Below are 144,179 nucleotides of genomic sequence, written 5' to 3'. Positions count from 1 at the left end.
GACTCCAAATTGTCCATAGGTATGAATGTGAGTGTGAATGGTTGTTTGTCTATATGTGCCCTCTGATTCGCTGGCCACCAGTCCAGGGTGTTCCTCTCGCCAGAAGACAGCTGGGATAGGCTCCAGCACCCCTGCGACCCTTGTGAGGATAAGCGGTAGAAAATGAATGAATGAATGTTATTTGTGTTTTAAGCAACATATTCTTGTAAATGTGACATAGGGGTGTTGTTTTGTGTCTAGAGGGCTCTAATGTTGTATATTGCATCACTTTCTTGAGATACTATATATCCATGCATAATAATTATAGACCTATATTAATAGGGATTTTGAGAGTGCAAAGCAGAGGACAGTCTTATGTTAGAAGAAGATTAGACTTAATAATACAAAACACAAATCACATGCCACAGAATTGGATCAGACTGTTTACACCGCATTTTGGCCCACAGCAATTTTAATTGTCAGAAATGGTTGCCTGGGAGAACAGATGGACTCGACATAACACAAATGCCATTGCCATATTTCTCCTCGTCTACAGTAACATCACGCCCGAGCCACGGTCAAAAGGAAAGACGAGCTACCCTATAGAAGCAGATCATTTCATCGGTACGTGACATCCTTTCATTCTTGCATAAAGGTATCATTACTTAAAGCACACGGTCGGGGGTTAGTTCATAAATTGACTGCTTTCTTGAGAATACCGCATTGTACCGCAACCATCTAATTCATTCCCACTCCTTTACCTGGTCTCTTGACGGAGAACCTGGCATACTTGAACTCCTGAAAGGAGCAATCCACCATGTTTTGCCAGACAGGAAGGAATATTTATGACTTTGTGTTCCCACACTCCTCACTTATGTTGTGCGGTATAATTAATTCCTAATCCACTGTGGTGAATACAAATCAGAGGGGTAAATGTGCATTTGGAACTGACGAAAAAAAAAAAAACATGGTTGGAAGCTAAGCCAACGCGTGTGCCAAGTAAAAACAGAACGCCTTGCTTGGAAATGAATTAATCAGTTTAGCATCTCGACGTGAAAATATATAAATATATAAATGGCACAGCAATTCCATACCAGCGTTGAGTGGGCGTGCGTGACACCAGCATGACCATGTCAGTTTCATGGGGTTGCGCCCGCTTGTCGCTTTAGCCAACGCCTGCATGCGTCTCATTGAAAGAGACATAATAGGGCTGATTCCACCGGAAGCGACAGTGAGTGGAAGCTACGTCTTGCTGCTCTCTCGTTTATTGTATTATGTATATGATATCGAAAAGTCCATCCATCCATTCATTCATTCATTTTTAATGCCGCTTATCCTCACTTGGGTCGCGGGTATGCCGGAGCCTATCCCAGGGAAAATGAAATAACCAATATTTATGTTGTTGACATTTATGTTCTGTTCAGCAGATACAAAAAACAATGGGGGGGTTGACTACAGCCACACCACATCAGTACAAGAATGTTGTTCCGTGAATTTTTAATTTAAATATGGCAAGATAAGTTAAGTATTATGTTATCATTAAGGCGGCACGGTGGTCGAGTGGTTAGCGCGCAGACCTCACAGCTAGGAGACCAGGGTTCAATTCCACCCTCGGCCATCTCTGTGTGGAGTTTGCATGCGTGGGTTTTTTTTCCGGGTTAGGGTTAGGGTTAGGGTTAGTTTTACTCCGGTTTCCTCCCACATTCCAAAAACATGCTAGGTTAATTAGCGACTCCAAATTGTCCATCGGTATGAATGTGAGTGTGAATGGTTGTTTGTCTATATGTGCCCTGTGATTGGCTGGCCACCAGTCCAGGGTGTACCCCGCCTCTCGCCTGAAGACAGCTGGGATAGGCTCCAGCACCCTTGTGAGGATACACGGTAGAAAATGAATGAATTAATGAGTTCTCTTATTTTGTGTGGAAGTGGTAACTTTTTGGCTACTTATTTTGTCTTTCCCCACACTCGGCCATCTCTGTGTGGAGTTTGCATGTTCTCCCCGTGCATGCGTGGGTTTTCTCCGGGTACTCCGGTTTCCTCCCACATTCCAAAAACATGCTAGGTTAATTAGCGACTCCAAATTGTCCATAGGTAAAAATGTGAGTGTGAATGGTTGTTTGTCTATATGTGCCCTGTGATTGGCTGGCGACCAGTCCAGGGTGTACCCCGCCTCTCGCCAGAAGACAGCTGGGATAGGCTCCAGCACCCCCGTGACCCTCGTGAGGATACGCGGTAGAAAATGAATGAATGAATGAGTTCTCTTATTTTGTGTGGAAGTGGTAGCTTTTTGGCTACTTATTTTGTCTTTCCCCACCCTCGGCCATCTCTGAGTGGAGTTTGCATGTTCTCCCCGTGCATGCGTGGGTTTTTTTTTCTGGGTACTCCGTTTTCCTCCCACATTCCAAAAACATGCTAGGTTAATTAGCGACTCCAAATTGTCCATAGGTATGAATGAATGAATGAATGTTATCATGTATATCAAACGATAAAACGTTCTTAGAGGATTTTTTTGGAGTCGAAAAAATGATGTGCATTGTTAGCTAGCTCCTGTTAACTTGTTTTCTGTCGCTGCAATGCACAGAAAAGGGAAATAAATATGTGTTCATGCTGCACATCAGGATTTTGAATGACGTCTAAAATTCCCCAAAAAGCACAGTTCCCCTTTAAGACCCTTTGCTGTCCACATTTAAGTTGACTGTATCCATCTGCTGTTTAGGAGTAAAGTGTTCCTGCCCGCAGGAGTCGCCACTAAAGATGAAATTAACATCCACTTTGAGCCACATGAGTGGGGGATAACTACAAAGGCCAATCTTTGACGCCACGCGCCCACTGTGTCAAGAATTCACGAGCTTTGCAATTTTAACGCCAAATGACAAATGAAAAACTGTTTATATTTTAGACTGAGAAAAGCCTATGCTTTGTTTGAATGTACCTACTTCAAAAGGATGAGGAGTATTTTAGTTGTCATATTTAATTTTTGGTGTGTATATGTGGGATTCTGCGAGACTCCCCGAAGATCAAAGTTAACTCATAAACAACACACTTCTTTATTCATAAGACGCTTAGCAACCGCTGCTAAGCTCACAGTTTAAGTGCAGCCTATTCCTTCATTTCCTGCTGCTTATTCGGGTTCACAGGCAGGAGTAAGAACAGATAAACTGGAAATTGTTTCAACTGAAATTTATGTCTTCAAACATAAAGAGTCATTTTAATAAATGTTTGTTGTTCCAGCAGTGGTGATTACATTTTAAATGTCATCCAAAAGAGCCTTTCATGGGAAGAAAAAAAAAAAAAAAGTACTATTTTTGAGTTCTAAATTGATCCTTTTAAAAAAAAGAAAGCAAGCATAAGGTGGATTTAGGGCATTTAGGATGCAGTCAACTGAAACTCAATGACAAATTGCAACATCACAAGGGAAATAACTATGATGTGATTTGATGAGACAAAGATTATGATGAAGTGAAAGACTCAGTGAACCAGGACACACTCAGTGGCTGTGGGCATCTGTCCTTATGGACAGTTAGAGGAACATGATGAAAAAAATATGCTCACTGAATACATTTTTACTGAGAGGCTCTACTTCAAATTTAAGTGGGCATAAATGGACTAAAACTTCACTTGTAAGTTTGTCAAGGTCAATTTGATGGACTGTATGGGGCCCGGTTTGTGTTGAATGCCCAGAAAGAAAACAAAAATATTAATTCTAGTTCAGCGAGTGGATACGGTAGCAGGTTCCTGTATCGTTAAGCAGCCATAAATGTTAAGATGAATCGATTGGGGAGACATGCACCATAGCAATCAGTTGGATGTAAATATTCGCTCTGTAACGTTGACTCGGAGTGTTGAAAACACGATGCTCAGTCTGAAATGTTGCACGCTCATTATTGTTATGACATTATGAGTATGGGATTGTTTATTGCTCCAGACTAACACAGTAATTCCATTGCACCCATGTGACAAATATTTCTATTTACTTATCAGTGCTGGGAAGAGATGTGTCATTAGTTACGGGGCTTTGCACCATCTACTTATTGTGTATTATTGATTGGACTGAAGGCTAAGACGTCGTTTTTCATTGTTTATTTTTCATTGCACACAGTATAAAACGTCCATTTCTAGCAACATTAAGACCTTAAATAGGTATAAAAATATAAATATAAGATATAGAGTGTAAAATCAATTCATTCAGGTTCATTTAGCAAGACTTTGGTCCGTGTCTAAACAATAAATACATTTCTGTTGGGGAGTGGTTATCTCACAGGCCTCACAGCTAGGAGACCCGAGTTCAATTCCACCCTTTGTGTGGAGTTTGCATTTTCTCCATGGGTTTTCTCCGGGTACTCACGGTTTCCTCCCACATTCCAAAAACATGCTAGGTTAATTAGCGACTCCAAATTGTCCATAGGTATGAATGTGAGTGTGAATGGTTGTTTGTCTATATGTGCCCTGTGATTGGCTGGCTGGCAACCAGTCCGGGGTGTACCCCGCCTCTCGCCCGAAAACAGCTGGGATAGGCTCCAGCACCCCAGCACAGCCCTTAATATTGCACATATTAGTGGGCATTCATAATTCAAAAATGCTGATTAGACAGTAATTATTGGAGAGGTATGCCTAAGGTTGGTCACAATAACAGGTCTACTCCAAAATGTGCAGTTTTAGTCATAAAAAAAAAAAAAAAAAACGGTCAGTATCTTGAAATACTGTAGATACGGATCCAGTGCAGAGTGGCTGACATGTAGAACGAGTATGCCGGCCATGCAAGCAGGAATTGAGTACAGATCCAGGAGGTGATGGTCTTAGATGACAATATCTCTGTGCACTCCGTATCCTACTGTACGCCTGCCTATACCGTAAAATCACCGCTACCATAAAACCAGGGCATCAGAGCAGTACTGTTTAGCGAATGACCTTTTCTAATAAGAGGGCATCCACATACCAGATGCCTGCTATGTGCACATAATGGAAATCCAACAGCAACCTCAATATGATATATTCAGGATTTTGTACTTTGCCACCCGTATTTCTGTCTGCCTGATGATATTTGTATCCCTCACTGGTTGATCATCTACTGTACCTGTCCTCTTTGCACTCATCCCAGATGGCTGGCATGTAAACAAATGGCCTCGCTGGCTGCGGTGATGAAAAGGGCCCCCATGGAGGCGGCTTTGTGTCCGGGCTCTGACATTTCTATTGGTTGCTTCTTTGGCAAAGCCTGAGATGTTGGATTACAGCCTGTTCATGTTTCCGTTTTAGATTTAAGCACTTGACCTTTCACAGGAATGTGTTGTGTTTATCTGCCCACAGATGTTTATTTAGGTTAGAGAGCCTGATGGCACTCTTTGTTTACTTTGGAGTGGAAGAAAGTCTCTCGACACCACTTGAACATGAGATCAGGACCTCAGTGGGATTAAGGTGGCTCCGTTGTTGGTGAGGAAGCGTGTTATATATTTTTTTATCATAGTGACCAGATTGAGGGGCGGCACGGTGGTCTAGGGGTTAGCGCACAGACCTCACAGCTAGGAGACCAGGGTTCAATTCCACCCTCGGGCATCTCTGTGTGGAGTTTGCATGTTCTCCCCGTGCATGCGTGGGTTTTCTCCGGGTACTCCGGTTTCCTCCCACATTCCAAAAACATGCTAGGTTAATTAGCGACTCCAAATTGTCCATAGGTATGAGTGTGAATGGTTGTTTGTCTATATGTGCCCTGTGATTGGCTGGCGACCAGTCTAGGGTGTACCCCGCCTTACGCCCGAAGACAGCTGGGATAGGCTCCAGCACCCCCCGCGACCCTCGTGAGGAAAAGCGGTAGAAAATGAATGAATGAATGACCAGATTGAGCACTACAGTCATTTTTACTTCACCAGTACAAATACTTATAATCACATTCCAAATATAAGATAGCAAGATGTACTCATTGTTATGTTTGCTGGCCAAAGGGAATCCGAGCCAAGTCAAAGTCACTAAACGGAACAAAGAGCCAACATGAGGAAATGTCATAAATCTCCCTGCCGGATTTGTATGAATCAAAATGTGTTTGCATCAGAAATTCATTGTAGATTCCCAGAGGTTCAAGCATATGCTTCTACGGTATTACTGTCCATCTTCATCAATCATTCATATTGAGACAGCACAGTTGCACTGGCCTCAATAGCGAGCGTACGCCACCCAACAAAGAAGCATCATGGACTGTCAGAATACAGTTCAATGTCTTTTGCAGTAAATTGATACACCCATAAAAATTGGGCATTTGATTCTTTGGAAGGATACATGCCACAGTCAACATGTATGTACGATGTACAGGCAGTGTTTTAAGATATTGTGTAGTATGATCTGATCTGCTGTAGGAGGGTACGTGGGCAGCCACGAGGATATTTCCAGTTGGCTGTTGGTGGATCAAACGTTATAATGACTCGGGTGGGTTGGTCAGTGTGACCGCAGAGAACGTATCCCGGTGCTGGACAAGGACACAGAGGTTGTTCAGCTGGTTAGTTCTTTGGCGGCGTTCATTGAGGTAGTCATACCACCGTACACCGTACAGGACTCTGGTACTGGCAGGACGGTGATGTTGTAGACCCGGATCTTGGTGGTCTCAAGAGTTTTTTCACGACACAAGCAGCCAGTCCTCACCATCTGTTCACCTCAGGCAGTGTCTCCGGTGTTAGTAAGCTTTGAGCCCAGGTAAACAAACAACAAGGCAAACCGAGTAGGCTCAGAGCCAAAGACAATGAGGGGGTGGATCGAGATCATCAACCTCATGCATTAATTTAGCTTTTGGACCAGTTGACATGCGGTCCCAGCTTCATTGCCTCCTCATTGAACACACAAAGGGCTCCACCCCCAGTTCAGTGTATGAGCAGCAGAACAGAAAGGTTGTAGTCACCGATCTTGACTCCAGGGAAGTGGACACAATGTGACATAGTCAATGACACGGTTAACAGGTCTGGTGCGGTCATGCAACCCTGGTGGACACTGGCAGAAATAGGGAACCAAGCGGTCTCGCCGTTGATCGCACTAACAAAGCTCTTGGCGCTATCATCCAGGTTCGATGGAAGGACCAAAGTGCAGAGGATGTTTACTAGCCTTTGAAAATGCCCATTTATTTGTCATACGGAATGATCCATATAACTGACCTTCTATAGGGGACAACTTGGACTCATGTTTTTCAACTTTCAGCGCCCACTTTGACCAGACTTCTTCACAAATGACAGAGATTGGCTGATAAATAGATCCAAGTCAGAAAACAAGCTTGATCCGTTTAAAAGCCCAAATGGCACACAAATCTGTGTGGGTTCCGGAAGATTTACTGTATCTCCATGACCTTTGCCAGGCTGAAACTTTTCTAGGAACAAAGTGAAACATATTCTTAGCGCTTTCCACACACAGAGTTCTTCCTTAGCATACCACTGCTAACTCAAAGGTTCAGAGGCAAGCAATTTTTCAGGTTACATTCACAATGTAGAGCAGGGGTCTCAAACTCAATTTATTTGGGGGCCACTGGAGCTCGGGTCTGGGTGAGACTGGGCTGCATCAGGTTTTCCAAAAAAAAAAACAAAAAAAAAACGCATTTATTAAAAAAAAAGTTTTTTGTTTTCTACAATCAAATCAATCTATCAGTAATAAATAAATAAATATAATAATAAAACGGTAAATAATAAAAACTTAAGAAACCACATATAGTTGGTGGGTAGACAAATTATTTTTTTCAGATTAAAATGAACAAAGCATTATTAGAGCCCTGTAGACATGACAAAACACGACTATAGTCACATTTATACTCTTTTTATTTACAACATATTGCGCAACGGCAGGGTCTTGAGACACATGCTAACCCGCAAACTAGAGCGCTAGCGACCTAAACGGTAGCCTTCGAGTTATTTCCTTTAAACTTAAATAGCCAAAAACTTACCACTTCCACACGGATAGGGAGGATAACTATTAACAGTTATTTAACCTTTAACATGAACATTAATCAAACGTAATAATTCTTTCTGGGTACATGATACCATACAGCATTCATATCAAACTTGCGCGGGCCGCAAACTAGTGTCCTGCGGGCCACATTTGGCCCGCGGGCCGCATGTTTGAGACCCCTGTCCTAGAGAATGAACACAGCCAAAACGAAGGCACCAAATGTCACCCCAGAAAATGATCATCCCCCTCACACTGTTTCTTCCTTCATTTAATTTAAAGGGAAAATTGCTCCTTGAAACAGGAGCGTTACCTGACTCACCTTGAAGCGGGGCCCTAATTGACTCACTTGTCGGGGGGAGGGGGGGGGGTGCTTTTCAACCTTTCATTTGAGCTCACGCCTCTGTTATCACAATCTCCAAAAGTTTATCTTCAAGACGCTTCATATGTCCTCCCACACGACAGCAATAGCGATTTATAAAACGGCCACCACAGCCTGCTTATATACGTATACACGGCAACACCAATTTTCAAAGTTCCATGAAAGCGAATACAATCATCTGCGTGTAGGAGTATTCACCAGAGAATCTGTCGCTGCGGAATGTAAGAAGAAGCCATCGACTGACAATTGTGATGTGACACTCAATACGTAGATCCAGTGTGGGCAGAGCATATCTGATAAGCATGAAAAGCTCATGAAGTCAAATGAAGAGATGGAATTAACCTAAAGGCACTTAGTGGTTTTTTTTCCCCTGCCGCTAAAATAGCTTGACTGGAATAAAAAGCAAGTATTGTGTCAGTAATTGATCACAGGGAAGAAGGAGACGGCGGTTAAGTGCAGCAGTCATGTAAACAGTCTTCTGTCAAGCGTTCGCTAAACACTTTCCGGGTAAATCTGTCAATCAGTTGGCATTTCCTGTGCTTTCCCCACTTTTCCGCATCAAGTGTCTCTAATACCCCGGCAGCACTTGCAAGTCTTGCATCACCCCCGGCTCTCAACATTTGGGTGGTGCGGGGATTGGTAGAGAATATTGAACACTTTAAGTCCCATATCGATATAAACGGTGGAGAAAGAAGAGGATTTTGATATGCCGTTTTTTTTTTCAGCTCAACGGGTATGTACGAGCATGTTAAGGAGGCGATGACGGCGGTGGGGGGGGGCTCATGTGACCATCACATGTCCTCCACATTGCTCAATGATGTGCAGTTTTTCACACATACACAACAAATCAACCTTGACTCAAAAAGGAGATATTTCTGCAGAGGAGATTGCTGTGACGAATCCACCCACCCAATATTCCGAGAGTGTTATTGACTTGAAGGGAAAGATAGAGCAAAAGGGCGTCATGGCGAGGATGTTGCTACATATTCTGACATTTGAAATAGTTCTTCTTATGACCTCTGGCATAATGTCTTTTTCTGACAAATATGTTCCAACCAAGATGACAAACAGTAAACAAACCATTATGACAAGCAGAATAGAAGACGTAGTGTAGCAAGAGTCTCCATAAACTCCTAACGTCTAATATCAAAGAAAATAAAATGTATATAATAGACTCTGTCATACAAAAGGGAGGCCTTCCCACCGACTTATTTAATTAGATGTTATCAATCTCATAAGAAATAGTCATACTCTTTGAAACACAACCCACACGTCATTCAACGGGACACAACCAACAGTCCAAAGTGTGTCATCTCTACTGATGTTCTTGTGTGTGGAAAAGCATGCATGAAATATTAAATGTGGGGGCGGAAGAGATCTGATATCACGCTTTGCTCTGCTTATTACCGTCACTCACAAGGAATGCCTGCAGTTACGTACATGTTGCTACACATGCATAGCCATTCATGGGAAATTTCAATACATATATATAATAATTCTTTCTTTTTATTTTCTTAATTTCAGACATGCATACTATGTTGCATTATTCTTTCTCACATATACACTTAATATTTATTTATATATATATACACACATACATACACATACATATATATATATACACACACATACATACACATACATATACACACACACATACACATACATACATATACACACACACACACACACACACATACACACACACATACATACATACATATACACACACACACACACACACACACACACACACACTACATACATACATACACATACATACATATATACACATACTACATACATATAGTACATACATATACATATATACATACATATACATATATACATACATATAGTACATACATATACATATATACATACATATAGTACATACATATACATATATACATACATATAGTACATACATACATACAGTACATACATACATACACACACACACAACACCTCATTACTACACATGTCTGAAAAGGAGCAGGAAGAAGCAAAGCTTATTAAATCCTAACCCCTTCTCCATATATATATATACATATAATCACAGAATCTTACATAAGACAAAACAACAAAATAAGTTCATATTTTTAAATGCATACACAAGAAATGATTCCAATAAGCAAGATAATATGGCTTCATTTGCACAATTCAACATGCCTGAAAAGGAGTAGAAAGAAGCAGAGTTGATTTTGATTAAACCAACCCCTTCTCTGTGTCTCAGTACTGCTCACATTAGAACTCATGTTTATCTTTTCCTCACAGGAAAATAAATAAATAGGTCATGTAACGAATGAATAATAATGAATACAGAAGATATAATGAATTATTTTGGGTTATTATGGTTAATTAATTCCCCACTCTGTTAATTGAACATGCATCCATTTTCAATGCTGCTCGTTCGCTTTAAGGTCTTGGATAAGCTCGAGTTTTATCCAAGCTGCCTTTGGCCAAAAGGCAAGGTACATATAAAGTAGCCAATCACATTCACAAGCGGAGATTCGAACCCTCTAATGAACTGTACTCTAATGTTTAGCTTTTTCCCAGTAAAAATTGCTGAATTTCATATTTCCTGTTGAAATACGGGAGTGGCCTGGCAAAGGTTCCTTATCGCATTAATAGCTAATAGCATTGGTAGATACAACAACAAACATACAAAGATCGCTCTAATACACCACAAGGACGCAAAACAAAATACACACACAAAAAAAAAATGAAACAGCGAATCTGAGAATGAAAACTGTACCCAGAACGCCAACAAATTTCCATTTCATAAATATTTTAAAGAGACGCAGACAAAGGTGTTTCCTGTCTGACCTACTCTGACATCATGTGTTTGCGGGATATTAAGCAATGTGAATGTTTTATTTAATGATTGCAAATCTATGGATTTTGTTTTGGTTTTTTTTGCAGCAGCTCACCAGCCTGAAGTCATCCGTTACATTTCGGATCACATTCAGTTCTGTGCCCTGAGTATTGATTGCCAATCAATATTTGCTCTCCAGGTGTGAGTATAATAAAACATAGAGCGTAATAAAAGAAATCCATAGCTTTCTGCTGAAGGGCAATGAAGAGTTTTGGGGTCCACAAAAAAAAAGAAAGAAATTGACGAAATATTCAGTGTTACTTATGTGGGTGTCAGTAATCCCCGTGGACTTGCCTTCAATATCGGATTGGATCTTGTGGATTTATAAGCAGTCAAATGGGTCCAAATTGTAAATAATTGACAAAACGGGGCCCCGGGTACTGGTGGAGAGATAAACAGCTCTTCCTGACACTGTGCCATTGCGCTATCCTTGCTGTGTGAAATGTGTACCGTCGAGCACCTCTGAGAATCAATGACTGATACCAGCCACCCAATAAGTACCTCATTTATTTTCATCCCCAGTCTGTTTCAAAATGTTGCCCCTCACACGAGCGTATTGTTGCATCCTCCTGTCATTGCTTGTGAACATCCTTTGACAAAGTCAGGTTGAATTTTTACGTTGCCATGTGTTGACACTGGGCTGATGTAGAAGGTGACATGAAAAGCACTATGGAGGATAGATTTGCTTTCATAGAAAAATTAAATTGTGCAATGAGCTGACGTGCTGTGCATCTAGTAGTGCATCACACCCTCCACGTGTGTTTTTAATCACTTTTTAATGTAACTGTCCCTCATTTATTGCAGTTAATTGAGTCCATACCGGACCAAGATAAGTGAATTTGTCTGAAGTGGCTTTAAATATTAATCAATGGAATATTTTCATAGCTAGAGCATAGAAAATGTATTTATGACGTTCTAAATACTGTGTAGCTGGCAACCAGTCCAGGGTGTACCCCACCTCTCACCCATAGTCAGCTGGGATAGGCTCCAGCATACCCCCACAACCCTTATGAGGATAAGCGGTATAGAAAATGGATGGATGGACTACCCAACTATATAATTTTTAATATTATATTTTAATAATATTTTATATTTAAAAAATATTTAATAATATTTTATATTGTATTTAGTTTTTTTGTATATATTTTTACATATAATTTATATTTAAATATTTTTTTTATATTTTATACTCATTACTAGAGCCCTGTAGACATAAAATAACACCCCTATAGTCACCTTTATATGCCGATTCTTTGTTTACACCGCTTTGCACAACTCTTATGTGCGGGCTGTGGGATCACTGCAGGGACATAAGAGACTGTTAATGCTTTAAGCATCACATGCTAGCAAGCTAACTTGTTAGCCTTCAGTTTATTTATTCTAAACTTACAAAATGGTTTCAGAGTGGGAAAGAAGGGTAATATAAGAAGCGAAACATGTACCACTTCCACACGGACTGGGAGGAGAACTTTTTTTACTCTACCATATTGGACATGCCATGGCTGTGTTAAGGTAGTGTAATGTATTATTGATACTAGTTATGACTTTTCTATCCTTTTCAGAAGATACAGTTGAAGGATAATGAATGTGGCATGGATGCTAAGAATGCTAAGCTATGCTAAGATTTTCAGTATTAGTGCAGTGCTTGTCAACAACCGCACTGCTTAATGTGGTACTACTCGTAAGTGGACAGCTGAGGTGAGTTTGTCCTTGACTGGAGATAAGGACTAGTTAAATATGTTAATGATGCAAGTACTACTGCCTACAAAGTTGCAGTTATAATGGCAACAATGACCTTGGAAAGCGTTTTCAGCAGAAGAGCACAATAAAAATGTGATTTGTATTGTTTTTCTTTAATAGCCCTTTGGGGTCCATAAATGGGCACACCATGCTTGCATCTAAATGCAACATTTTGGGGGTTCTGTCGCTTTAATCGGAGAGGTATTTTTGTTTAAACAGTGTATGTTCTACTGGAAGACCAGCTCTTCATTCATTGGTCACACACCGTAGTCATACAAATAACCTGAGTTTATTGGTTTAATGACTTTGGAATACTTTATGATTGAAACAGTTGGATTTATGAAAAGTTAACATGTCATACCATTTTTAATCCTCTTACATATTCCCAAAAGGAAGTTTACTGGTGCCTCATTATTTTTATTGAGGACAACTGTCTGTCATGATTCTGTATCCTAAAATAAGAAATAATATTTCAGAAAAACGTCACAATAACCTACTTTTTTTTTTTTTTTTTTTTTTTTTAGGAAAATACATTTTCTGTCCAAGAAAGCTTCATAACAAAAATAAGCGCAGACAATAACAGTCAAAGTATAAGGATATGAGAATGCAACTATTTATTGTTTTACTCAAGTCCTCTATAGGGAAGATGCAGGAATGTATTCATAGGAAAGACATCAATGCTGTTGAATAAACTTCCTCCATTGAGCATACAATCGTACCTCGTTTATCACTGTTAATTAGTTCCAGAAATGACCGTGATAAGTGAAGCTGTAACACTTTACAAGTTACACAAAATTACAGTAGTTAATGAGGAACAAACCTAACCACTACTCATTAGCTTAGTTCCTCAGGAACTACTCTAAATATGTACCTTGGTTCCTCAGTAGTTACTCCACCCATTAGGTCCTTAATAACTACTCTCAATCTATGTACCTTACTTCCTTGGTAACTACTCTACTCATCAGGTCTTCATTAGTTCCTTGGTAACTATTCTAAATGTGTGCCTTAGTCACAAGTTCCTCAGTAACTACTCTAAATATATGTACCTTAGTTCCTGAGTAGTTACTCTACCCATTAGGTCCTCAGTAACTACTCCCAATCTATGTACCTTACTTCCTTGGTAACTACTCTACTCATCAGGTCTTCATTAGTTCCTTGGTAGCTATTCTAAATGTGTGCCTTAGTCACAAGTTCCTCAGTAACTACTCTAAATATATGTACCTTGGTTCCTCAGTAGTTACTCTAACCATTAGGTTCTCATTGGGTCCTCAGTAACTACTCCCAATCTATGTACCTTACTTCCTTGGTAACTACTCTACTCATGAGGTCTTCATTAGTTCCTTGGTAACTATTCTAAACGTGTGCCTTAGTCATATGTTCCTCAGTAACTACTCTAAATCAATGTACCTTAGTTCCTCAGTAACTACTCTACTAATTAGTTCTTCATTAGGTCCCCTGTAACTACTCTAAATACGTGCCCTAGTCATTAGCTCCTAATTGTTCATTAGCTCATCAGTAACTACTCTAAATGTGTGTCTTAGTCAAGGCTGTTGCATGTTTCATTCACTATGAACATACTTGTGTGGGCATCGAACCAGGTTCGTGCAGTCCACCCTCTCGAGCTAAATCTAATCCAGCAGGCTGCAAATGACCCGTGTGTTTGAGACCCCTACTGTAATCTAACATGGCTGACCATACCGGGTACTGTATCATATATCGTATAAATAAAGTTGATTTTTTTTTCTTGAAACCACAACACATCTTTGACTCAGCACTGCATTTTTTAATATCTAGCCAGCAATGTCATCTGAATAAACATTATGACCTACTTTTTTTTTCTGTGTCGGGGAAACTGAGAATGTTAATGATAATCATATTCAGTGCGCCTGTGAGAAGTTGCAAGAGGAGATATTGCGGAAGCCACGGGAAGGTGTTAAGTTAAAGATCATAGCAGCAACTCGCTTTTCAGCCCTAGAGTACTTCACTGTGTTTACTCCAATGAAGCCCCCAATGCATGAAGGAAAGATAATTACTTTATGCTCTTTAAATATTAAGTACTCGCTCACTCTTCTCTAAATGCACAACTTCATACTAAGTAGGGTATTGCGTTTGACAATAAATTAAACATTTCCCACAAAGCCTTAACGATGTCTCTTCTTTTATGCCACCTCATTTAGCTGAAAGATAAAATAACTGGGCACAGTTATTGTTTCGGTTGGTTTGGTTCCCAGGAAGCAACCAAGATGGTTGTTGAGCTAATTTGTGTTTTGTAGAAGTAGTAATCACGTTGGGACTTGGTCGACGTAGCGAATGACCATTTCAGTTATAATCGGTATGCAGAATTTTGCAGCTTCACTCTATCACGGTTTTTCAAACATAATTAATCAATTATGCTGTTTTATAGCTGATTTAGGCAAACTATAAGCATTTTCAAGGATAAAAATTGATACATTTATTAAAATGCTAATGTTTTCTAGGATTTTTTTAAAGTAATTGGTTGCACGTTAGGCGGCACGGCGGAGAAAAGGGTTCGATTCCACCCTCGGTCATCTCTGCGTGGAGTTTGCATGTTCTCCCCGTGCATGCGTGGGTTTTCTCCGGGTACTCCGGTTTCCTCCCACATTCCAAAAACACATTCCAAATTGTCCATAGGTATGAATGTGAGTGTGAATGGTTGTTTGTCTATATGTGCCCTGTGATTGGCTGGCCACCAGTCCAGGGTGTACCCCACCTCTCGCCCGAAGACAGCTGGGATAGGCTCCAGCACCCCCGTGACCCTCGTGAGGAAAAAGCGGTAGAAAATGAATGAATGAATGAGTTCTCTTATTTTGTGTGGAAGTGGTAACTTTTGGGCGACTTATTTTGTCTTTCCCCACCCTCGGCCATCTCTGTGTGGAGTTTGCATGTTCTCCCCGTGCATGCGTGGGTTTTCTCCGGGTACTCCGGTTTCCTCCCACATTCCAAAAACATGCTAGGTTAATTAGCGACTAATGATTGATGTCTATATGTGCCCTGTGATTGGCTAGCGACCAGTCCAGGTACCCCGCCTCTCGCCCGAAGACAGCTGGGATAGGCTCCAGCAACCCCCGCGACCCTCGTGAGGAAAAAGCATCGAAAATGAATGAATGAATGGTTGCACGTTGACATGAGTTGTGTTGTCATTTGGGTCGCGGGGGTATGCTGGAGCCCATCCCAGCTGTCTTCGGGCGAGAGGCAGGGTACCTGGACTGGTCGCCAGCCAATCACAGGGCACATATAGACATCAATCATACTCACATTCATACCTATGGACAATATGGAGTCATGCATTTGAATACATGCAATAGCATAAATACCGTATGTTGAATAAGCTGTGCTTCCGATGTGATAAAGCAAAGTCGTATTCACTTCTCATTTGTAATCATGACTGATTGCAGTTGATATTTTGTCTTTGACAAAATAAAATATTTGTTTTACCGCCGTGCCGCTATTTTATCATGGTCTCCTAGGGGATTCATTCTTTCACGAGTAAACCCATTCTATCAACGTTCTTTTTTGTCACTTGTTTCAGAAGAATAACATTAAAGTAAAAGGTGAGTAATAATGAAATAAGTGTCACAACATCGCTTTGTATTACACACAGTAGCCACATGACTTATGGGAACAACGCCGGCAGAATTGTTCCTGTGCATTAATTGTATTTATGATCTTGATATATTAAAGGCTTTTGTTTACTATGTAATGATGTCTGTACCGGCGCTTAAGTGTCTTTGTCATTATTTTATAGTCTGGCAAACGAGTCAAGGATAGAGACTGTAGACTTTCATGAATAAATGCAGATGCACGACGTTGATCTCACATAATCAGGTCAAACGATGTGGAAGTCGTTGCAACTGGTATAGTGCGCTTAACTCTTTCAGAGCACAATAACTGAACTGAATTTACCTGTTTATATATATATATATATATATATATATATATATATATATATATATATATATATATATATATATATATATATATATATATATACACACACACACATTTTTTTGCTTTCATGTTTAATTTCCAATCTGCAAGTTAAATAAATAGTAGTTATGTTCACCGCATGGGCCAGTATCCATTAAATTACCATCACAGTAGGAAAAACATGATAAAATAGCATTTTTAGGACTGCAAATATAAATGTTACTTTATTTATTGTGGAAACATTTCAATGAGGTAATTAAGTTTTTATTCAATTTCTAAGACACGGGATCCTAAAAAACCCATAACGGTCAATCTCGACACTATACCTCAATAATATAACAATCACGACCAATGAGTTCTATTTCAAAGTATACATAGAAGATCCAGGTAAAGATATCTACAGGTTAAGAGAAGTCATATTATACAAATGTGCAGTTAGACGCAGATCTCCTTGAGACGCCCGGATTAAATATTTATCATTTGAGATTCACCTTTGCGGCTCCCCGTCCCAAAAAAAAAAAAAAATGTCAGCCATCGTAGGTACTGTGTACTTTAGTATCTGGGAAACGTCTCACAATCACAGTCCAACCAGTACTGAATAATGCAAAAGGTGCCAAAAAAAATCTGTATTAAAATGATATGGATGCTAACTAAAAACTTGAACTGCAGATAGTCATAAATACAGTATACAGTATACATAACATTGACATCAGCACCTCATCATTGAAAACTGGCATGTGGTGTACGTCCATAATTATAAGAGTTTTCCATTTTTGTGTCTGAAAATGTCTCATAAAGACCGGCATTAAAGTCATTTATTAAGGTTACAATCTCCACGGCTTCCCTTTGACCTGAAAAAGACAAGAGGTCCTTCACCCATGAAACAAGTATTTACAAAGCAACGCTATACAAAAACTTGTAATATTCCGTTGATTATTAAACAAGTGTTTAACCGTGACTGGATCAGGGATCCTCATTGACCCTTGAACAATGTTACACGAAATATTAAAACATCACAACCCTTTTCCTCTGTCAGTTTTAAAGCTCCATTGTCTAAATCCCTGTGTCTATATCCCTTTGTTATAGCTTGTGACAAAACTAAATGAGCCCTATTAACTTGCAAATGAGTCCTTTTGTTCCAACTTTGTCCCCATTTTCCCCAAAAAAGAGAATCACTAATGTCAGTGATGCTGATGAACTGTCATCCGAGCTTCAGGTATGTCTTATTTCATAGTTACTGGCAGTGCTACGTCGTTACATCGCAACATACCGAGTCTAAAAAAAATACCCGAAAACATCTCAGTAGCAGGGCTCGACAATAAAGATGTACAGAGTTAAAAAAAAAATCGGGCAAGTAAATCCAATCGGTGATATTCCCGTCGGGCAAGTTCACTTTGGCATGCCGTACTGCAAAGAGTTTTTTTTAAAAAAGCGGTTCTTGTTGGGTGTTGGTAAAACACGGACTGCGTAATTCCGGTGGTAATTTGCAAACCAATCCTTGCAAATCTTGAAATGGACCAATCAGAGTCGTTTAGACCGCGGTCGGCAGTCCACGGTCCGCGGTCCACGGTCCGCGGTCCGCGGTCCGCGGTCCACGGTCCGCGGTCAGTAGTCCACGGTCCGCGGTCAGTAGTCCACGGTCCGCGGTCAGTAGTCCACGGTCCGCGGTCAGTAGTCCACAGTCCGCGGTCAGTAGTCCACAGTCCGCGGTCAGTAGTCCACAGTCCGCGGTCAGTAGTCCACAGTCCGCGGTCAGTAGTGCACAGTCCGCGTTTTACCCACACCCGTTCTTGTTGGCGATCAACCAATCGCCGATCATTTGACTAGGAAAACATCTATCATGGCGTCCCTGCCAACATGGTCCAATTCTTCAACAACTTCTGAAGGAAAACACCAAAAACAGATGAACCAGTGCCTCCTAAACGAGTATTTTATTAGCGGCTAACCCAAATCAAATGATGGCACATGTGAGTGAATCACATTGCTGTGACAATTTTAAGCGGTCACAATGAAACGCCATCGATTAGATCCAATACCAAGTGCTGATTTTGCACAAGCTACAAAATCTAGCGCTTCCATTTCTCTGTGTATTTTTATCACCTTTGCTTCACAAATTATTGTTTGACCATTGAGCATTTTTTTTTGGGGGGGGGGGGTTAAAAACACTTTACTAGTACACAAATGAGTCTATTCAATAATGTTTCATTGTGGTGCAAAGTTCCTAGAAGTCTCTTAACAATCCAGATTTCCATGCAACGTCATGATCTATGTAGGAAAACAACCACAAGAAATGATAATTTAATATTTGAGATTCTCATGTGATGCCACAAAAATTAGATGATATCATTATGGCAGTCTTTTCATTTCACATGGGGCAAGTTCGGGCAAGTAGTTCTCACCTTAAGGATTCCCTCATTTTTGTTTTTAATGTAGAACCCTGCAGTAGTAAGTCCAGCTTAGTTATCATTGTCCGTTTCATAGACAAAAAGTTCACTTGTTCAAGAATACCATCTTCACCCTCCATGATGGTCGCCCTGTTGATTTCTCCACTGAGCATCTAAGTTCAATTCCGTGTACGCACTTCCACCGCACGAGTCGGTCTCACTGACTGAAACATAATGGAGGTCAAACTTGCAATAGTTAACTAAAAAGAACAAAAGTGATGTTGTCCTTGCCCTGGCTGCCCCACTCCGCCAATGCCTCATTCCGCTTAGTATACTATTAATAATTTATAGCAGTCTGTATATCACCACGTAACATATTTCAGAACACCGTAAAACAGAGGTTTGATGTCCTCACAGGATATTAAAAAGGCCATTGAAACATTTTAAAGGACGAAGCAGGGAGAGATACTGCAGTGGAAGCGTGTACATTGAACCCCCCCCACTCGTGTTTAAGCAGGAGAGTACACTGTGCAACAAATCAGATCCTGCCAAAAAGCTTGGGAGAGAGGTGCAATACTCTGTCCAACAAAGATCTGAATAATTAACAAGGAAGAAAGGCAGAGCATATTGCTAAGTAAAGACCAAAACACGGTAGCTGTCACTTGCAATCATCTAAATGGATCCACATGTCATAACTGAGCTTGTAGTCGGGGAGGGAAGCAGCCTTGTTTGTTTTAATACAAGCCAATCTTTGCTTCTTACCTGAAGTGCCCTTGATTTTCAGAAGGCTTTTGTTCTTCCTCCCCAAATGCATTCATGCAGTAGTACTTGCTTGTCAAAGGGGAAGATGAACACAGTCATAGACAAGGTTACCGTTTGAACGGGTTTGCTTCAGGTTCTTCGGTAAACCATGACATAAATCATGAGATGATTTACCCCTAAAGCAGGGGTCTCAAAGTCAATTTACTTGGGGGCCACTGGAGTTCGGGTATGGGTGAGACTGGGCCGCAAAAAAACCCAAAAAAAACGCACTTATTGAAAACAAAAAAAATTTAAAAACTTTGCTTTTCTACAATAAAAGCTCTGATAAAACATTCCACTGTTCTCAATTATCTTAATTTTTATTTTTCTACACAAAATATAAAAAATAAATAAACAAATCAAGAATAAAGAAAATCAATCAGTAATAAATAAATAATAAAACAGCAAATAATAAAAACTTAAGAAACCACATATAGTTGGTGGGTGGACAAATTATTTTTTTCAGATTAAAATTAAAGCATTATTAGAGCCCTGTAGACATGACAAAACACAACTATAGTCACATTTATACTTTTTTTTATTTACAACATATTGTGCAACTGCAAGGTCTCGAGACACATGCTAACTCGCAAACTAGAGCACTAGCGACCTAAACGGTAGCCTTCAAGTTATTTCCTTTAAACTTAAATAGCCAAAAACTTACCACTTCCACACGGATAGTGAGGATAACTATTAACAGTTATTTAACCTTTAACATGAACATTAATGAAATGTAATAATTTTTTCTGGGTACATGATACCATACAGCATCCATATCAAACTTGCGTGGGCCGCACTAACAAACTTTCATATCAAGGCGTGGGCCTCAAAGTAGTGTCCTGCGGGCCACATTTGGCCCGCGGGCCGCGTGTTTGAGACCCCTGCCCTAAAGCTTTTTCCATTGGGCATTCATCATGACCGGTGATACTTTAATACAAGCCTACATCAGGAAACTAAAAGACAACATGACAAAGGCCGTTCTGCCCCACGTCCAATCGACCATGACTATGATGTATGTCGGGACAAAGAATTGATTAAACACTGCTTTTCACTACGCTATGACATTTATTGAATACACACGCACATGTATGCTCTTTTGATTGCATTTTTTTTTAAAAACCATATACTGTAACCATGTCACGTACTGCTGTAAATATTCATGTCAAAGATCAAGGCTTGAATTGAGTTCTTCTGACTGCATGACGTCACCCGAAACATAAAAAGGTGTGAGACAGTACCAGCATCAAAAGCTTTACAGCAACCTCAGGGAATCAAAACACTTCTTGCAACGCTGATCATAATGCGTATGGTGTGGCCTGTGTCAGTATTGATAGATGTATTTTTCAGAAAATGGTCACAAAATGTCCGCAGGCTGGAGAACTGGCACCGCTTCAGTGAGACCTGGTTGCATGCATGCAGACGTGACTCATTTGCGTCTTCAGGCAATGGATCTGCCATAATAAGTTTGGCAGGGGCAGGACTCGGGCGGCACGAGGAGATGTGCTGTCCTGTACGCTAACGATTGGCGCTGTCACTGAATGTTAAAGAGGAAAGACGATGCTCAGCCAATGTGAAAATATTGTTCACCGCTACGACTGTAGTTAGCGACTGTGGTTTACAGATGAGCAGAACACATCAACATCAATATACATTTTAAAGGGGAGCTATTATGCTCATTTTTCAGCCTTTTGTGGACTCCTATAGAGCAGCTACACACAATAACCAGCACAGAAAGCGCTCTAGTTCATCCAGAATCTGCACCTATTCCAGCAGTTTTTCTTTATATTTCATGCTTCCTGCGAAAACGGTCTGTTTTAATGTATTCCACCCACGGCCCCCCTCCAGTTGTGCCGCTAGCTGTGAACGCAAATTTTTAGGAGTTGATAAATTGTGATATTTTTTATGCTCATTTTTCAGCCTTTTGTGGACTCCTATAGAGCAGCTACACACAATAACCAGCACAGAAAGCGCTCTAGTTCATCCAGAATCTGCACCTATTCCAGCAGTTTTTCTTTATATTTCATGCTTCCTGCGAAAACGGTCTGTTTTAATGTATTCCACCCACGGCCCCCCTCCAGTTGTGCCGCTAGCTGTGAACGCAAATTTTTAGGAGTTGATAAATTGTGATATTTTTTTTTTTAACATACAGCCATATGTGTTGGATCCTGAATCCGATCCAGAAGTAGAAACTGGACAGTCCGAAGTTTCTCAAGAAAAGATGTTACCTCAAGACGTCTCTCAATGGTAAGTAGCTTTAGCATGTTAGCATCAAATTTTCTACAGCATCAGTAACATCTAATGTGGTCAGTTTTTTGCTGGACTACCAAAACTTGGGTAGAGTCACTAATTGTGGGAAACAGCTACAGTAAACCTCGGATATATCGGACTCGGATATATCGGAAATTCGCTCACAACGGACAGATAAAAAAGAACCGATTTTTCTGTAATGCATTTCCAATAAAAATTCATTGCATATATCGGATTTTTATAACGGATTTCGCCTATTTCGGACAAAATCTCCAGTCCCGTTCCAATGCATTTCCATTAAATTTCCCTCGCATATATCGGATGGCCGCATCGTGGCGTTCCGATTCGCCCAATCGTGACAGGCCGCTATACGACGTCATTTGCAGCGTTTGCAGCGTTGCCTGCGCGTCCAGGTACATTGGAAACATAGTCAAGGAAGTGCCTTTTTATAACGGATAAAATCCGATTTACGCATATACCGGATATAAATCCGATATATGCATAAAACGGACATTTTCCGGTATACGCATATAACGGATTTCGCTTATATCGGACAAAACCAGTGGGAACAATTGAATCCGATATATCCGAGGTTTACTGTATTAGCAACCCCGCTCCCTGTATGCGCACTATATAATGCTACATACAAGTGCTTTTGCTCCTAACTCAACAGACGCTGATAAAGACTTGTAATTTTCATCATTTCTAGCATAAAAATAAAGAGGCAGATACATTTTGATATATTTTGTTTACGTCTGGCATACAGTATCTTGGCTAATCCTACACCGACTGATCCATTCAGCGCTTGTCTTCCCTCTGAGAGGGGGGGGGGGGTGTTATCTTGTCTGTGAATCATTATGTGCAACCAAAGAGATTATCTGAGGTTAATGCTGAGAATATCAATCAGAGGTTATCTCTCTCTCTCACTGCAGTTAATACGTACAACAACAAGGGGCAAGTTGTTACATTCTTGCTGTAACCTTCAGACATAAAGTAGACAATATTTGTTTAGACATCCTGGTTGTGTATTCAAGAGGAAAAAAAAAATGACACTTCCAAAGTAAAGTGACTCAAGGCTTGCCTCGGTACAAATTCAGTGACCTGCGTTCATGATGTGTGTGTGTGTGTGTAAGTAAATCATCCTAATGACGGCATATAAGAGAGTGCACATAAACATGGCAGGAAGCAAAAGTGGAAAAAATGAATGATGATGAATGTGGTTCAAGGACATATTTCACCCAATGACCTTCACAGCGTCTTCTATTAGTCCCGTCATATGACTGGAGCATGTATGGTCATGGATCTTTAACTTTGCCAGGTTTAGCTTCCTGTCTATATCAATCAAAATGTGTTGCCATAGTACCATGCTTAGTCTCTGTCGCTGATATCGCAGCAATAAAGCAGGGAAAGGTTGAGTAGTTCAGGAATTGAACCCGTGAGCCTGCAGACCCAGGCCTCCCTGTTTTCTAGTCATCAAACAGATGTTTTTTTTATGTTTAGGAAAATGTAATTAATCCAAGCAAACAGAAGTTTCCCAATTGCTTGTCTTATAATAGGGGACCCGTCATCATTAGGATTGATGGCACCAATTTATTATTAATGATTCGTAAAATGAGATCCAATAGACCCCATTCTAAATACATTTTCCATTACGGAGGAGCTGACTAGCAACACTGCTGATGCTATCGCACAAGCCTTTCACTTTGTCTCGCCGCAGCCGTGCTTCACCTTACGCATTTAGCACATTGCCTGTTCTTCAAGTCATGCTTGGATTGTTTCAAACACAGATCACTTTTAAAGCGGAAAAAAAGAGCCCTGCCTGTCACGGTGTCACAATATTGAGGTCCTTTGCTCATCAGCCAATAGAGAAATATATTCTCTTCCCCTGAAATGTCATCCAGTCCATCATTCTGCCATTTGTATAACAATACTGATTCAGTTTGAATGTCAATATCAAAACTTCCTTTCTGTAAATGGGTTCTACGTAAGTGACTAGAAAGGCACTTGGTAGAGTGGAGACTGGACTTTTTTTTCCCCGGGACTACCCCCCCTTATTTCATAACTCAATGTAAGGCCAAAACTTCTACTTGACACTTTTGCACTCAGAAGTAACTGTGAAATATTTAAATATGGTGAACTCTGATTAGAAATAAAAAAAAAACAAAAAGTAACATTATCAATTCTGTGAATGCATTTATCCATTTAAAAATTGATGACTGGAGCATCGATGATAATGAAGTGACAGTACGCGAGTGGATCGGATAGGTGTGGATGTGGTGCACTTAAATGCTGTGTGAATGTGACTAATTACACCTTTGAGTATTCACCATGGGAGCCCATGTTAGTGTGTTGTTGCACTACCGTTGAAAAGGTGACAATTCCCGTGGAGCTGTGAAAACAGCACTTTAACATTCTGGTGGTTTGCCAGTGGTCCTCTTTGCACGCATGCTGCGATGGAATGGTGTTTTAGGAAGTCATTACACCACATGAGTCATTACACGGAAAATATTGTGCCGATAATGCGCATCATTAACAAAAACGTTACAAGTCAGTGGAATTTGTATACGGTTCCTGGGAGCAGTACCTCTGGTTCAAAACCGAGCAAATTATTTTCCTCACTTTGTCTGAGCTAAGCATTTCATTGGAGGACAAGCGGCATAGAAAGTGACACTGCAATGCTGCCTCTGTCCACCAGAGGGAGCCTATGGAGCCCAGAGGGAGGCTGACATCATTGCAGCGCCCCAGCAGGCACCAATGAATCACAAAAACATGAAAATTTTATTTTTCATTTTAAAATTGTTTTTTAGTACTTGTTAGTACTAATTAGTACTTGTATGTGGCTGCACGGCGACCGAGTGGTCAGCACGGAGGGCTCACAGCTAGGAGACCCAAGTTCAATTCCATACTAGGCCATCTCTGTGTGGAGTTTGCACGTTCTCCCCGTGCATGCGTGGGTTTTCTCCGGGTACTCCGGTTTCCTCCCACATTCCAAAAACATGCTAGGTTAATTAGCGACTCCAAATTGTCCATAGGTATGAATTTGAGTGTGAATGGTTGTTTGTCTATATGTGCCCTGTGATTGGCTGGCGACCAGTCCAGGGTGTACCCCGCCCCTTGCCCGAAGACAGCTGAGATAGGCTCCAGCACCCCCGACCCTTGTGAGGATAAGCGGTAGAAAATGAATGAATTTTTAAATTGTATTAGTACTTTATGTGTTAAGTTACTGTGTGATGAGTTTAGTTATATTAAGTAATGACCTACAATTTCCACCGGGTTGACAAGCTAGTCATGAAAGAGCTACCATTTCCTCACCGACTCTCAAGCGGCATAGTATTTAAACGATTCGTAGTAGGTGTCACAAGATTAGAACGTAGCCATTCATTTGTTGCATGGCTATATAAGCTGCAGGTTCAAAAGTTTAAGAAACTTTCCACCATAAATCACGGTAATTCAATTATACTTGTATCTGTGACTCACAAACTTGTTCAGAAGTCTCCTCATGCTTGACAGTTTGGCGAGGGTTCAAACATATGGACTCGACTCTCCGGCAGCCAAAAACTGTCTCCTCTGAACAGGGTGGTTTAGAGAGTCCTGTAATTCTTGGGGTATTATAACCAAAGCATATCAGACATATTAATTAAATGTAAACCAGTTTGCGCGGAAATGACATAATATGCAACCTTAACATGTAAAGGATGAACATGAAGGATTGGTCGTAGGTGCGAGAACAACGCTAACCCCCGGCTCAAAGTGCGGAGCCAGTTAACCGTAGCAAAGACAGTTTACACATAGCATCACACTTTCAAATCCTGTCTGCTTGTTTTCTTTCATCAAAATCACGCTTCGCTCTAGTGAGTACAAAGCAGCCATAACCAAACTCCCACACCTGTTTGGCATAAGCAAAAGCAAACATCATTCCAAAACGAAAAACGGTGCAGAGTCCGCAGGTCAGACAGAAATTGAATGTTGACTATTTAAAACATCAATACATAGTAAGTCGTAAGAAGCCTCTGTGTCTGCGGAAAGGGGATACTACCCACATTGCCTTGCACCATTTCACAAAAACTACAATATTCATTACATGGAAATGGTTCTTGCAACATGCAAGTAAAATGGCAACCATTATCTTATCTAACCAAGAGCTGTTTTAGGTCTTAATGACTGGATTTAATTGCTGGTTTAAATGGTTCTCAGCAACATCGCTATGAAAGTTACATCATGTCCACACATTGTCTGCCTGTGTGCCAAAACGCTTACTCACCACTCTTTCGCTGTACTTGCCTCACATGAATACTGACCCCCACCACACACGGTGGCACACAAAGGGCACCTAAATAGCGGTAGAAGCGGTTTATTCTAATCTTCTTAACACATCTCATAAATGGGGATTATCACAGCAATTAAATTCATAGTTCAGTGGAAGGTAAGAGTGAAAATAAAATGCCGTGTAGACCAGTCCCCGGCAGGTTTTAGTTTGCTTGTTCTTGTTGTTCCACGGAAACAAGACGCCACATCGCTGTACATCAGGGGTCTCAAAGTCAATTTACTTGGGGGGGCCACAGGAGCTCGGGTCTGGGTGAGACTGGGCCGCATCAGGTTTAAAACAAAAACAAAAAAAAAACGCATTTATTAAAAAAAATAAATAAAAAAAAAAACTTCGCTTTGGTTCCAATTTTCTACAATAAAAGCTTTATTTAATTATTCCAAATTGTCCATAGGTATGAATGTGAGTGTGAATGGTTGTTTGTCTATATGTGCCCTGTGATTGGCTGGCGACCAGTCCAGGGTATACCCTGCCTCTCGCCCAAAAGATAGCTGGGATAGACTCCAGCATCCCTGACCCTTGTGAGGATAAGCGGTAGAAAATGAATGATTTTTTTTTTATTGTATTAGTACTTGTATATGTGTTAAGTTACTGTGTGATGAGTTTAGTTAGTTAGTTTAGTAGTTTAGTAGTTAGTGACCCTTGTGAGGATAAGCGGTAGAAAATGAATGAATTTTTTAAAATTGTATTAGTACTTGTATATGTGTTAAGTTACTGTGTGATGAGTTTAGTTAGTTAGTTTAGTAGTTAGTGACCCTTGTGAGGAGAAGCGGTAGAAAATGAATGAATGTTTTAAAATTGTATTAGTACTTGTATATGTGTTAAGTTACTGTGTGATGAGTTTAGTTAGTTAGTTTAGTAGTTTGTGACCCTTGTGAGGATAAGCGGTAGAAAATGAATGCATTTTTTTTAAATTGTATTAGTACTTGTATATGTGTTAAGTTACTGTGTGATGAGTTTAGTTAGTTTAGTAGTTAGTGACCCTTGTGAGGATAAGCGGTAGAAAATGAATTATTTTTTTTAATTGTATTAGTACTTGTATATGTGTTAAGTTACTGTGTGATGAGTTTAGTTAGTTTAGTAGTTAATTAGTGAGCCTCGTGAGGATAAGCGGTAGAAAGTGAATGAATGTACAGATTGAACTAAAAACCGACAACAGTGACACAAGCGTACTCAACGACAAATTTGTACATGTTGGCAGGTGTGACAGTTCATCATGCATCATCTGGAGGGGGGGGGGGCTTGACCCCATTATAGTTGGAAAGAAACAACATTATTCACTGATTAAAACATTGTATAGTGCATTTTTACATCTGTTAAGTCACCCCCCATTATTCATTGTGTGCCATTTATTTTGTTAGTCAGTCAGTAAAATGAAATGCATGAATTCATAACACTCAAGTGCTGACTCGTGTAATTAGAGAGAATTATGCCCTTAACTGCAATTTGCATAATACAATGCAAATCAATTTCTGTTCAGACTTTTAAGGGGGGGGGGGGTGATGCTTTACCTTTCATGCAGGCCACAAAGATAAGGAAGACTTGAGAATCGCAAATGTTGCAGAAATAAATAAAAAAATTCCATTTGGAGTGTCTGGCCCTCTCCTTTTTGACTCAGCTGTTAGCCTAGTAGCACTTTGTGCACGCCACATGATGTGTCATGCTAATCACCGCAGAGCAGCTGCAACCATTCTACATGTGGGGGGGGGGGGACTCGTGAAAATAACACATCCTCGGAATCTGACCTCAATTGGACTTTTAAATCTTTCAAACCATTACCTCCTAAAATGTTCATCCCTCCTGGGGGTGATATTAGCCAAAATATAGTTCTAGAAACCATTAACATCCTCTGCTGGAGGACTGATAAAACACTTCTTTGCTTGCAGTTCTCCTGTATTGAAGTCAGACACTAATCATCTTTCATAATCCAGGCATCATAAGTCCTAAATTGAATCTTAGATCCATTTCTCTCTGTGTAAAACATTTATTGAATAATATATAAGCTTTAGATTTACGACTTGCTCAATCCATATCAAGCGAGCAGAGCGTTAGATCATGTGGTATCGCAAACACAGAATCGTGAAATTATAACAGCAAACTTATTATAATATTAAAATATTATTAAAATATTAAATATTACAATTTGAAGCAATAAAGGAAAAAGTAAATGAGCTTTAGAATTAAATATTGGCTGGATTAAATGAAAATGTTGAATCTTTTACTAAGCCATAGACAAATGATTTGAGTGCCAGCACCAAAACTTTTTAAAGTTAATTTCTCTATGGAATTAATTAAATATTGTTGTTTTTTTTTTTTTTCAAATTCAGACTGAACACAAGGGCGTACGTATATGCGTCCACTTTATTGGTAGGGTCTATTATGTGCATGATACCATTACGTAACAGCTAATCTCATTCGCCCTGCCCTGCCTTAGCTACTTCTACACTAAATCAATCAAATTTCAGTTTTTTGGGGGGGTATGATTTCTACTTGCTTACAATTTATGACCCACTCATGAATAAACCTGAACAATACAAAAACAAAAAAACATGTATCGTATGTATGGCTTGGGGCAGGGGGGTTATATCTCCTACGGCCTTGAGTAGGGGGTGGTACCAGGGTTGGTGGGTGCGACTTTGGGCCCGCCGGTGTGTTACCAGTCCTGGGGGCCGGTGGCTCTGTGGTGGTGCTGGTCCCTCATCTTCATGCATTCTCAGTGATAATTACTCACATGCATGCATATATACATGCAGTTATGTATAGTACATACTATCACAGTTTTAGTGGAATCTGGCAGTAATATTACTAACAGTTATTATTATGGTTTATAAGACCTGACAAGTGCTGGACAATATGAGCATAGAAGTCAGTATGAACCAACTCCAGTCAAAAAGTTTGCCTCTATTTGTTCTTTTGTTATGCGATTGACAAAATGTTTAATTTTATGGTAAATGAACATGATGATGGAAAAATTACCAATGCTGCTGATGCATTTCAGTTAAGCAGCATAAAAAAAAACCCATTGGATAATTTCACTTCTTTTCCACTGGATGAAAGCAGCGGGGAAAAAAAACAGCATTGTTAGGATAGTTCACCCGTGCCGCTATACATACACATGCTATATATAAATACTAGCTAAACACCGCCACTACATGCAAATGCACTGCTTCCTCTGTTGGTGGAAGCAACAGAATAATTGTGTACCTTAAACTCCTGCTCCATATGTTCTTAGTTGAAAGGACCCGGGGGAATGAACACGACAACTTTTACCTCAAGGTACAATTTATTTTTCCACTACTGTTACCATCTACTGAATGCCACCGATCAGTATTTGGTCCCATCAACTCAAACAATGACCTATCACTGATTTTGACAGGGAGTGTCACATGATTAAATCGTGATAATATTTCTAGTTTTGAAAAAAAAATGTCTTGCGGGAACAGTTCATCCAGAAGTCTATCAGACTGAGATTAAGTGTTTTTGGCACACTATAAATCTAGAAATCCAACCCACCTTGGTGTTCCCAGCGTCACTTCTATATTTGATCAAAATTACTTAAGATTTGTCAGATCAAAACATGATTACTGCATGACTTCTATCACAACATGCCAAGCATCATGGGAACTGTAGTAATTTTAGCATCAACTAATGTACGGCAATGTATTTTTGCATGTGTTTTGATGGTTTTTGTTTCGATTTATGACGAAAACGCCAACGGTAAAAAAAAAAATGCTAAGTTACACAACATTTCAAGATATAGCTGCATTGTTTTCTGACTGATCTCTGATTGTTTGTCCACTCTTATGTTTTGTCATTGTAGTTTTCATAACATAAATGTCAAAATATCGTCGCGCCTCGTATCATCTTGTGAACGGAGTGTATTGTGACATCCTCTCTGGGTGAATTAAAAAAAAAACTAAATTTTTGAGACTATGTATGTTCGAGTACCTAGTACCGTTATTTGGTTCCAAACCCAACCTGGTCAGTGAATGCCCCTTCATTAATGGACTACTTTCATAGCTAGAGTATAGAAAACATGTTTAATATCTTCGGACTATGGTTTTATAACACCCCTATAGTCACATTTACACTTATAGTACTTTTTTCTGAGTACTTTTATAGTGATTTCCTGTGGTCAGTCTCTTCCACTTTCACAAGCAGAAAGTCAGAAAAGAATAGAGACGATATCGTATATACGTTGATGGTGATTGAAAATGTTGGTACAAAAAAGGGAGTTTTGCTTGACAGCCAGCCTGAAGACTTTTCAATATAATTGTAACCTTTTCCTGTATTCATTTCTTTACACGTCCACACGCAGGCAGGCAGGCGGGCAAGATGAAAGCTTAAGACAAGCCGAGCACAGTTTCCATGAGTCTGAAGTCCCTCGCACTTTCCAAGGTCTAACACTGTCAGGTGAAAAGATAAAAACCTCATTTACGGTGCCAGCTTGTCATATAGAAATTAACAGGTAACACTGATAGATAAAAAAAAAAAAAAAAAAAATCAAGTGAAAATTAGACTTCCCGGTTTCCAAATGACATGCCTGCTGTTACAATGGCTCGTTAATAACATGCTCAGATTAACTGCACCGCATTCCAGACTTATAATAGACTCCAATTTTGTTTTACTGACAGAGAAGCCCTTCCCTGACCCGAGATGCTCAAAGAGAAGTTGAGAGGCACTGGAGGAACAGTGCATGAGAGAACATAATAATAAGCAGCTGAAATGTCACCATCGCCAAGTAGCAACTCGTTTAGCATGCAGACATCATGTTTAACCTCTGCTTGTTAAGCACAGTTAGAACCAAGAGAGCCTATCTGTGTTGATAGCAATGTAGGACAAAAACAAGCCTGACTACGGGGTCTTTCTCCCTGGAGGGTTGGGGGGTGGGGGGGTCTCAAGCCAGTATGCCTCCCACAGGGCTCCAGTCTATAGGCATGGTGAGGCTACGGGTGTCCCCGGAGACGTGATGCCTCTCCTGCTGTTGTATGAATAGGAAATGTCTGCTCTGTGAAACGGTCACGTAAAGTTGAAAATCATTTACACAATTCCTACATTTTTTTGTATACTTGGTCATCACAGTATCACTGATCGCTTTAGCTTGAGTGATATGAACATTATACATCCTGGACTGGTCACTAAATTGATGATATTGTTCTCATTTACACAAGCTTAACTTTCACTTACAAGAGTGAGTACAACAACTGTTATATGTGTATACTCTATGTACTACCATTTTGCGTTCTTTTCATCCTTCTTTCTTGATGATATAGAGTCCGGTACTCTACCAAATACTGTATATCGCACCCAAGAACCAGGAAGAAAGGCTAAAGAGAAGAAATAACCATTAAACTACTAATAACTGCTGTTTGGCTATAGTAGGCTCCATCCATCCATCCATCAATCCATCTTCTATGCCGCTTATCCTCACACTGAGGCCCCCGCCTTGATATGAAAGTTTAATATGGATGCTGTATGGTATCATGTACCCAGAAAAAATTATTACGTTTGATTAATGTTCATGTTAAAGGTTAAATAACTGTTAGTTATCCTCCCTATCTGTGTGGAAGTGGTAAGTTTTTGGCTATTTAAGTTTAAAGGAAATAACTTGAAGGCTACCGTTTAGGTCGCTAGCTCTCGAGTTTGCGAGTTAGCATGTGTCTCAAGACCCTGCAGTTGCGCAATATGTTGTAAATAAAAAGAGTATAAATGTGACTATAGTCGTGTTTTGTCATGTCTACAGGGCTCTAATAATGCTTTGTTCATTTTAATCTGAAAAAAATAATTTGTCTACCCACCAACTATATGTGGTTTCTTTAAGTTTTATTATTTGCCATTTTATTATTATTATTATTATATTTATTTATTACTGATTGATTGATTTTCTTTATTCTTGATTTATTTTTTTTATTACAATTTTTTTTACAAATTTATTTTGTGCAGAAAAATAAAAATGAAGATATTTGAGAACAGTGGAATGTTTTATCAGAGCTTTTCTTGTAGAAAATCGGAACCAAAGCACTGAAAAAGTTTGTATATTTTTCTGTTTTTAATAAATGCGTTTTTTTTGTTTTTTTTTTTAAACCTGATGCGGCCCAGCCTTGCCCAGACCCTAGCTCCAGTGCCCCCCAGGTAAATTGAGTTTGAGACCCCTGCTATATGGCCTACGTGGAAACCACACGTCCACCGTGCGGCTATACAGTATCCTTTAGTATGTTGAAAGACTGCTCCTATGAAAGTGAAAGTCATTTTATTCTCCCTTTTATTACCGTCATCTAACTCTTAGATTTAACACGTTATTGCTCTATTTTATGTCCTTCGTCTGGTCTGCGTACAGAGTGTGATTAAGGGTAAGGATTCCAAGTTACGCTAAAATTGGACTGACAATGCCTCACAGGAAAGGAACTCGTTCATAACTCAAGGACCACCTGCATTCCTCTTCTCCATCTTGGACACCACTTTCAGCCGTACTACGAGAATGTTCACGCAGCTCTTGTGATGGATCTCCAACTATTTGAACTATATTCAAAAAGATTTCACTGAAAAGCCGAGACGCGGAGTCTATGGGTGTGTAAATGTATCTGTAATCCTCATTGAGCTAACTGGATATTGGAAGCGATATAAAGTGGATTCTTGCATGCTCGGGTGGTTGACCCAACCAAGGCTGCTACGTCTGCATGACACTTTTTTTTTTTTTTTTCCTCCTACTCCCACAATGCCGAGGCCCCAAGGCAACAGTGTTAGTGCTAAATTGACAAAGCAACTGGATGTGACAGGAAGGGTCATAAAATTGCATTTTGTAGGATCCGTGTTTTTCCATCCTCACTTGTCCCTCAGCACTTCAAATATTAGATGATTGCTCAATTTCAGCCGCTGTAATTTATCTTAGGCTGAATCCATCTTATGCACTCGTACTGATATGATGCATGATGACGACATCACCGTTGCCAATTTGAGGTACCATAAAAGGGTATGGATGACAAAAAAAAGGTCAATTAAATCAGTGGAAGCTTGAAAAAGGAGGGTGCTAGAATGTATTACACGGGAATAATTGTCACTTTCTAGGACGAAGCCTACAAATCCCCAATACCCGAGAGAGGATTCAAAGCTTTTGCCGACTGCTGTGCTTCAACTCCGACTGCAATAGAGAGAAGTGCTCGTCGCTGAGATGAAATTCATCAATGCCGCTGTAGCGTCCTCCCTTCCCCAATTCCTTGGACGTTACAGTAGAGTAGATTGCAGAAAGATTCTATGAAGCATAAAGGCCCCGGCCAAATGCTGGGTCAGCTAACAATCTCAGACCCCACACACACACACACACACACATTCTGTGGCACAAGTTCAATATCCACCCAAAAAGAAATACACAAGACTTTAAATCTTCCAGAAAACATGACACAAATATATATCAGGCACAGTATATTAAAAAGCCTGCGCGTGTAATATGACCGGAAGCTTCTCTTAGTAGTGATTAACTGCGGTAGAGTCAGATCGTGTAAATTGTCAGTTCTTTATGCAAGTCCACTTCCTGTTAAGAGCTGCTTATTGCAATGCTATTACCGAGTGATGGTATAAAATATGACCGCTGTAAGGTAAGGCTGCATGACAGCCAACGTCCTCCATAACCACACAAGCTTTGCAGAGGAGGAATGAATGCATTTGAAATATCATCACGAGCCATACATTAAGAAAAGGAACTCTCGGAATATCCATGGATGCAAGCATGCATGGAGATTTCACTAAATTAATTTTAGTGTGTGGCTTTTTTTTTTTTTTTTTTTTTTTTTTTTTTTTTTACACTGAGCTTAATACATAGTACCTTTTATTGCACATATTTTTATTTTTTCACATCTTTTTATTGCAACATTCCCATTATTTAGTCCAGGGGTCTCAAACTCAATTTACCTGGGGGCCAGTGGAGCTAGGGTCTGGGCAAAAAAAAAATGCATTTATTAAAAACAGAAAAATATACAAACTTTTTCAGTGCTTTGGTTCCGATTTTCTACAATAAAAGCTCTGATAAAACATTCCACTGTTCTCAAATATCTTAATTTTTCTGCACAAAATAAGATGAAAAATAAATAAACAAATCAAGAATAAAGAAAAATCAGTAATAAATAAATATAATAATAATAAAACGGCAAATAATAAAAACTTAAGAAACCACATATAGTTGGTGTGTAGACAAATTATTTTTTTAGATTAAAATGAACAAAGCATTATTAGAGCCCTGTAGACATGACAAAACACGACTATAGTCACATTTATACTCTTTTTATTTACAACATATTGCGCAACTGCAGGGTCTTGAGACACATGCTAACTCGCAAACTAGAGAGCTAGCGACCTAAACGCTAGCCTTCAAGTTATTTCCTTTAAACTTAAATAGCCAAAAACCTTACCACTTCCACACGGATAGGGAGGATAACTATTAACAGTTACTTAACCTTTAACATGAACATTAATCAAACGTAATAATTTTTTCTGGGTACATGATACCATACAGCATCCATATCAAACTTGCGCGGGCCGCACTAACATTAAACTTTCCTATCAAGGCGGGGGCCTCAAACTAGTGTCCTGCGGGCCACATTTGGCCCGCGGGCCGCGTGTTTGAGACCCCTGATTTAGTCTCATATGTCTATAGACTGTACTTGAGTGTCTATGCTATCAACTTGTATTAATCATTGCACCTTACTTTATAAGACAAGATGCTCATTGTGACGATACTGTAACTAAATTACGTGCATTACATATCTGTTTTTTTTATCCAATGTATTTATGAGTAGTTGCAATTTTCACATTTGCAACTGAACTGTGTGTGTGTGCGTAACCCCCAGGCCTTGTCACTTCCTGGTTGCTGCATAGCACTAATTATACAAGGCAAAAATGCAGGCCGTGATCTCATAAAATGCACTTCTGCCACCTTTTGGCCGGCTTAAAACTGCACCAAATGTGCTTTTTTCTGTTGTGGAGTTACATCATTACCTCTATGTGTCTCTCACGCAAAAAAAAAAACTGTAAAAGATATATAAATATGTCTTTCTTAGCATATTAGTTAATCGGGTTGACCCTCCTTTGTGGTGAATGTGAAAATGTCGACTGTACTTTTTTTTTTTTTTAATGATGATCTGATGCTTTTTAGCCACTTCTTCTTCGTTGGTGTTTGTGGCTATTTGTGACATGAGCATCAAAACAAAACCCCAATTAGTACTTTGCTCTATCTGAGAATACCCCCAGTAAAGAAACAAAACACTGGCATGGCAAATGTCAGCCGTTCACAACTAATACCGCCAGTTTACCAGAAGGCGAAATTATTCTTAGCTCTTTTTTTTTTTTTTAATGTGTAAACTGGCAGTGAGTTAACCCCCAAGAGACTCCCATGTCACCAGTGTAACCAAACCACATCAAAATGTCACAATGTGCAAGCCAAGTCAAACTGAGATTTGTTGTCATCCTCAGGCAAGAGTTGGCTTGAAACATGAATGTTGGATTTTGGAGCATAAATTGAGTAAGAAAAAGTGACTGCATGTGATGCAAAAATAAATCCAAGATATATTGATGATGAAATTGTCAAATAGCAAAAGGAGGAGCGCAATAAATAACACAGACAGGAAGAAAAGTTGTAAAAATTTGTAACGTGTCATGATATGACAAGCCCCATGGTACACAACTAACAGTATGTATTCTGTAGAAGGAAAAATAATCTGAATTTCCATCTTGAACTTAATCTGTTCACACTGCCTGAGGCTTGGTGTTCAACCTCGGGGGAGCCCCAGCAATCCCCCAACTGTCTCTGGAGACCAGCAGAGAGAAATGTGCAATAGAATGGAAATCTCAACTCTCCCAGCCCTCCCAGATTGCTATTGAAAGCATTTACACTACACTGGGTAACACATGCAACCATGCATCGATAATGAGAGAGCGAGTAAGATGGGAAGAGGAAGTGGAAACGGTGGCGTGAACTCCTGTCTTGGTATTATCGAGGGGGGGGGTGAAATTTAGCAATGGGGCTAGTTAGTGAGCTCATGAAAGAGCTTCATGAGACAGGTGTGAAACCATTTCAGATGCAGGAAAAACTAGGACAAAAGGTGCCCGGACTGGAAGTCAGCCTTTAAACATGCAATCATCTGCCACAGAGTCGGACTGTGAAAATGAGAGAACAATTATTGCAGACAAGCGTGACATGCAATGCGGGGCTGACTGAGTCACCGATGCCGGAAAGCGAGAGTTGCTGTGTGCAAATGACTGCAGTCTTTATAGATAAAAGAGGATCCAAAACACAGCAATCAATGCACAGATGAGACCTGCTACCAAATGAATACGACCTTAGCATTTCAGTGCACAACAGAGTGCAAAAATTGGTCCCTGCCTCCCCATCACTAAAACAAGCAACAATTAAAATCACCACTTTTATCATTGGGACCAAAGAGGGAAAAAAAGCCTCTTAGTGCTCAGTTGGGAGAACCTGTAAATGAGCCACTGAGGATAAACTTATGTTTGGACATAATTCATTATAATCTATATTTCACCCCACTTAAATTTTTTACTAAGGACAAATTGAAAAACTCTATGCAAAATGTAATTTGAAGTTATAGAAGTCAACCTGCAGAGGCCTTTTCACCATCAATCAAAACGGGTTTCGACAGCTGGGAAAGACATTTATTTCATTTAATTTATCATATTATTTCCACAAATTAGATTATTTTACAAACATTCCTTATTTCACGTCATTATACATCACTGAACGTGTTTTTCCCGACAAACCCTGGTTTCTCATGGCTAATTAATTCCAGGCCCCCAAAGTAGTAGTATTCAATATTTAAAAATAAATCAAATTTGTAGCGTTTTTGTAGAACAAAAACCAAACCTGTTTGTTTGCGTTTTTGACTTTTAGATCCATGTACACATGAAATAACATATTAAATAGCAAACACATATAAAATAGCATAGTCACCTTGTTTTCACCACAATTTGTAACCCTTGCGTATGAGTATGGGTTTAAGCAAGACCATACTAGCGAGCTAACTAGTTAGCCTCCAATGTATTTATTCTAAACTGATGAGAGGGTTTCAAATGGAGTGAGGAAGGAGGACAAAAATAAGAAACCAAAAACTTACCACTTCCGCACGGTATGTGAGAACTTGTTTTACATGCCATGTAATAATGTAATGCACTTTCAATTATTATTATTTTTTTTTTTTACTAATAGGTAAAAAAAGAACTCAACCTGCAGAGGCCTTGTCACCATCGATCAAAACGGGTTTTGACAGCTGGGAAAAACATTTATTTCACTTAAATTATCTCATTATTTCCACAAATTAAATAATTTTTACAAACATTCGTCATTTCACATCATTATACATCACTGAACGTGTTTTTCCAACAAACCCCCCCATGTCACATTCACTCACAGCTCCTTCCTTCATGCTTGTAAAAACAATTAGTAGGTTTCCAAAGAAAATTAATTATGATCGATGCTTTGTGGTTGACTGTAACCTATTATTAGTAAAAAAAAAAATGTAAAAAAAAAACATTGAAGGTGCATTACATTATTACATGGCATGTAAAACAAGTTCTCACATACCGTGTGGAAGTGGTAAGTTTTTGGCTTCTTATTTTTGTCCTTCCTCATGAAACCCTCTCATAAGTTTAGAATAAATACATTGGAGGCTAACTAGTTAGCTCGCTAGTATGGTCATGGCTGTCTCTGCGGTAATCTCATATTCTGCGCAAGTGTTACAAATTGTGGTGAAAACAAGGTGACTATACTGATGTTATTTCATGTGTACATGGATCTAATAATAGTCAAAAATGTAAACAAACAGGTTTGATTTTTGTTCAAGAAAAACGCTACAAATTTTATTTTATTTATTTTTAAATATTGAATCCTACTTTGGGGGCCTGGAACCAATTAGCCGTGAGAAACCAGGGACCACTGTACAGTCAAAGCATACTTGTAGATGTGTAGCTTTTTTTTAACCTACTGTTTAGGTTAAACCGATCTGTACGTATGTGCATCGACAAGGATTTGTGTAATGAACCTCAGTAGACACAGCAAGGTAGGAGGTTCTGGAGAACAAGGGCAAATGTGACGTCCGTGGTAGAAAAGACACCAATTAAGGAAGGTGCCACACTCTTTGGATGTTACACCGTTCTTTCTTTGAGACCCACTCAAACTCTGGAAAAGGGCATGAATCACACCAAAACCCCTTAGGCCAGACAGGAAATGAAAAGTCTGTATGTGTGTGTGTTGCACGTGTAATGTGACCAGACAGAATCAAATAAGATAAGACAGCCAGGAAAGGATGGGAGAAGACACAAAACTTGAAGGAAAATCTCTTGAGCTCTGCCAAGCCGTGAGGAACATTGAACTGAGCACCTTTCCATGATGAGAGTTCATTGGCTTTGTTTCAAGAGAGAAAAAAACGTTTTATGAGGCTAAAAGGTGAAGCAACAATTAACATTTAGTATTGCAGTTGGACCGTTGTGGTTCCGTATCCCCATTTGTGTGTGTACCCAGAGTTGTGTGCAATGAACTGTGCGATCAGGTTACCATCACCTGTCAAGTGCCCGAGTAGGGAAGTGCCTATGAGTCACTCTGTTATCCAGGCATTCCGGAATACTAATCAGGACCGCAGCATCCATACAGAACTTGTATTAATACTAGTCCCATGTGGGTCTCCTTGAAGAGCCAACTGACACACAGTTGTCAGTCGCCACGTCACTGATTGCAAGGTTTTTGGTGTTTGACAAAGACACGGACAATCAAAAGACACACTCCAAATCCCAAGACAGGTTCTTCAGTGCAGCAAGGATAACCAATGAAACAAAGCATCCATCCAGTTTCTATGATACTTATCCTCACTAGGGTCGCGGGTATGCTGGAGCCTATCCCAGCCGACTTCAGAGGAGAGGCGAAGTACATCCTGGACTGGTCGCCAGCCAATCACTGGACACATAGAGACAAACAACCATTCACACTCACATTCATACCTATGGACAATTTGGAGTCGCCAATTAACCTAGCATGTTTTTGGAATGTGGGAGGAAACCAAAGTACAGAGATTGCCAAGGGTAGAATTGAACTTGGGTCTCCGAGCTGCGAGACCTGCGTGCTAACCACTCGTCCGCCGTGCAGCCCCAACATGTTTTAATGGTCACTCATTCATATGCAAACATACGTTTTTGTCCTTTAAAAACTAAGCTTTTGGAATTATTGACTAATTTTCTGGACTGCAAAAGAAAACCTACCCACGCACGGGGAGAATGTGCAAACTCCACACAGAGATGTTCAAGCCTACATGTTAACAATTCGTCCACCGCGTTGTTCAAGTCATGTTTGGTAAATCTGCATCCACTAATAAAGGTATTGAACAGGGGTCCCAGACAAACCACTCAGTGGGGAAAAAAAGAGCCAGGAATCCCACATACCCATAGGACCAAAGCCAAAGAACTGAATCAAAAATTTTTTGATTTTTTTTTTTTTGTGTAAAAATTTTTGATTTTTTTTTTTTAAATGAAAGCAGAGGTCCCCTTGAATTGCTGAAGTCCAGATGACCCCTGCTTTTCAAGAGAGTACTTCAAGCTTTAATAGCCTGGTTGTATGTCCGTGGACTAAAAGTAGTCTTTAGTGTTCAGAACGGTGACCTCTAAAAATGAATATTTTGTCCATTGAACTCTGTTATAAAATGTATTTTCTCTATGATCCCAATCGTTGAGTATTTTTTTTAAGTCTAAATGTTAAATTTGCTGATAAAATAGATGGCAGAAACATTTGTATTTGACTAAACAATATTGGCGCATGAGCAGCAATCTTTGGTTTCCAAAACTAGAAAATAGCAAAGAACTTTCAGAAATGCAGTACAGTCAGTTTTAACATGCAAAAATCAGACAAAAATACCCGAGTTAATGTATGTACAATCAAAAACAACTTCTCATAAAAGAGTCATGAGCTTTCATGAAAAGATGAGAGGGAAGAAAATCCACCAGCGGCTGACTAAAGCAAAAGAGGGACTGTCTGTCTGCAACTGTACGGCTGCTACATAGTCGGGCTCAGGCAGTTCTAGGTCACATGAGCTGCTGCACTGGACTTCACATAACTGGTAGAAATGAAATGGCCACGGGCAGAATGGTGCTAAACTTTCGTTACACACCACTTTTAATTGACCGGCGTCGTTTGTGCTCGGTTGTTGCTTTTCATGAACCGATGCATGCATCTTCACACCCTCCTGACGTCCCAACAATCCGAAGTGAACGTTGGTTAAGGGTTAACATCGTACAGAACATGCAAAGTGTCCTGTGAGCCAGCACTTTTCATGGACGCACACCACTGTCATATTGGCTTAGTTCCATGTGAATAACCAGTTAGCGATGGCAATTCCGTCCCGGTTAGGGGAGACGCTTCTTTTGGTCTTCTGTTTAGGCTCCCAAATGACAAATTGTTAGTAAAAAAAAATTATGAAAGACAAGTCAAATGTAGTATTCTCGTCAGCTGGTGTCAGTAATGACACAAAACACTAATAAGACATGGCGTTACTTTACATTGCCTTTAACACTTTAAAATCAGAACACACTTAAAAAGGGAGAGACTAGGAAAAATCCTGTTGTTTTGGACCCCTTCGACATCTACTGCGGTACGGAAAATTAGTCAATAATTCCAAAAGCTTAGTTTAACGGAAAAAAACGTATGTTTGCATATGAATGGGTGACCATCCTGCACGGCGGACTAGTGGTTAGCACGCAGGTCTCACAGCTGGGAAACCCAAGTTCAATTCTACCCTCTTTGCATGTTCTCCCCGTGCATGCGTGGGTTTTCTGCGGGTACTCCGGTTTCCTCCCACATTCCAAAAACATGCTAGGTTAATTAGCGACTCCAAATTGTCCATAGGTATGAATGTGAGTTTGAATGGTTGTTTGTCTATATGTGCCCTGTGATTGGCTGGCCACCAGTCCAGGGTGTCCAGAGAATGGAACCCACTTCCCGATCTCCTGACTATATGGCCTAAGTAGAAACCACAAGGGGACTTCCATTTAGTCAACACAAAGGATTGTGGGTAGCATATATTGTAAGATACAACAACAAGGCAAGCCTGGCTACAGCTGATACATTTCAACTCCACACTTCAAATGTAAGGTTTGCCAACACTTTGGATTTTACAAGCGGGAACAGGCAGCTTGATAATACAAACAAGATTTGCAAAATGTGCGGCGCTGCTGTCAAATACCGTGGAAGCATGACTGAACTTATAACGCACTTGAAACGGTGACACGGAATCAGCGTAAAGAGTGAGACGCCTGTCAGTTCACCTGCTTCAGTGGCAGACGCTGCTCACTTTGAATCCACACACGGCGAGCCGCGCATTTCATCTTTTCTCAGCGGTCAACTGGCTATCAAGTCCACTCGCGGCAGAGCCGTAACGGATGCAAGAGCCTACTTTATCTGGAAAGACATCCAGTCTCACGTTAGACGGGAATGCATGCTTTATGTGTCGGAGCCTCGGTACAGAATTCCAAGTATTTGGGGCTGTACAAGGAAGTTACAATTGCCTTTAGTGGCTCACTAAATGGCGGCCAAAGAGTTGCATGAATTGTGGATGGTTGGACATCCTTTGTACTGCCTGAAAAATGTTTAGTTCAAATCAAATCAACTTGTATTACACTTTTCCTGCAAAGACATGCAACACAAAGTGCTTTACAGAATTAAAAACAATTAAAAAGGAAAAACAAATACTAAGAAAGCCCCCCCCCCACACACACACAGTAGGGAGACATGGCATGGCACTGAGGATCAAGGAAACGCCACCTTTGGGGTCGTCCACACTGGGAGGAGCCGCAGGCCGTGCCATCAGGGGACCAGCACCCGGGCCCCCCGACTCCGACAGACGGGCGGACCCCCACATAAAAAGGGAGGAACCCCCATCTCGCCGTGTCGAAGGGACCCAAGCATGGCACCCCCTCAGCGGACCCGACACAGCCCCCCAGTGTGGAGGACCCCCCCTGAGGAAATACTGGAGTTAAAAGCTAAAGACTAAAACCATAAAATAGCACTAAAAAGATAAAAACATAAGAAAAGTTTAAAAATATGAGTCTATATGTGCCCTGCGATTGGCTAGCGGCCAATCCAAGGTGTACCCTGCCTTTCGCCCAAAGACAGCTGGGATAGGTTCCAGCATAGTGAAGACAAGCAACATACAAAAATGGATAGTGATGGCAGCAACAACCTTAAACAATTGTTTCCTGTATCGCACGCTTAGTATAAATTTTTGACCAATACAGAAGCTCTTAAGGTCATACCACCGCATCTCAATTGGGGTGAGGTCAAGCCTCCAGAACACGTATTTTCTTCTTCTGAAGCCATTTTGTTGATTTATGCTGCTTCTGTGTTTTGGTGCATTGCAACACCCATTCTCTTTTAAGCTGTAACTGTTGTTGAACAAGTTCTTCTGCAGAATATCTTGAAAAACCTGTGAATTCATTTTTTTTTCCATGGATGATAGCAAGCTGTTCAAGCCCTGAGGGAGCAAAGCACGCCCATACTACGATGCTCCCTCATCCATGCTCCGCAGTTGGGGTAAGGTTTTCATGTTGGTGTGCTGTGCCATTTTTACTCTACACTCGGCATTGCATGTTCCTCCCAAACAATCCAGCTTTGGTTCTATCGCTCCATAGAATATTTTACCAGTTCTACTGTGGTAGATTTGTCAGATGTTGGCATGCGCCAGTGATTTCTGTAAGTCTTCCGCTGACACCCGAAGGTTGTTCTGACCTCATTGAGTATTCTGTGCAATGCTCTTGCAGTCATCTTTACAGGACGGCCACTCCTTAGAAAAAAACAGTGCTGAACTTTCCCTACTTATAGACAATCTGTCCGGCTTTAGACAAGTCACAATTCCTAATCAAAGGTCTTCTGGGAGTCGATTTGAGTGAGGTGGTGCGTTTACTGACTGTGATTAGCTCTAGGAGAATCCATAGCCTGCAGTTTCACGTTAATATAAAGTGATTTTAAACATAGTCATTCATTCATTTTCTACCACTTATCCTCACAAGGGTTGCAGGGGGTGCTGGAGCCTATCCCAGCTGACTTCGGACGAGAGGCGGGGTACACCCTGGACTGGTAGCGAGCCAATCAGAGGGCACATATAGACAAACAACCATTCACACTCACATTCATACCTATGGATAATTTAGAGTCGCTAATTAACCTAGCATGTTTTTGGAATGTGGGAGGAAACCGGAGTACCCGGAGAAAACCCACGCATGCACGGGGAGAACATGCAAACTCCACACAGAGATGGCCGAGGGTGGGGAAAGACCAAATAAGTAGCCAAAAAGTTACCACTTCCACACAAAATAAGAGAACTCATTAATTCATTCATTCATTCATTTTCTACCGCGTATCCTCACTAGGGTCACGGGGGTGCTGGAGCCTATCCCAGCTGTCTTCGGACGAGAAGCGGGTACACCCTGGACTGATGGCCAGCCAATCACAGGGCATACATAGACAAACAACCATTCACACTCACATTCATACCTATGGACAATTTGGAGTCGCTAATTAACCTAGCATGTTTTTGGAATGTGGGAGGAAACCTGGAGAAAAAGCACGCATGCACGGGGAGAACATGCAAACTCCACACAGAGATGTCCGAGGGATTGAACTCGGGTCTTCTGGCTGTGAGGCCTGCGCTAACCACTCATCCACCGTGCAGCCCATGTTAAAGAGTGAAGCAGATAAATGATTCCCCCTTATTGTTAGGGCGTGGGAGGCGTGGTCTCCAGATGCAATCCCCGCTGCCGCTATAAAGCGCGTGTGTTCATTCATTCATTTTTCCTGAACACCAACTCTGCACTCTGTCTATCTGGGTAGAATCTATAGGGCAACAAAAATGACCCCCTACGTAGACGTGTGAGTATTTCTCCGAAGCGTTTGAGGCTTGATGTATGCTATTATAAAGGCGCTGTGACAGCGCTGCATCGTCAGCACTCTGCTGCTCTACTGGCTGGCAGGGAGCCTTTTGAGAACTGGCAGGCCTCGAATATGACACGATAAAGATGATTGCATTACATCCTTCAAACAAAACTTACATTCAGTATCATGCGTCTCAATAATAAGATATGTTTGTTGATCCAACTAAAACATCTCATTTATTAATATAGTAATAGTTTTTTACAATTTTTTTCAGATTAAAATGAACAAAGCATTATTAGAGCCCTGTAGACATGACAAAACACGACTATAGTCACATTTATACTCTTTTTATTTACAACATATTGCGCAACTGCAGGGTCTTGAGACACATGCTAACTCGCAAACTAGAGATTCTAGCGACCTAAACGGTAGCCTTCAAGTTATTTCCTTTAAACTTAAATAGCCAAAAACTTACCACTTCCACACGGATAGGGAGGATAACTATTAACAGTTATTTAACCTTTAGCATGAACATTAATCAAACGTAATAATTTTTTCTGGGTACATGATACCATACAGCATCCATATCAAACTTGCGCGGGCCGCACTAACATTAAACTTTCATATCAAGGCGGGGGCCTCAAACTAGTGTCCTGCGGGCCACTTCTGGCCCGCGGGCCGCGTGTTTGAGACCCCTGGTTTAGATATTTGAGCTGTCACAAAAGCAAAATGTATTTCTGTCAAAATCTTTTCTCTCTTTTAGTTGGGAAGTGATATTTTCCTAAAACTAACCTATGTTCTACTACTTATTAATAACTAATAAACTTTTTCTGATGAAAGACGTGTTTCTATCCAGCCAATCCATTTTCTATGCCACTTATCCTCATGCATGAGCCTATCCCAGCCGACCCTCGGCGAGAGGTGGGGCTCACCCAAAACTGGTCGTCAGTCAATCACAGGACACTTGCTAGTGTTTGTTACCTTCTTTATCAAAATGCTAGTGGGACTTTCTTTGGCTTCATTTTGGCTTATTGAGGTGGGATGCTATTGAATGCAAAAAACAACTCATGGCAAAACAAGAAGGTGGTGTTGATTTTGCTGCCATATTGTGTCTTTGAACAGTCATCTTCACTAAAATATGAGTATTTGTATGCATTTTGAAAGTGAAACTATAATTGTACAACTATAATATGTGTTTTGGGACGGCATTTTGAGGCTAACCGAGGTTCCATTGTATTTAGAATGTCAATAGATGCTGAAAATGACGGAAGGTGTACTGTTACTACGGTCCCCGATGACAGGCAGGGTATTTCTGTCGCTGCTATCTAAAATGTAACATATTGCTTACATTTGATTTGGCTCTGCGGTGCTTGAAGTGGATTTAATGAGGTTGGATCATGTTTTAATGTACAATTTCACCCTAAGCCTACTTCTGCAAGACAGATCATCTGCGGAAAAAAAAAAAAAAAAGATAGTCCAATATAAATGTGTGCAATTCTGTGTATGACTGAAAAGAAGATGACACATCCATTCAGTTCTTGAGTGTAATACTGTAGTAATCCCTCTCTCTATGTGCACACTCAAGTGCCGCTGATATTAGAAAACCTTCAAGGAACATGGCTGCAATCAAGGCAAAAAAAAAAAAAAAAGACCAGACACCTTGATGCCAGCGCATTTTTGTGCTGTCCTGCACCGTTATTTCATCATCACACACTCAGCCAGATTCCCCCACCCTCTAAAAATGTCCTTTTGTGAAGAGGAGTAAGATACAGTACATACTGATTACAACCTAAGAGGAGCGTATGATGACTTAAATCAAGCGTAGAGTCAAGTCTGCCCCCCTGACCTGAGTCATAACATAAGTAATTTAACATGATTTTTAATATAGTCATCCTATGCAGGCGCTGATTACAAGGGAAGGGTGATTTACTTGGTGTGTTTCCGGCTCAGTTGAGTTGCAGCAGCTTCTACGGTACATGTGGCCGTTCACCCCATGCTCACTGGTGTCGGCGGCGGCTTATCGACGTTGTGGCAGAACGTTCATGACAGCGGCAATGGAGAAAGTGACAAGTAAATGAATGGCACTGATCACAAAGCAATGTAAGTGTCAAATTGACGTTGCATGTAAAGGGATCAAATACATATTCCAACGCAATGCGCTGAAAGTGAAAAATTTGAAGCCAAGTCATTCTTAAAATGTGCCCAAATGTACACTGTGTACTTTTTGTGTATAATATAGTAGGATATAAATGACGAGGACTGCATCTGTTCAAGTCTGTAAAAAAAATTATTCAATATATTATTCATCTGCCACAACAATGTCATGGCTTTGCTCAGAATTTTTTAGAATTTTTAATTTAAAAATATAGATTAATTAATTACCAATCAATTAATTAATATTAATTAATTGATTAATTTTTTTTTTTTTAAATCTCTCTATGGCTTGTGGGACTCCTAAAGTGGTTGATGGGTACCGACATGCAGGCCAAGCGGCACGCGGCTTCGGTCGAGGCGAAAACTCAGACCAAACCGGTTCAAACCAGTTTGAACCAGACTCCTGTGCTGTAATTCACATTCTCGCTAGGTAGCAGCAGCGCTCGACACAACACTTTGTGTTTTTATGTTAGGTGTTAGCATGCTAATATTTTTGCTTACATTGTTTTGCTCAAAATTTCACAAAAATTGGGTTTTTTTTAGTATTTCATATTTTCATTACCGTTTTTTGGACAGTATGTCCTTCATGTACTAATCTAGATGTTAGGTGTTAGCATGCTAACATTTTTGCTTACATCATTTCTCTCAAAATTTCACAAATTTTTTTTTTTTTTAGTATTTAATATTTTTATTATACTGTTTTTGTACAGTATGTGCTTCATGTACGAATCTAGATGTTAGGTGTTAGCATGCTAACATTTTGCTTACATAATTTCTCTCAAAATTTCACAAAAAATTGTTTTTTTTTAGTATTTCATATTTTTTTTACTGTTTTTTTGTACAGTATGTCCTTCATGTACTAATCTAGATGTTAGGTGTTACCATGCTAACATCATTTCTCTCAAAATTTCACAAACATTTGGGTTTTTTTCAGTATTTCATATTTTTATTACTGTTTTTGGACAGTATGCCCTTCATGTACTAATCTAGATGTTAGGTGTTAGCATGCCAACATCATTTCTCTCAAAATTTCACAAACATTTGGTTTTTTTTTAGTATTTCATATTTTTATTACTGTTTTTTGTACAGTATGTCCTTCATGTACTAATCTAGATAGAATTTCATATATAAATTCCCAGTTGTAGAAATAAAGGAGGGCTCTTAAACTGCACTGTCTCTATGCAACTACCAACTGAAGGACATAAACCTTTGTTATTTGCCATCAAAAAGTTGAATAACAGATGCTTTCATGCGTCTGTGTAATGTCAATACTTTAATTGCATTCACAGGGAGTCGTGTTACTAGCAAAACGCTTGGCTCTTTCTCAGCATTCTAAAGCATATGGTATGACGCACATGGCACACAAATGTACCACACCTCATTGGAAGAGCAATCCACCCACGACTATGCAGATGGGTGCAAGCGTATACACCATTTACCAAGAATGTGCAAACTAGAAACTAAACTACAAGCTTTGTGTTTCTCCTCGGGGAGGTCAGAGCTCCGCCGAGCTCCACCATTTGTCATCTACCAAGTCATAATCAAATAATTGCATTTTGTTCCCTCGGATCTGTAAGTAGTTTGACATTCAGGGTGTGCATGAAACATGACCCCCCTCTTTATCACTTCAAATCTGACAAAAAAAAGCATAACAAATTAGAACCTAATCTGATGTGATTTGACTGGAAGATAAGCGGCTGAAGATGTCAAATGGGATTTTCACATCCAAATGCTGCCAAAGTCACAATCAAAATTGGATGGAGCTTGTTTTTGGCATTGTGGCTTCTGGCCCTGCTAATCATGCAGCATTTGTCCATTCAGAAGCTGGAGTATGATGTAAGACTCAGTAAGGACAGGTGATGAGAATGGTCAAATAAAACCTTCTAACCAGGCCAAGAACTCTCAAGAGTTTCAGAGTATCATTGTCAAAGACTACAATACAAGAGGAATCTTCATGAAATGTCAGTAGTTGAAGCCCATACATGCTCTTTTTTTATACTCCCGAGCTGGAGCCTATACCAGATGACCTCAGGGCGAGAGGTAGTGTGCACCCTGGACTGGTCACCAGTCAGTTGCAGGACACTTGTAGACAAACAACCAAAGTCACATTCATACCCCAATTAACCAAACATGCATGCTTGATGTCCTGACTGTGGGGCTAACATGCTAACTACTAGGCTAAAATGTAAGAAATAAAAAAACAAATTGCATTAAAGCATTGAAATGCAAAATGTTAACGCTACACTAAACAACCGTCTTCCACGCTTGCATTCTGATGCAGGTCATTTAAGCCAACGCAGCAAAATGGATGCTTGCATCGGGCCAAGAAAGAGTCAAACTTGCATAATATATAACAGGGGTCTCAAACTCAATTTACCTGGGGGCCACTGGAGCTAAAACGCATTTATTAAAAACAGAAAAATGAATAAACTTTGCTTTGGTTCCGATTTTCTACAAGAAAAGCTCTGATAAAACATTCCACTGTTCTCAAATATCTTACTTTTTATTTTTTAAACAAATCAAAAATAAAGAAAATCAATCAATCAGTAATAAATAAAATTATAATAATAATAATAAAACAGCAAATAATAAAAACTTAAGAAACCACATATAGTTGGTGGGTAGACAAATTATTTTTTTCAGATTAAAATGAACAAAGCATTATTAGAGCCCTGTAGACATGACAAAACACGACTATAGTCACATTTATACTCTTTTTATTTACAACATATTGCGCAACTGCAGGGTCTTGTGACACATGCTAACTCGCAAACTAGAGAGCTAGCGACCTAAACGGTAGCCTTCAAGTTATTTCCTTTAAACTTAAATAGCCAAAAACTTACCACTTCCACACGGATAGGGAGGATAACTATTAACAGTTATTTAACCTTTAACATGAACATTAATCAAACGTAATAATTTTTTCTGGGTACATGATACCATACAGCATCCATATCAAACTTGCGCGGGCCGCACTAACATTAAACTTTCATATCAAGGCGGGGGCCTCAAAGTAGTGTCCTGCGGGCCACATTTGGGACAGCATACCGCACATAAGCAACACCTAGAAATCGGTTGAACTTGAAGAACTTCAGCAATGCAAACCAAGCACTTACTTCAATTGTACTGACATATTTCAGAGGGCAGCATAGCATTAGCTATATCACTCACACCAACATTATATAACAATAATTCAGGGCTACTAAAAGGTGACCGGCCAAAATTTTCTTGGCAGAAAGAGACACTGTGAGAGCCAATATTGTTAAAAAATAATGATAATGTGTGGTTTACATAGTGGATATTTTTTTGGAAGCTTTCAGACTTGGATTGTACAGCAACAGCGGTACTGATGGATATCTATTCCGATTTTGTTGATAAGTGTACTTAATTACTGAATACATTTCCTGACTGCTAGCAACTTTGAGCATTAATAACGAACTTCCACCATTGCTTGTAAAGTTAACGCTCAGCCAAATGTAACGAGCGAGAAAGTAAACTCCAACCCCCAGTTTAGAATCAATATTTATCGAATGACGTGAAAAAAAAACATCTAGTCGCCATAAGTGGCCATTACTCCGCCTCAGTCAGCCATTTTGGGCGTGACTTAGCTTCTTGAACAAGTTTGCTCTGATTAAGTGCTAGTATTGCTAAAATACAAAACAAACTCATTGCTAATTTATTTTTATTAACAATTGTGACTTTTACAATCATTATTATTTGTATATATATCGTATTGAGGAAGCTACGGGATCACTATAGTGACATAACAGGCTACCTGCGTTAGCATAGTAAGCTAACGAGCTAACTAGTTAGCCTCTACACTTTACCTATTGAAAATTTTACTTATTTAGTGAGGTGCAAAACCTTTAAACAAAAGGGAAAATATTGTATAAATCCATGCCATGTTGTATAGCGGTACATTAATTAATAATTTTTCATAATAATGATTGAAAATAAATTGACCACTTAAACTTCTATTTATTTTTAACTATTGTACATCATGTTTGTTTCATGAAATTGAGTCCCATCAAATAACTAAAATTATTTTAAGAAAATTCCAGTTTAAAAATGATATTAAATGTGCATAATTTATTTACCTTTCAATACTAAAAATAAATCGTGTCAATTAGGACCAATTAAACAAACACCAACAGCTGCGTTCACTTGCCTGCCATAAGATCGACGGCATTCAAGATATCATATTTCAACCAATGACAGCAAGCCAACGCTTTCAACTCAACCATTTGTCCAACAACTCAAATAATAATCTCTAATAACTCAAATAATAATCTCTAATAAGTCAAATATTGAGGCCGTCTGCGTCGCCGTGCGCATTACGGGTGCATCAAACCACGCAGCCGAAATATTAAAGAGTTTCACTTCCTTACCGGCTGCCTCTTCCGTCTTGTTGGTCCACGTCAAACAAAGTTTGAGGAGCAGCTGTCGATCACACAAATCATCCCACCTGTCAGCAGCTTTACCTGCTAAAAGGAAGTCGTGCGTCCATTGAGGACGCGCAGGTGCGCTTGGAACTGGATTGGATTCCCACTTCCGGTTCTCATCATATCTCCCGTGTGTAATTTAGTAAAATAATATAATAATAATAATAATAATAATAATAATAATAATAATAATAATAATAATAATAATAATAATAATAATAATAATAATAATAACGAAAATCTGTTATTTACTTACCTAGAGCTATGAAAATTACGTTTTTTATGGTTTTCTTACTGAAATTACAAACTCTGGTTTGACTCCACAGTCACTTTGTTGGCTCAGCAGCTGATTTCCATGCAGTGTAAAAAGTAATGGAATCTAATGTAATGTACTACATTACAAAATAGTACTACAAAGTACTACAAAATACTACATATAACTTATATTTTGCTATGGTATAATTGGTAATGGTTTTATTTCATTTGAACATGCATGATTACAATTGAGGGCGCCACGGCGGTCTAGTGGTTCGCGCGCAGACCTCACAGCTAGGAGACCAGGGTTCAATTCCACCCTCGGCCATCTCTGTGTGGAGTTTGCATGTTCTCCCCGTGCATGCGTGGGTTTTCTCCGGGTACTCCGGTTTCCTCCCACATTCCAAAAACATGCTAGGTTAATTAGCGACTCCGAATTGTCCATAGGTATGAATGTGAGTGTGAATGGTTGTTTGACTATATGTGCCCTGTGATTGGCTGGCGACCAGTCCTGGGTGTACCCCGCCTCTCGCCCGAAGACAGCTGGGATAGGCTCCAGCACCCCCGCGACCCTCGTGAGGAAAAAGCAGTAGAAAATGAATGAATGAATGATTACAATTGAATGCATCACATAATCAGTTCACAGTTCCACATGTTCAAAAGGAGTAGGAAGAAGCAAAGCTTATTAAATCCTATTAAATCCATCTGGTACTTTATATATTGTGACTAATAATAGGTTATAATCAAAAAGATATGTCCCAGGAACAAAATATGTGTGCCTTGAAAAATCAATCAAAATCATCAAAAATGGTTGGTACAAAGAGGGATGAATTAAAATTTTTTTTTTTTGCATATTTAATTATTATAATATTTTTTTCTATACACTGTGCCTTATTTTTCCTATTTTTGCACTTTGTATTTAATTTTATTTCTACAATGTTCCAGACACCAATAATAAATGGCCCCCGGGCTGCACTTTGGACACCCCTGATTTGAAGGACACCCGCCCCTGAAAACAACACAATACATTTTCTATTTATATGACCGCTGTACTAGTTTGATTCCCCTTCACTCAGCGTCTGAAAAGCAATTCTGGTCCCTGAGAGTATTATGGCCTCGGTTTGACTACAACATGCTGCCCTCGAGCAAACATGCATTTTTGTGGGCCAACAAACTCTTGCCCTAATTACCCATAAATCATGAGTGCATTTGAAAATCATCGCTAACCTTACCTATAAAGAACCCCAATAAAAATGAGCAGGTCTTCGACTAAAGCATTTAAAAGCCCATATGTAAAGTGGGCTAGTCCAGTACATTAAGTGATTGTAGTGGATTTTTATTGACATTATGCTCTGAAGAGAGAGAAATGCACACACACTAACATTATACTACAACCATCAACTATGAGGTCTGTGTTTTTTTTTTTGTTTTTTTTTTTTTACTATATTACTCTTATATATCGTGGTCTGCTCTAGTTGACAAGTATTCTCATGCTTCTATATTTACTTGCATTTCCCCTTTGAAAAAATCAATCTCGGGATGAGACATGCAGCCAATATAACTGCTGTTATGATAGCGAATAAGCCATCCTTGTTATCACGCACATCAGAAAAAATGTATGTGCAAGTGGAGGTAGATTTTTAATACAACTCTCCACCCAGGTGAAATATTATTAAAAGTCATCCCTATAAATAGAATTTCCCATTATGCATTTTTTTTTTTGAAAGATGTCAAAACCCGTTTTTAAGATATTAAATCACAAAACACAACACAAAGCAAAATGCCATACCGAGATATGAGTAATATTTTACCCGTTGACTTACGTACATAGGTCACGCACACATTTCCTTCGACCATGCATCAAAATAACCGTCACTGTGACTTCTATGAAATCCTGTCATAACGGTGCCGCTTGCACACCCTGTTAGCGCTAAAAACGACATGTAGGACACATTCCCTCAATTTCGACAACGCGGGGCGTATCTTTGGCGATTTGATTAACGCGGCGACTGGGAGCGAGATCTAATTGTGAAAGCAGGATAAACACTTTCTCCGAGAAAGGCAACCAGTGCAAATCAGAGCGCTCCCCGGAGTATTGTTGAAGGAAATTGGTTTAAGGATGAGACACGGAATCATGTGTCAATGTAGAGGCCTTTCATCCCTCTCTAACCCACCCAAACCGTCTCCGTCTTTGCTGCAGGTTTCAGTTTTACTGCTATTTCCCTCGCCTGTGTTGAGGCTCTACTAGCAAGTCAGATCATTGGATGTGATTGGAGCTGTTGACTTGTAAAGCACTCACGATGGAAGCCATTAAAATATAAAATCCTGCAAAAAAAACATAAGAGATGATTGATGGACAGAAATGCCAGTATACATGACATTAACAAATAACCCTAAGAAAAACATGTACAGTATCCCGGCCTCTGAAAACCACTGCAAGAAACTTCAATTCATAATAATAAATCTGTAATAAAGGCCATTTTTCACCTGGATTTTACAAGCCAGACCTGATCGAACTAGTCCGGCTCAAACCGGATTTAAGTGTTTTGCACACACACATACAGTAGAACCTTGGTTAGCGTACGCCCCAGTTAGCATTTGTCTTGGTTAACGTAAAAAACCTCGAAACCCAGATCATTGGATGTGATTGGAGCCATTTCACAAGTAATTACATGACACAAATCATGCTAGACAACACACACACACATACAGTGGAACCTTGGTTAGCGTACGCCCCAGTTAGCATTTGTCTCAGTTAACGTAAAAAACCTCGAAACCCAGATCATTGGATGTGATTGGAGCCATTTCACAAGTAATTACATGACACAAATCATGCTAGACAACACACACACACATACAGTGGAACCTTGGTTAGCGTACGCCCCAGTTAGCATTTGTCTCAGTTAACGTAAAAAAAATCGAAACCCAGATCGCTGGATGTGATTGGAGCTGTTGACTTGTAAAGCACTCACGATGGAAGCCATTAAAATATAAAATCCTGCAAAAAAAAAGTAGTTAAAAAAAAAACAACATAAGAGATGATTGATGGACAGAAATGCCAGTATACATGACATTAACAAATAACCCCAAGAAAAACATGTACAGTATCTCGGCCTGTGAAAACCACTGCAAGAAACTTCAATTCATAATAATAAATCTGTAATAAAGACCATTTTTCACCTGGATTTTACAAGCCAGAGCTGATCGAAGTAGTCCGGCTCAAACCGGATTTACGTGTTTTGCAAATAATCCCCTGGCCTTGACTGGAGACAGCAACATGGGGACTTGAACAGCAAATCACTCAAAGCATAAATCAATTAAAAAGCATTTTAAAAACCATTTCACAAGTAATTACATGACACAAATCATGCTAGACAACACACACACACATACAGTGGAACCTTGGTTAGCGTACGCCCCAGTTAATATTTGTCTCAGTTAACGTACAAAAATCAAAACCCAGATTTTTGTATTTTTTTTTTAATCACAAAAGCAGTCTATTGGCTTGGAACTGCATGGAAACAGGAACGTTTCCAACATTATGAATATTCATATACTGTATGTGGTAAATATATGGTTGACTCTGTCGTTCGCACAAAACTTATTTTTACACTTTAGCACTGATTTAATAGTATTACCGGCCTGTTTGATAGTTTTTTCCCAAAATTGGTTTTGACCTTTTCCTTGCCTGGATGGGGGTTCAGATCAGGAAATGTAGTCCATGGTCTGTTGTTTGTACAACCCTTTGAGACTCTTTTGTGATTAAGGGCTATATAAATAAACTTGACTTGATTTGGTTAAGGCTGCACGGTGGACGAGTGGTTAGCATGTAGGCCTCACAGCTAGGAGACCCGTGCATTTGTGGGTTTTCTCCGGGTACTCCGGTTTCCTCCCACATTCCAAAAAACATGCTAGGTTAATTAGCGACTCCAAATTGTCCATAGGTATGAATGTGAGTGTGAATGGTTGTTTGTCTATATGTGCCCTGTGATTGGCTGGTATCTCGCCTCTAGCACGAAGACAGCTGGGATAGGCTCCAGCACCCTTGTGAGAATAAGCGGTAGAAAATGAATGAATGTTTTGGTTAAAGTACGTTTCAGTTAGAGTCTGACCTTCAGGATGACACTAACCAAGGTTCCATTGTGTTTCCAATACCATGACAGTCCCCCAACAAAAGACTAAAAGTAGCTAGCATTTATCACAGTTCTGTATTCAAGGCACATGTGTGAATTATGTGTCCCGACTATTTTCAATGTGCTGGCACCATTTTTCAATATTATCCATCTCTGAAATGTTGTCAGACTCTGCTTCTGGGATGGATACGTGAACCTGGCCCTGCACTCAAATTAGAAGAGGGGGGGATTCTAAGACTGATATTTTATCTAACTGGTCTAAAAAGCCATGCCATGAAAAGGTGGAATTTTGTTCCAACCCAGCAAGCTCATCCTCGGGGATGGTTAATGGTCTTTTAGTGCTTAAGTTCATCAGGTTCAAGCTTCATTTTTAAAATCAGCAAAGGTTGAATGGAGGCAAGTGTTTTGAAGATGTTTCATCTTTGATCCAAAAGGCTTCTTCAGTCTCTGATGGGTGGGTAAGTTCCCACAATTTGTTGTTGTTGTTGTTGCCTGACGTGGCAGGTAAACGACCCTCCTGCATAACAAGAACTTATTTCGCCTTTCTGTGGAATCAGACAATATTTGGAGGAGAGATGATAGAGCATTGTTGCATGCAGACGTTAGGTCGTGACATTTTTTAGATTGACATGAATGTCTTCTTTCACAGTTCTTTCAAGGTCATACGTAGCCAGAATTTGGACACCGTTGTCCTCAAAGAAATGTGTCTTCATTTTGAGATAATAATGAACTGATGAATCCAGGACTGAAGAAACTGTTATCCTGTTTTTGTACCAGATCTGCTTGGTGTCTCCAATGTAGAGGTCATTGCACAACGTAGAACAGAATTCTGTCTTAGGGAAAAACAATGCAATGTGCTGGCATGTTATGCTAGAAGAAAACTGATACAGTAAACCTGGGATATATCGGATTCAATTGTTCCCACTGGTTTTGTCCGATATAAGCGAAATCCGTTATATGCGTATACCGGAAAATGTCCGTTTTACGCATATATCGGATTTATATCCGGTATATGCGTAAATCGGATTTTATCCGTTATAAAAAGGCACTTCCTTGACTATGTTTCCAATGTACCTGGACGCGCAGGCAACGCTGCAAACGCTGCAAATGACGTCGTATAGCGGCCTGTCACGATTCGGCGAATCGGAGCGCCACGATGCGGCCATCCGATATATGCGAGGGAAATGTAATGGAAATGCATTGGAACAGGGACTGGAGATTTTGTCCGAAATAGGCATAATCCGTTATAAAAAATCTGATATATGCAATGAATTTTTATTGGAAATACATTACAGAAAAATCGGTTCTTTTTTATCTGTCCGTTGTGAGCGAATTTCCGATATATCCGAGTCCGATATATCCGAGGTTTACTGTACATACGATATCATCAGAGAGGTCGAGAGACTGGATAAAGGATGAGAAAATAGTGATTGTGACAATTGTATCAATAATAAGCAGTAATGATGATGTATGACTAAAATATGACTAAAATAATTCAATAACAAAAAAAATGTAATGGTGTTGTTGGCCGAACAAATAAACACAATCCAACCCTGCCAACATGGCTCCCCTTGGAGACATCCGAAGGTCCCATACCACACCACATATTATGCTTTTGGCAAAATACAGCACACATTAAACGCCTCAGGACAATACCTCCATTAAACAAACTGCGATTTTTTTTTTTTTTTTAATGTGACATGAGAAAGTCGATGTGTAGTTCTGTAACAGCTTTCACCTTCTTCTTAGAAGCTAATTAAGGCTTTCCTGAATTCCCAACTTTCAGCCTGTGGCTTTGGCTTTAGGGGACATTCTGGAGCTTTTTTCCCCCTCTAGACAGCTCTGGGGCAAACCGAAAAATAATTAGTGTAATTACCATTATTATGATGCCCTAGAAAGGTGGTTCAGTGCATAAGAAATTTGAAGGAAAGGAATCAGGTATGCAGTTCCTCATTTATAGTGACTCATTTATATATATATATATATATATATATATATGGTTCAATAAAGACACATGTTCTATTCTATGTATATATTTTGAAGTTGACACATTTCTAGGTTAAATAAAAGGCAAATAAAGTAAAGTAACAAAAAAGTTTTTGTTTTCGAAATGTACATAACAAAACACCATTTTGTTTCATTCATTCATTTTCTACCGCTTATCCTCACGAGGGTCGCTAGGGTGCTGGAGCCTATCCCAGCTGTCCTCTACACCCTGGACTGGTCGCCAGCCAATCAGAGGGCACATATAGACAAACAACCATTCACACTCACATTCATACCTATGGACAATTTGGAGTCGCTAATTAACCTAGCATGTTTTTGGAATGTGGGAGGAAACCGGAGTACCCGGAGAAAACCCACGCGTGCACGGGGAGAACATGCAAACCGAGGGTGGAATTGAACCCTGGTCTCCGAGCTGTGAGGTCTGCGCGCTAACCACTCGACCGCCGTGCAGCCTGTTTCATTCGTTTGTTTTGATAAACGTTTTCACAATGAAAGCGCGATGCTCACCTGTCCAATTTATGGCAGCAACTGAAAATAAAAACACTTTATATTAGACCTCACAGCTAGGAGACCAGGGTTCAATTCCACCCTCGGCCATCTCTGTGTGGAGTTTGCATGTTCTCCCCGTGCATGCGTGGGTTTTCTCCGGGTACTCCGGTTTCCTCCCACATTCCAAAAACATGCTAGGTTAATTAGCGACTCCAAATTGTCCATAGGTATGAATGTGAGTGTGAATGGTTGTTTGTCTATATGTGCCCTGTGATTGGCTGGCCACGAGTCCAGCGTGTACCCCGCCTCTCGCCTGAAGACAGCTGGGATAGGCTCCAGCATCCTTGTGAGCATAAGCGGTAGAAAATGAATGAATGAATGTTTTGGTTAAAGTACGTTTCAGTTAGAGTCTGACCTTTAGGATGACACTAACCAAGGTTCCATTGTGTTTTCAATACCATGACAGTACCCCAACAAAAGACTAAAAGTAGTGTGAATGGTTGTTTGTCTATATGTGCCCTGTGATTGGCTGGCCACCAGTCCAGGGTGTACCCCTGCCTCTCGCCCGAAGACAGCTGGGATAGGCTCCAGCACCTTTGTGACCCTTGTGAGGATAAGCGGTAGAAAATGAATGAATGAATGTTACTTTACTTTATTTGCCTTTTATTTAACCTACAATGAGTCAGATCATTTTGCCTGACCCTATATAAATATATATAAATATTAAAAAATATATATATATATATGTGTGTGTGTGCTTTGGTCTGAATAAGCAAGCTGATCTAATAGCTTGTTTGCTTCATTATCATATATCTGAAACATTCACTTGCACTCTAAAGTGCAAATAAAACATCACTCGGGCATGTTTGTGGGCACAGTCCAAAGCCAAATAAATGAATATTTCCCAATGTGTCCTGTTGGACTCGTCCATCTTTTACAGAGCTAATGATTCCACAAATGACAAGTAGTTCATTTGCACCCTGGCTTCTGTACAAACTGCTTGGCGTGACGACAAAACGTGTGAGGCCTCTGATTTTGTTAGTCAAATCAGACCTTGAAGCACCAATGTCTGCACCGTTATTTGTAAGTGATCAAATCCGATTTGTTGCGTTGACCTTTCCGCGTGGGTTGCTATGGCAACCCCATTCGAAAGGTTGATGATGACCGGATACAAAAGCAAAAGTATGTGCAGGAGAAATAACACAAATACAAATCGGAAGTCATTTCTTCATCTGGGTAGCTGCTTCTCTCCCCGCATCACAGGAGCCCATCAGTGGGGACCGGTCTTATTTACAAAGCTGCAATCATCTGGGGGGCTCGGATGCTTGTTTCGATGCCGAGAGCGACGCCAAGTTGGAAAGAGTTTTTTTTTTTGCCCAGCTAGACATTACTAGTATGCAATCATACAATTTTGGCATGCAGTACTTGCATTGGAGTGTACTTATACAGGCCACAGGATCACGACAGGATAGCTATGGATTTATGCCTAGTATGCTGCTGAGCTAACTAGCTAACCTCCGATTTATTTATTAAAAACTTAAGAAATTATTCCAAATGGAATGGAGGAAAAAAAAGGATAAAGCTAAAAAAAAAAAAATGTACCACTTCCACACTGAACATGAGGAGACATTTTCTTCACTATGTTATGTCGACCAAACTATGGCTGACTATATGCAGTGTTGAGGTAATGCACGGTAATGTCACCCAACCCTAATAAATACTGAGAAAATAATAATAATTATTATTATTATTGATTTGTAATTATTACAAATTATTATAATTCTAAGTAATGTAATTCATTCATTCAAAATTTGTACTTATAAATGTACGTATAAATGTGATAATACGTAATACGTATAAATGTGACTACAATTTGCTTCCATCAGTGCTACTCTTGAATGACGGAGCATGAAGTCAACAATTTGGTAATTCCCTGTTGTAAGCTCATTCCAATAATGCACCGTACCGGCGATTCTTATGTGTTCACAATCCTACAAGAAAAGCATTAGTTGGAATATATGGATTAAATCCCGGCCGCACAGCATATGTAATTCTATGCAACAATACAGATACGAATCACAATAGAGTACATTTGATGGAAAAATCAATTCATAAAGCGTCAAATGAATAACCTGCAGTGTTTTCGGCTAATCCGGTGAACGGAACAGCTGACACATAAAAAGCCAATCCTGTCAAAACACAGCAGCTCTGCTCATTGTTTTGCTACGCTGCCCGCAGAGGAATCATAAATTCACCAGGAACGTTCACAGGTGTGACAACATCTCCCTCGACAGGCTCGTCTCTATTTTGTCCGCATCTACGGTATATGGTGGGAGCGTCAACGAAAAGGAAAGACAAATAACTGAACAGATAAAACACAGGTAAGACCAAACAAGAACTTACGGCAGTGGGAGTCTTATAAGTCATATAAACCATCCACTATGGTTTTACCACTATTAGAGCCCTGCAGACAAGAAATAGCACCCCTATATTCCCCTTTACACTCCCATTATTCTTTATTTCACCACTTGCTAATGTACAGGTCACAGGATCACGACAGGATAGCTATGGATTTATGCCTAGTATGCTCCTGAGCTAACTAGCTAACCTCCAATTTATTTATTCAAAACTTAAGAAATGATTCCAAATGGAATGGAGGAAAAAAAGGATAAAACTAAAAAAAAAAATGTACCACTTCCACACTGAACAGGAGGAGATATTTTCTTCACTCTGTTATGTCGGACAAACCATAGCTGACTATATGCAGTGTTGAGGTAATGCATGGAAATGTCACCCAACCCTAATAAATACTAAGAAAATAATAATAATAATTATTATTATTATTATTGTATTTGTAATTATTACAAATTATTCTAATTATAAGTAATGTAATTCATTCATTCAAAATTTGAATACCCCAACGCATGTCTTAAATGGCTTATTTGGGTAATACGAGTGTAAAGGTGACTATAGGGGTGTTATTTCATGTCTGGAGGGCTCTAATAATGTATAAAACCTTATTTGTCATGTTTTATAAATTTAATTAAATAATAAATATAAATAATAATAATAAATTTATAATTTATAAATAAGTTAGGTTTGCAGAAATTGATTTGTCACAGTTGGGTCTGGAACTGATTACCATAATTTCCGGACTATAAGTGCACCTAAATATATGCTACATCCTTTAAATTTCATTCATTCATTCATTTTTTACGGCTTATCCTCACAAGGGTCGCTAGGGTGCTGGAGCCTATCCTAGCTGACCTCTACACCCTGGACTGGTAGCCAGCCAATCACAGGGCACATATAGACAAACAACCATTCACACTCACATTCATACCTATGGACAATTTGGAGTTGCTAATTAACCTAGCATGTTTTTGGAATGTGGGAGGAAACCGGAGTACCCGGAGAAAACCCACGCAAGCACGGGGAGAACATGCAAACTCGAGGGTGGAATTGAACCCTGGTCTGAAGTAATGTAATTGTATAATATAAATAATTCTTAATAATGAATAGTCAAAGTAAAACCTTTGATACTGGCTGAGTTTAGTTGGTGAGTTACGCTGACAACACGTGATGACGGCTTTAGTGTTTTAACCTTTTGAAGCCCTGGGCTATGTTTCTGAGAAAGGACATAAATAAATAAAAACATGTGTTTTATCACCGCATCTGAAAGGTCTACAGGGATGGGCTTGTATGGAGATACTAAATGGGAGACTTTGATGTTTACTGTAGATGTGAAAGTACTTATTTATGCTATTGGAAAAGTGTATATATGTATATATATACATATATATATATATATATATAGATGGAACTATGGATTCATTTGCATCTATAGAGAAGTGGGAACTGTTGCTGTAATTAGCGATTCCAAATTGTCCATAGATATGAATGTGAGTGTGAATGGTTGTTTGTCTATATGTGCCCTGTGATTGGCCACCAGTCCAGGGTGTAGAAGACAGCTAGGATAGGCTCCAGCACCCCCCGTGACCCTCGTGAGGATAAGCGGTAGAAAATGAATGAATGAACGAGTTCTCCTCTTATTTTGTGTGGAAGTGGTAACTTTTTGGCTACTTATTTTGTCTTTCCCCACCCTCGGCCATCTCTGTGTGGAGTTTGCATGTTCTCCCCGTGCATGCGTGGGTTTTCTCCGGGTACTCCGTTTTCCTCCCACATTCCAAAAAACATGCTAGGTTAATTAGCGACTCCAAATTGTCCATAGGTATGAATGTGAGTGTGAATGGTTGTTTGTCTATATGTGCCCTGTGATTGGCTGGCCACCAGTCCAGGGTGTAGAGGACAGCTAGGATAGGCTCCAGCATCCTAGCGACCCTTGTGAGGATAAACCGTAGAAAATGAATGAATTAATTAAATTTAAATGATATAGCATATATTTAGGTGCGCTTATAGTCCGGAAATTATGGTAATCAGTTCCAGACCCAACTGTGAGAAATGAATTTCTGCAAACCTAACTTATTTATAAATGAACCATTAATGTAAGGTAAAGCAAAGAAAACATGAGAAATAAGGTTTCATACATTATTAGAGCCCTCCAGACATGAAATAGCACCCCTATAGTCACCTTTACACCCATATTACCCAAATATATTCAAATTTTGAGTTTCCACATGATTATTATTATGGTGATATTATGGGTCTGATAAGATGCATTTTCAGTTTTGTTTTTTTTTTAACATTCAAGCTGCTGCTCTCTTTCTGTATTGCTGCACTGTCAATCAGGCATCAACGACATCAGATGTTATCATGGGATAATTATTACCCGTGTGTGTGTCTACTGCATGGCGCACAAATGCCTCATTCAAACAGTAGATGGTTTCAAACCACACTGGACATTATTACTTTGCGGTGGGATTTATCTCTTACGTGGACACTCATTAAGTCCGACTTTACACGAAGATGAAGCACAGGATTCCATTTTTAAATGATATTCCAGCAAATGAATACGAGCCCCACTGAATGGGCCATTTAGGGAATGTAGTCGTCCACATTAATGCAGGATACAAGCTGAAATAGCACTCAGATGTACGGCGCATGCTAATTAGGGCCGCCCTGACATATAGCAACACATACTCATTCACTTCAAGCGATGATGTTGAGGTCGAGATTAGCCTTTAGATCATTTTTACGTGAAGAACATGTTGGAACAAAATCTACAAACTGTGGATTAGAGGTGCTGCTTTATCGTTTTAAGTCTGGGATAAGTCACTGCAACATCGAGCTCAGTCAAAAAGCACGTTGTTAAAAACAACACGCACGCTGTGCAACTCAAACAAACACAGATTTCAAGGACTGAGCTAACTAGCTAACCTCCAATTTTTTTTATTCAAAACATAATAAATGATTACAAATGGAATGGAGGAAAAAAGCATAAAGCTAAAAATTTACCACTTCCACACTGACCGTGAGGAGACATTTTCTTCACTCTGTTATGTCGAACAAACCATGGCTGACGACATGCAATGTTGAGGTAATGCACGGTAATGTCACCCAACCCTAATAAACACTGAGAAAATAATAATTATTATTATTATAATTATTATTATACAAAACTGTTTGTTTTTATTATAATTGTAAGTAATGTAATTGTATAATATAAATAATTCTTAAGAGATTAGCCTTTAGATCAGGGGTCTCAAACATGCGGCCCGCGTGCCAAATGTGGCCCGCAGGACACTAGTTTGAGGCCCCCGCCTTGATATGAAAGTTTAATGTTTGATATGGATGCTGTATGGTATCATGTGCCCAGAAAAAAATATTACGTTTGATTAATGTTCATGTTAAAGGTTAAATAACTGTTAATAGTTATCCTCCCTATCCGTGTGGAAGTGGTAAGTTTTTGGCTATTTAAGTTGAAAGGAAATAACTTGGAGGCTACCGTTTAGGTCGCTAGCTCTCTAGTTTGCGAGTTAGCATGTGTCTCAAGACCCTGCAGTTGCGCAATATGTTGTAAATAAAAAGAGTATAAATGTGACTATAGTCGTGTTTTGTCATGTCTACAGGGCTCTAATAATGCTTTGTTCATTTTAATCTGAAAAAAATAATTTGTCTACCCACCAACTATGTTGTTTCTTAAGTTTTTATTATTTGTTTTATTATTATTATTATATTTATTTATTACTGATTGATTTTCTTTATTCTTGATTTATTTATTTTTCATCTTATTTTGTGTAGAAAAATAAAAATCAAGATATTTGAGAACAGTGGAATGTTTTATCAGAGCTTTTCTTTTAGAAAATTGGAAGCAAAGCAAAGTTTAAAATTTTTTTTTGTTTTTAATAAATGCGTTTTTTTTTTTTTGTGGAAAACCTGATGCGGCCCAGCCTTGCCCAGACCCTAGCTCCAGTGGCCCCCCAAGTATATTGAGTTTGAGACCCCTGCTTTAGATCATTTTACGTGAATAACATGTAACAAATCTACAAACTGTGTATTAGAGTTGCTGCTTTATCATTTTAACTCTGCGATAAGTCACCGCAACATCGAGCTCAGTCAAAATCACCTTGTTAAAAACAACACACGCACACTGTGCAACGCAAACATCAAGTTATATACACACGCGGATGTATTTGTTGGCGTCAGATTTCAAGGACGGCGAGCAAATAGCAACAACCTGCTTTCAATGTGACGTGCAAGTGACAGCAAATAACGGGCGCCATGGAGTATCAACACATCGGAAGAATGTGACACAGCTGTGTAACAGTGCACAGTGGAAAAAAACAGCATTTAAATGTGCTCTTTAGAGTCGGTGAAGCAGGTGGATGCTTGGCAGACATTAGAGTAGCTGCAGGAAGTGTTTTGCTGAAAGGTCAAGTAGGCCGCAGTTACGGTATGCTAATAACCTAGCCTTGCAGGTTTGTTGTTGATCATTCAGGTGGGATATGTGGGATATGTTCTGCGGGGATGCAAAAGCAAAGAGAAAACATTATTATGAGGACATTAGCCATTTGTTGCATCAAACATCTTCATTATTTGATGTAAAAAAGCAGAACTAGTACAGGAGGTCCTCATGACCAACATAGACGACATTGAAAAAAAATAGCTTGTTTGCAGCATCTTACCCCAAAACAGCACAAACTATTGATCAAATGCTTCAAAAAGCAAAAAACGTCAATGTGAGAACAGAGAATGAATGCGGTATTTCAAGTGACGTCCACTTACAAACACATTTGTTCGATACCAAAGTGTTTGAACGGATCGGTAACTGGATGTGACGTCACATGCAACCCAGCAACTGGGTAGGTAAAACACTAATAAAACATTAATACCTTACAGAGCATAAAAAATTAATCGCTGTGACGCAGGATATTTAATACATCGGATTTCCGACAGTCAGGCACACTATTTTGTATTTTCAATATTTTGTGAAAAAAATTGTTTGGAAGATATGTCACAAAGCTGAGCTCCGGGGCTTCAGTCCATCCAATGTAGCCTCAAAACTGGGAACCAGGAACCATGTGTCTGCTTCTGACTGGATTCGGCTCGTGTCGATTTAAGTGAAGCGAGCTGTAGCAAAAAGATAAGCTTGGAGCTTAATAACCATCTCTAATAATAATAATAATATGCCAAATAGTCAATAATAGCATCTAAGTCAATGATATTCAGACTTGACATCAGGCTCCGACATACCACCGCGATCCAAGTGAGAGTAAACAACGTAAAAAATGTATGGATGACTTGATATACTCGATTTTGTTGAGTAAAATGTGTCCCCATTCAACATATTCAACTAACATGATTATTATGTATTTTATTGAAACTGAATCAGGCTCACTGAATTATTAATAACTATTACGGTTTGCGTACTACAGTAAACCTCGGATATATCGGACTCTGATATATTGGAAATTCGCTCACAACAGACCAATTTTTCTGTAATGCATTTCCAATAAAAATTCATTGCATATATCGGATTTTTTAATAACGGATTTCGCCTATTTCGGACAAAATCTCCAGTCCCGTTCCAATGCATTTCCATGAAATTTCCCTCGCATATATCGGATGGCCGCATCGTGGTGCTCCGATTCGCCGAATCGTGACAGGCCGCTATACGACGTCATTTGCAGCGTTTGCAGCGTCGCCTGGTACTATTGGAAACATAGTCAAGGAAGTGCCTTTTTATAACGGATAAAATCCGATTTACGCATATACCGGATATAAATCCGATATATGCGTAAAACGGACATTTTCCGGTATACGCATATAACGGATTTCGCTTATATCGGACAAAACCAGTGGGAACAATTGAATCCGATATATCCGAGGTTGACTGTATCAGGATTAAGAACAACAAATGAATGGATAACATAATTTTTCTTGTCACGTTACAAACAAAAATAAATAAATACATCTGTCGTACTTGTCAAATTTAGATACGTTACATTGTTAGTGTCATATTTGGTAAACACTATACAATGCTTACTAAAAAATTTCAACCCTATGACTTTGGACTTGACTCGTCTAGAGACTTAAGACTTCAGACAGGCTTGAGAGTATACCAGTATAACCATTACAGGTGAATTTAAACATTTCAATGCCCAACTTGTCAAGGTTTCAGTGCTTTGCTGTTCTCCAACAAGCAAAATTCCTAACGTGTGAAATGATACAGAATGGACAATATTAATATAATACCGAATACACTGTATTAAAGCACTAAGCACTTTGACTTCCGTGTCCTTTTGACACAGCAGTTTGTAACTCCTTGAGGAACAAAATGCAAACCGTGACCTATCATGGCCAGCGATCTAATAACATATTTCCCAGAGGACCTTTATTATGCAATCTCAAATCATGTGGAAGGTGACAAAATATGCAATTGTAGACAACGGCTCCTTGCTTTATGCTCAGAGGAATCATCAGTTGTCTTGCAATCATAACACCCATTCTTTTATGTGCCATTGCAGAACTGCATACTTAACCAGTATTCCACGATCTTTCTTTTTATTATTATTCATTTATTGAGATAGAAAGCAGGCACATGAATTCAGAACAGTGTGCGCTAACAAGTCAGCTATCAACTCAAAAAATCCACAGCAAAGTCATTTATCGTTGTATCTTTTCCAATCTGAAAGGCATAACCAAAAAAAAAAAAAACACTCTGAGATGATTGGTTGTGCAGCAAATACCATGCACTGTATATTTCTAATAATCAGCACATACATGACCATCTGGGATTAGTTCAGTGGTGTCAAACCGGCACAAAACACAGTAAGATTTAACAAAAAAAAACGCAGATCAACATCTTATCACCGCTTAGTCTAGTGACGCTTTTTAAAGCTCCGACAATGAAGAATGCGGACTAGTGTTCAAGCTCAAGGACAAGGAATAGCAAACAAGGCGCTGAAAGGAAAGAAACCCCTCATCTCTCTTTCCACACCTGCCTCTCGAGGATGAGGAGAGGAATAAGTATTGATCCCTCAATTTTGGACCCATTCTAGGATTGTGAAGATTGGGCTCGGTGACAGAAAATGAAGCTCATCAAGCCCGAATGGCACAAAGCCGGACTCGAGAGCGCAGATCTGGTCACCTTCAATGTGACGTATAAAATGTATAGAACCAAAATAAAGGCGGCGCAGTGTTTCGGGGGGAAAAAAAATGACAAATGTGTCAAATACAAGTATATACTAACTTTGGTTTACCGCAGCTAGTCGGAAATATATTCAAATGTCACTGAACCCTACATCTAAACCAGGGGTGGGCAAACTTTTTGACTCGCGGGCCGCATTGATATGACAAAATTTACAGGGGGGGTGGGGGGCAGACTATATATTTTACACGTTCACCTGGTATTATTGTATCTGTAAAATTGTCATGCAATCTGCTATTATTATTTATTATTTTATATTTAAATATTTTAAAAATAATAAAATATTATAATAATTAAAATAAAATTAAAATAATAATTATTATTATATTATTATGTAAAATATGCAAATATAACAATAATATATATAATTATTATAATAATTAGCATTAATATAATAATTATAATAATCTAATAATAATAATAATTATTATTATTATTATGTGCTTGTGTCCCTTTTTTCAGGAGCACTTTGTAAACAACAGACCATGTCAAAAAACGAAATTGATACAACCATCAAAAGGTTGGCTCAGGCCATGATGCCAGGTTGTATGTTGAGTTTAAATGAAATACTTTGGAAAGATTGGGCGGGCTGTATTCAAACACTTGGCGGGCCGGATGTGGCCCCCGGGCCGTAGTTTGCCCACCCCTGATCTAAACTATTATTGCTCAAGTTAAAATAAGGCAGTTTGCATAGCTGCTGTTTCTCCTCTCAGTTATATACGTTGCCCATATCATAACCACCAAAACCCCAGAAAAGTATTATAAACTTGGATAGAATACAAAATAATCATACATATAAAATTTACTTTTCTGTCACAAATATGACAGAAATAAATGTGGCATATATAAAAAAAAAAAAATTATTTATCCAACTGATCCCTTTCTATTATCCACAGAAGAAGACGGCATCAAGCAACCGGATCTGATGGAATTGAGATTGAGATTGAGACGCACACACACATGTACACACACACACACACACACACACACACACACACACACACACACACACACACACACACCCCACCTGTGGAAATAGTTTCAAAAATATGTTAAAAGCTCTTATGGATAAACTGCAAAGCTTGATCTCTATATAATAACCAAAAAGGAGTTGGACTCTAGATACTATCCATCGCTTTGAACTCGCTGAGCGCCTGCACGGGGTTGACGTGCTTCTTGTGAGAGGATCTCTTGACCCGGTTGGTTTGGCCGTCATCCTGCTTCTCTCTCTTCACCAGAGGTTTCTTCTCAGGTGCCTTCATCCTCCAGGAAATGGCGGGCATATTGAGGGCCTCCATGCCTTTGCTCTTCTGGTACTTGGTGGACGCGACGTAGGACGCTTTCACGGTGGAGACCACCGTGTTCATCAGATTCTTTGCGGCTTGAATGAGGGACATGGCGCTGTCCAACTGTTCACAAGACAAGGCAGACAAAATGTTTAGCCTAGTTGGGTCTGAATCTGACAACAAAGTAGCTGAGAATCAACAACCTTCCCACGTTTTGGCATATAAACATATGTGTGGAATTTGGAAAAAGGTCAGTCTAATTTCATCTCGACAATTTAAAAGCCTCAGAGACGCTGGTGACACTTATGCAAAGTGTTGAAAGCTCGGTCTCCTTTTCGCCCCGCAGAAAGGCGGATGGGAATCATTATTTCATGCACACAGAGCGTGCTATTAAAATCAGGTTGACTGGCAAGTGGCTAATTAATGCTTTAACGGGCCTGTAAACATGGCCCGGATTTTAAAAAAGAAAGTAAGCATTTGGGCAATACAGTCATCCCTGGTTTAAGATAATTAAGAGTAGTCATTTCCAAGTACAATTCAATATTTCGTCATTATACATCAGCATACAAATACAAAAAATACAAAAAAATACGTCCTAAATATGTTTAACTATTATTAAAGCCTCTAGATATAATATAACACCCCTATAGTTACCTTTACACCACTACTATTATTTGTTTTCCATTACAAACTACGGGATCACTGCAGGGACATAAAACAGGCACCGCTTTAATCATCAGCATGCTACTGCGCTAACTAGGGTTTCAAATGGAGTGGAAAAGAAAGACAAAATAAGCCCAAAAAAATACCACTTCCACACTAAATGGGGAAACAACCTGTTTTAACAATGTTTCATGTCAGACATGCATGCCTGAATCCATACAGTGTTAACATAATGTAATATATATTCAATGTAACATTACTGCACCTAGTGACCAGATCGGGGGGGGGGTGTCTCGTACTACTGCTCGTCGACAGCACCATGACTCAAGATTCACGTGTAACCATGCATTTTATAATTCAAAATGCATACCTTCAACCTGGATTGAGCATTTTTAAGAATTCTGTTTGCTAGCTCCCGTTGTTGGTGAGCAGAGGCGATTGAGGAGAAAAGGTTCTTGCATCTGAAGCTAATCTAATCATTACAGCACTTTTACTGCACTTGAAAATTGGAGGATAGATAACGTCAACGGCCAACTAGTAAGAGGATTTGGCCGGGTATGATGGAGCCGCGTGTTAAATAAGACATTTTCAGACCTTGAAGCCATTTTATAAGTACTTCACCACTCCCCGTGAATTGGTAATTAAGAAGAGAAGGGGAGTGTTATTGCAGTTGGAACCAATCGATGTGTGACAACAGTTACTAGACCCAAAACCGAGGGGAGAAGGCGTTCCCAGAGGCGGGCTGTCCCGCCCTCTGAACAAGTCGTATACACACAAGAAATAATGTGGAAGCTTGTTTGGCGTCATTAATCCGCTCCAGAAGGTCTGACTCTCGGTCCAAAATGCCAAAAATGTTAACACCGAATATGTTTTTCGAATTTTACAATTCTAGTTTTAAATGTAGAAAACAATTCAAAATGCAAATAAATGATGAATGACAAGGGGTAAATGAATATTTGTGTTGATTCCGCTACCAAACTCCACGTCTTCGATGAAGGTAAATGTTCATTGAATGAATTGTAACCGATACAACCGTGTTTTGTGTGAACAGTTGATGTTGATGACATCACAGACTGGCGGCGAAGCTGCCTTCCATTTCCTGTTTCCGTGTATTAGCAGGCTAATAAGCCGCCAACAAGGACGCACGCAGTTTATCAATAACATGACAAGACGACAACGGGAAAACATACAAAAACTGAGGCAAAATGTTGGGAGTTCATTTCCAACATGAACCGAGTATCACGCTAACTGAGGTTCTACTCTGCTAAAGACCAATTCAAGCCTCAAGAGTCGAGGTTGAACTTGAAAACGAAATGCAATACGTGTGGGTCAAAATGCATGCCGTGTAGGAAAAATGTGTACACGCCAGCAGTTCTATGAGTGTCAAATCCCTGAAAGAAGAGCATCTATTGCAGGGGTGTTCATTAAGTCGATCGCGATCTACCGGTCGATCGCGGAGGTGGTACTGGTTGATCGCGGCGTGACATTAAAAAAATATCATCCCAGCATCAACGCCGGCACTTGATTGATATACAGGGCAGCCATTCAGATGACAACTGAATGTTGCCGTTCGGGCGACCAATCAAATCAAACGACGTCTCTAAGTGCAGCAGAACTTACGATGTCAGCCTATTATCCGTCCCCGTTACTTGATTGACATACAGGACAACCAGTCAGATGACAACTGAATTTTGACCTTTAGGTCACCGCTCATGCGTAAACAACGATGCAAAGTGCTAAGCTAGTCGGCGAATTGCGTTAGATTTTAAGCCCTCGCTAAAGTTTATGGTCACTAAAATGAGTGAAGGAGCCGGACCAAGTAAAAAGGCAAAAACTGGACCAAGTAAAAAGGCAAAAACTGGACCAAGTAAAAAGGCAAAAAACATATCACTTCCATACGGATATGGAATATTATACAGATATTATGATACGGATATTATCCATGACTGATAAACATTTGGAAGTGTGCTTGAGGCTGGCTATCAGCAGCTACTGTCCGGACTATGCATCCCTGGCTGATTCAATTCAGTGCAAGTCATCAAAGTAAACTCAGGTAATTACAAAAAAAATTAATAGTTAATTATGTGTGTTTTGCAATATTGGCTCATTTGGTTATGTAAGGTACATCAACATACATTGTACGTACAAATAATCCTCAATACATTTGAAAATAAATAGATGTTTTGCATTTTTGTAGTGGGTAGATCATTTTGACTCGGACATTTTAAAAGTAGCTCGCATGCTGAAAAAGTGTGAGCACCCCTGATCTATTGTATATCATTTCGAGCAAACCAAGTGACACACTCGATCAATAACTTTGTTTACACGCGTGCCAAGATATAACTGTCATTTCTAAGATTTGAAACCCCTGCTTTGTTTGCATCTTCTGCCACCCCAATCCTTCCCAGGATTCACTCTGTTACCTTTGAGACTTCAGCGCTGTCAACTTATTCCTCCCCCTTTTTTTTCGGAGTTGTCAAAACATTTCACCAACAGTTAGGCTTATTTCACTTGTCATTTAACATCCCTTCTTTAACGGCTCCACCGCTTTTTCCGTTAACTTTGGTGCCCGAGTGCACCGAAGACTGTAAATTATAGATACCCCCCCCCCCGTGTCTGTGATTAAAATGATGGTGAACTTACCCCCGAGACAACTAGCTCTCCTCCCAGATTCTGAACCTCAGCCTTGACTTTGCTACAAATGTTGAGCTGGTGGCAATACAAGGCGATGCGCTGCAAGTAGGCGAGCAGGTCCTGCTTACAGGCCGAGTCCGGGCACTGCAAAACACAAAGACAATATGTTACACAAATCTGTTAGCATCCGTTGGTATACGGAAGAAAGGGCAGTTCGTGGCTCGTGCTTGTGTTTTAACAGCTTGTGGGTGGTGCAATGAATCAAATTTGTCACTCGAGTTATTTGCTGGCACCGGATATTTATGTTATTATTCTACAGACACGGTGATCTCACACTTTATCAAGACGACTTAGCGACAGCATGACAGGTGAGGTAGACACCCACATTAGGAAGGTGCTAAGAGGCAAAATGACAAACACCCACATAATCACACCGAATGGAAATTCTATTCCAAGGCAAACAACAATATTAGAAAGGTGCATAAAGCAAAAAGTACCCAGCGGATTTGAATACACCACAACAACAGGCCTCAGTTAAAAGGGGAAACTGCACTTTTTTTGGAATTTTGTCCATCATTCACAATCCATATGTGGATTTTTCTGTGCATTACAACACGGGAATAAAAGTTAATTTCAGCTAGCTTACAATGCCGTCATTGGGTACACCCATTTCGACCATGAAGGCCTCTAAAAATACTTTTTCATGCTAGCTGCTACGAATACAGGTAGCAGATATGGTGGCGTTTTAGCATCAAAATAGGCATTTCCCATGATGACTATTGTTAGCTAGCTCATATAAACTTGTTTTCTCATGCTAGAATGGAAATAACTATTTCATCATGTACCATATAAGGATTGTGAATGATGGGCAAAATAAAAAAAAATGCAATTGCCCTTTCAAGGTCAGTGTCCTTACCTCCACTATAATAAAGAAACTGGGCAAAAATAGCCTGCATGGCAGAGTTCCAAGACCAAAACCAGTGTTGAATAAAAAAAAAAAGTTGTTCTTGGGGGGGTAAGGAGACAATCGTTTGTGTGGAAGTGCGTATGCGTTCAAGTGGATAGTGCACTAAGCAAATAATTGTGCTGCGGTGTCGATTAAGAACATTCTTTCAGGAATTACAGTGAACCTCCTTAAAGTGTCATTATGTGACGCATTATCAATTTGAAAAACTGCTTTAAAACCACATGACTGCTAGACCCGGCATATTCATAGTAACTCTGCTGGTCCCTTTTTTACGTCTCAATAAACAAGCCCGCCGTCTGCATTGTAATTAGACTACAGTATTCACATTTGCAGCTTGTGAAGTAAGGGAGCATAAAAGCCCCTGATGGGACACTTGAGCAGACTTCGGTGTTCAGTTACCTGATATGCAAACACCGTGTGTCACAAACAGTTGGTTGGCTATTTAAATAATCAGACAGCAGATTGTTACCAATTATGTAAGGGCAGGTAATCTCATAAATTACTTTCAGTTTTCTGTGGGCGCTGGAGTGAAGTGTCAACTTATGACCATGTATCCAGACTATAATATCCACAAAGGGCAAGTAATGTGCATAGTGAACAATATAATAGGAGAATTAACATATCATTTTGGGCGTGTGTGTCAAACTCGGGGCCCGAAGGACTGTTTTGGAAAATAGCAAGGAGCTGACCCACATCGCGGATCTCAACCATCAGACTGCTTACAATATTTTGCACGTTTCAACTATTCCTGCTGCTATTCCTACTTAAAACTAACATCCTAAACTGAAGAAGCTGCCACAGCTGCTTGGCACGTTATGTTTGTATCTTTCAATCACTGCATAAAAATGTAAGACCTTTTCGGCTGGTGACCTACAGTCGGCTTTGAATTTTGTCTCCCTGTGTGATTGGGTTTGCCACGCCTGATTTAGGGGTGAAATGTGATACTTCAGTTGGGACTTAATTAGGCACAAACCAATCAATCGTCTTGTGCTTGTGCATAAAAAAATCCTACCAAAATCCTCCTCCCCAAGAAAGAAATGTTAAGGTAAACGTTTGACCCTACATGCATATTCTGATGTAATGCCCAATTCCGGGCTCTATAGAGCCACTGTGACCGTATGAATTCAGAGGAGAGTCTTTCATCATCGCCATCTACTAGTGATTAATAGAAATATGGGCCAAGTGGAGAGGAAGGATATGTAATAGTTGGCATTCCATTAAAAGGAAAAGTATAAAAGAAGATGAGGGGAAAGGAAGGCGAGCTGGAGGGGATGATCATCATACAGATGAGGACCGATACATGGGAGGGTAGGGTGAGTAAAATGGGCAGACGAGAAAGGTTAAAAAGTGGAGGAGAACCCAAAAACACAAGCACTTGGAGAAAGAATACGGATGAAGAGTGGAAACAGTATGGAGGGGTAAATAAGAGGGGGATATCCAACTGGGGAGAAGGGAAACAGGAGGATTCAACTGCAGCTAGCACGAATACTGAGCAAGTGTGTGCATGTACTTCTATGTATGTGTGTGTGCGTGGAGGGGGGTGTGGGGATGGGGGGGTAAAGATGTGCACACCCTCGCGAAGACCTGCGATGAGGCTGAATGCGGCAGCCATGCTAATGAGGGCTCGGGGAAGAATTCAGACGGCTGAGAGCAGAGCGCTGTGAAAGCATCGCTTGTGCTCGTGCTCAGCTGCTGGCTTCACTCTGCAAGGCTTCTCCGACTGTGACAAGTGCATACATAAGTTGCGTACAGAAGCGACAAGATCCCTTAAGATTGTTTTGATAACGCAAATACAACCCCAGTGTGATTACCAGCGCGCTCGACAGGATGTACATTGTGGTCTCGTTACAAATATTTACTGTGCTACATGCCTAGTAAATGGATTTACTCACGGTAATTCGGATAACCACGAGGAACCTGCATGGGAATGCATACTGGTAGATAAAAAAAATGTGCTCAACAAAAATTTGAACATTATATAGCTCAAGTACAGATGGCCATTTTCACGTAAACCATTGTTATACCAGAGGATGGGATAAAATGTTTGAGTTGACTTGATTGCTCTGCAGCTATTGAACGATGCAAATAAATCAAAATAAAATATACCATCTGTCTTTGCCATAAAATAAAACAAGACAGGAAACGAGCGACCAAGAATGACAGAGCAGGATGTTAAACAAAAGGATTCACAGTGGCACGCATTGGCTAATGTCCATGATATAAATGATGATCAGGAAGGTCAGGTCCAATCATTACAAATGCCAGGCAGTTTCAGTGAATTCCATTATATGGCACACAGAGAGGCAGAGACGCTGACCTTTCAGGAAGCTTCACTCAGACGAAATGCCGATTTCCAATATTTATTGACACAGCATTTTAATGAGTCACTGCCAACAACCTGTTGTTGAGCTCCGCAGAGAACCGAGCAAAAGGTTCTTCCTTGATCAAGTTTGTCTAACACAAATCAAAAGTAGAGCAAATGCAAACAATGACCTTATTAGCCCGACCCAAATGTAATATCTATTCTATGAGGACAATCATATTTACATTTATCCTATTTTCCCCACCAACATGTTTTGGGTTTGGCAGTTCTCCCAATATGAAAGTTACAGTACATAAAAAAATCTAATAAAAATTAGTAGTGATGATGTATGGCGCCAAAAACAATGATAGAGACAAAGGACAGAAAATAAAAAAGTACTGGTTTTGACTATGAAAAAGTGCCAATTCAGAGTAAAGACATGGTAAGCCAGGCTTAAGTACCCTGCAGTGGGGAAAAGGGGTGCACGCATTAAGAGCAAACACTTAAATAAGAATAATTAGCATGAAACAGCTTCATATAACTTCATTTAATTTGAGTGATACAGTAGCCAGATATTCTGTTAGTTGTCAACAGAATTACTTGGGTTGGCAACAAGTAGGGATGAGCGAGTACACTATCTGTATTTGTACTATCGGTATTTTTCCCAAAAGCACCGCGTTCGGTACTACAAAGAACTTTTCAACTGACTTTATTTCACCGCCGTCCGAAACAAGTCCGAAAAAAGTCAGTGACTGATGCACGATCGTGCCTGTCCTGTTAAAAACTGTGTATTCTTATTTTGCTGCTTACGGCAAAGCCTATATTTATTTGTGATAAGGAATTAACTGCGTCACACATAAAGAAAATTAACTACAGGGCACTTTTAGATAGTATTATACCTCAAAGGCGTGTAAAAAAAAGCTCAGCCTAACTATACATCAGTCAAAATGAATTTCAACAGGATGATGATCACCAGTTGCCCTCTCCACTGGCCGTCTACTTAAAGACTGCCACATAATGGTGGCACAGGGGGTCAATTCAATCACACTGGCACTTTGGGAATGCTAATGCTAATGTTGACATCGAAGATAACAATGTAGGTATGGCAGGAGAAGACGCGAGCCAAAATTACAAACAAAGCTGGTAAACAAGGTCGAATCAAGTCAACATTTTTTTTTGTAAATTTATGCTGCAGCTTTCAGGCGTAATTTCACTATGTGGCAACTGAGCGACAATTTATTTTTGGTTTAAATAGTTGCAGGCTTTCTGCAGAAATATTATGTAAACATGGAGAAAGACAGCTGATAATTTGAGATGGGACTGCTTGGAAGTACTAAATTATTATATTGTACCCTCAAAGCAGCGGCTGGATGGAGACTTGTTTGTGGGCTGTGTCTCAAGACCAATTAGTGGACTGATTATTCCAGCTTGCATATTTAAATGTAGAAAGTGGAAAAAGTGTTTCTTCTTTATTTTCCGTCTTCTTAGACACCCATCTTACCCCCCCCCATTTCCTGCTCTCAACGGATCCATCACGCAACCATGTTCCCTTCAAATGACTCTAGGTCAGGGGTGGGCAAACTTTTTGACTCGCGGGCCGCATTGATTTAACAAAACGGGGGGGGGGGGGGGGGGGGGGGGGCAGACTATATATTTTACACGTATTATTGTATCTGTAAAAGTGTCATGCAATCTGCTATTATTATTTATTATTTTATATTTATATTTAAATATTTTATATTTAAATATTTTATATTTAAATATTTTTAATTTAAATATTTTATATTTAAATATTTTTAATTTAAATATTTTATATTTAAATATTTTATATTTAAATATTTTAAAATTTATTATTATTATTATTATTATCATCATTATGCTTGTGTCCCTTTTTTCAGGAGCACTTTGTAAACAACAGACCACATCAAATAACAAAATTGATAAAACCATCAAAAGGTTGGCTCAAGCCATGATGCCAGTTCATATGTTGAGTTTAAATGAAATACTTTGGAAAGAACGGACGGGCCGTATTCAAACACTTGGCGGGCCGGATGTGGCCCCCGGGCCGTAGTTTGCCCACCCCTGCTCTAGATTCTGCTGGCCTCCAGGGGGAAGGAAAAAAAAAAAAACATTCAAAAGACTGTATTAGCATGGGTGAACGCCTTTCAAACCGATCAATTGCGCGTTGATAAATTTCCTCGACAAATAAGGTGAGCTGCTCTTAGCTGAACTGAACTCCAATTGGCTGGAAGATGACCCTTGAACTGCTGAGCTGAGAATTTATGGGCTCACTGGGTGATTTTGCTTCTCCAATGCAGTAGGTAATTTACTACCCTGTCTGCTGTTAAGCGGCTAGTGCCGGAGCCAGGATTAGACTCTGTCCGGCAACATAGCCCATGGATCACTATAAATCTCCGCTGATTGAATGCAAATTGGAAAAGTACACTATGTATGTCAGTATACATCATGAGGATAAAGCTTGCTCGTGTGCAAACACACAAACCTTATTTTATGTGTATGCATTTGTATGTTTACATGCATGTGTTTAAGTGGCGCGCACGCAAAAGGCACATATTTATGGGCGACACGGTGACAAATATATTTGCATTATAAATCTCAATTACAGGGCATTATTTGTTTACCAACCGATTTGGATAGAATTCTGAGATGCCCTGCATAGGAGGGTCATAAATACTTAATCAACTGCATTGCAGACCCTTGTACAACACCGACCTACATACCACAGCTCATCTCCTCCACTTTTAAGTTATTCACCATTTTAATTAGGCTCTATTACACATTTTTAATGTTCCTCACAAACACCAAACTTGACCATATTCACCCGCACGCCTCCAATCAAGGCGAGCACATGGAGAAATGCAGCGCGGCAAAGTCTTGTGAAGGGGAACGAGGGGCGAGAAGCTGTGCTATCAATCTGGGACCATCTGCTGATGTTTTATATGAGGAGTAAAATCTCATAGGCCCTCTATGCCAGAAGCACAGAGCACAAGTGATTAATATGCCTAGGTTAATGAGCAGTCCCAGCATTGCCTTTGCTCTGCTGTCAGTATGTATGCATCTTGGTGGTGATTCACTTAACTATTACTGCTGGAGTATGCAGACAGTGTAACACGCCATGCCTTTTGCTTTTAGCGGGCCTGGGGCATCCCGTGCTTTGTTAGAGAAATGTCCTAAATATATATATATATATATATATATATATACACACACACACACTATGTGAGTAAATACATGCAGCTTTCAAACTGCCACCTGGCAATTATACTGCTAATTAAAAGGGCAAAGCACGTTTAATGGATTCATCTCTCAAGAGGGATGTTCCTCTCTTTTCACAAATGCACTGCCCCTTATCTTGACATCCCTACTCATTTATCACATAAGCATTTCGCCTGCATAGTGTGTTATGGGTTAGTATCACCTGGTTGATAGAGATTTGGTCAAAGGCTGTGTTCACACTGAAGATGCCCAATTTGGATTTAAATATATATTTATGTTGTTAGTCACACAAAATGAGTTTGCGTGTAATGTGAACACAATGCATCCAGGAAGTGATGCACATGCGCACAAAACACTACATCACAAGCGGTACCGTCCTAAATCTGTGGCAATTTCAAGTATTTTGTGCAACCGGAGTCAACATTTTCTTAACTAAAAGTATACACACAATAAAAAACGCCTTTCAATGACATAGGTTGGATATACGCGATCCAAACGTTCAGATCGCAGTACCATCTGACATGTAGCTGATTTATATCTACAGTAAACCTCGGATATATCGGAAATTCGCTCACAACGGACAGATAAAAAAAGAACCGATTTTTCTGTAATGCATTTCCAATAAAAATTCATTGCATATATCGGATTTTTTATAACGCCTATTTCGGACAAAATCTCCAGTCCCGTTCCAATGCATTTCCATTAAATTTCCCTCGCATATATATTGGATGGCCGCATCGTGGCGCTCCGATTCGCCGAATCGTGACAGGCCGCTATACGACGTCATTTGCAGCGTTTGCAGCGTTGCCTGCGCGTCCAGGTACATTGGAAACATAGTCAAGGAAGTGCCTTTTCATAACGGATAAAATCCGATTTACGCATATACCGCATATAAAACGGACATTTTCCAGTATACGCATATAACGGATTTCGCTTATATCGGACAAAACCAGTGGGAACAATTGAATCCGATATATCCAAGGTTTACTGTACATACCTGTAATGGGTCGCATTAAAAAACAGCCTAAAAGCTGGATGCCTTGGTAGCCTGAAGAGGCCCGCATCATTTGTTTCTGTTCAAAAAGAACAGTGCTTGTGCTCATATAAAATATGCTGAATATATCAAAAATAGCGGATGATTGAGAAAGTAATCTCGTCACCAAAATCCAACACATCCACCGATAACCACAGTCACACACCTGCACAGTCGCCCATCTGTTCTCTTTTGGGGATGACACTTTTTTTTAATTGAATTGAATAAGCATCTTCAAAAACTGTGCCATTGAGGCGGAAGAGTAGTTTGCAAACACAGCTCTTCTCTAGTTGGACTATTCCAATGCAATTAGGTCAGACACTGACATTGCTAGAAATGTGGACCGGCAATGCTGGGCGTTATATTTGACATTACTTGTATCTAAATTCATGGAGGACCACTGCTCAAATTTGACTACATACACTTTTAATCAGGACCGGTCACAGTGAGACGTGAGATTGTGTAGTGTCGAGACAAACGTTCTAGATATACGTCTCGCATATCCTTCCTAAGGATCTAAGAATGTATAATAAGTAGGTCATTTTTTGCCACGTTCATGTGAGCGATGTGCCTCTCTAAGGCTGTTCCCTTTAGGAAGGCACAAAGAAGCGCATTGCAAAATTTGCAAAATTGGTATGTTTTATGTTGTAAGCAGTGGCATGTAGTCAAGAGAGGCGTATGAGGCTCATGATGAAAAGTACTAAAACTAGATTGCGTGTGAAAGTAGTGGAAACGAGCAAGAACGGTGTGTGTTGAATAACTTTTGCATAAAACAAAAATGTTTGTCATGTAACATCAACGTTCCAGACTGCATTGAACAGTTTGATGTTAAAATAATAACATATAATAATTGATATAATGTTCTTAAACTACACCCCGACCACTGCAGACATGCCTGATAAGAATAACTTGTAGCAAGGATCAAAACTGTGATTTAACAAAAAAAAAATTACATTGCAAAAGAACTATACGAGACTCCGCTGAAGACACGAGACGTGAATAAGTTAGGGGATACATCATGTACATCATGTCTCCCGGAGGAGTAGTACAGTGCAAGTATTTAAGTGAAATATGAAGCCATGGATAATTGAATGTGTGTCTACCCGATGTCCGGGACCATCGTCTCATGGGTAAAGAATATATGTTGAGAGATGATGGAATCAGGAGTTGGGGAGTAGGAGGCAAAAGGCCCAGGAAAAAAGAACGAGAAATTGGTTAAGATTAGTAAGTGTCTCATGAATAAGAGAAATCATGGCAGCCGTTAACATCAGCAGGACTCTTTACTGTGAGCCTTTTACAAGAGGTTAAGGCAGATGGTGAAAAAAAAAGGACAAAAATTAATGAAATTGATCAGGGTGTGAATGTTTGTCTTGTCAGTGACTTCATCAGACCCATATTCGAGTAATTCAAATTAAATATTGACCTGACAAGCAGAAGGGTGCAAAACCTTCAGGTTAAAGGGTAATAGCAACTTACATTGTCGGCAATGGTGCGACCCAACTTGTCCATTCTTGATCCCGCCTCGGCAATCTTCTTGGCAGCGCTAATGACATCGGATGTATTCTTCAATGGTCCTTTCCCCCTGGGGAGAAATTTGGCAAAGATCTGTCAGTTCTGTTCTATTGCAACGTCAGCCACCTGTACTGTAGGAACACTTTATCCATGAAAGGACAGATTGTTTTGGAGAGCTGCTACAAAAAGACTAATGACGCCACAGGGATAGAGGATTTTCACTCCAGGTCGTAGTAGATATGGCATTCCTTCAAAGCAGTGTTCATCCTTGTATGCAGGTTATCAGTGTATCAACATGTCTGCAATTTCAGCAATTGACTATCCAGATTGTGCTGCAATCAGACACAATCAGCTGAAAGACGCTTCTTGACATGACAGACTCATCAGAGTCTGCAGTTTGGTCGTTTAAGCTTTAAGGTGCACCCCATGCGTTAATTATTCATTTGCATACAAATAAAAAACAATGCAAATTAAAAAGAACAACAGGACTTAACTGAGGACATTTTTCAATCACGTAATCCTTTTAGAGGGCATAATTATTGGTTTTCATCAGAGGAATTGAAAGGGGGAAATGTGCATTTTTATTGGTTTGGTACAAAACAACAAACAGAGTAACAACTTATTCACTCTAAATATAGGCAGACCTTACGCAGGTGAAGAAAGCCCTGTGATCAAATCTACCAGAGACATTTGCTTTTTTTTTTTTCCAGGGCCCACAAGGGATTCAGGGGCACAGTTGGCAAGAGACATAAATTGAAGTCAATGCAACTCTCGCAAGGGTAAAAAAAAAAAAAAAAGAGCCATCTAACCTAGGACAGATGGAATTTTGTGTTCTGCTCACATGTTGTCATAGCTACCCTCCGATATCAGTCCCTCTGATGCGCTGCCATAAAACAAGTCAGGGTCCCAGGGTAAGAGGCGACGTGCCATAGCACATAGCAGAATCTATCAAGGGACGAGTCGGTCCCAGCAGGCATAGCTACAAGATTTGAGAGGGCTACTGCGTATAAAAAAAAAAACACCTATAGGGTCTTTTTTAAAGTTTAAAAAGTGAGTTCAGTTCGAAAAGGGTTGGTTTTCGACTTAAAAAAAACATGAAATGTGCCACAGGAAAATGTGAAAACCACAACCCAATTTATGTTGGAGTCGAAGCAAGACAATAACAAAACAGCCACAATAAAGGCCGACATTTTGAGCATTCTTGGCCTAAATAAAAATGAAAGCGCCTCAAAAAAGAAGGAGTGACAATGGGGAGATTTTAATGGGAGTCATCAAGATGTGAGCAAGGCACACAGGACAAAGCCATCAGCTAGCAGCTACCCGGGTGCTCTACATCAGGTGGCCCCCAAAATATATTGCATGTCTCTAAGCCGCCGATGCTTTATTCATAAGGGCCAACAGACAGCCATAAGCAATGCAGGAAGTCAACAAGAATCACTCTCACTCTGCAGATTTGTCAGGAGAAAGGTCGAGATCAATTACCTCACTGAGCATTAACCTTGGCAAGGCATTGTGCCGGCTCAAGGTTGAAGGGGTGATAATTTGGGAGAAGGTGGAATTAGCTCGCTGCTGACCTTCTGTGTGCTACTATACCATGCAGGCGTGAGGGAATAATGTGAACATATATATTCTTCCCGGCAATCCTTCATATGCGCCCATCTGCTATGTGACTCCATTTTAGCTTTGTTCTCTTAATATGGGACTTGGTTGACTTGCCAAGCACACACGACGTTATGTTTTCAATTGTGTTCTAATGTGTGAATTGTCATTCAGTAAAATCTATTATGTAATAGGCAATGGCCAGTTACCGGTTAAAGTCCCGATTTACAAAAAAAAAAAGTCAGGCAGAGATAGAACCGGCGTTAACGGAACGGCCATGCTGTTGATGGTCGACATTCCTCGTATCGAGGGTTACCAATTGCGGAGGTGTGATTCAGAACATTTACCACCATAAATGTGTACTTTTTTGAGTGTGTGTTTATAAATTATGTAATTTTTTTGTTATTCATTTTAAATACAGTAAACCTCGGATATATCGGACTCTGATATTACGGAAATTCGCTCACAACGGACAGATAAAAAAGAAACGATTTTTCTGTAATGCATTTCCAATAAAAATTCATTGCATATATCGGATTTTTTATAACGGATTTCGCCTATTTCAGACAAAATCTCCAGTGCCGTTCCAATGCATTTCCATTAAATTTCCCTCGCATATATCGGATGGTCGCATCGTGGCGCTCCGATTCGCCGAATCGTGACAGGCCGCTATACGACGTCATTTGCAGCGTTTGCAGCGTTGCCTGCGCATCCAGGTACATTGGAAACATAGTCAAGGAAGTGCCTTTTTATAACGGATAAAATCCGATTTACGCATATACCGGATATAAATCCGATATATGCGTAAAACGGACATTTTCCGGTATACGCATATAACGGATTTCGCTTATATCGGACAAAACCAGTGGGAACAATTGAATCCGATATATCCGAGGTTTACTGTATGAATGTTCCAATTTTTCTGTTTTCTATTATATGGTTTAAAAATGACTGACTTTGACTTTTTGTCTTTTCCATAAAATAACACATTTTTGAGTTGTAATTATAATATCGTGAAGCCGTGACATTTTTGTCCAAGGTTATGACAGCATCGGAATCTCATACTGGCCATGCCTAGTATGTAGACAATTATGGCTGATAAATTGCGGTGCATCAACTTAAGTTTTATTTTGCTAGAGAAAGTATCCTGAGGCACTACAGGCTGCCTTTCTTTGTTTGGAGGAATCGAAAATAACACCAATTAAATGAAAACTTTGCTGCCACCAATTACTAGAACATGATGTCATGGTTGCAATATATCCACCCGAAATGCAGGTATGTATTTGTATATGAGGGTATGGTTGTTAATTGAAAGATGAGAGTAAAACTCACCTGGTGAAGTCTGTCATCTCCATCATAATCATGCACATCTGCTTGGCCAAAACGATGATGTCATTGCCGCTGTCGTCCCACTTGGATACCTCAGCATCCAGCTTGCTCTTCTCCTCCTGGAAGCTGGCGACTTGTTCTGCAATCTTCGCCTTCTGTTCTTGTGGCAACTGAGCCATGATAGCCTAAAGCAGGGAATAGCAGAAGCATGTTGTGGCTGTACTTTTTTTCCCTTCTCTCTATGTATGGTTTGGAAAGTGTTTCTACAACATGGTGATATGGTGCTATAGGAGACCACAGGTTAGATCCTACAGATCAAGATGGCTGCTTTTCTAACCAAGGTTCTTGTAGGGGGAAAAAATGCTTTAGGCATTGATCAACACCAGTCATAATCAACATTTACACATGAAAAGCTTAACAAAACTCTTTGCCTCTGGCTGCCACAGATCAATACATGGAGATTTCTTCAGCGCTTTTCAATATCATGCACAAATCTATTCAGCACAATTTCCATCCATCTATGGTGGTATGGACAATTGAAGGACAGCTTCCAAACAGGCAATCAGATCTATCATGAATGTGCTGGAAAGGTCAGTACAGGAAACACTTAAGGAGCAGTAAATCAATGCAATAAATACAATTCTCTTTGTGAAGTCGCTAAGACTGAGAACGACCACTTTCATATACACAATAATTCTAACAATAACTTGAATATACAATAATCTCTATTTTATTTGTGCTAACCGGTTCCAGGAATTTCCACAAAGTAGGAATATTTTCGTAGTCATGGCGTAAAAAACCTGTTCGCAATCTAAAAGTTGAGCATTATTAGAGCCCCTAGACATGAAACACCCACATAGCCACACCTTTACGTTGGTATTACCCAATATAGTAGATACTGCATAATCAGAAAATAAGCAATTAAAGACATATTCATCGAGATATTTGACACATCACAGTGTCGTGCCAATAACGACACCGAGGTTAATGTTGTGCCGTTAACTGTAAAGCTTTCAGATAAAAACGACACACTCACCCGTGCACTCTGGCCAGCAATGAGCTGGTCATCTTCTGTCTGCACGCTGGTCCTGCTGCGAACATCAAAGTCTTCGGTTTCAAAGTCTGAGTCGTCCAACTCTTCTGGAGTCTGAAAGGACAAGGTTGGAATGGGTAAGGTACATACGGTTTGTGAATCCGGGGAAAAACAGAAGCAAGTATTCATGCTATATACTTGAATTCTTTTTCTGATGTGTTATTATGAAAAGGACAAACAGGCAATATCACAAGCAAAGGTTTGACTATTGCTTGGTAAGTGAAAATGAAGACTACATGAACCAAACGACATATGCGGCCTGGGAAACGGGCAGGAACATGACGGTATTTCGGTTGTGTAAACATATTGGGAGAGAAACACTTCGGAATTCCATCTGCAACTCATTCATTCATTCATTCATTTTCTACCGCTTTTCCTCACGAGGGTCGCGGGGGTGCTGGAGCCTATCCCAGCTGTCTTCGGGCGAGAGGCAGGGTACACCCTGGACTGGTCGCCAGCCAATCACAGGGCACATATAGACAAACAACCATTCACACTCACATTCATACCTATGGACAATTTGGAGTGGCCAATTAACCTAGCATGTTTTTGGAATGTGGGAGGAAACCGGAGTACCCGGAGAAAACCCACACATGCACGGGGAGAACATGCAAACTACACACAGAGATGGCCGAGGGTGGAATTGAACCCTGGTCTCCATCTGCAACTATGTAAGAATTTGACCCTACTTCATCCTTGAGCCTTCTCAATCATCCAATATAAACAATTCATTTTGTTCTGTATTTACGCAAACATTTAAATACATTTTTACTAAGATGTACTTCAACATACAATACTGATCACTGAGACAAAGTACCTGCCTATCATTATTCGGTCTCAATACCATCCCAATCTGCAACGGCGTTGGAGCGGTCCCACCTAAAAATAACTGATGGTCTCTGACTAACCACACTCTTGTTTTACGGGAATGTAGAGCCGTTCGCGGTGCAGAGGGAATATCGGTATGGTTTCCAGGTACAAAGCTATACTGAGTCACAGGCATCTCTTTCAAGTCAGACAATGCCGTTCAGTGGGGCATAGCTATCACCTGCTGTGGCCTGAGCGGCAGATGAATGTGGGAGGCTCACAAATGATAGCTCGTGGTTGGCAGCCAAAAGCCCCCCCCATTTCTGAATAGTCTCCATGTCAGTTAGCACTTTAAGAACATGGTCCTGGTTTGTTGCAAATCACATTAAATGCCAAATGATTACATTTTAATCAAATTAATCAGTTTTCAAATGAATTATTAATCACCGTTTCCAATTGTTTTCCAAATGTATAAAAAAAAACATGAATTAAATAAAGCTAAAAAGCTAAAAACCAAGCATTGTATCTGAACATTTGAATCACACCTTATGAGTTATGAGTAATAAAGGGTTGCTCATAACATTGTTTACACCACTTTCACAACTCCTATACGCTTCGGGCACTCGAGACGGCTGCTAAGTGGTTAGCCTCAAATGTATTTCTTCTGAAGTTAAGAAGCCAAAACCTTACCACATCCACACATAATGGGAGGTTAACTTCTTTCTCCCACTCTCATCATGTCTGACATGACATGGCTGACTTCATGCAGTGTTATGGCAATGTAATATATGTTTAGACAAGATATCAATATAGAATTCCACTGTACAAGATGTATCCAAGCTGAGTATTTGACATGGAATTACTGGAAGTCTTTATTTTATATTCATAAAAGCAAACCGGAGCTCCACTTTTTGTATGCTGTGACACATACGAACGGCACAAAAGCATCAAGTTGAAAAGCACTGGTGCCCTTTGTGCCATCTTGAGCATTATTAAGTGAAGCAACAGCTGCCCCACGTTTCTCTCAGTCAGCAGCTCTCAGACTTATGATACTCTGATGTCTGGAGGGCATACTGTTTGATGTCACTGCAGGAGGGAAGATTGTTCAGTCCACCTGTCAAATGCAGTCTGAACTCCAATTTTGTAAGGTAAAGGTCGGTTGGGCGGGGGGTGTCTCAGTCCCGTGTTTGCCATGCCTTTATAGTACTGATCTCAAGTCTAAGCAGAATTGTGTAGCCTTTGCGTATATGTTTGTCTTTCATGTTTTTATTAAGATAAATAGCCTATTTTGACCATTAAGTGTCATATTCATATCGATAATTAATTGGGACTCTTGCTTTCCATTATGAATGCTTGTTAAATGTCAATGAAATGTGGAATAGCAATTTCAACAATGCCAAAATATACATAAAACCAAAGATCTGGTTAAAGATCTTTTAACCTTGTTGATTACACTTTGTCTGGCAGAGAAGCTGGGAAGTATTCCACCCCATAAATATATGTATGTATATACACTAAACGGTCACTTTCTGTTCAAATTAAACTGTTAGTGTCTTTTGAATGACCTTGAATGTATGTGAAAACAAAATTACGAGACCATTTTTTGGACAATGTTGAGATTTGAGGGAATACAAATGCCAATAATTCCACAGTGGGATACTAAATTTGATTTTTTGTGGGTGTTGGGGGCCCATGTTTGTTTACAGCATATAACACATGAGTGCTTAATTTGCTCAGCCTAACACACCTTCAACACAATACAGGTAATGTCACCGCAGAGCATTTTTAATCAAAATTATGGGTTATCTAATCTGTTAGGGGATGTATCGATATGATGTCATAATTCCTTATATCGGCCTGATTATCATCAATCCGATATTTATTCATCTAGTACTATTCTAATAGTGTGGTACATTTCTACTGTTATGATTATCTTGGCATTGGTTATAGCTAATTTACCATCCCCAACATTCATTGTGCACGTGTAAAACATGCATGCTTATGCAGTCACACACAGCATTGCCACAGCTGCTCACTGTCCATGTTTCTTACGTTTCTGACACTGAAGGTTGCTTTGGGATGCGGCCACTGTCATGATGTGTAAGCTTGAAATGTTTTTTTTTCTCCTTTATGATGGTAGAAAGGGGGTGCCTGTGTAACGGCGTGTGTATTGCAGCATAACAATATATTTTCTTTTTGCTGAAGTATTTAAAAACCTTCGTAATTTGCATGTGGAAATAAGTCATTTATATATCATTGGCTGAGTTATTGGTTATCATGTTTCACAGTCAAAACTCACGTAAATATGTATGCATTGGGTTAAAGAATGCAGTAGAAAGTCATGGCAGCGATAACAGAATGGCATAAACAACTGAATTATAAGGCATCCTTTGAAATGTTGCCGTCACATCTAATCACACATTCTTACACAGCATACATTTTCACATCGGTACAAGGTACAGTACAACCAAAGTGTCAAATTGAATGAGGAACCCGATATGTGCAACTCACCCTGATCATGAGTACAGCCTTGCGAATGTCTCGAATGCCATCATACACGAGACGAGAAGCATCAATGAACTCATTCTCATCGACGGGCTGTGAGGGGTTTGCACTCAAGGCCTCCACTGCAGACTCAATTTGTTCTGTGAACCGTGGCATCACTGAGGGAGGATGAGATGAAAGGTGGGAAAAGACAATATTGAGGAAGATTCCACACAGTGAAGATGGGCCAATGCAAACACGGGGTAACCACTGACCAATCACAATTCCCAGTCACACGACAAAAGCCAAGACAGACAAGTGTATTTTAGTACAGGTGATGGCCTTATATTTCATTATGCTGCTATGGATATTACAATGAAAGAGACTGACACGTTAAGTGGTAAAAATGAATGAATGAATGAATTATAGGACTTTCTTGGAGGAAAAAAAAACTACCCAGAGAGCTATCAAAGAAGCTTTACAATCCGTGCTCTTCCAAGTAAAAGACTAGTTTATCAGTTTAGCTTTCCAAACATTGCCACTTAGTTGGTAAGTGGGAGTCAAACAACACAAATTGTGTGTTTACACAGTTGAAGAGGGACTTTTGTTGCTACATTTGAAGCAAATAGAGCATCTTTCTTCTATTTTAGTGGTGTCTGTACACCACTGCATACTCATGTTTGTGCTGTACCTGTGTCGGTGAGGAGCTTGGTGGCCTCCAAGACTTTCTCTGTGTAGACCCCGGGTTCATAATTGTCCATTTCAGAAGTGACCACATGGACCACTCTGGCAGCACGGCCTCGAATGGCCCCTGCTGTGCGATCCAAACCGTCCACATCTTTCTCTTGCAGAGCGATGACACACTTATTCACATCCTCCAGGATGTGGTTCTCTGAGGAAACACCATTGTAGTTGCAGTTACACATTAACGTGTATCAATTATTGTATATCTTGGTAGGAAGTGCCAAGTGCCACTCACCAGACACACAAAGGAAGTCGTCGATGGAGGTTATGTCATCGACAGCATCAGTGAGGACTCGGACCTGCTTCTCCCACTGATCTTTGAACAAATCCATATTGTCTTGGGCAACCTTACTGTTGGGCTTTGCAGCGAGGGCCAACGCTGCATTAATCACCTGTAACCATCCAATTACAGTCATTATGGCTTCCTGAGGTAGATTATATTAACTGTTATATTAGTCAGAATACAAGTCCAAGGTGGAAATTCTATGGCCGTATTTCCTTACATGGTTGAAATAAAAATGATTACCATCACTATACGTGAACAAAGTCATTGTTATGATAGCAGTTATAGTAATTCCTAGTAATTCCTTTCATTATGGTCCGCTGTGGTTCGGCAGCTGTGTTACAAAGTGTGTGCAAACAGTAGCTGTACCTGAGGACAAAGAGTTTCCAGTTGGGATGCTGCCATCCGAACCAGCTTCACTCCCTCCTCATTGTTGGAGATGGAGCAAGCCAAGTTGGCCACCTTAACAAAAAAAAAAATCACACAAGACAGAAAGCACACATGGGTACAATGAAATAACGGAAAAAGTTCTCCAACAAATTAATCGCATGCAAAATAACTTCCAAAAGTATTTTTTTTTTTTTTTTACATCTTCCAGGGAACTGTTTCTAGAATGTAGGCCAGAGGCTTTGTTTGGCATATGCTAGCAGCAATGCAGACAGAACGGCTGGGATGAGACAAACTGCGCCAAAGCGGGATTATCTAGACGGTAGTGTGCTGACATGTAATCTATTACAAAGGCCGACACAACGTGAGACCTGTCATTTCTTTCTGAAAATACAACTAAGCACCAGTTCAAATTTGACTTGCTTCCTAAAAAGTACATACTTCTGAAAAGGTCGTGGCTCTATTTAGATGAATGTGGGTCAGTCATAAACAAATGTGTACAAACTAATGGACCATTTGCCTTTGGGCCACTAACTCGTGGGCTCATTATTAGAGTAGAACGGTGCAACATAAATACTGGTTTCGGCAATGGACAATTTTGGGGGCAAGGCTTCCCAACGATGAATTGAGGATTTTCTACATCAAACACATGAGTCTGTCGGTCCATTTTGTGGAGCTTGAGCCGATCCCAGATGACTTAATCACACGGTTGAATTAATACCTTTCATTCAACCAAACACATATTTTAATCTTTAAAGCAGCAGTGCTAACCATTCATTCATTCATTCATTTTCTACCGCTTTTCCTCACGAGGGTCGCGGGGGGTGCTGGAGCCTATCCCAGCTGTCTTCGGGCGTAAGGCGGGGTACACCCTGGACTGGTCGCCAGCCAATCACAGGGCACATATAGACAAACAACCATTCACACTCACATTCATACCTATGGACAATTTGGAGTCGCCAATTAACCGAGCATGTTTTTGGAATGTGGGAGGAAACCGGAGTACCCGGAGAAAACCCACGCATGCACGGGGAGAACATGCAAACTCCACACAGAGATGCCCGAGGGTGGGATTGAACCCTGGTCTCCTAGCTGTGAGGTCTGCGCGCTAACCCCTAGACCCAGTGCTAACCAGTATTACCAAAATAAAGAAAAGGGACTAGAAAACTAGTAGGCTCTGTTTCCAAAGCACTTACCCCTAGAGCAGGGGTCGCCGACCAGTGATCATTCGGACTTACCCAGCCAATCACATGTCACCGTTTCTAGGGAAGCACCCAAAGCCTGGCCGGAGGTGCCAGTACCAACCAAAAACCAATAATGATAATAATATTATTGAAATATGGGGGCCTAGATCTTGCATAGGGTTCACGGCCGAGACCAGGGATTTTGGGCTCAAAAAGGTTGGTGACAACTTCTATATGTGCAGATATAAAAGGGTATAACTGTTCAGGTATCTCAACTCATTAAATTGATTGGAATAAATGAAGTATAAATGTTTTTGCAACCCTAAAGAAAGAAAATAAGCAGTAAAGTCTTCCATGAATAACATTTGTCGTGTCATATCTGCAGATTTCGCTACGAACAATCAGTTCTTCATGCAGTCCCCAGTAGCCTCATTAGAATCATCATCACAAAAGGTCTTGACACACACACAAGGATTTTTAAAAGTTGAGTGAGTTTTCAGGATCTGTCCTGTTTTTGCTTTTTAAAAATTGCATAATGAACTCGTGACACAACCTACTTTCAAACAAAAGCAATGATTTTTCTTGCATGGCTATACAATACAAGCTATACTAAAAATGAGGGGACGGCCTGTCAGTGTCATGTCTGACAGGGAGGTGTTCCTTGGCAAATTTAAAGGTCTCCTCCCCAGTGCAGTGTCCCTTTCCTTCCAATTCTCTTACTTTTTTTTTTTTTTTGGCAAAAGCTTATGCTACTCTGCTCTCACTGGACTAACCAATGCATCTAGACTCATGGTCATCCGCCCATGGGGAGACGTCCCATTTGAAATGTCAGCATTTGACGCTCAGACATGGGCATTCAAGGAATTGAGTGGAAGTACACTAATGAGGTCAGCAAGTCCTGCCTCTGGCTTGTTGCTGCTGCAAAGTCATCACTTTGTTGCGTCTCGTCTCTTCGTGTTCTCAAGAAAAAGGCATGGATTTGCACGGTAAGAAAATAAACAACCGCCTTTTTATATAATTGATCACTTTATGTTTGTAATGGATAGGGCCATTTTCTTTTTTTCTTGGAAATGCGTTTCCTAACTTTAACTACATGTTGCAAGTCTTAATTGGAGTTGGCGCAACATCGCACATTACCTCAATCAGCTTGTTGGCATGCTCACGAAACACCTGTGCATACTCCTTGACTTCCTTCTCGTTGCCATTCTTTGCAGCTTCAATCAGAACCAGAAGGGGTACATTGGTTTCCAAGAACGAGTCGGAGACGTGGTCCATTACAGCTTTGCGTAGCTGTAGAGGAAGAAACAGAAAAGAAAATGGCAACGTTTTCCAAGTGAATACATGATATGCTTCTTATTCACTTCTACAATGACGGCTGTACTAAAAGGAAAGTAAATGGTTCAAAAATCTCAATGGGGGAAGAAAAAAAAACCTGTCTGCGAAGGTCTCTTGTTTTCTTTGTCATCCTGTCAATGGCTGTGTTCAGAGCATCACTTCTGTCCTTCCTGCCGGCCTAAAAAAAGAAAACATGGGAGAATCATGGGCTGCATTGTAATTACTTTGTTTGGTGAGATAATCCCAATCAAGACCACAAAGAACAACAATCAATTTATATCCTCCCTAAGGGCAATGTCATTTTATATGGTACTGAACATGCATCATAAACAAATCACTTGCACACCCATGTTCTTATGGGCATGCACCAAGGGCATGATGGAAAAAAAAAACAAAACAAAAAAACAAGCTGCTTTGTTCATAAATCAAACTCAAGGACCCGGGGCGAGATGTGGCTTGCCACACTATTCATATTCCCAAGTCTGGGAATAATGTGCGTCAATAATGCACTTTATCTTTTCATTCTAAATGTTTGATGTTCCAAGCTTTTTATTTTGGAAAAACGCATACTCATTTCAAAGCAAGTTATCAATTTGTTAGTAAAGAATATACAGTAAACCTCGGATATATCGGATTCAATTGTTCCCACTGGTTTTGTCCGATATAAGCGAAATCCGTTACATGCGTATACCGGAAAATGTCCGTTTTACGCATATATCGGATTTATATCTGGTATATGCATAAATCGGATTTTATCCGTTATAAAAAGGCACTTCCTTGACTATGTTTCCAATGTACCTGGACGCGCAGGCAACGCTGCAAACGCTGCAAATGACGTCGTATAGCGGCCAGTCACGATTCGGCGAATCGGAGCGCCACGATGCGGCCATCCGATATATGCGAGGGAAATTTAATGGAAATGCATTGGAACGGGACTGGAGATTTTGTCCGAAATAGGCGAAATCCGTTATAAAAAATCCGATATATGCAATGAATTTTTATTGGAAATGCATTACAGAAAAATCGGTTCTTTTTTTATCTGTCCGTTGTGAGCGAATTTCCGATATATCCGAGTCCGATATATCCGAGGTTTACTGTACAATAATCAAATGCAATTATGTAATATTCTCATGAGATTATATTTATATTTGTGCATACTGACAGTTACAAGTGGCCCTCAATGGAAACAGGTTAGACACCCCTGACATATGACACAGGGAAAGAGGTTTAGCAAAATGACTAGTTGAAATACTATACTACTTACTTTAAGGCTACAATCTTTAAATTATGTACAGAAACATTGCAACACTTTTGGCAGAAAGTGCTAAGCAGTAGTCAAACTCTAACCACTGTTCCCCACAGAGCGGAGAAATGTTCAGCCTCATTCTGTAAACTGCTCAAGTGGAAGTTACCACAACTAAAAACTCTCTCTCTCACACACAGAAGCTGGATCGCAAACACACTGCAAGACAGAGGACAGAGGCAGAACATTAGTAAGGTTGCAGAAAAATGAGATGGACACAAAAGGACAACAAGGACCCAGTTAAGTTCCGGTCTTTCACCCCCCTTTCTAATGTGCAAATCAGCTACAACACAGGACCGTGGACCCGCCCCATCCCCCAGTGCCCTTTCCTCGCCCAGAAGAGGGGGGGTTGTGTACACAGCTAGATGCAAAGGGAGCTCCCATAGCATTAATCCTCAGATTTTTTTTTTTTCCGGTTGGATGCAGTTCTGTGGTAGGCCTTTAGTCAGCTCTGCCCCTTGTCTCGCAATCCTATTTCATTCATGCCTAGCCTATATTTCATTTCCACATCAGAGGGTTCGAAAGCACTTCTTCAGGTGCTTATTATGGAGGCAGTTTCTCTGTGGCATCTTTTATGGTTCTTAAGGGACTCTAGCCATCTCTTTTAGGACAGACTTAAAAACATCTCTTCTCCACAGAAACACTTCACTGCTGGATTACGGTGTTAAAAGTACGCTCTGTCGGTAAAAAAAAAATCGCTTGTTGACTAAACGTGCTTTTATCCCTCGATGAAATGTGTACCCCCGCGTTCATTCTGCAGCACCATCTTCGTGGGTGGCTATCATGGTCGTTTTGAAGAGTGACAGTTACACGCTGGTCAGCAGACAGTGGAAGTCACAGCCAGGGAGGTATTAAAATGTTAATATACAAAATGCCATTAAACTGACAAACAAAGTAATGAATGTATGTGCGTTGTACTGCTTGTGAAGAGAAGTGCAGTGCAAGCTATTTTTTGGCTAATTATGTTTGTAATTGTTTTTTTTTAAAGGATGAGCAAAGCTCTCGGAATGTTCTGAATTCTTTTTAATATCGGACTCGACACATCAATCCGGTTTGGCGGCTGTCGCTGGTCATGCACTCCATTTTGCCACATTGTGTTTCAAGACTTTATTGATCAACAACCAATTTCACACCAACCAACCACCCATCCATCCATCATGGATCCATCTTCTACAATACCCGGTCCTCATAAGGGTTGCAGGTGAGCTAAAGTCTATGCCTGTTGGCTTTAGACAAAAGGCAGTACACTCAACGCCAGTCAGTAGCAGACCAATGTCACACAATCGACCAAATTCGGAATCAATTCCTCTATTAAGCCTATCTGTAGTGCTAATACACAATCGTACTTGGGGAGTTCCAAATCCAGTCAACTGCGATAACATTAATACCCGTTAAATATGAATAAATAAGTTTTGTCATGCATTTTTTCAGTGCTCCAAACAGGGTCAAAACAATCAAGCCCATTTGTTGAACGTCACGGATTATTTGAATTATTTAATTTCACACCGTGGTACTTAGCTAGTATACTTAGCAACGACAGACGTGTTCTAGTCATGTATTAATTGCATTTTTACACCCTCATGCCAGTGCTTTAACATTAAAGCACTGTACTCCGGATATGTTAAATTATGAATAAAAGCTTGACATTCAACTTCTATAATGTGCTCCCCGTTGAGACTTGGAAATGGAACACACTTATTGCTCAGCCGTCCTTGGTGTTTGCTGTCAAAAAACATACTGCAAACTGTGTTAAGCATTAAGTTGTTTTGTCTTTATGGGCAGCAGACATTATATATATATAAGCATGGAGACCGACCGTGAGGCGATGCTTAGATTTACGGCTGTGGTTAATTTCAATAGCAGGCTACCGCAACACGTTCAAGGTATCAATATTCTCATCGTGACAAGCCGGTGGGAGGAAAGGGGGATGGAAGAGGGAGTTGGAGGAGGACTGGAGGTACACAAGCGGTGTGTATGAGACAGAGTGCAACTGACTGAGTGAGAGAGAGCAAGAAAGAGAGCGAGAGAGAGAGAGTGGGGGTGTTTGTGTGAGTGGGTGAGAAAAAGAGAGAGAAACAGTAGTGATGGTCGACGCCAGGCTGCCACCACTCTGTAGCAGTGAGTGGCTGCAACAAAAAGCACAGAATAACATCTCCGACTCCCCGCTCGCCTTTTTCTCTCTCTCTCCCTGTGCGTCTCAGCAAGCAGATGAGGGCTCTGCTCACAGCTCTGCGGAGGCTATGCTGGGACTTAGCCGGCGTCGGGAGCACAATCTTTGGATGCCATCAACAAGTTAGGGTTGGAGGGCTGCGGCCATGAAAGAAAAAACACTCGCTCTTTAAGTAAGCGGCTGAGCTGACATCTTTGCGGTGGAAAGAAAGGGGTAAAAAAAAAAAAAAAGAAGGGGGGGAACGGACGAGGAGGAGGAGGAAAACCTTCATCGGAATCACAGTGACTGCAACTGATCAAGTTGAAAAATATATAAAAATACTTCAAGGATTTTTTGTTGGATAGAGAAGCCTATTCAACACTCTTCGGGATTGTATGGGACGGAGAATAAAAACAGGAATAAACATCTTGGGACATGGAATTTTATATTTGGTTTCATTTGCGTGGGCTCACAACCGCTTCGTTTGGGCTTCTTCAAGGGGGCTCTTTCCCTTTGGATTTTTTTCCCATGTGGTTGCTCAAAAAGTCTGCGGCGAAGGACAGTTGAATGCAGCTTCCGATGTGCACAAAAGAATGGGTAAGTTAGTCTCTTTATATATAGGAGTCGGTGAAGCAAACAAACGGATGCTCTTTATAGCCCAATCTATTCCAGCATGCCTCGTTTTTCCCTTCGTCACCAACTGCAATTGCTCGTCAATTTATTGGTACATATGGGTGATAAACTATGATCGTTTACGTATAATTCAAGTGTTCCAGCAGCAAGGCGATGTTTTGCTGTGTTACTTCATATTTACAGTGGGTCTTGAATAAGAATGTATTTGAAATTGATGAATTAATTAAAAATGGCTCTAGTTCCTGGTACTGTACTTGGTTATGGTGAGATAGGTGTTCCTGATGTTCTGACCACCTGATTTATTACCATAGGCTTGGACTGTACACCGTTACTGAAGAATCACAGCATTCTACATAATACAGTTCTTAGTACAAATTTGCATGAAAGAATAACTCAATACAGAGTGGCTATATATGATATTAGAAGCATCTACCATACTGAGTGGAATTGAAATTCCTAAATAAAAAAAAAAGTTAAATATATTGGGAAAGAAGTTAAAAAGTAATAGAGCTGAATTCACAGCTTTAGCATGGATTAGCTTTCTCCCTCATGTTCATTTTCTTATCTTCAAATCCACTCAGGTTTTCATTCAAGGTGGCCATTGGTGGGATCTGCACCAGCGGCTCTTTGTCTGTATTTGATCAGCATGCTCCTTGTGTGCCTGCTGCCTTCTGCATCATGCACAACCTGCCCTCAAAAATGCCGCTGTGAGGACCTGCAGTTCTACTGCGACACCCAGGGACTTCAGGCACCCCCAGATGGCGTGGACAAAGGAGCCCTGGGGCTTTCGCTACGGCACAACAGCATCAATGAGCTTAGTCCTGATCAATTCTATGGATTCAGTCAGCTCACCTGGTTACATCTCGACCACAACCAGATAACCACGGTTCAAGAAGATGCCTTTCAAGGGCTCTACAAGCTGAAGGACCTCAATCTGAGCTCCAATCGTATCACCAAGTTGCCCAATACAACCTTCATCCACCTCATCAATCTCCAGATTTTGGACCTGTCCTTCAATCAGATGACCGCTTTGGAACCGGAACTGTTTCATGGATTAAGAAAGCTCCAAATACTCCACCTCCGCTCCAATTTACTTCGCACCACACCTGTTCGGGCATTCTGGGACTGCCGCAGCCTGGAATATCTTGGCCTGAGCAGCAACCGTCTACGGAGTCTAGCTCGAAATGGTTTTGCCGGGCTCATTAAACTCAAAGAGCTCCACTTGGAGCACAATCAGTTGACAAAGATCAACTTGGCCCATTTCCCGCGCCTCGTTGGGCTCCAATTTCTGTACCTGCAGTGGAATAAGATCAACAACATCACTTGTGGCATGGAGTGGACCTGGACGACTTTAGAGAAGCTGGACCTTACAGGAAATGAGATTCGCGTCCTGACACCAGACATATTTCAAACTCTGCCAAATATAAAGATTTTGCTGATGGATAACAACAAATTAAGCAGTCTAGATGCCCAGGTGATGGATATGTGGCAGTCTCTAAGTACTATTGGGCTGTCTAGCAACCTCTGGGAATGTACCAAAAGGATTTGTCCTCTGGCCACTTGGCTAAGCACCTTCAGGGGAAGGTGGGAACATTCCATTCTCTGCCATAGTCCCGAATACGCCCAAGGTGAGGAGATACTCGACGCTGTGTACGGATTCCAACTTTGTCAGAATTTCTCAGCGCCGGTTGTGCAGACCGCGAGTACAACCACAGACGCGACTACGGCTGCAGAGATGACGAGCTCCTTGTTTGGAATTATGCAGCCAATCCCGACGCAGGACTATGCAGAGGATTTTGGGAGCTTTACCACAGTCACAGTCACAACCACAAGCACCACAACACAAACACCTGTCATTTTTCAAGCAACCACCACTGCGATGGAAGAGGCGGCTGTAACGGATGACTTCTCCATTATGGACAACACTGTTATGACTCATAGGGTTATCATGGGGACTATGGCTCTTCTGTTTTCATTCTTTTTCATCATTTTTGTTGTATATATCTCACGGAAGTGCTGCCCTCCTACCCTGCGCCGGATACGCCACTGTACCGCTATTCAGAATCGCCGACAGATGAGGACCCAGCAGCGGCAGCCTATGGCTGATCTAGCCACACAGGTGCCCTATAATGAGTACGAGCCCAGCCACGAGGAAGGAGCGCTTGTGATCATTAATGGCTACGGGCAGTGCAAGTGTCAGCAACTGCCTTATAAAGAGTGTGAAGTATGAACTGGTATTTATTTCAAGGGCATATGGTTTGCCATTTGACCATATGATGATACAGGGTTTGCTTTTTGGATTAATTTTCCAGTTAAATGTAAAGAAATTTCTACTTTCTGGGATTTGTGAAAACATGACAAATTCTTATTACGCCAATGACAGAGGGGGGACGTGGCAGTTATCTGGGGGGTGGGTGGTTGTAGAGATAGATCATAAATTTATTTTTCTATGAATGGAAGTTTGTTCGTACAAGGCAGGGGCAATCATTTTAAAACGACAAAAAAAAAATATATTAACTGTGAGATCCGTTTCCACAATGTCTCGAAATTCCTCAGCACAGAGCAAATATTTAGCCGAATGACACTAAGCTACGTGGAGAAACTTTGTCTTTCTTTTTTGAAGATATTACAAAATCAAGTTTTTACCCACACCGTGGAAACTGCAAGCAAGCCAACATACATTTGGAACTACAAATTGACTACAATGGAATGTCTAGAGATGTCAAGTTAAACAGCTGTATTCACTTCAAAAGAAAAAAGACATACATTATTTTTGTCAGATTATTATTTTTTTTCTGGGGGAATCTATTCATCTTAGATGTACGATCCAAGCCCGTTTGTAAAGGTTTCCGTTTGTTGTCACACTGATGTCCAACTCAAATTACAGCTGACAAGTCGCTATTTTAGCATTCTCAATGAAAACCAATGACTGGGACAGTTTCCATTCTTGCTGTTGTCCAGGTGGATCGTGACGGTAATAACTAGGAAAGGCTATATTCATAAAATTCTGTCTGTTGGTATCTTTTCCCATGCTTGAACAATGCTTGCAACCAGCAACTCATAGTGATTTGTACAGGTAAATAATTTAGCATTACAGGTTCTAAAATTCTACTTAAAATAGGGGAAAAAGGGAAGGGATCTGAAAAAAATTCTGTCCTTTATGGGGGGGACATGACAGAAAATAATTGAGAACCACCGGGCTAATGTGTAGTGTAAATGCCAGATTGGGGACCAATTCATTCTAGAAGAAAAAAAAACGTTCCCAGTACCCCAGGCTCTTTACTCCTAACACACTAATCAGGACTGACAGCCCCAAGATTGGACCAATTAAGGCAAGGCAAAAGAATCAAATATTCTGTCACCCACACCAGTGATCTGGCAACAATTTGCTTGTCCGGACACTCAAATATAGTGTTATTATAGTCACTCTCTATATCACACAAAAGCATTAAAAGAATATTATAGGATGGGCTGGAACATTTTCCAGGCTTACAAATAACGCATAATATGACAGTTATGAGTTGTGTCAACCTAAAGTCCGGTCAATGCCGTGAAAACAAATTGAGATCAAGTGATAAGCAAACAGCAAGCCTGGGTCAGGACACATTTGTATGCAGGAGGGAGAGGATGTGCATTAGCATCAGACTAAAGCTGCTGCTGCTGCAGCTCCGCACTTCTTTGTGCTCAGTTTGGGGGCGGAGGGTTGGGGGGGGGGGGGGCAGGGTTGAAGGAGAGCAAGATCGAGAGGAAGTGAAGCAGAACAGGAAAGAAGCAACTCAAGGTAATATATGATATTAGGTTATGACTAATGTGCATTGAAAGTTCTGGTTATTGAAATTAATTTGAAGAATAAATACTGAGTGACAACATTCTGCCATAACACTTGTAAACTAATGTTGAAACTTTTGGCAAATTCCGAGAATGCATCTCAGTTTATATCAGGCTTTGTGGCTTTGTGCCCGTCAAATTTTGGTTTGGTCCTTCCAAATAAATGTTTGTGTCAATGTGTCAGCATATGGTCATGATATGCCTACAAACGTTTTGTGTTTTTTTTCCCCAATACACCAAGAATGGTTTCATTTATTTGAATTAAAAGGAGAAAACAATGCACTGCACATACACTGATTTCCAAAAAGTTAAACTGGTCTGCTGTGTCTCTACTTTGGTTTACCTTCAGCTTCGCAATGCTTACTACAGCGGCCCTTTTAACCTGTCTTGCATGTTTAAAAGTCAAAATTTAGTTACCAGTTTTGTCACCCGGGAGACAGAAAGACATTTCTGATAGAGCAAAAGTTCGGATCACGTGGAATTCCAATCAATTTTCAGCTATTATTTGACATTTCACTGTTAAAACTATGGTTGTAACAAGTGACTGAAAAGCCACAACATTTGTAGAAATATGCATCCCTTTGCACTTTGGCTCTTTGTAAAATGTTTCTGTTTCCTCTTGTCACCCTCTAGCTCTGGTCCCTATCTTGCCTAAAAAAATAAAAAAAATAAAAAGGAAAAACAAGCAAACAGGTCCCCTTCCTCTCGCACCTAACATTTTTGTGCAAAATGAATGCTTTGCATTTTTGTATTGTACATGTACAATTTCATATCTGTATAGTGGATAAGATGTGCCAACATGATCAAAAATATCCCCAAAAACAGTATATTTTTAAATAAAATGGTTAAAATTACACTGTACTTGAGTTCTCAAAATGTGCTTTAGTTCACTTCATCACACTTGGACTCCAATTAACAGATTTGTAAATTAGATCTCCCTTCATTAACAACATTACTGGCACATATCTTTTGAAAATGCTTTTTAAAGCATTTCTCCTTATCAATTTCATACAGTTGACAGCAGCAAAGGACAAAAAAATACTAACATCCTATCCAGTGTACATTAACGCAAGATGATCACTGCCAATATATGAAAAAAATTATTTGTATTACAAAGAGAAATTTGACATTTACACTGAACTGTCGTTTTTATTCACATTAAACTGGGGCACTGGCTCATTTGGCTGACACACAAAAGATTTTTTTTACACAAGAATACCGACAGCCACTAATTTATTTATCCTATATTACCACATATTCAATTCAACCCAAGAGATGGGACAAAAACACATCAGACTGTTAATAAAACCAGACTAGAATATTCCAAATGTCTTTTATAAAAGGGTGTACTAAATCACTCCTAATGAAATACGGATGTGCCATATGGATTAGTACAGAAACAATATGAAATCACACTGAGAATGTCTCTGTTCTACATCAGGGCTCAAGTCTGTAACACTGTGGACTCTTTGGGCAAATAACAGCCTGGAATATTTGTCAATGTGACTACATATGTGAAATATCATACAATATATATGTGTCATAACAGGCTATGTCCATAACGGAATGTGGGGACCCCCGAAAATGATCTGATGGGAAACATGGTGCAACGGTGCACATGGTCCAGGTCCCCAGGGAATGATCTGTAACAATTTGATGTGATTACATAAGGCATTAGATAGGGAGGGTGCTGCTGCCAGCGATAGTGGTTGATCCAAGTGCCAGTAGGAATGCCTTGCTACTCTCCACTGTACAGTTTCCCCTGTGGAGCACAGAGAAGCTACGGCTAAGCGGTGCTTACCAGTCAGCTTTGGAAGGCATGGCAGACAAACCCAGTCTGAAGTACAACTCCATTTAGTGTTTTTTACCTTGGCATTTGGTTTACTGACTGCTGAAACGGTTCATATTGGGACTTGACTTAAATATGTATGTATAGGATATGGATGTATGTATCGCCTTCCTCCTGACAGTATGATTTATAATTAACCCTGTCAAAAAAACAGTATATTAACTTGAAAATGAGCCTTTAATTGGTCTCCTGATCTTAAATAACTTTTGCAGAGTATTCCAATTTCTCGAGATGCACCTGAATATGTGAAATCACCAAATGTTCCGGTGTTATACTGACATTTATTAGTCCTAATAAAAAGGCATGTCTAATCTTATACTGCTAAACGAGTACCCCAACAAGCCAATACAATCAATACTAATTAGTTTTCTACTGTTTGATAAAGCTGTTAATTGACTAGCGCTGCCACCAGACTAATTTTTCCAAATATTTACTTATCTAAATGACATATTGGGGAATTGTTGTCCCATTTGCCTTTATTAATAACAGAAGCTACTGGGTATTTTGCTGTATTTATATATTTAAGACAATATTACAGGTACATAACAGAACTGTTATGTTATGTTAAAGTATTTGAATCACCTAATTCACAAATTTTATGTTGAAATAGAAGTGTTGAGGCATACCATTTTGACGCTTTGGTGGCTGGAGGTTTATTTTTCCACAAACTAAATTAAGAGAGATTCTTGTATAAACATTCTACATTGGCAAATTTAAAATGAAAAGAGTCTGCAGGGTTTTGACACTGAATGACTTAAAGATACACACACATATACTGCAGAAAACTGCAGAAAGAACTGCTTGAGAATAACAGACAGTAAAAGCCTCGGACAAAGAAAAAGGGTCAAACCGCAAATATCAGACTTGTCCATTAAAAGTTGAGGGCAAATGTAATGTCAGCAGCTTAATATGTCAAATCAACCGAGCATCACTCCATTTAGCAAAACCGCAACACACACACACACACACACACAGAGCGAAAGATGCATTATTAATAAATAAAAAAAGTGGCAGAAACACTTATACTCAACATATGTCATGCCAAACTGTCATGACAATATGTAACAAATGAGGTCATACCATGTGGCACTGCCAGGGCAACATTGCCACCTCTCACCACTCGTGGCTGAGTTAGTCACTTTACATAACCATCATTAGGAATGTACACAATTCCATGGAAGCTCACATGCAAAATGTATGCCATCTTAAAGCAATTCACGAGCTTTAATATTCTGTCGTGAAGATGGGAAATGTGTTGTTTTACCATAATTCCCATGCATTTGCTTTTTGAGGAGGTAAATAAGATATTTTAACATTTTGTCCCTGTGGTATATTACAACAGCAGATTGGTAGTACAGATGGCAATGCGATTATGAGAAACGATGAAAGACAATGCTCTGGCTGCAACACACATGCATTCTGTTACAAATCACAATCGGCTTTATTCACTATGTTATGTTACCATACTAGGAATTGACTCCTGTCAACATCACTCTCTCTGTTACACAAAAAATATATTTATATTATAATAATAATAATAATAAGGGGAGTTTTACCCATCATTGAAAATCCTTATGTGTAACGTCAACACATTTCTTTGGATTGTAAACAATGTGCAAAATTCCAAAAAAGTGCAGTTCCCCTTTAAGCCCATATAGTTTCGTGACAACTGTGTATTTCGCCTTTTCAGGAGCCACAAACCCGGTTGTAAAGCCTATGTCATAAAAACACACCCTTTACACAGCAATCGCTGTAGATATCCATTTTATACTTTGGAACAGATATGTCCATAATGCCTTTGTGTGTACATTAATTGCAAAAGGTGGAAATTGGGCTGCTCATGTCACGCACTTATGTAGCAAGGTGAACGGACGCACACCTGACTGGAAACGGCTCAAAATGATACACTTCACAAGATTATATATGCTTTAAAAAAAAAGTGACCATCTGCCCCTCAATTTCTTGCACGACATCAAGTAACTGAACTCTACATTTACATGCCCTATGGTTCAGAGGGGAGGAACTTGACTTGCCCACACATTGCCTTGAATCCAACCCATCAATCATCTCTGGGATGCACTAGAATGGAAATTGTGATCTCACAAAAAAAGACGAAAATGAAAACAAAATCATGTACAATGTATTCCCCAGAGCAGTTTGACAGCTGCCGATGCTGCAAAGGAAGAGTAGAAGGCATTTGGACAATTTTTTCCTGCTATTTTGACTTTCCGTCAGTGTAACATGTTCACCCTTAGAGTATTTCCTTCAGATGGTTACACCAAACTAATCAAAAGATCCATCCAGCCATTCTGCCATGAAGCTTCATAACGAAATACCAAACCGAACCAAAACATATGGACTCATATATGGCTTGTTATTTTCCTGTGAATTCCATGTGAACACACTTTACAAAAAGACAGAACAAAGCCCAAAGGGGGTGTTTACACTTGCATGCATTTTGTGGCAATGTGTGCCTTTTTATGGCACGCCTAAATAGCGTGAAGACTAGTTTGTGCACCGTTTGTGCTCTGCTTACACATAAATTACGCACTTGGCACGCCATTTGTGACTCCCGCTTGGCTTATTTACACTCTTTACATCTAGTGCATGGCAACAGGAGGTGCAACACCAATTGTTCCAGCATGGGTATATGCATTGTCACTTCCCGCATCCGTGAAGCAGTCGTGGCGTTATTTGGTACAGCTGTGTCCCACCTGACACCACGCAACAGCAGGCATCATCCCTAAAGAGAAAAAGGGGGGGGGGGATAAAAAATAAAAACACACTCACATTGCCCATGTACTCGGACAGCAGATCCTGAAGAGCCTGGCGCACTGAATTGCATTCGGCCACGATTCGCTCCCTGCGGTCATCTCGTGTGCACGAGGAGTCGGCCATGAGGGCAGCACCGCTGATGATGCTTTCAAGACGTTCCTCCAGGGACGGACGAAAGCGCTCCTCACTGAACGCCAGCGGGTCCACAATGATTTGTTTCTGTCGATGAAGATCAAGAGTTATACAAAAAAGTTGTGGAGGCAAAAAAATGAATAAAATACACAAATATCTAACAATTCACTTGTTACAATTGTAGTTTATTATTAGGCACAGAGCCAAATCAAGCCCCCTACACTCCATCTAATCTGTCCTCCTCTGGTTTAGTGTGACATCGCCATGGCAACAAGCATGAGAGACACAAACGAGAGGCGAAAAAGAGACAGATATAAATGTGGGTGCAGTGGCGTAGATGGGAGGGCATCTACTAATTCTGCCTCACACTTCCATTTCACCAATTTTTGGCCATGACTTATACATGCCATCAAACGGAATTTTACAGTCCATCCCTGAATACACAAACGCGATAACCAAACATCAATTGTGAATAAAAATACATTGTATTATTGTTTGTAATGCACTGCTTAAAAGGTTAAACAGGTGTAGAAGTGGCAAGAGATCTATTCCGATTATGTCAAACCTAAAATAAGAGAATTGTAGTTGCTTTGGTAAATGCTTTCCAATAAACAAACTCTATGCCAGGGGTGGGCAAACTTTTTGACATGTGGGCCGCGTTGAGTTTACAAAACTGTCCGGGGGGGCCGGAAAATATATTTAACACACACAATATTTTACGTTTATAATTCTATTCTAACATTCTGCATTGAATTAGTTGTCTAATTTATTTGTAAAAGTGTCATACTATCAGCTGTATGTTCTTGTGTCCCTTTTTTCAGGAGCACTTTAAACATCAGACCACATTACAAAAATTACAAAATTGAATTTTACATTTTTTGTGTGTGTTTTTTTTTTTTAATCCGACATTGCAAGTCATGTTGCCAGCTTGTATGTTAAAAGTTGAAATAGAAAGCAACTGGCGGGCCGGATTCAGACGCTTGGTGGGCCGCATGTGGCCCCCGGGCCGTAGTTTGCCCACCCCTGCTCTATGCTATGAGTATGTAAGCGACGACCAAGCAGTTAGGATCCATCAAGCAGGTAAAGAATATCACAGTAAGAATGCCACAGCAAGTTGTGCACAACTATGCTGATTAACTAAAGATGCATTGGAAAAGGATTCCTATTGAACAAATCCAAATATATAGTAATCAAAATAATGGCTAGTAATGGCTTAATTTGCTGCATTTATCACCCCACAAGAGGCTGTTCATGTCAATATTTTAATTTGTTATTTACAATATGACACAATGTGGTGTGCTTTTGGTATTTTTGAGCAAATCCCTTGCATTCAAAGGAGTAAATTCAAGTCGCTGTTAAAAACAACACTGATATAAGTCAATCTGAAACTATTTTTACTTACATCAAAATTGTTGAGGGCATAGGCGAGCTCTCCTCCACCTGCAGGTTGATTGAGTGCAGAGTCTTCGGTGGTTGTGGCCTGAGCAGCATTGGAGATGCCCGAAACGGCATGCTGCAGTTGCTTGTAGATCAGGTCACGGTTGGCCTTGTAGGCAGCCACATCAGGGTGCTGCAGGCAGGCGCGGGATGCCGTGTACAGCATGGGGATGTTCTTCTGTAGAACACCGCGAGCTGCAGCCATTTGGTCCTTGTGGTGGGAATCCTTCAGCTCCTTGGTGGGTGCATTAAAAAAAAAAAAAAAAAAAGACTGGGTGAAAAGATTTGTTGCGTCCGGAGGCTACATTGGTGGGTACTTTATACTAAATTCAAAACAGGGCCTGTCATGCCCTTACGTTAAGTGTGACATAGTTTGTTCTGGATGACCTAGATATATTTCTGTCCCCGGCAGTAACAATGCATTCATAATCAGGCTGTTAAAATACGCCTTTGCAATGTAATGTGTTGCTACTGAGACTTCATAGCCTTATGGACAAGTGATAGCAATCACTGGCAATGCTTCATGGATTGTCTTCCTAATGGAGCAATTTTTCTACTGCATAAATATTTACATGCTATATATTTACATAGACAAATATGTGTAAATTTACATTTGAAATTCACAATTTGACGTTATTGTTTGCATGACATATGATAGCGATGATCATGCAACAGCTAGTGACAGAAGATACTGATGATTTGCACAGGTTTTAATAACATACCTGCTGTCTCTTGGCTGCCATGATGTTCAGCTTGTCTACTTCGGGTTTCAAGGCCTTATACTGGATGCCCAGGTCCTGCTCTGTTCCGGCATTGCGCACTTTCACAAGACTCTCCTCCACCTGAAGCAGGTTCATACACAAAGTTACGTAATGCTTTTCAAACACTGCATTCACTCTATTAAAAACACTATGACTTCATGATTTATTATTATTATTTACTTGGTAGTAGTATTCATGTGTAAATATTGCCAAAATTATATAAATTATTTTCCATGTAAAATAACCATGTGTAATAGCAGGACTCAATCAATTGAGAGAGTAAATATTGATTACGTTGATTAGACGGGGGGGGGCGTCTCTTACCAGTTTCAGCTGCAGTAGAAGTTTGTAGACATCGGACATATCTGCCAGCACCAGCAGATGTGTGACAGCCGATAAGAGGGCTCTGGCGGCACGAACCATATTACCCCTCTTCACAGAAGAGCAAGGGTCTTCAGCAAATTCTCCAGAAGCCTGCCTCATTGACTCACCTGCGAACGTAAAAAAAAAAAAAAAGAGATTTCAGTGGTCTTGCCAATAGTGGTGCCATCACAAAAGCAAATGTACAACATTTATATGGTATCATTAAACCTCTTCTCCATTAGTCTGTTTAATGAAAGACCCCTACTGGAAGGCCATAGATTTTGCCATTAAAATGTATACAAAGAAACATCTAGTGTTCTTTTTATGTACAGTATCTTATATACTGTGCATTTCCAAGTACACTAAACAGGTCAAAGCCTCAACAAAAGGCCTACAATCTTGTTTGTCCATCACCATGATTTGTCCTACATTGGCCTATACGGTTGACTGGGCTTATATTGACTTTGTCGGCTTACATTATAAACATCAGTACATCTGTCATAGGTTACATTCATGAACTAATAACTATATTTCATAGTTAATACTGCTGGAAAAGTGTGCGCTTGCGTGTATGTATATAATATATACTGTAAATAGCGAACTGTGATTATGCTCCTGTGACATGTTAAAAGAATCGGTCAAACAATGCAACTAATTTTACGCATGGACATAATTATGAAATAGGATTAGGCACAAACAGTACAGAAAACAATAAGGAAATCAACTCAATATGAGGCTTATTAGTGAGCTAAATTGACATATTGGCTCATATAGCATAAGCCTATGCAGCAAACAAATTGCACACTGCCACATTACCTCTATGTGTTCATGCACAGTGTTAATACTAGTGAACAAGGAGGAGGTGAAAGGGAGACTAGAAAATACACATGAGGTGGTGATGGGCATTAGATTGCTCTCACTGTAGTCATGCTATTTTTTTTTTATCTTTTATTCATGTACACCCGACAACATTTGGCATACCCCCACTTTGGGAAACCTATGAAATGATCCTTCAAAGTAAGAAACACCACCTTTGGGCTGACTACATATAAATAACTGCAGGCTAATACAAATTCTGCTTAGTTAAAAAAAAAAAAAGCACATCACAAGATTAATTTTCGCAAAAAAAAAAAAAAAAAAGAAATGGCAATTGGCTACTGAGTGAGTCAAGCTGCTATTAATAGTGAGGACCATTCTACTCCCACAGAGTTAAAACAGTTTCTGCATACAAGCAACACACAGCTCGAACACAGGCCGCACCTTCAGGCTATCATCACCTCCTGTGAACCAAATCAATAAGGCCATTTTCAAAAGGAGTAGATGGCTATCAGTTCTCCTTTAATAAACTTCTGCCTCTATAATGCTCAGCTGCGGGGGCCACCTAGTACATGATGAAATGATTAAAATGTACATCACAGTAGGCCTGCATAACAGAAGACAGACAGGAAGAGAAGGGCAAAACCAACAAGGACAGGAGTAGAAAAAAAAAAAAGCGCAGAGGAAAATGGTGTCAGGAAAGTGCTACCGATCGTAATTAACCTTTAATCAAATTTGATCATAAATATTCAGATAACTAGTGGGGGAAAAAGCCCTTCTAACATGTGCATAGGCATTTGTGATACTGTCATAAATGTTTTCTTACATTTTAACAGCTGGCAGGTCACAGCTGGGTGGAAAAGGTTACATGAATCCAGGGGATGGAGAGGGTCATATTATCAGTCCAGGCATGCTCCGCTGAGCAGCATAGCATAGCATAGCTGACAGCCAGCACGAGGCACCAGCCCTGTGACAGCTTACTGCCACCGCAGTAACAACACTGGGAACTGAGCGTCGCACGGGCTATCTAACCACATGTCAAACTATTGAGAGGAGAACTCGAACAGGGGGCATCTAACTTGCCGGGCATCTTGCCGAAGAAGAGAGACACACCAGCGCAGCTGCTACCTCACAATGGTGACAGCGGCTGTCCTCGAGCCATAGACAACAGCCAGCAGATAACCAAAGTAAAAAAAGGAAATAAATTGGAAATGTCGAGTGAAGAATGGAACTTGCCGTCACAATACTGCTTAAATAGTTGGATTGGGATGTGGAATTCCCGTCTCCTGACTCAGACACTGACTGGTTCTACCTACTGAGCAGACCCCCGCCCCACTCAAATAAGTCGAACAAAATCACTTCACTTCCTATTCTCAGCTCAGCGGGAACAATCAAGAGGGAAGACTCCGCATAGTTCAATCGCCATGTATCAGCATTCAAATGTAAGCAAGGAAACCAATTCACTGTAGTGGAGAAGAGAGAAGATTTTATTTCGACTTTGTGACCATATTAGGATTACCATATTATTCGTGTTATGAATGACATAGCAGAGCTTCTGCAATTTCTAAAAATAATGCAGTCAATTCCAATTATGCCTTCTCCTGAAGTAGTGTGATAAGAAAGTCTACTCTGCAGTACAAAACCACAAACCTCAAGTGTCCAGACGATCGCTCCACATCGAAACAGTAAGTAAAAAGCTGTAGTGGTAAAAATATTGTCTGTTTTACCATTTGACTTTGCAAGCACCTTTTTTCCCCCCCCTCGGTGCCGTTCTGTGAAACGTCTAGATGCTGAACCAATGCAGAGTGAACACTCTTGTTACCTGTTTGGAGGCTAGAGACGAGACAGATGTGTGCGCACGTGGTAATATATGGAGGCCAGCAAATGTTCATTTTCATTGAGCATGACTTTTTCTCGACTCACTTTATACTTTTCCAGGCATAATAATGTTTGTTAAAAAACATGTCAATTGTGAGAAATGTGACTAAATAACAATAATCGAACAATCGCAGTGTTTTACCTTACGATGGATTATCGAGAGGCTCGCACTGGTATCGATTTCTTTTATTATTAAAATATATGCGCTATAAATATCTTTCACCGTTCCTCCTCAGTAAGTCAAGTCACCATTTTACCATCCAATAGGTGCTCCTCGCTAGAGTGGCAGGAAGTTGGGCATTGTTTCTGCACTATGGCTGTTTGTACTCTGCAATACAAACTATGGCATTTATTTTTTAGTTTGTTTTGGTTTCACCACATCACTATATGGAGGTACAGTAAACCTCGGATATATCGGACTCGGATATATCGGAAATTCGCTCACAACGGACAGATAAAAAAGAACCGATTTTTCTGTAATGCATTTCCAATAAAAATTCATTGCATATATCGGATTTTTTAGAACGGATTTCGCCTATTTCGGACAAAATCTCCAGTCCCGTTCCAATGCATTTCCATTAAATTTCCCTCGCATATATCGGATGGCCGCATCGTGGCGCTCCGATTCGCCGAATCGTGACAGGCCGCTATACGACGTCATTTGCAGCGTTGCCTGCGCGTCCAGGTACATTGGAAACATAGTCAAGGAAGTGCCTTTTATAACGGATAAAATCCGATTTACGCATATACCGGATATAAATCCGATATATGCGTAAAACGGACATTTTCCGGTATACGCATATAACGGATTTCGCTTATATCGGACAAAACCAGTGGGAACAATTGAATCCAATATATCTGAGGTTTACTGTATTATGTTTATCATCAGCCATGTGTTGCAAATCATATCATGGCTTGGAGTCGTTTAGGTAAAATGGACCGCATTACATGGATGACACGCTGTTGATTTAGGCTTAACTAACTAACTAGGCTTAACTTTGTGGTCAGCTATGAGAGGTTCAGCGATATCCCTGCAGACCTTTTCCAGGCAGCATGATTTTGCTCAATATGGAACCGACATTCAAACAAGAGTACAGAACATTGGGAGATTCTCCCATGACATAAATACTTCTGTGGCAAATGGATTTCAACACACTCACACACTTTCGTCTTTTTCCCTGTTGGGGGTCGCCATAGCGACCCACTGGTGTGAATGGTTTTAGTTTTGTTTTTGTTTTTTTTATATACCAGATGCCGTTCCTGCCCGGGAATCGAAGCCATGCCCCCCCATGAAAGGGATCATGTCTGCACACATCTACAAAATCAATATTCACCACATCCTTTGTGAATGTCTCAATGAAGGCCGATGTAACACCGGAGCAGGGTGCAACATGGCAATGACGGTGTTATCTGATGATTGCAATCAGGTACTCTGAAATGAAAATCACAACTGCACCACGTCTGTACTATTTGGTCCACGGTTTGCAGTGTTGCTAAGGTCTCTTGCATTTTAAAGATAATACTGCAGATACGGCCGTATGAACGGCAGTGACACCGGTGTCTATGAGGAATGGTGTTGTTCTGCAAAAGCAGTTTATGATTTATTTAACACACACTTATCTTGTGGAGCATGTAGAGACAAGAGACCAGACTTTGTCGTATCAAGTGTTTCCAATATACCTTGCTTGCGGACATCTTCCACTGCAGCAGTCAGCTCATCCTTGAGGAACTGGCTCTCCTTTGCAATCTTTTCTCCTTTTTCCAAAAAGTTCTGAGTCGCAGTCTCTACTGATGCTGCCAGGACATGGGCTTTCTTGGAACGTCCCTTCTTCTTGTTAGACGGACCTTTGTTACTTGAGTTTACCAGAGTGGTGACCTATGGCAGGTATAAAAACGGGGAATAAATCATTATGTTTAACCTGCAAAGGCATCATGTTACAATTCAAGTCCTTCACCTTTTTGTGACCTTCTACGTAAGTCTTTAGTCATAAAATGGTATTTTTGTTTCATGTAATGCAATGGTTTGATTTGAAAAACTGACAACCTGATAATGCAGTAGTCATCCCTCGCCACGTTCACTCTAATAGCTTTCAAACATATTCATTAAGAAAATGTTTGATTAAATTTGATTAAATTATTAGTCATTAAATATGCATATTGAAACAAATGCAGGGCTGCACAGTTAATTCTTTTTTTTCCTAACACAATATAGTGAAGGAGTGATATTGATACTGTACTTCGATTTATGTTGCTACTGTAATTCCAATCGGGAAAATGAGTGTCCCAAAAACTTCTAAGGTTCAAACTGAACAGCATTAGATACTAACTCACTAACTTTTCTATTTTTAACCATTTGGTCTTTCCCTACAATGTTAAACAACAAGCGAGACATGATAAAAATAAATATTACCTGTGTGACCAAGGGCTCCAGCAGCCTCTCCACTGCCAGAGTCCTGATCTCCAGACTCTTCGGATCCCATTTGAAGTTAATGTTAGCCGTGTTGATGCTCGTCATGTCTGAAATTCTAGGAATGGAAACAAAAAAAAGTGACGGCACTTAATGCTAGAATACAACACAGGTCATTAGTTATTTCTTTCAAATGATGTAAACAGCGTTGTACATCAAAAGAAGATCTCAACCTGGAGAAAAATTTCAAAAGTCCCTGAAGTGAATAACCGCATAACACAAAATAGTAACAAGAAGAGTTTATATGCCTGCCTCACAAAATGTCCTCTCATTTCAGTGACAAGAAACTGCATTGATTTGGTAGCAGACATAAACTGGCAACGGTCAGTAACCCCTTGAGGCTACTAGATACTACATAAAATGGTCACCTATAGGATGAAAACAATGTAATTGCTAGTAGCCTTCCAGAACATTTGTATAATATCTGTTCCTATTACTTATTGGCAGGGTGTGATTTAATTATGCATGGCGAGAATAATCCATTAAATTCATAATAATCCATTAATGTGCCATTCTGTTTAGGCACATTTATACTAACGAATGTGACACACTTTTACGTTATGGTTAATTAGTTATGGGCGGATAAGGCCACCAGATGAGCTCTACTTCCTGTACCGCTGTTAGTCTATGGTGATGCAGAAAGCCTCGAATTTACTGAGGTTTGCATTCCTGACAGTCCACGTAATTGCAGCGCTACATTGGACAGAATATGTAGGCCATTTGCGGTCAAAACCTGCAGTGGTCGGGTCAATCGGTACTGATGCACAACGTATCTTAACTGGGTTGACGTGAAAGTGAAATAACCCTTCATAGAGCACAACCAATAATAGCATTAGGCCTGAACGCCACCATAATGTTTCTATTCAATGCGTTCTCATCCCAACCGGAAGCGACACACGCTGTAAAAAGTGCATACATTTGTTTTGCGAGCAACAGGGCGGCTCAAACTATTAGCAAAAGTGCTAGCCATACGAAAAAAGCTAAAGTTACACCTGTGTGACTGCTAACGTAAAACTATTCGGACGTAATTTGGATTATCATGATTACAGATAATTATATTAATAAGCGACACGAGCATAAAAGCAAGACATTCTATCGTATAATTCCTGCCTACTTAGCTTACCTGCTAACCTACTTCGTGCCAAAGACGACACCTTTCGTAAGCTAATGCTAATAAGTGGACAAACCACTAAAGCCTTCCGCACTAAATACCAAACTGACGACAAACATGTTACAACACGCTCTCGAACAGTAGCGCGTCAGTTTGTACTTTGTCATCAAAAAGGTGAACAGAAACGGTTCTAACTTACCGATAACAATTCGTTCCGAAAGTTTCAAGATGGAGGAATGAGAATTGTTCGCCTCTAAAAGTTGTCCTCCCCTTTCCTTGCCTTCGCGGAAATTAGACTTTTTTTTACCCTCGGTTCCTAACTTCACAAAATATCTCACTTGAAAGACATACAAGAAAGTACAAGTTCAAAGACCGTCTCTAGAGACCGTTACCTTGGAAGTTTCGTTCAAGATTATTTCGGTGTCGATGGTTGTTTCCCAACAATAGCCGAAGCGGAGGAGGGGAATAGGGCGGTGACCGACTTCCTGAACTTCCAGGCTTAGAGCGGACCACAGAACTCACAGCCGGGCCGCAAATGAAGGCTTGTTTCGGGCGTGGCAGTAGCGGTGCTTGCCCATATATGGATTCATTATTGCGTCAACCTGCCAGATACTTTGTTTATGTTTAAACCTCGAAACTAACTTCAAAATACTCCGATAATAGATTTTAAACTTTTTTTCTGTCATTTGAAATATTTAAATAATAATAATGAGCCAGCTATAAAACGACAATGAATATAAGACACCCCCTATTTTTATGTTTAAAAATTAAACACAGCATTCGTTGTTTTTTAGTTACAGTGATTTCCCCCTTACCATTACAGATGGTAAATATTTTTTTTCAATTACTTTTTTTTTAAATAGTGGCTATCCTGCCTATCACATGCACTATGGATATATATTATTTTATCTATATTATAGTATATATATTATTACATATATTATGAAGAATTTGGCAATGTTTTTGAGTGATGGGTAATAAAGTAGTTTTTCCTGACGAGAAGGTGACTCTAACATGTCAATAAATATTGTCGATTTGCGCCCGGCGATCAGTCCAGGGTGGACCCCCCCTCTGGCCCCAAGTCAGCTGGCATTAGTTTAATTGGTTCCAGACCTGACCACCATAAGTGAATTTCCACAAAATAAGATTCAATATTAATAAATTGAATATTTTGTAGCAGTTTTTTAGCATCATTAGAGCCCTGTGGACATGGAATAGCACCCCTATAGTCACAATTACACTTGTATTACCCAATATAGTTAACATAATAATGGAAAATAAATTCACACTAGCATTAACAGCTCCTGTGGTGGTATTCTACTAGTGTAGAAAGCTGATGTTGACAATGATGTTTTGTGCTTATTATGGTATTGCAAAGATGGCTATCAACTTACTTTGTCAAGTCCTTTGTGCACAATCCAATTTCACATAAAAGCAGGCGCTTGATATTATTCTACTTATCTGGCTGGTGTATTTTACACAAGATGAGCAAGTAATTATTATGGAGTGTTATGAGAAGTTCCAAAAAAAATGATCAGAGCCAAACACAACACTGCGGTCGCCAATAGAGTGAGGGTGGACTGCTGGCAAAAGACTGCTGACCATGTGAATGCGTAAGTTAACACTCATTATTATATTATACCCTTAGTGTTTTCATTTTTAAAAAAAATTTATGTGACAAGTTTTTCTTTCATTTTTCTTTTTTGTTAGAAGAAAGAAATCTCACCATTTGTTTGCGAACTGGATTTGAATCCTGTCTTATTATAAGATATTATTAGCAAGGCTTTTACTATGGTACTTTTATGGATCAAGGATAAAAAATAGATAAACGACAAATATTTTCTCTAAGGGAGACATTTTGGATTTTGTTATTTTTTTCCCCTTCTCAATTTGACTGCAACATTGGCTATACTTTTGTGAACAGGAAGTGAAACTGTGGCTGTGGTCTGACACATCGATAGACGTCAAAGGTCACATAAATGCATTTCCAAATCAGTCAAACCACCCCAACATTTTCCGGGATTCTTGTTCTCTGAAGAGGTTTGAGGTCAAAGCTCACAAGAAATCCACAGTACGATCTGCAGCGGCTTTCTCTCACTGTGGGCACCAGACGTTATGTCTATGCTCCTGACATAACTTGATAAAGTTCAACTGGGATCACTAACTCTTAAGTTTAGAGGGCTTGTCAATAATTGTACCCCCTAAGCATGTCATTGTATATGTTTCCATGTATAGCCATTGGCGGTATTTTATAAATTCTACAAGTAGGAAACCAAAATTACAAATTCGATACGCTTATTTCTGGAGCTGGATCGCAACTGATTTTTGGCGAGAGATGGGGTGCACAGGGTGTACCCCGCCTCTCTCCAAAGTGAGCTGGGATAGGCTCCAGCATACCCCCGCAACCCTAGTGAGGATAAGCAGATTGAAACAGTCTTATATTAATTAATAAGGCAATAATAATGACTTGGTGGATGAGTGGTTAGCGTTGGCCACACAGCTAGGAGACCCGAGTTCACATGTGGGTTTTCTCCGGGTACTCCGGTTTCCTCCCACATTCCAAAAAAAAAAACACTTTACTAATAGCGCTGAATTCATCACACAGCAACTTAATGCAAAATGTGTACATACAAATAGTATCATTCATCCATCCATTTCTATGCCGCTTATCCACACTAGGTTTTGTGGGGTGCTGGAGCCTGTTCCAGCTGTGGTAGGCAGGGTACACCCTGGACTGGTTGCCAGCCAGTCACAGTGCACATATAGACAAACAACCATTCACACTCACATTTATACCTATGGACAATTTGGAGTCGCTAATTAACCTAGCATGTTTTTGGAATGTGGGAGGAAAGCGGAGTACTCCAAATTGTCCATAGGTATGAATGTGAGTGTGAATGGTTGTTTGTCTATATATGTGCCCTGTGATTGGCTGGCGACCAGTCCAGGGTGTACCCCGCCTCTCGCACCAAGACAGCTGGGATAGGCTCCAGCACACGGTAGAAAATGAATGAATGAATGAATAGACATTGTGAAGATTTCCTGTCATAATTTGTTGGAGAACACTTGGAACACTTGGACATTTGATAAGCATGTTCTAGAACCCTGAGTATGTATTGTAGTGGACCCAATGAAGTAGTAGCGCTTTAAATAGAATTATCTCAAGAGACCAGGTGCCACTGTATCGCTCTTTCTCTCTCTCTCTCGTTCATCCAGACACATACCACACACATGCACATGTTTCTACTTTATGGCAAAAAGAAGTTCTTGATAATTTACATTTATTGTGAATTGGCGCCTTCACGTTGCTATGTGTGTTCAGCCAATTCAATCACACGCGGAGAGAAAACTGCTTAACAAGACGAGGGCAAAGCTGCTGGCAATCATAGCAAAAGGCCAAAAAAAGAACATAACAAAACAAAACTGCTATTTGTTCAGCAAGCAATGCAACTAAAGAAAATGTAGTTGGCCGGAGTAGGTGTTAATTAAGAAGCTCCACCAGTGCAGCAAGACGTTCTGAGTAGAAGGAGCTTGTGTATTATTTTGGAAAGCTCCGACTATACCAGGGGTGGGCAAACTTTTTGACTCGCATTGATATAACAAAATTTCCGGGAGGGGGGGGGGGGGGGGGCAGACTATATATTTTACACGTAACAGTCCACCTGGTATTATTGTATCTGTAAAATTGTCATGCAATCTGCTATTATTATTTATTATTTTATATTTATATTTAAATATTTTAAAAATAATAAAATATTATAATAATTAAAATAAAATTAAAATAATAATTATTATATTATTATTATGTACAATATGCAAATATAACAATATTATTATATATAATTAATATAATAACTCGCATTAATATAATAAATATAATAATAATAATAATAATAATGGGCGGCATGGCGGTCTAGTGGTTAGCACGCAGACCTCACAGCTAGGAGACCAGGGTTCAATTCCTGCCTTGGCCAAAAAAATTTTTTGGGGGGGGGGGGTGATTTGGATCACGGTCTGGGTCCAGGAAGTGTTTAAAAGATTATTTAACATTGCGAGATAGAATAATTTTCGCCATTTTTGTATGTTATTCCACAAAAAATGGTCAGAGCACTTTTGAATTATCATCATAGGAAGACAACAAACACCATTACATCGTATATCACCGAGACACTGTGGAATCTGGAGTGTGCTAACGGATTTGTTGTATCTTCAAAAGTATGCAGCTTGATCCAGAAGATAACCCCCATTACAGGAAAAAAAAAAAAAAAAAAATTTAAATGCCGCGGGCCATCTTTAAAAAAAAGGTGGACTGAAAATGTCCCCGGGGCTGCACTTTGGACACCCTGATTTTTAAAGTGGTGCATAAAATGTATGTAATTATTCATTTATCCATACAAGGAATGTGTTTTCCACTATAATGCATGAAACTATCCACACGTGAAATACCTGTTGTGACTGTGGATACCATCATCCTTGTCACTTACAGTACTAGGAAGCGTTCAAGACTGATTTCATGGCAAAATGGCATTCCACACAGTAACTGAAAGGTTGTACATCCAACGAATGAGGTGAGAGGGGACGCAAGGTGCATTCGTGTGTCTGAATGATAAATGTTTGCCCAAGTAACAATGACCTGGGGAGACACAAGTTGGGATGTCCTTGAACGGCATCTTTTTGTACCTGCTGTATTCAACAAATGGTGAGAGCACAGCATGATATAAATAATTCCTTCTAATTATGAGGAAGCGCACATGTTTGTCACACACCGCATGTATAATTGAGCACATGCAAATGAGTGTGGAGATGTGGGAGATCAAAACAATGTAGAATACGTGTGATTATTCATTTTGCAATGATAGCATGAGGTGCTGATTATCAAAATTGTGAAGATAATAGTGTTAATGTCTGTAAATATTTGCTTTTTTTTTCTCCACATCATACAAACATGTGCCTGTTCATCCACAGAATTGGATCAAGTGGATCTACCTGCGTTGGTTTGGGGTAGGCAGTTTGTAATCCATTATCCAGTTTCTATCACTTGTGTTGTTCAGGGTCACGGGTGAGCTGGAGCCTATCCCATCTGACTACAGGTAAATGTTTGATTATTCTGATGATTATTTTGCCCATTTTAGGTCACATATGTCAGATTTCAGTATGCATACAATATTAAATACGATGCCTGGGAAGATAAATATTATTTTTTACTTTAAAATAACCACTATTGACCTTGATTTCATGTATTTAATCTTGATTAGATTTCCAATTTTGCCCATTTTAGGTCACATATATCAGATTTCAGTATGCATACAATATTAAATACGATGCCTGGGAAGATAAATATGATTTTTTACTTTAAAATAACCACTATTGACCTTGATTTCATGTATTTAATCTTGATTAGATTTCCAATTTTGCCCATTTTAGATCACATATATCAGATTTCAGTATGCATACAATATTAAATACGATGCCTGGGAAGATAAATATTATTTTTACTTTAAAATAACCACTATTGACCTTGATTTCACGTATTTAATCTTGATTAGATTTCCAATTTTGCCCATTTTAGGTCACATATGTCAGATTTCAGTATGCATACAATATTAAATACGATGCCTGGGAAGATAAATATGATTTTTTACTTTAAAATAACCACTATTGACCTTGATTTCATGTATTTAATCTTGATTAGATTTTTTTCCAAGATGGCGGCGCCCTGTCCGGCTGCGGCTGCTTTGGCTCCTGGTAATACAGACACTTTATCAATAATTTCGCCACATAGATCAGTGTTTTCAGCATCAAATGCCCAGCGTAACAGTACTAGAATAGTATACGACAGACAGGCTATCCTTCGTCTGAGAAAAATCAGCAATTTGAAGCCCATAAACTTTGAAAGCCTTGATCTGCTACGCCAGTTAGGAATAACAGATCACAGTACAGACCGCCCGTGGAGACATCGAAGGCGATGCGAGAGGAAGCAGAAGCGGGGTTGTCGTGGTGGACTTACAGCTAAGCTAAAAGCGAACCCGTTCCGACCAGCGCTTCCATCAGTCTTGCTCGCCAACGTACGCTCCCTGGAAAACAAATTGGACTACCTGAAATTGGACTTAAGCACCAAACGGGAGACAAGAAACTGCTGCATCCTCATCCTCACCGAGACATGGCTCAACTCATCTGTCCCGGATTCCGCCATTAGCCTGGACGGGCTCACAACATTCAGGTCTGACAGGAGCCATGCACTCACGGGTAAAACCCGGGGGGGGCGGTGTTTGCATCTATACTAATAACAGTTGGTGTAACAACGCTACCCTGGTCTCCAGTCACTGTTGTGTGGACATTGAGTTTATGATTGTGAGATGCAGACCTTTCTACCTTCCCCGAGAATTCACCAGCGTCACCATTGTTGCCGTCTACATTCCACCTGATGCTAACTGCAAGCAAGCCCTGAATGTACTCTACCTTGCCATCAGCGACATGCAAACCACACACCCGGACAGCGTGTTTATTGTTGCTGGAGACTTTAACCAGGCCAACATGAAGACGGTGCTTCCGAATTTCTACCAACATGTGGATTTTGCTACTAGAGGTGAGAATACTTTGGACTTGGCTTACACAAACATCAAGGAAGCATTCAAAGCCGTCCCCCGCCCACACCTTGGCTCCTCAGATCACAGATCTGTTATGCTAATTCCAGCATACCAGCCCCTGCTCACCAGGGGAAAGCCTGCTGTGAAGAAGGTGAGGGTGTGGCCAGAGGGAGCTATGTCTGCACTGCAAGACTGTTTTGAGTGCACCGAATGGGACATGTTCAGAGAAGCTGCAACATACAACCAACACACCAATGTGGGGGAGTATGCTGCATCTGTAACAGGCTACATACAGTGGTGCATGGAGGAGGTTACAGTCACCAAGACGATCATCACACGGGCCAACCAGAAACCTTGGATGACTCAGGAGGTGCGTGAAAGACTAAGACAACGCAATGCTGCGTTTAAATCTGGTGATGTGATGGCACTCAGATCAGCAAGGGCAAATCTGAACCGTGCCATCAGAGTGGCAAAGCGTGCCCACAGCCGGAAGATCCAAAGCTTCTTCCAGGACCCCGGCAACACCAGACGACTGTGGCAGGGCATCCAGACTGTCACTGACTACAAAGCCAGACCTGCACCCTGCCAGAATGACATCAGCTTCCTCAATGAGCTAAATGACTTCTTCGGAAGGTTTGAGGCTCTGAACAATAACCTTGCGAGGAAGGCTACCCCCCACCCAGATGAACAGGCAGTCAAGTTTGATACTGCTGCTGTGTGGAGAGTCCTGAGGAAGGTCAACGTGCGGAAAGCTGCAGGCCCAGACGCCATCCCAGGACGGGTGATCAAGGAATGTGCAGACCAGCTGGCCCACGTGCTCACAGACATCTTCAACACCTCACTGGCCCAAGCTGTAGTCCCCCCGTGTTTCAAGTCCGCCACAATAATTCCAGTGCCCAAGAAACCATCTATTACATGTCTGAACGACTTTCGGCCCGTTGCACTCACATCAACCATTATGAAATGTTTCGAGAGGGTGGTTAAGGACCATATCACCTCCATACTCCCCCCATCACTCGACCCTTTCCAATTCGCGTACCAGCCAAACCGCTCCACTGAAGACGCCATCTCCACTGCTCTCCACCTGAGCCTGGAGCACCTGGAGAAGAAAAACACCCATGTACGGATGCTGTTCCTAGACTTCAGCTCAGCATTCAACACGATCATCCCCCAGGACCTGGTACGCAAGTTGGAGCCACTGGGCCTCAAGACCTCCCTGTGCAACTGGCTGCTTGACTTCCTCACAGATAGAACCCAGTATGTCAGAGTGGGCGACAACACATCCAGTGTCATCTCCCTGAACACCGGCTCACCCCAGGGATGTGTTCTGAGCCCCCTGTTGTTTACCCTAATGACCCATGACTGTCGCCCCAAGTACAGCAGCAACCATATCCTGAAGTACGCGGACGACACAACAGTTGTGGGCCTCATTCAGGACAACAACGAACTGGCTTACAGGGAGGAAGTGCGACACCTTGTGGATTGGTGCAAGGCGAACAACCTGATCCTGAATGTTGACAAAACAAAGGAGCTCATCGTCGACTTCAGGAGATCCAGACCCAGCCACACTCCACTCAGCATCAACGACACAGCCGTAGAAGTTGTGAACACAACCAGGTACTTGGGGGTGCATATCACGGACAACCTCGGCTGGTCACTCCACACCTCCTCTCTGGCGAAGAAGGCACAGCAGCGACTGCACTTCCTGCGGCGGATGAGAAGAGCCTACCTCTCCCCTCCTATCCTTACCACCTTCTACAGAGGGACTATCGAGAGCCTGCTGACCAACTGCATCTCCGTCTGGTCTGGGAGCTGCAAGGCCTCGGACTGGACGTTACTGCAGAGAGTGGTGAGGACAGCGGAGAAGATCATCGGGACCCAGCTCCCCCCCATTAGGGAAATAGCAAACAGCCGGTGTTTATCTAGAGCCCATCGGATCTGCTCTGACCCCACACACCCCCAGCATGGACTGTTCTCTCGCCTGGCATCGGGGAGAAGGCTCTGCAGCATCCGCTGCAGAACAACCAGGTTTAGAGACAGCTACTTCCCCCTGGCCATCAGACTGCTCAATGCCAAATAAGCCCCTCTATCTTACTTACATTATTATTATTTATTTTAATTATTTAAATTATTTGGGCAATTTACTGTTCACGCTGCACTTTACATTATGTTGTTCATATTTGGTGTCTATTTATTCTCCACATTATTATTATTGTTATTATTTATTATTACTTATCTTCTTTTGTGTCTGTTATATGGGAGCCAGGCAACGACATTTCGTTGGCAATTTCACTACTGTGTTTTTGTGCAATGACAATAAAGGAAGTCTATCTATCTATCTATTAAATACGATGCCTGGGATGATAAATATTATTTTTACTTTAAAATAACCACTATTGACCTTCATTTCATGTATTTAATCTTGATTAGATTTCCAATTTTTTTTCTCTGCTTGCCAGTAATGTCTCGGGGGGTTGAATCATTGTGTATTGACTTACACAGTAAGGAGACAAATTTGATTCCAAACAAGACTGCTGCAGCCAAATGGAGACTGCGGAGTATCAGACTGCAGTAACAACACGGTATTGTTGTAACCTTAAGTTGTGTATCCTCAACTGTTAAAATTGGCATTGACTTGAAAATAATAAATCCGTTCAACAATGAGCACCCAGCCGTGGTTTAGGTGTTGTCTTGGAAAATGACTGACTTTTTGGACTTTTTGTCAGTGGAAAAGCGTCAATAGCTGGTAGAGACGTCACGTTCAGAGAGTAGAAGTTGGATCTGTCCTGAGCTGGCTTTTCAATACATGTTGCACAAGCGAGCTTTTACAGGCTGGTGAAAAGCCGTCCCCGCAAATTAATGTCCTGTTTGCCAAACTTTACATATTTCAAAAGAGAAGAAATCAGACCTGGTGGATCTCCCAGGCAGTGCAACTGTTTTTGAACACTGTCATTGTTTAGTAACGATTTGAACAGTCTGAACGTTGCGACGATGAGACTTCAGGTAAGGAACGTTACTAAAAATAAAATTTCAAACTCTTGCACCTTCCTGAAAATAAACACTGCAATCCAAAGTGCGGCCCAGGGGCAATTTTTCTTCTTACTAATGAGCTATATTGCACTAATTTGCTTTGTCACTCATGACACAAATAGTACACATAGTACATTATGCTGACCGACACTGAATTTTTTTTAACGTAGTACACATCAAAGTAGTCAATACCGTACGTACTGTGTATGACCTTTACTGTTTTGTTATGCATGGAACATAATGTCAATCCTGGTAATGCCGCATACTGGAAGTAGGCACAGGTGATCTTATAATAATTCACAATTCTTATGCATTATTACCTGCAGACATTATACATTATAGTACAGTACAGCTGCCAGCAGGGTTCCACTCACTTTGATACTGACTGAATTGGATGCATCTTCACTGGATGAGGGTTTTGTTCCTTGTGACTTTCAGTCTGCCCACATTCACCTGACTCATCCTGACAGCCATCCACGGAGCAGCATGATGTCATCGGCTGTCTCTCCTTTCCCCAATGATATCTTGGCCCTCTGTGAAAAGCAATGGGCATGGTGCAATTTAGTTGTCAGTCCACAGCAATAGCGGAGAGGGGTTGAGAGGAAAAGTCAACGTGCTCGGAACATTAATGATTCTTCTCAATTTTCTGTGACCTTCCCACAAGGGGTGAAGAGAAACATATATTATGTCACTATGTGGTCAAAAACTTGACCGAGAAGACGTAGGGGACATGTTTACAGGACGGTGTTGGGACGGTGATGTAATGGCTTCTGAAGGCTTGCCGGTTTGATTGCACGGTACCGAAGGTCACACTTCTTATGGGTGGTGCTAACCCAGGGGTGGGCAAACTTTTTGACTCGCATTGATATAACAAAATTTCCGGGGGGGGGGGGGGGGGGGGGGGCAGACTATATATTTTACACGTAACAGTCCACCTGGTATTATTGTATCTGTAAAATTGTCATGCAATCTGCTATTATTATTTATTATTTTATATTTATATTTAAATATTTTAAAAAATAATAAAATAGTATAATAATTAAAATAAAATTAAAATAATTATTATATGATTATTGTGTAAAATATGCAAATATAACAATATTATTATATATAATTAATATAATAATTAGCATTAATATAATAAATATAATAATCATAATAGTTATAATAATAATATAATAATTATTATTTTATTTTTTATTATTATTATGTGCTTGTGTCTCTTTTTTCAGGAGCACTTTGTAAACAACAGACCATGTCAAACAACGAAATTGATACAACCATCAAAAGGTTGGCTCAGGCCATGATGCCAGGTTGTATGTTGAGTTTAAATGAAATACTTTTGAAAGATTGGGCGGGCCGTATTCAAACACTTGGCGGGCCGGATGTGCCCCCCAGGCCGTAGTTTGCCCACCCCTGTGCTAACCTGTTGTTTGGAAGCCTGCTGAGCTCCGCCTGCTGGCTTCAATTATGGTTTCTAAGTACTGCAACCGCTTCTCATTCATGTTTCTTTGATTATAATGTGAAAATAACTGAATGATATACTTCTATGACACAAAAACTAGTAACTAAGTAACTTACTTAGTAAACTACAGTAAACCTCGGATATATCGGACTCGGATATATCGGAAATTCGCTCACAACGGACAGATAAAAAAGAACCAATTTTTCTGTAATGCATTTCCAATAAAAATTCATTGCATATATCAGATTTTTTATAACGGATTTCGCCTATTTCAGACAAAATCTCCAGTCCCGTTCCAATGCATTTCCATTAAATTTCCCTCGCATATATCGGATGGCCGCATCGTGGCGCTCCGATTCGCCGAATCGTGACAGGCCGCTATACGACGTCATTTGCAGCGTTGCCAGGGCCTAGCTTAATTAACAATTTGTTATGCTCAGAGTCCAATAAAGTTAAATTCTCATTACCTTACGTCTCTTTTCATTGCCCAGTCCAGGTACATTGGAAACATAGTCAAGGAAGTGCCTTTTTATAACGGATAAAATCCGATTTACTCATATCCGATATATGCGTAAAACGGACATTTTCCGGTATACGCATATAACGGATTTCGCTTATATCGGACAAAACCAATGGGAACAATTGAATCCGATATATCCGAGGTTTACTGTAAGTTACTTCTTCATATGAAATTGCTTTCATAGTGAAAATCGAAATGTCACAATGGCATCAGCAGAAGCCTCCACACCCCCAGAATCATAATGGCATTGGCAGTCTGTTCGTCATCCTCCATAAACCAGGAAGTAGCCTGTTAACTAAGAAACAGATGGACAAACAAACACGAAAACATTCTGCTATCGTCAACAGTTCAGCTCGTCTGTGATATTTTAGCTATAAAGGCATTGCTAAAAAAAAAAAAAAAAAAAAAAAACATCTTTTTGCACAGCACGATATTACTGGATCTGTTTTACTGGCTTGCAGACTGCATGGAGTTGAAAATCTCAATGATTACTCACAGAAACGCAATCACCAGTAAATCTTCTACTGACCTTGTTTTATTCCAAAATTCTCCTGGGAGCTAGTGTCCTAATTTCTTGCTTTCCAAGTGGGACTCGGGCTAAAAGGAAGGTGAACTATGTGGAAAAGCCACAAATTAAACGTGAGGCTGTAAATGAGTCACGGCTTTAGTCACTCCCTAATGTGCACTAACCAAATATGCCAAACACGCGTGTGCCTGGGTGCTTCAAAAATAGAATAACGACTTTACATTGATGCTTACATTGATGTGTTCTGATGCCACTAAAATGGCTGGACAGCCTTTGTATAACTGTCAGATCATATTCCGTCTGGATAACAATGCTCGGTTTTGATTGACACCGAACTATATCTATATTTGAGCTCATCCAGGGATCTACAGAGGGGTTACAGAGCTTCTACCGCTTATCCTCACAAGGGGATGCTGGAGCCTATCCCTTTGGGGCAACATACATCTAATACATGGGTCGCATGGTGGACGAATGGTTAGCATGGTTAGCACAGAGCTCGAGAAGACCTGGGTTTGAATCCGGGTACTCCGGTTTCCTCCCACATTCCAAAAAAAACACTTTACTAATAGCACTGAATTCATCACACAGCAACTTAATAGAAAATGTCTATATATAAATATACAAACATGTCCCAGTATCATCTATCCATCCATTTTCAATGCCGCTTATCCTCACTAGGGTTGCAGGGGTATGCTGGAGCCTATTCCAGCTGTCTTTGGTCAAGAGTCTCTGACTCTTTTAAGAACACTGAATTCATCACACAGCAACTTAATAGAAAATGTCTATATATAAATATACAAACATGTCCCAGTATCATCTATCCATCCATTTTCAATGCCGCTTATCCTCACTAGGGTCGCAGGGGTATGCTGGAGCCTATTCTAGCTGTCTTTGGTCGAGAGTCTGTGACTCTTTTAAGAACACTGAATTCATCACACAGCAACTTAATAGAACATGTCTATATATAAATATACAAACATGTCCCAGTATCGTTTATCCATCCATTTTCAATGCCGCTTATCCTCACTAGGGTCACAGGGGTATGCTGGAGCCTATTCCAGCTGTCTTTGGTCGAGAGTCTCTGACTCTTTTAAGAACACTGAATTCATCACACAGCAACTTAATGGAAAATGTCTATATATAAATATACAAACATGTCCCAGTACCATTTATCCATCCATTTTCAATGCCGCTTATCCTCACTAGGGTTGCAGAGGTATGCTGGAGCCTATCCCAGCTCACTTCGGGGGAGAGGCGGGGTACACCCTGGACTGGTCGCCAGCCAATCACAGGGCACATATAGACAAACAACCATTCACACTCACATTCATACCTACGGACAATTTGGAGTCGCCAATTAACCTAGCATGTTTTTTGGAATGCGGGAGGAAACCGGAATACCCGTATTCGAACCCAGGTCTTCTCGAGCTCCTCACTGTGCTAACCATGCTAACCATTTGGCCACCATGCGACCCATGTATTAGATGTATGTTTCCCCAAAGTGCTTTTAGTAAGCTCCACTGTGAACATGACATTTTGTGTGTGTAGTCAATGTTTGTCAACACCTGTCTCCAACAGTGTGTAGCTATTTATATTTTCACCGTAGCGCTGTACTTTCCCGGCATAATAGATCCCATAAATCATTCGGAGTAGCCAATTAACCTAACATGCATGTTTTTGGAATGTGGAAACCCATGCATGGGCAGAATATGCAAACTCCACACGGAGTTGTCCAAGCACAGAATCAAACCCAGGTCTTCCGGATCTCCTGACTCCTGTGTGTGCGTGGGTTTTCTCCGGGTACTCCGGTTTCCTCCCACATTCCAAAAACATGCTAGGTTAATTGGCGACTCCAAATTGTCCATAGGTATGAATGTGAGTGTGAATGGTTGTTTGTCTATATGTGCACTGTGATTGGCTGGCGACCCGAAGACAGCTGGAATAGGCTCCAGCATACCCCCGCAACACTAGTGTGGATAACCAGCATACAAAATGTATGGATGAATGATACTGGGACATGTTTGTATATTTGTATGTACACATTTTGCATTAAGTTGCTGTGTGATGAATTCAGTGCTATTAGTAAAGTGTTTTTTTTTGGAATGTGGGAGGAAACCGGAGTACCCGGATTCGAACCCAGTCTTCCCGAGCTTTATGCTAACCATGCTAACCATTCGTCCACCATGCGACCCATGTATTAGATGTATGTTGCCCCAAATGGATAGGCTCCAGCGCCCCCTTGTGAGGATAAGCGGTAGAAAATGAATGACTGAATGAAGAACTGTACACAGTAGAATATTTCTGTCAAAAAGAAAGAACAAATACATATGAAGGAGAAAGGTGAAGTGTATTATTGACACGTATTATTCTCAGGCTGTTGCGGGTACCATAAAACGATGTGGTGGTCCCATTTGAGGTATACTTTATAAAGATGCCATTCTGCTCAGTCGTTTTGGACATTTTATGTTACAATCTCCGGTTATGAAAAACTTTCATGATGCCATTGAGAGGAAGTAGACCGTACAGTATGTGATACTTTCAAGTTGTAGGATTCAGAGCAAAATAAAAAAACAATCCAAGCTTTTTACCAGATAAATGTTTCCATTCCTGTAAGTTTGTAAGATAAATAGCAGGAATTAACAGCCTTGAGTCCAATTGGGCTTCTGTCTATGTGAAGGACGTGACTTCCAAGTAGGGGAAATGATTTTTTTTTTTATCTTTAATGATGTAAAAACTGCATACGGATTTGATGGAGTTTATGTGAGCTAAAGGTGATGAATAGGCGAGAATTGTATGAGGATGTCAGCTCACTTATCACCCCATTTACAACATATTTACTTTCATACAAATTGCTGAAGCTCCCTCGCTCATTATTGACTGCAGCATCATGGCGGCAGTAATTCACTGTGAACATCCTCTTACTCACAACACGGTTAACGACGGGCAGGAAAGCAAACCTGATAACCCCAATGGGTGCTTTGCTTTGGGTTTTTTTTATAGATTGCAACTCCTGCTAGTCTGCTAGTCCATGCCACACAATTCCAGATTTATTCTTATACAGTAAAGTATATAAAATATATCGGACTCGGATATATCTGAAATTCGCTCAAAATGGACAGATAAAAAAGAACCGATTTTTCTGTAATGCATTTCCAATAAAAATTCATTGCATATATCGGATTTTTTATAACGGATTTCGCCTATTTCGGACAAAATCTCCAGTCCCGTTCCAATGCACTTCCATTAAATTCCCCTCGCATATATCGGATGGCCGCATCGTGGCGCTCCGATTCGCCGAATCGTGACAGGCCGCTATACGACGTCATTTGCAGCGTTTGCAGCGTTGCCTGCGCGTCCAGGTACATTGGAAACATAGTCAAGGAAGTGCCTTTTTATAACGGATAAAATCCGATTTACGCATATACCGGATATAAATCCGATATATGCGTAAAACGGACATTTTCCGGTATACGCATATAACGGATTTCGCTTATATCGGACAAAACCAGTGGGAACAATTGAATCCGATATAGCCGAGGTTTACTGTATCTTTGGTCAGTGCAGTACACGGATGGATGTGGACTGGGTTTGTATTGGACCCCCTTGGGATCCTTACTCTACGGAATAACATTTGAACATTCTTAATGCTTATACAAGTGTAAAACATTCCCATCCCTTCCCTGCGTGACCGAGACTTAAGGCTTCCAAGTCCTGAACCTCCCATCTATGAAGAGAACCGGGTGCCAATGGCGTATTTCTCTGTCATGTCAGTTGGATTGCATGGTACTGGGTTATGAACACAGATGTCACTTGTGGAATTTGGGCCCTCGGGGGGTCTGTTTCGGAAAACAGTTTTGGGTACAAACATGCCCGCGATTGGCCTGCTGTAGGTTAATTTGTCTGGCGCTGGCCGTGTTCCTCCTCGCTCAGAGGAGCAGATCATGGCCCCACGCTGTTGGGTGGTTGCCCTCCTCCAGCACCTTCCACCTCCCCTGGCATGCTGGCCTGTCTCCCGGGATCTCCACCACACTGACACTGGGAAAAATGGTTGTGTAATCCTGGAGGAGATACACAACTTGTGTAACTTCTTTTGGCTCTTGATACTTGCAGTGGAAACATGCAAAAGCAGTTTCCCATACTACAATAATATTTAACAATTTGAGGGTTTGCACAGTGTAAAAGTGGTTAGCATGCAGGCCTCACAGCTAGGTGACCCAAGTTCAATTCCCCCTTGGTAATCTCTGTGTGGAGTTTGCATGTTCTCACCGTGCATGTGTGGGTTTTCTCCGGGTGTTGGTTGTTTGTTTATATGTGCCCTGTGATTGGCTGGCCACCAGTCCAGGGTGTACCCCGCCTCTCGCCTGAAGACAGCTGGGATAGGCTCCAGCATACCCCCGCAACCCTAGTGTGGATAAGCGGCATAGAAAATGGACGGTTGAATGACACTGTATATTTGTATGTACACATTTTCTATTAAGTTGCTGTGTGATGAATTCAGTGCTATTTGAAAAGTGGTTTTTTTTTGGAATGTGAGAGGAAACCGGAGTACCCCGATTCGAACCCAGGTCTTCCCGAGCTCTGCGCTAACCATGCTAACCATTCGGCCACCATGCGACCCATGTGTTAGATGTATGTTGCCCCAAAGTGCTTTTAGTAAACTCCACTGTGAACATGACATTTTGTGTGTGTAGTTAGGTGTTTGTCAACACCTGTCTCCAACAGTGTGTAGCTATTTACATTTTCACTGTAGCGCTGTACTTTCCCGGCATAATAGATCCCATAAATCATAACATTGCGGGGTAAGGCTGGGCATTTAGTTGCGATTCCGTTCCTTCCAATGCTCGATTCTGTTGCTTTTAAGAAGCAGGGTCATAAATGTTTACATGGTTTAAATGAGAGTGCTAAAGAAATGTCTTTTTGTATGAAATGTCTGAACTTGTGCATGAATCTTTAAATGATATGAACTTTTTATCAACTTTATTATGAATTTCTCACAGGGCTGTTTTCAACCAGTACATAAATATCAAACCTTTCAACTTGAATATGAATGTTATTAACGTTCTATCCACAGGAGTACTCTTTGAAAAGCTCATGAAAAAACATTTCCACATATGCTCTTTCGGTATTAGCGTGTGATGCTGCAGGCACTTAAACATGCACTAACCTGGGTGCAGAATATCAAATATGTAAACAACTTGTGAAAGGTTTGTCTATGGAAAGTACACGGGCTAACGTTAGCTGTGTTGTTGTTATGTCACCCTTAGTGATGCTAGAAGTTGGTGACAGTTCAGGCCAAAGATTATGTGATTGGCACGTAGTGGCGCCAAATTAATGACCGCTCTGCATGTTGCCGTTATTTGGTGCCACACCGAGTCACTACGTGCCACTGCGCGCCAATCACATAATCTTTGGCACCAACTGGCGCCGCCCCAGTAGACTTCTAGCATCACTAAGGGTGACATAACAATAATACAGCTAACGTTAGCTCGTGTACTTTCCATAGCATCATTGGAGCAACTTAGCTCGTGCCATTACATTCCAGTGGATTCCAATAGGCGGATTGTTTGCGACATTTGGTTCCACTTGGTGGACACTTTGCGGTAATTGCTGGATGCAAGTGGCGTGACAAAGATTTTAAAACATTTTCTTGCTGCCAAATTAAATTTTTGCCGGCATTACGGGCCACCACGAGCCACTGCATGCCACTAGGCACCTTATTGGCTCCACTGGGTGCCACAGCAAATTGCATTGGCGTGAACTGGCACCATCTGGCGCCGGCCCAGTGGACTCTTAGCATAAACAGGATGTGGTGCACAGTGTGTACACAGCAACCTTTCTTCAATCCTCTTTAACAATGGCATGAGACAGTCGTCATTTATTGTTTGATTTCCCCGATTCTGACTGCTTAGAGGATTTCCGATGTGGAGCATCAAAGACCGAGTACGCTGTTATTTCTGCACAATTAATCCGCAGGTGTTTAATGTTTAATCATGTTGGTCGTGCAGCCTCCTTTGTATGATATCATTGTGTTGCACATGTTGCACTGAGCCGCTTCTTCTTGGTTAGAACTCGCTGGCTTTTTCTTTGTTCGTGTTTGGTTGTTTGTGTGGATGTGCCCTAGCGACCAGTGCAGGGTGAAGTCAGTTGGAATACGACCCTAATGAGTCTAAGCGAGGGGTCTCAAACACGTGGCCCGCGGGCCAAATGTGGCCCGCAGGACACTAGTTTGAGGCCCCCGCCTTGATATGAAAGTTTAATGTTAGTGCGGCCCGCGCAAGTTTGATATGGATGCTGTATGGTATCATGTACCCAGAAAAAATTATTACCTTTGATTAATGTTCATGTTAAAGGTTAAATAACTGTTAATAGTTATCCTCCCTATCCGTGTGGAAGTGGTAAGTTTTGAACTACGGACCGCGGTCTAAATAAACGATTCTGATTGGTCTGTTTCAAAGGTCTGTTTGCAAAGATTGGTTTACACGCATCATTTGTGTCAAGAACAAAAGCGGCAGATCGTATATACCAGGGGTCTCAAACACGCAGCCCGCGGGCCAAATGTGGCCCGCAGGACACTAGTTTGAGGCCCCCGCCTTGATATGAAAGTTTAATGTTAGTGCGGCCCGCGCAAGTTTGATATGGATGCTGTATGGTATCATGTACCCAGAAAAAATTATTACGTTTTATTAATGTTCATGTTAAAGGTTAAATAACTGTTAATAGTTATCCTCCCTATCCGTGTGGAAGTGGTAAGTTTTTGATATGGATGCTGTATGGTATCATGTACCCAGAAAAAATTATTACGTTTGATTAATGTTCATGTTAAAGGTTAAATAACTGTTAATAGTTATCCTCCCTATCCGTGTGGAAGTGGTAAGTTTTTGGCTATTTAAGTTTAAAGGAAATAACTTGAAGGCTACCGTTTAGGTCGCTAGCTCTCTAGTTTGCGAGTTAGCATGTGTCTCAAGACCCTGCAGTTGCGCAATATGTTGTAAATAAAAAGAGTATAAATGTGACTATAGTCGTGTTTTGTCATGTCTACAGGGCTCTAATAATGCTTTGTTCATTTTAATCTGAAAAAAATAATTTGTCTACCCACCAACTATATGTGGTTTCTTAAGTTTTTATTATTTGCCTTTTTTAATATTATTATTATAGTTATTTATTACTGATTGATTTTCTTTATTCTTGATTTGTTTATTTATTTTTCATCTTATTTTGTGCAGAAAAATAAAGATATTTGAGAACAGTGGAATGTTTTATCAGAGCTTTTATTGTAGAAAATCGGAACCAAAACACTGAAAAAGTTTGTATATTTTTCTGTTTTTAATATATGCGTTTTTTTTGGGGGGGGGGGGGGTCTGATGCGGCCCAGTCTCACCCAGACCCTAGCTCCAAGTAAATTGAGTTTGAGACCCCTGGTCTAAGCGGAATAGAAAATGGATGGATGAATCGATGACAGAGCAACATATTCAATTCCAAATTGCACAAACTCAACTTTCAACTTTAGACGTTTTCAAAAACTGAGCCGTGGGAAGTGACGTTCCATTTGTCTGGGAAGTGTTTCTTTCCAAAGCTGGGATCGCTGTAGAAGAGGATGTCACCTCTATAAGAGCTTATTTGTGGTTTCCGTCTCATTTCCACTGTCACCGTGCTGCCCTTTGAATCCATAATGATATGTTGAAGTCAGCTAAGCATCACCTGGTGGCGTCAAGTAGCTTTGAAAGGCTTCAACATTCAAGGGCCGCTTCCTGCAGAAATAACTGTTTTGGAATAATGAATAGGCCTTTAAGGAAATCAGATCCATTGATATGCAAAATTTGTGCATGAAAAAAAAATTGCTGCAATTACATTTGCCGACAACTGCAGTCATCTATTGAGTAATAAATGTTGATATCACCTCCAATACTTTCAGGTTACTTTACTGCTAGATATCTGTACATAAGTCTGAAAAGCTACTAATGTAGGCTCGGGCTAGGGGTTTTCTCCGGGGACTCCGGTTTCCTCCCACATTCCAAATTGTCCATAGGTATGAATGAGAGTGTGAATGGTTGTTTGTCTATATGTGCCCTGTGATTGGCTGGCGACCAGTCCAGGGTGTACCCCGCCTCTCGCCTGAAGATAGCTGTGATAGGCTCCAGCATACCCCCGCAACCCTAGTGTGAATAAGCGGCATAGAAAATGGATGGATGAATAATACTGGGACATGTTTGTATATTTGTATGTACATTTTTTTGTATGTACATTTTTTATTAAGTTACTGTGTGATGAATTCAGTGCTATTAGCAAAGTGTTTTTTTTTTTTTAATGTGTGAGGAAACCGGAGTCCCCAGGTCTTCCCGAGCTCCTGAGGATAAAAGCTATTTACATAATTTACAAGTCAAATATTGATACTAGTTTTATATATTTTATATATTTGTCATATTTGACAAGGAACCTCTACCCGTTCATTCATTCATTTTCTACCGCTTATCCTCACGAGGGTCATGGGGGGGGGGTTGAAGCCTATCCCAGCTGTCTTCGGGCGAGAGCCTATCCGTTTGGGGCAACATACATCTAATACATGGGTCGCATGGTGGACGAATGGTTAGCATAGTTAGCACAGAGCTCGGGAAGACCTGGGTTTGAATCCGGGTACTCCGGTTTCCTCCCACATTCCAAAAAAAAACACTTTACTAATAGCACTGAATTCATCACACAGCAACTTAATGCAAAATGTGTACATACAAATATACAAACATGTCCCAGTATCATTCATCCATACATTTTCTATGCCGCTTATCCACATTAGGGTTGCGGGGGTATGCTGGAGCCTATTCCAGCTGTCTTCGGGCGAGAGGCGGGGTACACCCTGGACTGGTCGCCAGCCAATCACAGGGCACATATAGACAAACAACCATTCACACTCACATTCATACCTATGGACAATTTGGAGTCGCTAATTAACCTAGCATGTTTTTGGAATGTGGGAGGAAACCGGAGAACATGCAAACTCCACACAGAGATGGCTGAGGGTGGAATTGAACCCTGGTCTCCTAGCTGTGAGGTCTGCACCACTCGACCACCGTGCAGAAAAACATGCTTTTAAAAAGGCAACAGACGAGAACAGTAATATTTTCGTGTACGGGTGTGCTTGCAGCGAATGTGCTTCCCCATCCGAGGAGTCAAGTCCAACTTTGAAATACTGCAGCGCCAGACAGCAATAAAACGCCCAGTCGTTGCCAGAGTCCACCACAGTAAACAATCGCCGGGTATCTGTCAGGAGGCAGTCTAATCAATCATGAGGATGTGTCCACTTTCATGCTCTGTCAAGAGAGCTTTATGGATTTCTATTTTGACGTGTCAGTGTTTCCAATAACTGAGGGAATCCCTTGCGTCTATTATGAAAATTTCATATTTCATTAGGAAAAATATATTCTGGTTTTAGTATCAAATCAATGCATACTTAGTATGTAGTATTTGAGTCGCTTGCCTCGCATTTATTATGACTGTCTATCTTTCATAACAATTAGAGACAATATTGTATCATATCCTAGAACCATACAACCATAGCCAAAAGTCTCCCGCTTACAGTTAGTCCAGAACTCGGCTTTTAACAGGAACCAAAAAGGGGAGCACATCACCCCAATTCTGGCCTCCCTGCATTGGTTGCCTGTTCGCTTTAGGATTGATTTTAAGATTTTATTGTTTGTTTTTAAGGCGTTGAATGGACTGGCCCCCAAATACATCTCGGACCTCAATCAAATTTACTCTCCAGCTCGGTCACTGAGGTCCGAGGGCCAGCTCCAACTTGTGGTGCCTAAGACGAGACTTAAGACCAGGGGGGACCGAGCCTTTTCTGTGGTTGGCCCCAAACTATGGAACTCTCTCCCCATCGAAAGCTTTAAGTCTCGTCTTAAAACCCCGTCTTTTAGTTCTTCGTTTTTATTGTAATTGGTTTTATTTTTGCATTTTTTTTTACATTATTAGAGTCCCCCAGACATGAAATAGCACCCCTATAGTCACGTTTACATTTATATTACCCGACAAAATAGATATATATTTGGAGAACTGTGCTTGTGTGTGTTACTATAAATGTCTTCCGGACGTGTGGACAGGAAGTGATGTCTGGGGTTCAGATTTGAGTGTTGTGCTGTATTACGGCCATAACTGTTATTAATATGATTAGATTGTGAAGATCATTTTGTTGGTTGCATGTTTTTTTTTACATTATTAGAGTCCCCCAGACATGAAATAGCACCCCTATAGTCACCTTTACATTCATATTACCTGACATAATAGATATATATTTAGAGAACCGTGCTTGTGTGTGTTACTATAAATGTCTTCCGGATGTGTGGACAGGAAGTGATGCATGGGGTTCAGATTTGAGTGTTGTGCTGTATCACGGCCATGACTGTAGCCCATTTTGTTATTAATATGATTAGTATTGTGAAGATCATTTTGTTGGTTGAATGTTTTTTTACATTATTAGAGTCCCCCAGACATGAAATAGCACCCCTATAGTGGCCTTTACATTTATATTACCTGACATAATCGATATATATTTAGAGAACCGTGCTTGTGTGTGTTACTATAAATGTCTTCCGGACGCGTGGACAGGAAGTGATGCCTGGGGTTCGGATTTGAGTGTTGTGCTGTATTACGGCTATAACTGTAGCCCATTTTGTTATTAATATGATTAGTATTGTGAAGATCATTTTGTTGGTTGCATGTTTTTTTTACATTATTAGAGTCCACCAAACATGAAATAGCACCCCTATAGTGGCCTTTACATGTATATTACCTGACATAATAGATATATATTTGGAGAACCGTGCTTGTGTGTGTTACTATAAAATGTGCTATATAAATAAAGTGGATTGGATACGACGCAACAATATTTTGCACCACGCCGCCCTCACATTAAGCGGCGACGTGGTCAGAAAACGATGAGCACGCCGTGTCACTTTACATTGTCTGGGCTCTCTAACAGCCTGTTCACGTACACGGCAAGGAAACTAATCCCAGGGTTAAACTCCAGGTGACTGCAGCAATGACGTGTCATTGAGCCCAATGAGACGACGGTAGTGACAATAAAAAAAAAGACAGCGTCACACTGCGGTTTCATTGCAAAGAGCCGCTGTTGCTCGCACCGTGCACAGCGAGGTTTAAAAATAAAGACTTTATCTCAATCTGCGTGGAATCTTCTGTATAATCTAAAGCATAAAGAAACCATTCAAAGCATTTTAGGCATGCCGCATGAAACGAGAAGAGAACAGGAAAAGGTTGGTTGGATCGGTGAGGAAAATGAATTTGAATGGTTTAAGTAAAAATACAAAGTGAGGAATGAACCAAGCTAAGAAGTCATAGTCATGAAAGCTTAGGAATATACGGCCGGGCTGCTTATTACAGCAGCAGGTTCCGCATGGCATGCATGTCAAAGAGCTTTTAGTTTGCCCTTTTTCTCATAAGCCGGACCACAAGTGTTGCCCTTACGAGTCCATTCTTGCTGTTAGGCTTCATTTCACTGATTATGGTAAATGTTTCATACGCTATTTGAAAAAAAAGGGTGTTCCCGCAAAGATGGCTTCTTTATGAAAAATTCATCCCGACAGATGTCTGGGTTGGCCTCCCTTGCCACGTTAACGCTCATCTAGGCCAGCTGAGAATTGATTAGAAAGCTATCTACATGGACTTTGAAGATACGACACTACACCCTTCAGTGCTGCCTTGCATATGAAGAATTCAACACGGACTCTTGCATAAATAGAGTAATTGCTGGCAAATGATACTCAAATGTGGGTGGTGTTCTATCAATGAAACTATATTTACTTTCTCCATACTAGACAATAGCTTCATAATGATTAGCATAGGACACTGCTTTATATTGCAGTGAGGAAAATAGAGGCTCTGTCATTGTCATGGCAACTGCAACATTTATTCAGAGATGTGTATGTTAGTGTCTAGTACATGCCAAAATGAGGGGTTGCATGTGTTTTTTTTTTACATTATTAGAGTCCCCCAGACCTGAAATAGCACCCCTATAGTCACATTTACATGTATATTACCTGACATAATAGATATATATTTAGAGAACCGTGCTTGAGTGTGTTACTATAAATGTCTTCCAGACGCGTGGACAGGAAGTGATGCCTGGGGTTCGGATTTGAGTGTTGTGCTGTATTACGGCCATAACTGTTATTAATATGATTAGATTGTGAAGATCATTTTGTTGGTTGCATGTTTTTTTTTACATTATTAGAGTCCCACAGACCTGAAATAGCACCCCTATAGTCACCTTTACATGTATATTACCTGACATAATCGATATATATTTAGAGAACCGTGCTTGTGTGTGTTACTATAAATGTCTTCCAAACGCGTGGACAGGAAGTGATGCCTGGGGTTCAGATTTGAGTGTTGTGCTGTACTACGGCCATAACTGTAGCCCATTTTGTTATTAATATGATTAGATTGTGAAGATCATTTTGTTTGTTGCATGTTTTTTTTTTACATTATTAGAGTCCCCCAGACCTGAAATAGTACCCCTATAGTCACATTTACATGTATATTACCTGACATAATAGATATATATTTAGAGAACCGTGCTTGAGTGTGTTACTATAAATGTCTTCCAGACGCGTGGACAGGAAGTGATGCCTGGGGTTCGGATTTGAGTGTTGTGCTGTATTACGGCCATAACTGTTATTAATATGATTAGATTGTGAAGATCATTTTGTTGGTTGCATGTTTTTTTTTACATTATTAGAGTCCCACAGACCTGAAATAGCACCCCTATAGTCACCTTTACATGTATATTACCTGACATAATCGATATATATTTAGAGAACCGTGCTTGTGTGTGTTACTATAAATGTCTTCCAAACGCGTGGACAGGAAGTGATGCCTGGGGTTCAGATTTGAGTGTTGTGCTGTACTACGGCCATAACTGTAGCCCATTTTGTTATTAATATGATTAGATTGTGAAGATCATTTTGTTTGTTGCATGTTTTTTTTTTACATTATTAGAGTCCCCCAGACCTGAAATAGTACCCCTATAGTCACATTTACATGTATATTACCTGACATAATAGATATATATTTAGAGAACCGTGCTTGTGTGTGTTACTATAAATGTCTTCCGGACGCGTGGACAGGAAGTGATGCCTGGGGTTCAGATTTGAGTGTTGTGCTGTGTTACGGCCATAACTGTAGCCCATTTTGTTATTAATATGATTAGTATTGTGAAGATCATTTTGTTGGTTGCATGTTTTTTTTTTACATTATTAGAGTCCCCCAGACATGAAATAGCACCCCTATAGTCACATTTACATTTATATTACCTGACATAATAGATATATATTTAGAGAACCGTGCTTGTGAGCCCATTTTGTTATTAATATGATTAGTATTGTGAAGATCATTTTGTTATTATTATTATTATGCCTTTTGTAAAACTGCAATAAAAGCCTGTTGTTCTGACGATTGTACATTTATGCTTGACAATGCTTAATTTAAGCAGAACATACTTTGCTAGATTTGCTTCAATATGCATATTTAGCGACTAATAATACGCCATATATTATCACCAAACATTATTAAATATATTTCTGAAAAACTAAATTTGCATGTGACAAGTGATAATAGGCATTCAAGATGTATTTGAAGACTAGACAATTATTCTACACTGATGTCAGGCTTGATCGCCAGAACAACAGCCTTTTATTGTAGGTATGAATGATCTCACAACAGGCACAATGATCCCTAATATAAAACACGGGTTTTTACTCTTACTGTGTCGATTTCATTGGATAACATGAGTATAAATGTTACTATAGGGGTGTTAGTTCATGTCTAGAGGGCTCTAATGGTTAAAACCCCCAAAAAATACACAAGGTTGTAAAGCTTTTCTCTGCTCTTAGCTATGAAAATATTCCATTTATAAATAAAGAATCCTACTTCCCGGAAATTCACTTAACTATAATAAATGAGGGATTACAGTATTTGATATACTAACATGGGCAAAAAAAATGATACCTCCTCCTTAAATTTTGATGACATTTTGATGACAAGAGCCCCCGGCAACAGTCATTCAAAAACAGTTAGATAAGATAACAAACTACAAATACTAAAAAAGAGAGATTGAAGATTGAAGAAGAAAGAATTGAATAAAATATAAATATATTGTGGCATGCAGTTTGTTCCTGTTCATGTAATGGCTGTCTTCAGGTTTAGCGTTCATCTGCTAGGTTTATGTACGCTTGCTGGATTTGTGTTTAAATGGAGCTATTTTTACCAGCTGCAATGTCACAAAGAAAACCAGGACTTTCTTTGCTGCGCACACACACACACACACACACACACACACACACACACACACACACACACACACACACACAGATGGAACAGTAGTTCCTCTACAGAACTCATTTCTGGAAGCAGAAAGCAAGTCTGCTTAGTTAAAAATGGTTATGGGGCAAAGTATACTGTACTTACATATAGTATTAGGGATGCTGCTGATACTGATCATCCATGAGTGAAATATACCGATACTGATACCAATCACATACTAGGTGAAGTGTAAATATTTCAATGTAATACTGGCTATATTAGGGTGCGCCAAGGTTTTGTTCTAGTGAGAGCTACTTTTACAAAATGAAAATGGCGTTAAGAGTTACTAATTTATTATTTTCATAGCTTGGGCTCTAATTTCGTGGCGCAGGGTGGTAATTTGGTCCAGCGCAGCAAATTTGGTAGACTGGGCTGCGCCAAGATGGGCGTGGGCGGCGCACCAAGGGAGGTGTCCACATCCTCAGCTTGGTGCGGTGACAATTTCGTGACAAAACAGCGCACCAAAGGCGCCCTGAAAGCTTGCCAACTCCGACCTGGTGTCATTTTTGACCCAGGTGAAGCGCACCCAGGTGAAGCGCATCACTGAAACGTCACAGCTTGGGCTATAATTTCGTGGCGCAGGGTGGTAATTTGGTCCAGCGCAGCCAATTTGGTAGACTGGGCTGCGCCAAGATGGCCGTGTGCGGCGCACCAAGGGAGGTGTCCACATCCTCAGCTTGGTGCGGTGACAATTCCGTGACAAAACAGCGCACCAAAGGCGCCCTGAAAGCTCGCCAACTCCGACCTGGTGTCATTTTTGACCCTGGTGAAGCGCACCCAGGTGAAGCGCATCACTAAAACGTCACAGCTTGGGCTATAATTTTGTGGCGCAGGGTGGTAATTTGGTCCAGCGCAGCCAATTTGGTAGACTGGGCTGCGCCAAGATGGGCATGGGCGGCGCACCAAGGGAGGTGTCCACATCCTCAGCTTGGTGCGGTGACAATTCCGTGACAAAACAGCGCACCAAAGGCGCCCTGAAAGCTCGCCAACTCTGACCTGGTGTAATTTTTGACCCTGGTGAAGCGCACCCAGGTGAAGCGCATCACTGAAACGTCACAACTTGGGCTATAATTTCGTGGCGCAGGGTGGTAATTTGGTCCAGCGCAGCCAATTTGGTAGACTGGACTGCGCCAAGATGGGCGCGGGCGGCGCACCAAGGGAGGTGTCCACATCCTCAGCTTGGTGCGGTGACAATTCCGTGACAAAACAGCGCACCAAAGGCGCCCTGAAAGCTCGCCAACTCCGACCTGGTGTAATTTTTGAACCTGGTGAAGCGCACCCAAGTGAAGCGCACCCAGGTGAAGCGCACCCAGGTGAAGCGCATCACCGAAACGTCACAGGCAGGTTTTTCAGGCAGATTTCAGTGGAATGAACAATCAGAAAATGTACTTGGTGGGGAAAAACAAGCATGCTTTCCTACCTTTTCAACGTCACTGAGATGGTGAATCAACAGCTAACTCTCCGATGCTGGTGTCACTCTTGCTTTATGGTTGGTCTTCAGCGGCTACTAATGGCAACGATGATGAAGACTTTAAATAGCATCAGGTCGCAGAGCTCTGACAAGCAAACACATGAATGCATGATCACTAATACATAGTATCATGGGATGAATACAAAAACAAATGATTCTTCTTATTCTATTATAACATTATTATATTAACCTGTATTAACATAAAAAAAACTCCAGAGGAGTCAGTGCCTCACCAGCTAAGGACCTCACCGCCCGTCATTGATAATCATCCATATATCCTCCTGTCACGGCAACCTATTTTTGTCCTCTGTAAGGGACAAAAATTGCACAGCCTTACTTTAAATGCAAAACACTCATGTGGAGAAGACATCGTGGGCTTTCTGGTGATAGATTTGTTGGGGTTTGTCCAATGAAAGAGAAGGTCTGGCTGCCAGACTGCATTGTTCAGCAGGTTTGATCGGAAACTATGTTATTCCTTTGATCCAGTTTGGCTTTGATAACATGTGATGCAGTTATATTATACAGGAAACAACACACTTGTCTCTCCACTGTCCTCTTTGGTGGACATGACGACTCAATGTAAATTCTTGTGTATAAGTTGCTATTTTTTTTCTTAAACTTTGAACCCTGAGGCTTATGCATCATTTAAAGTGAAATTCAGAATTTTAGCTAAATTTATGGCTAAATTCTAATATCGTAATATATGTTTCAGCTTGTTAAATCTCCGCACAGAGATGCCCAAGTGGAGAATCGAACAAAGGTCTTCCCGATCTCCTGACTGTGTGGCCAATATGCTAGCGTCGCAATATCAGTTGAAAACATTTTTTTTTATGCATTCATGGCAGGTGCTGCGATGACGTCAGCTTCCCTCCTTTTGCTTTGGGCTCAGGGTCCTCTGGTTCCCTCTGGGGGACAGAAGCAGCATTGCATTCCTCCAATGAAATGGTTTTCTCAACAAAATACATTATGGGAACACTTTTTTTTCATATAAAACTCGTATTGATACATGTTTTTATGTTTTCCTTGAGTTTGTACATTATACATAGAACCAAAATAATCTTATTCCTCAGCGGTATTTCCAATTTATTTTAATTTTACATTTTTTAGCATGGAAACATGACTTGTCGTGCTAGTGTGACATGCAACGGTCACCAAAATAGTCAGATGAAATCTGTATATAAACAAATTTCTATACACAATATCCATGCCAAAAAACACCCATATATTATTTCCGCAAGGTATGCTGGGCTTGTGGTACTCTTGTTATATTATATGTTGAGGTCCTCCGAATAGTAAATAAGGAGTTAACATACTCTTGATAGCCAATGTTTTATTTTCATAGTTCATATTGTTGCCTTTGGATTACCCAGCATGCCTTGCATGAATATTGAAATAATGGTTTTAAGTTGTGTTAAGTTTAGATCTTAGTTGTTTATCACTATTTAGTTGAAGCAGTAGTATTGATTTATGCGATGCGTTAACTTGCTGTGGAAGTTTGGTTTTCGTGTTGTTGCACCGTGAGCAAGTATGTCATTCTGTTTGATGACCAACTATACAAAGGCGGCTCCTCAGCCATTTTTTTTAACCCAAAGCAGCCCACGATTTTAAATGTTTGTCCACTCCTGCCGTATTAATATGTAATTTTTTTTTGTCTCAGCTGGATATAAATATATATTTCCTTATGATGATGATAGCGTTGTGTGTATGTGGTTATTTTATGTGCTCGTCGTCAGCCTCTACTCATTTGTCACCATAAGTGCCCTTCACGTGTCAGCAGATGCCATTCTGTGTAGACAGATGAGACACGTCATAATCTCTTGATGCAAAAAATAAATAAAAAAACGGAAGGACAGTCTACCTCTTGACAGATCCTTCTCATAATCATCTCAGCACTTTTCTGTCATTTATGCGAGTCCAACATTTTATGGACATTCTCTAATGGCTGGCATTACTCCAAGGGATTGATTTGATGAGTCAATGGTGGAAGACATTTGTAAATTTGTTCATCACCGCCATGTCAAGATATTTCATTATGAAATATGGTTTGGTTTGCTGGAGCCTATACCAGGCAGGAGTCCAGTGGAACTAGAGGCGTACCTCATGGTCCACAGCTCTCACCACTTAATATCCTACACAATGATATTATTTCAATTACAGTCATGTCTCATTCATCACGGTTAATTGGTTCCACACCCAACTGTGATAAGTGAATTTCCACCAAGTAGGATTAATTAACG

General features: G+C 40.3%; 2 protein-coding genes across 5 annotated transcripts; one reads left to right on the top strand and one right to left on the bottom strand.

Moving 5' to 3' along the window:
- Nucleotides 1–68,522: 68,522 nt before the first annotated feature.
- Nucleotides 68,523–142,357, bottom strand: ctnna1 (catenin (cadherin-associated protein), alpha 1). Of its 4 annotated transcripts, XM_058063021.1 has the most exons (20): nucleotides 142,176–142,357; nucleotides 141,892–142,027; nucleotides 123,965–124,123; nucleotides 112,806–112,920; nucleotides 112,076–112,271; nucleotides 107,663–107,829; nucleotides 107,300–107,419; nucleotides 106,543–106,812; nucleotides 105,024–105,227; nucleotides 92,569–92,649; nucleotides 92,274–92,426; nucleotides 89,935–90,027; nucleotides 89,518–89,674; nucleotides 89,230–89,430; nucleotides 88,566–88,717; nucleotides 85,191–85,301; nucleotides 84,158–84,339; nucleotides 81,191–81,296; nucleotides 72,185–72,319; nucleotides 68,523–69,001 (listed from the first exon to the last, which is right to left on the bottom strand). In XM_058063021.1, the coding sequence occupies exons 3-20, from the start codon at nucleotides 124,084–124,086 to the stop codon at nucleotides 68,711–68,713; spliced, it is 2,856 nt and encodes a 951-aa protein (XP_057919004.1). In that variant the 5' UTR covers nucleotides 124,087–124,123; nucleotides 141,892–142,027; nucleotides 142,176–142,357; the 3' UTR covers nucleotides 68,523–68,710. The 4 variants fall into 4 exon arrangements, with proteins under 4 accessions (XP_057919004.1, XP_057919005.1, XP_057919006.1 ...); XM_058063022.1 differs by lacking the exons at nucleotides 123,965–124,123; nucleotides 141,892–142,027; nucleotides 142,176–142,357 and adding an exon at nucleotides 114,366–114,534; XM_058063023.1 differs by lacking the exons at nucleotides 123,965–124,123; nucleotides 141,892–142,027; nucleotides 142,176–142,357 and adding an exon at nucleotides 114,173–114,359.
- On the top strand, nucleotides 95,874–114,646 carry lrrtm2 (leucine rich repeat transmembrane neuronal 2). The gene is made up of 2 exons (XM_058063026.1): nucleotides 95,874–96,520; nucleotides 97,138–114,646. The coding sequence occupies exons 1-2, from the start codon at nucleotides 96,319–96,321 to the stop codon at nucleotides 98,784–98,786; spliced, it is 1,851 nt and encodes a 616-aa protein (XP_057919009.1). The 5' UTR covers nucleotides 95,874–96,318; the 3' UTR covers nucleotides 98,787–114,646.
- Nucleotides 142,358–144,179: the final 1,822 nt, after the last annotated feature.

Source organism: Doryrhamphus excisus, chromosome 23 (assembly GCF_030265055.1).
Source record: "Doryrhamphus excisus isolate RoL2022-K1 chromosome 23, RoL_Dexc_1.0, whole genome shotgun sequence".
Taxonomy (NCBI): Eukaryota; Metazoa; Chordata; class Actinopteri; order Syngnathiformes; family Syngnathidae; genus Doryrhamphus; species Doryrhamphus excisus.
The sequence above is the reverse complement of the archived record's forward strand: the minus strand, read 5'-3'. Positions and strand labels throughout refer to the sequence as shown.

Bases quoted from the DNA above. Each gene is read 5' to 3' on its own strand.
- lrrtm2 (XM_058063026.1), top strand. From the start codon at position 96,319: ATGGGACGGAGAATAAAAACAGGAATAAACATCTTGGGACATGGAATT. The intron at 96,521-97,137 runs GTAAGTTAGTCT...AAATCCACTCAG, and splicing joins CGATGTGCACAAAAGAATGG to GTTTTCATTCAAGGTGGCCA.
- ctnna1 (XM_058063021.1), bottom strand. From the start codon at position 124,086: ATGACATCATGCTGCTCCGTGGATGGCTGTCAGGATGAGTCAGGTGAA. The intron at 92,650-105,023 runs GTGAGTGTGTTT...TTCTTTTTTTAG, and splicing joins TGTCCGAGTACATGGGCAAT to GCCGGCAGGAAGGACAGAAG. The intron at 84,340-85,190 runs GTGAGTGTGTCG...TCCCTGCTTTAG, and splicing joins TTGCTGGCCAGAGTGCACGG to GCTATCATGGCTCAGTTGCC.